The 130458-nt window shown below is 42.6% G+C and overlaps 3 protein-coding genes across 5 annotated transcripts in view; 1 reads left to right on the plus strand and 2 right to left on the minus strand.

Moving 5' to 3' along the window:
* Positions 1–28969, minus strand: part of itgam.3 (integrin, alpha M (complement component 3 receptor 3 subunit), tandem duplicate 3) — a 32108-nt gene extending 3139 nt beyond the window's left edge. Inside the window, exons 1-25 of one of the 3 annotated variants that reach the window (XM_077224649.1) lie at positions 28764–28969; positions 24681–24789; positions 24386–24489; positions 24227–24297; positions 22893–23007; positions 22677–22804; positions 22380–22525; positions 21558–21708; positions 19057–19204; positions 18750–18823; positions 18087–18204; positions 9164–9300; positions 8820–8966; positions 8539–8739; positions 8275–8408; positions 7903–8045; positions 7665–7813; positions 6944–7075; positions 5497–5570; positions 5206–5347; positions 4877–4975; positions 4026–4105; positions 3847–3933; positions 3643–3721; positions 3452–3547 (exon numbers count right to left, since the gene is read on the minus strand). In XM_077224649.1, coding sequence (XP_077080764.1) covers positions 3452–3547; positions 3643–3721; positions 3847–3933; positions 4026–4105; positions 4877–4975; positions 5206–5347; positions 5497–5570; positions 6944–7075; positions 7665–7813; positions 7903–8045; positions 8275–8408; positions 8539–8739; positions 8820–8966; positions 9164–9300; positions 18087–18204; positions 18750–18823; positions 19057–19204; positions 21558–21708; positions 22380–22525; positions 22677–22804; positions 22893–23007; positions 24227–24297; positions 24386–24489; positions 24681–24789; positions 28764–28809 — 2910 coding nt within the window. In that variant the 5' untranslated portion in view covers positions 28810–28969. Of the gene's footprint in view, positions 1–3451; positions 3548–3642; positions 3722–3846; positions 3934–4025; positions 4106–4876; positions 4976–5205; positions 5348–5496; positions 5571–6943; positions 7076–7664; positions 7814–7902; positions 8046–8274; positions 8409–8538; positions 8740–8819; positions 8967–9163; positions 9301–18086; positions 18205–18749; positions 18824–19056; positions 19205–21557; positions 21709–22379; positions 22526–22676; positions 22805–22892; positions 23008–24226; positions 24298–24385; positions 24490–24680; positions 24790–28052; positions 28169–28763 lie in introns of those variants that run through there. The other 2 variants (XM_077224650.1, XM_077224651.1) reach the window with 2 other exon arrangements.
* Positions 28970–43454: 14485 nt separating this feature from the next.
* aldoab (aldolase a, fructose-bisphosphate, b) lies at positions 43455–52629 on the plus strand. The gene is made up of 7 exons (XM_077224665.1): positions 43455–43809; positions 47065–47181; positions 47268–47534; positions 47620–47780; positions 48814–49072; positions 50191–50390; positions 52229–52629. Exons 2-7 carry the CDS (start codon positions 47070–47072, stop codon positions 52322–52324), a joined length of 1095 nt encoding a protein of 364 aa, XP_077080780.1. The 5' UTR covers positions 43455–43809; positions 47065–47069; the 3' UTR covers positions 52325–52629.
* A 454-nt stretch (positions 52630–53083) lies between these two features.
* Positions 53084–117023, minus strand: LOC143733111 (chymotrypsin-like protease CTRL-1). Its single transcript, XM_077224679.1, has 6 exons — positions 116942–117023; positions 110867–110890; positions 69414–69576; positions 68997–69271; positions 54568–54716; positions 53084–53940 (listed from the first exon to the last, which is right to left on the minus strand). The coding sequence occupies exons 1-6, from the start codon at positions 116991–116993 to the stop codon at positions 53623–53625; spliced, it is 981 nt and encodes a 326-aa protein (XP_077080794.1). The 5' UTR covers positions 116994–117023; the 3' UTR covers positions 53084–53622.
* Between the last annotated feature and the right edge of the window lie 13435 nt (positions 117024–130458).

Here is a 130458-nt window from a genome sequence, read left to right on the forward strand (position 1 = left end):
CAGCTGGACATCACCCCCCCCCCCCCCCCCCCCCCCCCCCAGATGGAGCGAAGTTGAGAGAATTGTACGTCGGGCAAGAGCTGCATCCTCCCCTGGGCCCAATGGAGTCCCATACCGGCTGTATAAGAACACACCAGGGGTATTGCGCTGTTTATGGAGGCTAATGAAAGTAGTGTGGCAGAAACAAGAAATTCCAACGGCATGGAGGAGGGCAGGAGGCATCCTAATCCCGAAGGAAAAGGACTCTGTGGACATCAGCCAGTTCCGCCAAATCAGCCTCCTGAACGTTGAAGGTAAAATCTTCTTCAGCGTAGTGGCTAACAGACTAACAGCCTAACTGGAAAAGAACCACTACATCGATACCATGGTGCAGAAAGCTGGAATTCCAGGCTTCTCTGGTTGCTTAGAGCATACAAACATGATATGGAATCAGATCCAAACCGCAAAAAGAATGGAAGAGATCTCCATGTTGTGTTCTTGGATCTTGCAAATGCCTTTGGGTCAATTCCTCATAATCTCCTCTGGGCTGCATTCCAGTATTTCAGCATCCCAGAAGAAATCACCCGCCTCGTTAAATCCTATTTTCAAGACCTGCAGCTATGCCTAACTACTAATGAGTATACCACAGCATGGCAACGTTTAGAAATCGGAATAATGGCAGGATGTACCATCTCACCTTTAGCATTTACGATGGCTATGGAGGTCATCATTCGCGCATCTCGGTGGGTAGTAGGAGGTCAGAAGCTCAAATCTGGTCTTCGTCTCCCTCCCATCAGAGCCTATATGGACGATATGACCATCCTCACCACAACCAAGGCTTGTGCTAGGCGTCTGCTGAACAAGCTACAGGAGAACATACAGTGGGCTCGGATGGAAATAAAGCCAGGCAAGTCCAGGAGCATTTCAGTCATCAAGGGAAAGCTGTCGGAACAGCGGTTCTATGTGGGCAAGGAGCCTATACCAACAGTGGCAGAGAAGCCAGTCAAGAGTCTTGGACGTTGGTACCACGCCACCCTCAAGGACACAGCGCAGGTAGACCAGCTTAGGCAAGATACAATGCACGGCCTTGAGAGTATCGACAAGACCATGCTCCCTGGCAGGCTAAAGCTGTGGTGTCTTCAATTTGGGCTACTACCTAGGATGATGTGGCCTCTTACCATCTATGAGGTCTCAATCTCAAAGGTAGAAAAGCTGGAGAGAGTGATCAGCTCATTTGCCAAAAAGTGGCTGGGACTGCCCAGATGCTTTACTAACATAGGACTGTATGGAGAGGCATCTTGGAGATTCCTGTTTCCAGCATGGTTGAGGAGTTCAAGTGCTCTAAAGTAAGGCTGGAAATGACACTAACAGAGTCCCGTGATCCATGCGTTTCCCAAACAGCTCCTACCCTGGTGACCGGAAGGAAATGGAGCCCAGCTGAAGCCACTCACCAGGCGAAGTCAGACCTCAGGCACAGAGACATCATTGGCAATGTGCAACAGGGGAGAGGCGGCCTCGGATCTGGAGAGAGCAGACCATCGTGGCATAGAGCAGCACCAGCTCAGCGGCGACGGCTGGTTGTCGAGGAGGTGCGACGGCACGAGCAGGCAACGAGGTGTGCAAAGGCTGTTTCACAAGCCAAGCAAGGGCAGTGGATGAGATGGGAGGGAGTTGAGAGGAGAAAGTTATCTTGGAGGGAGCTGATGAGCATGGAAGCATTTCACATCAGCTTCATCTTACGTGCAACGTACGACGTCCTGCCTTCCCCCTCAAACCTCAACCAGTGGTACGGAGAAGACCCAACGTGCCCCCTCTGTCCATCCCCCGCAAACCTCAAACACATTCTGGTTGGATGCAAGACAAGCTTGTCACAAGGCCGCTATACCTGGCGGCACAAAAATGTCCTGAAGTGCCTAGCAGCCACCTTGGAGTGCAGACGACTAAAGAACAATGCCCTGCCTCCTCCATCATCCCATCCTTCATATGCAAGGGAGTTCATTCGAGAAGGGGTAAAGACAGCCAAAGGCTATACAACAGCGGTTAGCGGCCAGCTCGGAAAGGCTCGAGACTGGAAATTGGTGGCAGATCTGAACCAAAGGCTTTACTTCCCATCTGAGATTGCCACAACGAACCTAAGACCAGACCTCGTGCTCTGGTCCCCATCACTCCACATTGTGTACATAATAGAGCTTACCGTTCCCTAGGAGGATGCTGTAGAGGAGGCATTTGAGCGCAAGAGACTTAAGTACACCGAATTGGCAGCTGATGCTGAGCAGCGCGGATGGAAATCCAAGGTTTTCCCAGTGGAAGTCGGCTGCAGAGGCTTTGTGGGCAAGTCAACCATCAGGCTGCTTAAGGAACTGGAAGTGCGAGGCCAAACCCTACGCCAAACCATCAAAGCCCTCTCAGGTGCAGCAGAAGCAGCAAGCCGATGGATATGGGTAAAAAGGGGAGACTCCAACTGGGCCCCTAATACCACCTGCGGCACGTAAGGGTTGAAAGCAGAGGAGGGCACACCTGGGACGCCAGGTGCTGCCGATTGAGCCTTCTGGAGGTGTCGTGGGCCTATCATTGAAACACCAGAGAAGGGGGGTGCCCACCTGATGACCCCAATGAAGCTTAAACACCCAGTCTTATCCCACTAAACCATTACCACAGTGAGGAAATCATTCTGATGGATGCGTTGTTACCACTACAGAGAGGAAACCACTCCGAGGAAACCACTCCGATGGATGCATCGTCACCACTCATATTTCTGAGAGGAAACCATTCCGATGGATGCATCGTCACCACTCATACCTCAGGTCTTAAAAAGGGGATTGTTTCGACTAGTCCTACATCATAATAATTTCACATCACATAATTATTTAAGCATTATGGACGTGTACTGCAGGGTAAGTTAAAAAATACAGCTGGTCGCTTTCACTTATAGCGTCAGCTAAATGAATAGCTGTATCTTTGATATCGGTTACACACAGTGACAGAGGCTTGTGCTTGTACTTACATTAATGACAGACACCTACCGTTACAAGTTAGACTAACAGCTACTGTTCTAACAATGTAGCCTACTGTCACATACGAGCGTACATATTTACGATTATATTTGGCCATTAGTATCGCCATTAGTAAATTTTTGTGATATATAATTACTTTGCAAAACATCTCTCATTTGAAGCATAAACATAATTAACAGAAAAAGCTTCTTGTAGCAGCCTACGTTCCTGCTGTATCCTGCAGCCTATCTGGCAACCTCGAGTCAGGGAGGAGGGAGAGGAGATACACCGCTCTACGGTCATTTGAAAGTTATTGCAGTACCAGTTTTGGCCACATTCTTACATACGGCTCCTTTAAGTACATTATGTACATTTGGACCACATAAATATATGGACTACAATAATGACACGGAATTTCCGCTAAAGTTTTAGGTTCTTTGCTTATTTCTCCTTGATTCATACTTTGCATACGCTATTACCTTCAACTTGTTGTCAGCCCAGATGTTTTCAGCTCCCAGTTTTACAGGTACTCTTATGAAAACTGTTAAATTTAGCTCTCTAAACTCATTCTTCACCTTTGAGACATAAACAGAAGGAGACTTATTGATACGGACAACCGATTTTGTTTCAGTACGTATATGAGGTGAAATAAAGGAAGAAGCATCTTCACCTCCAATATCTGTTTCACTGGTTTTCCAAGATTGTTTTTTCCACTCGTGAAATTTATGTAAATGCTGGAATCTGTATGTCTGTAGGAGAAACACAGAATGCAGTAGATGAGGTTATGAATAGAAATGAGAGAAAAGCAAAATGTCAAATATTAAAAACAGAACTGTAAACATACTACAGCAAAAAAAATCTAAAAAACACTGACCTCAACAAGACAACATATATTGCATGTTTTACACTGATGTTTCTCATTTTTAATAGTTCACTGGTTTCAGAGTGATTCGTATTTCCACTGGAAATGACAGAACATTTTAGTTTGTGCTACTACGCATGTCAATATAATTCAAATACACTTGACTATAAAAGTAAAAATAAACACCATACCTGGTAACAGAGCCATTGAATGTCACCTTTTGGTCAAAATGACTTTCTTTATTAATACTGTAAATAATGTGAAACAAGGCCTACAACAAGGAGGTAAGAAATAAGCATTATTAATAATGGTCAATATTCGGCATTTTTAAAATATCGGCATCGGCCGATGTGTTGGAAGCGGGAATTTAATTTTGACGGAGATCCAGACTTTTATTTTGACGGTCAGCTCTGAGAACACCAGCGTCTGAGAAGAGAACGGCAGCGCCTGATCACCATAGACAGTAAAAGAAATGGACACAGCGACCCCCTTGATTTCAACGGAGAAAACTGAAGCCCGATTAGAGCGCTTACTTCCTGATGCCTGAGCGACTGCGCAGGCTCAAACTGAGCTTGACGACAGTCTGACAGTTGTAAATCTTCTAGTAGCTGTGCCAAGACAAATCTGAATCATCTAATTCCTCAAAAACGTTGTTGAAATATTTTGTCCCGTTGCTTTTATGGACTCTCTCTATGGGCTTCTCCCTTGACTTTATGCCTCTGTCCCCCCGATTGCCTCATAGACAGTAAAAGATTGCTTGCGAGCTTCTCCTCCTGTCTATACGGTAATTTCTCTACTGTGCGACAGAGAGTCGCGTGGTTATGACACAATCGTTAATCTTGATTGATAAGACTTCAGTTTTTTGAACGTCGCCATCTTTGATATGACTTTAGAGAAAAAGCAGAGAATCTTTATTCCATTTTATGTCAACATTTGTTCAACGTTTTTCAATGTTTAAATCAGATTTTAAATCCCAAATTTGGTCTCATACTTTTAAACTTGCTGGTTGTTTGTGTGTTTGTTCACATAGATTTTAACTCACAGAAGTGTTTCCTGCGAATAGAGGGTTATTGACTCGACAGATGGTCTCCCCTGCTGAAACTCCTTGCATGCCATCTAAAGAACGGCAATCCACTCTGCCCTGCTCAAAAAAAAAGAAAAAAAAAAGTGTTTCTTGATCCTATACTGTAGCAGCCTACTGTAATATATTTGATTTAGGCTCCGGCATCCCTGTAACACTAAATTGGACAAGGAGTTTGAAAAATGGATATATATTCTTTAAAGAAAATCATGCACTTTAACTACTAAACTTGTAAAACAATGAACTTGCTGTTTTTAACCCTACATGCCATGAACATCATCCTGCCTTACCACTTGAGGCATAATTCTCCTGAAGGAAAGTCCAAAGGGGTATTTGAGGGTGAAGTGGGTGTTGTATGAGTTTTCTCCTCTGTTCTCTACAAACACTGTCACGTTGAGCTCCTGCATTATCCCAACCTCTATGCTTGTAGATCTAAATTACAGAAAAAAAGGAGACAGAGTTAAACTGCACCAATTTTAGGGCGAGACTATACGACCATCTGCCAATGGCTGGTGGGTGGAGCGTTAAAGAATTATGTTTGATGACAGTTAAATTAACTTGTGACTTCACCATTAACTTACCCATCAAAGCTGAAGTCCATTTTGAGGTTGTCAACACAAAGGTCGTCTGATCCACAGTTTAGCTCATAATTTAACTGTAATATGAGGTTAGAATAAAAATACGATAATTATTATTTTTTTTACATATATTCCCATATACACTCACCGGCCCCTTTATTAGGTACACCTGTTCATCTATTCTTTAACACATATCTAATCAGCCAATCTCATTGCAGCAACTCAATGCATTTAGGCATGTAAACATGGTCAAGACGATCTGCTGAAGTTTGAACTAAGCATCAGAATGAGGAAGAGATGTGATTTAAAAGTTACTTTAAACGTGGCATGGTTGTTGGTGAAAAATGAGCTAGTCTGAGTATTTCAGAAAATGCTGGTCTATTGGGATTTTCATGCACAACCATAGGGTTGATGCCAGAGGGGAGAGGAGAATGGCAGGACTAAGTCGAGCTGATAGAAAGGCAACAGTAACTCAAATAACCACTTGTTACATCCGAGATCTGCAGCATCTCTGAATGCACAATACGCCAAACCTTGAAGCAGATGGGCTACAGCAACAGAAGACACACACCGGTGCCACTCCTGTCAGCTGAGAACAGGAAACGGAGGCTACAATTCACACGGGCACACCAAAATTGGACAATAGAAGATTGAAAAAACATTGCCTGGTTTGATGATTCTCGATTTCTGCTGCGACATTCAGATGGTAGGGTCTGAATTTGACGTAAGCAACATGAAAGCATGGATTCATCCTGCCTTGTATCAATTGTTCAGGCTACTGGTGGTGTAATGGTGTGGGGGATATATTCTTGGCACACTTTGGGCCCCTTAATACCACTTGAGCATCGTTTAAATGCCATAGCCTGAGTATTGTTGCTGACCAAGTCCATCCATCCCTTTATGACCACAGTGGACCATTTTCTGATGGTTACTTTCAACAGGATAATGCACCATGTCACAAAGCTCAAATCCTCTCAACCTGCTTTCTTAAACATGACAGTGAATTCACAATACTCAAATGGCCTCCACAGTCCCAAGATCTAAATCCAATAGAGCAGCGTTGGGATGTGCTGGAACGGGAGATTTGCATCATGGATGTGCAGCTGACAAATCTGCAGCAACTGTGTGATGCTATCATGACAATATGAACCAAATCTCTGATTCCAGCATCTTGTTGAATCTATGCCACAAAGAGTTAAGGCGGTTTTGAATGCAAAAGAGGGTCCTAATAAAGTAGCCGGTGAGTGTACGGTTACTCACACCATTTCTCAGTAGAAACTAATGTTTCACAGTAGGTCTACTACTGATACTGACAACTAATTCTGTCTTGAATAACAGTATGATATATGTGTAATAGAAATTATAAAGTCTGAGGATATTACCGAAAAGCAACTTCATGAAGGGCTCACTTTATGACAATGTAGGTTAACTTTAAATATGTGTGCCTTACCATCCATAATGTAGTGTTCTTTATCCATGGTAAGAGAACAGGCTTTAAGTTCTCCAGACTTTGGGAGGGCAGACCCTCAAAAGTGAACATTAATTCATTAAGCAGTGGGTTGAGAGAATCATCTGTGCAAGACTGGACAAGGTGAACAATTTGTAAATTGTTACATACATACATATATGAAACTCTAGATAGCACAGGCTGCTATGAGATTGATGTATACCTATTCATGCAGCAGCAGCAAATTTTACAATCTCACTGCAGCGTGTCTGTGTATCTATTGCCATTAGCAAGTCCATAAGTGTGGCAACAGCATTAGCGTAGCAGTTTTAGTCCGCCATGATCAAATACATTAACATTGTCATATCAGCCCAGTCTCATCCCAAGACGTCATATGACTGACGCTTTTGACCATACGTCAACATCCGACGTTTTAGGGTACCCTTTAACGTCAGTTAGATGACGCTATCTAATCCTTATCGCTAAAGGTAAAGCGTCAGTTAGATGACGCCCTAGCATCGTCATCTAACTGACGTTAAAGGGTACCCTAAAACGTCGGATGTTGACGTATGGTCAAAAGCGTCAGTCATATGACGTCTTGGGATGAGACTGTGTTAGTCATATCCATAAATCCATTAACATGCTGAAACTATTCAAAGTTGTATGTATATTAGAATTAGAAATGGCTTGTTTGCTGCTACAAAAGGACTAATACATGACTTACCTCTATAAGGAAAGGATGGTCTTTGCACACCTCCTCTAGTGTAACATTTACAACATTACTGAGGACACGATTTTTGGGTAAGAAGTATGCTCTGTGGTTATATCTCTTGGCATCCAGCTCTAACGTATAGCTAATATTTGCAGCCAATTCTGGAAATGGCATTAAATAACATTTTATGATATTTGTATTCAAATTATTTATTAAAAATAACAAAGTCTGCCACAATTTTTTACGGAACCTGTTATAGCATGTTTGTATCCACTCATTTTGAAGCACACTCTCAAGGTGTTTTCCAGTGGCCTAGTGCAGTTTGCTTCAATGGTTGAAATTTTGGATGGGCTGTAGGTTACTTTCACATCCACAGACACTATTGGTCTGGACCTGGATATTGTAGGGAAATACACATTTGCGAAACATAACGAATGAATGGATCAGAGTGGGCCATGAGCTCTGTATGTTACTGTTTGTGAATTTATTGGATGTTTAATCAGTTAATTCTATTAGATTGGAGTGTGTGTAAATACACATTTAAAAATAAAGATTCTTTATTTGCATTGATGGTTCCATGTATTTCTTAGAGTGTAAACTGAAGTTACAGGAAGTACTATACCTAAGAAGTAAAACGGCTCCTTTTGATCCAACAGCAATGTCTGGTAGACTGTCTCCACTGTGATCTAGGGAGGACTGACTAAGAGCAAGTCCAAAAAACTGTAAACCTGGGCGCACAGCTGATCCAGTAATTCTCTAACATGACACAAAGTATAAGAGAAAGGGGAACTGTTTTAGGGAAAAAGCAAGCCAAAGGTCATAAAGAAGTGGTATAGAAGTGGCAGTCCACAAAAGGTTACAATGCTAGATACTAATATTGGCAGACCTGTGAATATTTGGGATTTATCTTATCTATTTCGCCATTGAAGATGTAGATGCTGCCCTGTCCATCTTCCTCTAAAGGAGCTCCAATCAGCACATCCATGAAACCATCACCATTCAGATCTGCTGGACTGGCAAGAGAAGAGCCAAACCGACCTCTCTGACCTGCCATGCCCTCCAGCAACACAGAAAAAGTGAAGTATGGCTGCAAAACCAGAATAAGCACAAAACTTTTAAAAGACAGTCTAAAGGAATCTGGAATTTAGAATCTGAAATTGAACCTACCTGCCAAGAATAAAAGTACACAAAAACTCTGCCTTCAGAATGGTAGTCTATATATGTTGGTGCAGATATTAATAGAAGATCTGTTTTTGAGTCAGAGTTCAGATCAACCACACAGACCTCAGCCCCAAAGTACGAACCAATCTGAGACTGTGAAAGAAGAAAAAAGAAAAGGTCTCTTCAGAATCAAATCCTATGCCCAATATAAGAACACCTGATAATAGTACAACAAAATGCAATGGCCAATACATTGCAAGATAGACAAAACTGAGTTAAGATTCAAGTACCTTGCACTTTTTATCAAACAAATGAAACAAATATGACATTGACGAAATATTCACATGTACCTTGGGTGATACCACCAGCAGGTTTGTTTTGTTAACTCCAATTATTGAAATGCTCACTTGTCCTTTATGCTTGTATCTTGGTGCTCCCAGAATCACAAACTTTTTTTTAGACCGTGTTGCTACTGTCATTGAATAACCTTTAAAAAACATTAGATAATCAAATCTTTAAAGAAATAGTGCACTAAAAAAAAAGATAGCCATCATTTACTCACCATCAGACAACCACTGGTCACAACATGTTTTCATTATATGGAAAAAGCAACTCAGTTATTCCTTATAGTGCAGCAGATTAGTAAAAAAAACCGTTCACTTTGGTATAGAAGCATGAAATTTGGCACAGATACTCTCTAAGGGCCACTATTTTGGAAAAAGGCGTTGGCCACTCAAAATTTCAATGTGGCGGCCAATTTTCAAGATGGCCGCCATTGCCAAAGGCAAAGCCCCAACTTTTGTCCCAAACCCGCATCTCCTCCCGCAGCTTTTGTCACAGACCCACGAATGAGGCATCAAATCGTTCGGATTATTCGGAAATGGTGTGCTTTGACTTTTATAAGTGATCGGGGGTACGATGTTCGCCCCAGGGGCGAAAAAGCGTCCGGAAAAAATCCCATAGACTTAACATTGCGACAAACTTTGACGATTCATAGCTCCGAGCGAGGATTTCGCAGAAACGTGTGGTTTACCACATTTGAAGAGGCTGGCAGGCTCTGTAAGAACATACCTCACAACGGGGTAAAAGTTGCCCCATTGACATACTATGGTGTAGGACAGCCCATGAAATTGTCACGTGATGAGGAAAATAAGGAAGACGAGGATTCAAGTGCAGGAAGGTAAGTTTAATTAAATGACTACAAAACAACATGAAAACTGAAAACGTCTCAGGTTACTATTGTAACCATAGTTCCCTGAGAACAGGGAACGAGACGATGCGTCCATCGACGCCATGGGAACGCCCCCAGCGTGACTGCGTCTGAAGCATCTATGTCAACTAGTCCAATGGAAAGAATGAGCGTCACGGGCGGGTGACGTCATGACCAGGAATTGATAAAAGCACATCCGGTGCAAACCGGCATTAGCTTCGAAAATTGCCGAAGCAAGCCGATCACAGGGATGCAGGAAGTATGGCAGGGTGACGCATCGTCTCGTTCCCTGTTCTCAGGGAACTATGGTTACAATAGTAACCTGAGACGTTCCCTTACGAAGGGAACTCAACGATGCGTCCATCGACGCCATGGGAACGAGAATACCCAAAGCGCCAGAATTCCAAGTACCTGAGTGTCAGTCTGTTGTAACTAAGCACTAAGCACCTGAGAACCTGGGGCAGCATCCAGGTCCAAACTGTAAAACCTGACGAATGTGAGCGGTGAGGACCAGCCTGCCGCATCACAAACGTCTTGGAGGGAAACCCCAAATAACAAGGCTTTAGAGGCCGCCATACCCCTCGTTGAGTGAGCTCTGACCACCAAGGGACACGGATGGTCAGAGTACTCGTATGCAAGTGAAATAGCCTCGACTATCCACTTGCTAACCGTCTGTTTAGAAGCAGGAAGACCCTTCTTAGGTGATCCAAAGCAAATAAATAACTGGTCGGACTTCCTCATAGAAGATGTCCGATGAACATAAGTATCCAGTGCTCGCACTGGACACAAGAGGTTCAGCCTTTCCTGGTCCGCAGATGTAAAAGGAGGAGGACAGAAAGCCTGCAGCACGATAGGCCTCGGAATCAAGGTCGGCACCTTAGGGACGTATCCCTGTTTTGGATATAAGAATGCCTTGACCATCCCCGGTGCAAACTCAAGGCAAGTGGGGGAAACCGAAAGGGCCTGAAGGTCTCCAACTCTCTTAAGGGACGAAATAGCTAGCAGAAAGATAGTCTTAAGGGTAAGAAATTTCTCTGAAACCGAATCTAAGGGCTCGAATGGAGCCCTAGACAGGCCTTCTAGTACTAATGCCAAATCCCAAGCTGGCACCCTAGTGCGAGTTGCAGGCCTCAGCCTCAGTGTGCCACGAAGGAAACGTGTAATCAGGGGGTCTCGACCCAACGATGTACCCCCAACCAGGGCGTGGTAAGCCGCAATGGCCGCCACGTAAACCTTAAGTGTGGAAGGACATAAACCTGACGTAAAGCGCTCCTGCAAGAACTCGAGTACTGTGTTCACAGAACAGTTAACCGGATCCCACTGATGTCGGTGACACCATACAGAAAAAACTTTCCATTTCAGCGCATATAGTTTCCTAGTAGCTGGAGCTCTGGAGCTTAGGATGGTCTCAGCAGCCTCAGCTGAGAGACCACTCTCTATGAGTTGGGCCCCCTCAGAGGCCAAACCCACAGGTTCCAAATCTCTGGCCGAGGGTGAAATATTGTGCCCCCGGCCTGAGACAGAAGGTCTCTCCTGATCGGGATCTCCAAGGGAGGACCGTCTAAGAGATGGATCAGGTCCGCAAACCAGATCCGACTCGGCCAGCGTGGTGCTACAAACTGTAGGCTTATTCCGTACTGGCGGACTCGTTTCCAGAACTCCTGGGAGCAGAGCAACAGGGGGAAATGCGTACAGACGTAGCCTCGGCCACGTCTGCACCATAGCATCCAGCCCCAGGGGGGCTGGGTGAGTAAGGGAGAACCAAAGTGGACAGTGCGTCGTGTGCTGAGACGCAAACAGATCCACCTCTGCTTGGCCGTAAAACTCCCAAATTTTCTCCACCGCCTCGGGGTGGAGTCTCCAATCCCCTGGCCTCAGCTCCTGCCTCGACAGGATGTTTGCCCCCACATTCTGGTCCCCAGGAATATACACTGCCCTCAGGGAGAGTACCTTCCCCAGAGACCACAGGAGGATCTGGTGCGCCAGTTTGCAGAGCGGACGCGACCGCAGACCCCCCTGACGGTTCAGATAAGAGACCACTGATGTGTTGTCTGTTCGTACAAGCACATGATGGCCCCTCAGGTCTGGGAGAAACTGTCTCAACGCATTGAAGACAGCCATCATCTCCAGGCAATTGATGTGCCACGAAAGATGATGACTTTTCCACAGACCCTGAACCGAGCGGCCTTCCATTACCGCTCCCCAGCCGGTGAGGGAAGCATCTGTCGAGATCGTAACACGATGGCAAAGAGCTCCCAATACCGGACCCTGGGTTAAGAACCAATGTTTCCTCCATATAATTAAGGCACGAAGGCACCGCCGCGTGACCTTGATCATACGAAGTGGGTTTCCCCTCGGGGAGAACCCTCTGGTCCTTAGCCACCACTGTAAAGGTCTCATGTACAGCAGGCCAAAAGGAATCACGTTGGACGCTGCCGCCAAGAGACCCAACAGTCTCTCGAACTGTTTCACAGTGCGTGACTGGCCTAGCTTTAGCTCTTTGGTGGCTGTCAGGATAGCAGCTACACGAACGGGCGATAGAGTGGCCCGCATCGTCACTGAATCCCATACCACACCAAGGAAAGTGGTTCTCTGTACTGGAGAAAGAACACTCTTCTTGGCGTTGAGCCTCAACCCCAACATCTGCATATGAGCGAGAACGACACCTCGGTGCCGAACCGCCGACTGCTCTGATTCCGCCAGAACCAGCCAGTCGTCGATGTAGTTCAGAATACGTATGCCCTGAAGCCTGAGAGGGGCTAGAGCTGCATCCACGCATTTCGTGAACGTGCGGGGTGATAAAGCTAGACCGAAAGGAAGAACCCGATATTGGTATTCTTTGCCCCCGAAAGAAAACCTTAGGAACTTCCTGTGCTGAGGGAGGATGGAGATATGGAAGTAGGCGTCCTTCAGATCTATCGTGACAAACCAGTCCTCGGATCTGATTTGAGTCGCGATCTGTTTGAGTGTCAGCATCTTGAACTTGAGTTTCTGTACTGAACGATTCAACAGACGAAGATCTAAAATGGGACGCAACCCCCCATCCTTTTTTGGAACAATGAAATAACGGCTGTAAAAACCCGACTCTCTGTCGGGTGAGTACACCTGTTCTATAGCTTCCTTTGCTAACAGTGCCTTTACCTCTTGCTCCATTACCAGAGCCTGCTCGGGATGCACCACTGTGGGCAGCACCCCGTTGTAACGAGGAGGACGAGAACCAAACTGGATTCTGTATCCTTTCTCTACAATCTGCAGGACCCAATGAGAAATATTCGGCAGAAGCTTCCACGCTGCCAGAAAATTTACTAAGGGAACCAGCCTCTCGAGGCTGGTCTCTGGTGTTATCGAGACAGCCAATTCCGGAGCCTGAAACATAATGGCAGGAACTACCTGAACTGGCCGCTCTAAGGCCCCCCTCAGAGGGCGCGAAACCGATGCTGTGCCGCAGCATAGCATCAGCGACTCGCTGGAGACCGCTGCGCCCTGAAGCACCGAGGGTGGCAGGGTTGGCAGAACGGTCTCGTGAGGACCCCGAAATGGAACGGGCACCGTAAAATGAGGTGTACACCGCTCCACTTCGGTCGGGGCTGTCCTCACAGGCCTGATGCGTGAACATCAGGACCTTTTTTTTGAACCGAAGTCTTCTTCGCCTGAAGAACGGTCCTCAGATCCGGCTTCGACTTAGAAGACTTCGGTTGAGAGGGTTGCGTCTGTCTCCAGTCTCTACGTGGAGGTGCACGAGATGCAACACTCTCTTTCTGATGCACACGATATGATGAGCTCGACGGCTGGGGCTGCTCACGCCCAGCAGCCCCAGGGGGCTGGACACGGCGAGGGATAAACTTTTTAAAAGCGTCAGCTTGTTTTTTAGACTCCTGAAATCTCTCGACGACCGCGTGGACTGCGTCGCCGAAGAGACCAGAAGGTTCAAGCGGAGCATCTAATAAAAAAGCTCGATCTTTTTCTTTAATCTCTGACAGATTTAACCATAAATGTCTCTCAGTAGCTACCAAGGCTGCCATAGACCGCCCAATTGCTCTGGCGGTCTCCTTAGTAGCCCTGAGAGAAAGATCGGTAGCCCGACGAAGTTCTCGAATATCGTCATGAGAAATTCCCTCACTACTATCCAGATCCCCCAGCAGGTCAGCTTGATAAGCCTGAAGCACTGCCATTGTGTGCAGACATGCTCCAGCTTGACCTGCTGCCGTATAAGCTTTGCCCACTAAAACCGAGGTGGCTTTAAGCGGTCTAGTGGGCAAAGCTGAGGCTTTCAGGGACGATGCGGGACCAGGCGAAAGATAGCTGGCTAAATTCTGTTCCGCCTGGGGCATCGCCTCATAACCATACTCTTTTAGCCCTCTTATTCTCGAATAAGTGTTAACTTGAGGGCTAAAAAGTCGTGAAGAGTAAGGTTTATTCCACGATTTCGATATTTCATTATGAAGATCGGGAAAAAAGGGAAGCCCTCGTGGTGGAGATAATGTCGTGGAAGATAAAAAGCGCTCATCTAATTTACTTTTAGGACGAGCGCCTTTATTCTCAGATGGCCATTCAATATTTAATTTCTCTACAGCCCGTGACATAACATCCACCAGCTCACCATATGCTGGGGAAATAAATTGTGAATCTCTTTCCCCCATGTGTGTGCTTTCACTCTCCATACTCATAACATCGACCTCCTCGGAGGAAGAGCATTGAAGTAATGGAGGGCTCTCTCCCCGGGCGGAAGAAACCGCAGTGCGTGCTTCCGACACCGGGGGGAGAGCGCTGGATCTTCCGGGTAAGGAAGGAGAAAAGGCCCGCGGACCCGTCTCCAACCCCTCCGAAAGATCCTTTTGCGATCCCCAGGAATGCATTCTCCGCGCCGCCTCGGCAGACGCGGGTCCTGATCCCTGAGGATCGCGAGCCTGCCCACTCTTTACATCAAAGAGTGACAGGCGAGAGCGGAGCATGCGGAGCGGTAGCATTTCACAGTGTTGACACTCAGCCCCCTCGAAGGCTGAGACCGCATGCTCCACTCCCAAACAAATGACACAAAGCTCGTGTGTGTCCCCACCCGTTAAATAACGCCGGCAGGGAGGAACACACTGCTTGTACACTTGTTTCGCCATAACGTTTCCGAATAAATTGCAACAGACAACAATAAATAGACAGAGACAGTATAACACAGATCGCTTGCTGAGGCAACAGAAGCTAATGCCGGTTTGCACCGGATGTGCTTTTATCAATTCCTGGTCATGACGTCACCCGCCCGTGACGCTCATTCTTTCCATTGGACTAGTTGACATAGATGCTTCAGACGCAGTCACGCTGGGGGCGTTCCCATGGCGTAGATGGACGCATCGTTGAGTTCCCTTCGTAAGGGAACCAAAACTGCCCCGTAGGGGAAAACCAGAGAGCTACCAGGCAAACACAGGAAACACAAGGGAAACAGATAATAACGAACCAACACAGGACTGCAAACACAAGGAGACTAAATAGGGAACAAATGACAGAAGGTAAACAGCAAGACACGTGAGGGAGATAATACAATTAACAGGTAACAAGATGGGAGGGGCTGACAATAGACAGGAGAGCACATGGCACAAAGGAAACACATGACAAGCCATGTGCTCACAATAATCAGAACTAGAACACAAGAACATGACAAACCGGGAATGTCAGACCTCTGTCACCAATTAAGATAAGACCAGACAGAAGTGACAGAATCCTGACATTACCCCCTCTCTAAAGGGATGCCACGTGGCGTCCCTAAAGACAGACATAAAACCGAGACGAGAACAAAAACATACACAACCCAACACCACAATAGACAAGTCAGATACACCAAAAACAGAGACCAAGAAGGGGGAAAAGGGGAGCCAAAACAGAACCAAAAATGAAAGTCAATCAAGTCCCAAGCATTGACCAGGGAGGGACGGGAGGGTTGAGCCAGGGACGGGCGGGAGGGTTGAGCCAGGGAGGTTTAGGCCTATCAGGAGTCCTGGCTGAGGTCCAGGGTGGTGCAGGCTGTGTAGGTTACCAGAGCGGAGCAGGCCCTTCGGGCGGCCATGGCAAAGCAGATAGTCCATTGGGTCGCCAGGGCGAAGCAGACGACCTATCAGGCAGCCAGGGCGAAGCAGACGACCCATTGGGCGGCCAGGGCGGAGAAACAGTCCATCGGGCGGCCAGAACGGAGACGACAGTCCATCGGGCTGCCAGGACGGAGACGACAGTTCATCTGGCTGCCAGGGCGGAGACGACAGTCCATCGGGCGGCCAGGGCGGAGACGACAGTCCATCGGGCGGCCAGGGTGGAGACTTATCCTCGGGCGGCCATGGCGGAGGAACAGGAACAGACCCTGGCTCAGGCACAGGAAAAGACACCGGCTCAGGCACAGGAACAGACACAGACACCGGCTCAGGAACAGACACCGGCTCAGGCACAGGAACAGACACCGGCTCAGGCACTGGAACAGACACAAGCTCGGTGGCGGCCATCTTGTTCGGAGACACTGGATCGGCAGACGTGACGTGAACGGTCCCTGGATCGGCAGACGTGACGTGAACGGTCCCTGGATCGGCAGACGTGACTTGAACAGTACCTGGATCGGCAGACGTGACGTGAGCAGTCTCTGGATCGGCAGACGTGACGTGAACAGTCTCTGGATCGGCAGACGTGACGTGAGAAGTCTCTGGATCGGCAGACGTGACGTGAACAGTCTCTGGATCGGCAGATGTGACGTGAACGGTCCCTGGATCGGCAGACGTGACGTGAACGGTCCCTGGATCGGCAGACGTGACTTGAACAGTACCTGGATCGGCAGACGTGACGTGAGCAGTCTCTGGATCGGCAGACGTGACGTGAGCAGTCTCTGGATCGGCAGACGTGACGTGAACAGTCTCTGGATCGGCAGACGTGACGTGAGCAGTCTCTGGATCGGCAGACGATACGTGAGCAGTCTCTGGATTGGCAGACGTGACGTGAGCAGTCTCTTGCATTTGCACGGCAGCATATCTCTGCATCAGAACATCGTATAGAGATGGGGGTTGGCTCTTTTGACTCATGCTAGCAAACAGGAGTTCCAACATGCTACACATGCTAGCTGTGAACAGCTACATTCTAATAGCGATTAGGTAAATGCTAAATCATAATAGCGATTAGGTAAATGCTAAATCATGCTAAATCAGGTAAATGCTAAAAATGCTAAGAACTCCAATAGTGACCATCTGTGACAACTACTAACCACCTAGCAACACCATAGCAACCACCCAAAATAACCTAGCAACCACCTACCAACACCATAGCAACGACCCAGAACACTCTAGCAATCACCTAGCAACCACCTGAACACATGAATAAGCCATATTTCGGCACCAGAACATCGTACAGACATGTTTGTTGGCTCGTATGCAATCATGTACCACACCCTAGCAACCGAGTGGCGAGTTTTGCCACTGCAAGCACCCACTCACATTTTCTTCTGGCAATGTACATTCTATGGCCATCTTGAAAATGGTCGCCATCTTGAATTTTTGAGTGGCACACACCTTTTTCCATGATAATGTTCCTTGAAGAATATTTGTACCAAATTTCATGATAGCATCACCATTTGAAAAAAAATATGTAAGGATTCAAGAAAAATGGCGGCCATCTTGAAAAATGGTTGCCATCTTGAATTTTTGAGGGACAAGCACTGTTTTCCAAAAAAACATTCTGAAGAGAGTATTTTCACAAAATGTTATGCCTACATGATATTACTGTTTGAACGATTGACATGATGAGCATTTGACAGAAATAGCCATGTTGAATTTTTGGGTGGCCAACGCCTTTTTCCCAAAAAATGACCCTTGGAGAGTATCTGTACCAAATTTCATGCTTCTATACCAATTTGAACGATTCTCTTGAAATATGCCATTAATGTGCTGCACTATTAGAATATTCTTGTTTGTATTGGCTTGGAATTAAGTACATTGTTTTTGGGTGAACTACAGTATAATTTTATTTAGATTGTAGATGACCTCAATAAATGTAGGCCAATTTTATGTATTTTTAGTCAGTGTTTACAGTAAGCAAGGTCTTACCCAAGTAACTATCTTGCTCACTTCCCACATAGAAGTCTGATGATTGGTCATTGTGATACTGTTCTTGATATCCGCCCTTCCCTTGGAAAGCTCCCACAGAACTCATGATCAGGCTTATCTAAATAAAGAGGTTTGTGTTTGTATTTGTATTTTTTTCCCTATACACCACTTTTCTATTTTGGTATTTTCATTAATAATTTTGCTATTGTCTATTATTAACTAATAAGAAATGTTTCTTGAGCACTAAATCAGCATATTAGAATGATTTCTGAAGCATCATGTGACACTGAAGACTGAAGTAATGATGCTGAAAATTCAATAAATTGTATTTTAAAATATATTAAAATATAAAACAATTCTTTTAGATTGTAATAATATTTCAAAATGTTATAGTTTTACTATATCTTGATCAAATAAGTGCAGCCTTGGTAAGCAGAAGAGATTTCTTTCAAAAATATTTTTTAAATCTTAATTATTTTAAACTATTGTTGACCTATCCAATAACATTGAACTATTATATGCAATCTATATGTATATGTAAAATAATCTTCACTCTTGAATCTCAGGAGAGTGATACTTAGTATCCATTGCATTGTTGGCAGCCTAAATTATTGCTTAAATAAAAAATGGTTTTCAAAACAAAGCCTTGAAGTATTTAGTTACATTCGATGTAAAAACTGCACTAAATCCATCTTGTGCAAACTCCATTGTAGCAGAATCACCAGTGGACTGGTCTCCTGAAAGAAAATACATTATTACATAAAAAAAAAAATAATAAGAGAAGAAGTAGTAGTGATATCACAATGCTTTTATAATGAATTTCAGCTTGGCTGTAATTTGGTCATTGCAAATAGAAGCTTAGCAAGTTTATTTTGTTCAGCACTCTTGTAACACTACTTTTCCAATTAAATTTCCTTATTCCTCTCATCTACAATTTTCTCAATGTTTTTGCTCTTATCAGTGAACACACCTTCGATTGCAATGTTCTCTTCCAGTTGTTCACGGATACTGTCCAATGCGTCGAAGTCAGTCACGTTAAACACATGTTCAGCAACAGGAGCAGATGCAATAATTTCTAACTGTTGCTTTGTGCTGGGATCATCAAAAGCTTCACCGATCTTTGATAATTGAAAAGAAAAGACAGGCATGTTTGGGCCATTTAAACATTTAATCGTATTATATCTTGTTTGTTGCAAAGATAAAGGTTAAAAAAATGTAAAATCATCTGAAGATTAAACTTTCTTGACTGATTAGTTCACCCAAAAACTTTGTCATCATTTACTCTGACATTGTGAAAGCTGTAACTGTTTATGAATGTAGACTAGAGTTTCCAGCTTACAATATAATTAAATTAACCAAGTTTTGGTAATGCTTTACAATAAATATAGTAACGAGTATATTCTGTTTTGGTTTGGTTCTTTTCTGTTTCTGTTCCATGCTTGTGTATGTTGACCTAGCTTTGTGTGTGCCAGTTAGGCAAATTAATTTAACTTGTTATTCATTTAATTGTATCCAGCTGCACACTGGATGTGCTATATAAATGCCTCATTCATTAATTCATTCAATTGATTGGTTTGGTATGTCTATTTACAGTAAGCTCTTTGTTTACTTCAGTTTTTTTTCAGTTCTCGTTCGTTATGCTTGGTTGTTCTTTTCATGTTTTCTAGTCCCCTGAGTTCTTAGTTTTAATAAAATTTAATATCCTTTACCCCTCATTTACTCCAACCCAACTGTGACAGAAGAAATGACCTCAAACAGCAGCGAAAAGAATCATCCTCCTTTCGCAGGGGAGCCGGTCCCTAGAGAGGCATACACTGGCATTTCTGGACCTTTGCTATTGCGTCCCATATGATTACAACTGCCAGTGTGTCCTTTTCCGGACAAGCCTCATTGTGGAGATGACAGCATGCTTGCCTGGAAACTATCCTCTAGGGACTTTCAAGGACCATGTGGAGTGGGTACTCCTCCCCAACGGTTCCACATTCACAATCTGAGAGAGTGAGGATGAAAACAGTGTGCTAGACACTGCCACCACCCCAGCGACGGACAAGCCTGAGCCTACCACAGACGTGGAGTCCAAGCCTGCCGCGATACCAGTGCCAGAGCGGATGCCTGAGTGAGAAATCGTCCTGGAGCCTGAGCCCGAATAAACATCTGACCAGGTGTGTGAGCCGGTCACATCGTCAGCCCCTGAAGGTATTTTGGTGGAGGGGATTGAGAAGGCCCTACCCTCTCTCCTGCGGCAGAGGAAGAGTTGCTAATTGACTTTGCAAGTGAGTGTGCAACACCCATTTCCCTGTGCACTGAGCCTGTGTTGTCACCCAGCACCATGTTATTGATGTCAGTGTTCTCACCCTGCCTCCCACTCCCACCTTCTCTGAATGTTTCGAGTCTGCCTTATAAGAATTGTATGCCTGTTCTGTGTTTGTCAAGAGGGTTGTTCAGAAGATACCTTCCTGTTCTGTGTCAGCCAAGAGTGTCATTCACGAGAGATTTGTCTAATCTGTGTCTTCCTAAGGAGTTAATTGTGAAATTCCTGTCTCCACTTCCCAGTCTTCCAGTCCTGCCTGCATTGTCTTCTCTGCACTGCCCTTCAGCTTTAACATTGTGTTAGCCGGTACAGCCCTGGAGTGTCGACCACAGCTCTGCCCAGAACCTCCGGGCCTGTAACTCCACCTCGGCCTGTCGAGCAGTCCGTGCCACCTTGGCTTCTCGCCTTTTTCGGCTCCACCCGGGATCTTTGTCCACTCCAGTGGGGTTCTTCGTCTCTCTGTCTCCGCCTTGGTCAGTTGTCGCTCTACCATCACCATGGACTTCCGAGCCTTTGGCTGCACCTCATCCCTCCACCCTTATGGCTCTTGCGGGCTCCTCCTTCCCTCCAGCTCCTCCTTGGTCCTAGGTCGCTCCGCTTTCGCCTCAGTCCTCCAGAGCCCTGGCTCTGCCCCAGTTGCTCATTGCTGCGGCTCTGCCCTGCCATCCAGGACCTTCGATGTCGCCGGTCCCATCAACTCTTCAGCTTCACCCCGGGTCTCCACTACCATCGGATCCATCAGTCGCTCGTCACCCTGGGTTCACCTGTCAAGCCTCCTCCATGACTCCCTGTTGTTCTGTTCATGTTTTCTAGTGCCCTAAGTTCTTTGGTCAACATTTACTAATACTACATTTACAAACTTAAAAGTTGTGTGTTAATATTATTTAATGGAACTGAGCTATAATGAACTAACATGAACAAAGATTAATAAATAATGTAACAAATGTATTGCTCATTGTTATAATGTTAGGTGAACCGTTAATGTTAAGTATATTTGGACCTTCTTGTAATACAGAAGTATTTTGTACTGGATCAAAAGATTCATTGAAAAGACCTGACTTAAAAGAGTAATTGTTGAAAAAATGTATACTCTCTTTGGGGGACAATTTAATTATACTTTTTGTGTGCATTTGCATCCTTTTTTGATGCATGGATCTTACCCCAACTGCAAATCGGATGATATTCTTCTTTTCTGCCTTTTCAACAGCACCTCTGAGATGAGGTTCATCATTTGATCTACCATCAGTGATAACAATTAACATTTTAATTGCTGATTGCCTCACCCCTCCTTCAGTTATGAAGAGCTCATCCCTGTACATTGAAAATAAGAAAAGCATTTGAAGATGACAAATCAGGATTGCTATAAGTTACATATGCATATACACAAAGTTGTAAATAAAACAGATTGCTACGGTTCTTATAAGAAAATCATTCTACTTCAAAATTTCACATTTAATTCAATGTATTACTTGCTGTTTCTTTGTAATTATTTGTAAAATTTACTAGCAATTTATAGTTGAAAATTGTTTCTACACCAAATGTTTTTTTTTTCAGTGAGCAAAGGTACAGTTGCTTATGCACTATACTGTATTTTTATAGGTATTGTCGTTTCAAACTCAGAAACGCAATACTGTTTTTCTCTCCAAACCACCCAAATATCCCCTTAATGTGCTTATATTTGAACACAGAAAAGAACTACATTTGTAATCAAAATTAAGAAAGTCATTAAAAGTTGCATTTTTGCGGAAACCACTTGAAACATTTGTTGTGTTGAGCTATTTCTATTACTTTTGTTTGATTTGTTCATTGCAAACAGCTGAAAGTCTGTCAATTTTGCCATGCAATAAACCTGATTTGCAATGGGGGTAGAATCATTTCGATTACAACTGTAAATGTTAGATTTGAAAATTAACTTTGCACTAATACTTTTTGAAGAGGCACTTTGAGATACTAGAATGTTGATAACATTAGGGGTGTCATACATAAGTTTATTTATAGCCTTCGCAGTGTAGGTCCATCCTTTTTGCTGTTTTATCTCTCCTATTCTTGTCCTCCATGAATGAATGTCTTTAACTGTTTCAAACTTGGAGTGAATTTCACAACCAGTGGAGAACTGTGCAACTGCAAACTAAAAGACAAGAAAACATTCACACATGAAAATCTGTGCATGTCAGTCCTGTTTCTGTCTAAACTGGTGGTGGGTTGCAATGTTAACAACACTTTATGAGTCTCTAAAGGTAAAATTATCTTTCTGGAATCCTAAAAACATTTAATCATACCTGAGAATTGCACTTGGAAAAACTCTGGATTATGGTTATAACAAAAGTTTTCATTTTAATGAAATCTGGGTCTTCTACACTGTCAGAGCCGTCCATTAGAAAAGCAATATCTATTTCTAGAGGGCAGCCTGTGAATGAGGAGTTTAGCATATGATTAGATTATCAAAAAAGCAATAGAAAAGGACAGGGATTTAGGTACTTCTTCATTTGACTTACTTCTCAACGCACTTGGTATTGGTGCACTCACTACATTGTTTCCACTGATATTAAAGCACATACCATTGAGGGTAGTAATTATTTTGCAGTCCTTAGGAATGGTTGGACCACAAACCTGGGAGAGTGAGAGTTTTATCGATAAGTACATCAAACACTCTAGTATTTATGAAGCCAGTTTCCCTGTTCTGCGAAGAGCAATATATAAAAGGGGCTATATGTAAGAATTTTCATTTAATAATCACTTTTTTATTGCTAATGTGTAAAGAGCTTGTAACGAAATGCTTCTCAGGCAGCTATTTCAGTCATGCAAGTACAGCTTCAGTGCTTAGCATAAGTGAACACACCCATGCTAAAGTTGACTAAAAAGAGGAATAAAGAGGAATTTGATCTTAATGCCTTAATTAAAACCTTTAAGGACACCAATTTTCTTTGTGAATGAATAATGTATCGTAAATAAATAAATGTTCTTAATTTAAAATACAGGGTGCATAAGTCTAGGACACCCCTATGTTAAATTCCCATAGAGGCAGGCAGATTTTTATTTTTAAATGCCAGTTATTTCATGGATCCAGGATAATATGCATCCTGATAAAGTTCCCTTGGCCTTTGGAATTAAAAAAGCCCCACATCATCACATTCCCTTCACCATACCTAGAGATTGGCATGGGGCACTTTCATCTCTCAATGCAAATCAAAACTTTATCAGGATGCATATCTGCCTGCCTCTATGGGAATTTAACATAGGGGTGTCCTGACTTATGCACCTTGTATTTTCAGGAAGAATTAAGAATTTTTTTAATTAAGGCGTTAAGATCAATTTCCAAAAGAGGATTTTTTATTCCTCTTTTTAGTCAACTTTAGCATGGGTCTGTTCACTTATGCTAAGCGCTGTATATCTTAAAATGGGGAAACATCAAATTCTCCAAAGCTGTTTACCAAGCTTACGATTAAATTTTATATTTAAAATCACCAATGAAATCTTACAACAACTTTCTCATAAATGTTGTTCATTATGCTCAAATAGCGTTAAGCCTTATTTTTCAGGCTCGACCAGCCAATGCGCATGTGCAATCCTAAGCACGTGACTCATAACAATGACTTTTTCTATACCAAACAGAGCTTCTAGCGGTAGCTGCAGTAACAAAATGACTTTATCAATCTGCAATCGGGTCTTTTATTTATATTGCGTGTTGCACTTTCTCCAAATTATTAGTAATATGAGTGCACCATCTTTGTATATCTAAAAACTTTGCTTCAGTTCAGCTTAACGCTAATAACAAGGGTTTATGTGTTGTTGTTTTTTCATGTTAGGATGAGCATACTGTATAACTTACCACTGAATTAGAAGATTGTGTATCCTTAGTCATAAAAAGCCCAAGAGACATGTTAACAGCTTCAGGAGGCACTTTCATTGCATAGATAAAATCGGTTAGATTGTACATGTCAAATCAGACTTATTATGTGTAAAATGTGTAATATGAAAAGTTAAATACCATTAATTGTCACTGGCAGGCAAGTTTCCTGTGAAATGGCACAACTATAAACTTGTCCTCTTGCATCGCTGCTGTATTGTACTAAAGGATCACTCACAAGCAAACTATGGAAAAGTAAAGAAAAACATGCGTTAGGTTTCAAATATATTTAATGTTTAAGTTGCATTGGGTTGATTTAAATCAATTCAACAATTAAACCTCCCAAGCTATATATATATATATATATATATATATATATATATATATATATATATATATATTGGTTGCAATGGGACAATCTGTGTTTCTCTCTCACCTAGATGTATCTCTCTGTATGACTCTGTAGCCAAAGCCAACATCATTATTTCTTGTGAAGTATTTCCAGGTCACATGGTCAATGTTGAACATCAGCACTGACTGAAATGCTAAATGATGCAAATTAAGACCAACACATACATAAATGTATGTTCATTTTTAGGGTCAGTCAGCTTAGACTGCCAATCTTTTGAAAAACAAAAACATACGATTATTTAGAAAACATCTTATTTGGTCTCCTTGTCTTGTTTTTCAGTTATATCTAAACGTTTTTAAACGCAAAAAAATCATTGGCTGTGAAAAGGGCAGAAGCTGTAGATGAGAGACGCCAGCAGGCTGCATTTCAGTAGAGCTTTCTGGCACTTTTTGCAAAGCGTGTGGAGGGGAAACAACCCCCTGCCCAACCTATACTATATTGTATTTTTTCCCTATGTGTGTGTTCCAAATTATTATATCAGTAGGATGTCAGTAAAATAAACATTCAGAATTTAGATTTTCAAAAAAAAAAAAAAAAGGTTTGTTTGTTCCCATATCTAGATAACTGATATCAATCTGACAGATCTTAAATAGTTGTGCATTTCAAACACCCCAAACCAAAGCTCACAAAATTGACATTTACAGTGGGTTTAGAAATACAAGACGAATTTTTAAATCGTTTTATTCACTGATGAATGCCGTACTACAATGGATGGTCTAGATAGATGGATTTCTGGATGGTTGGTGAATGGCCACCCTGTTCCAAGCTGACTGTGCTCTAAATCATTCGCAAATATTCTGACAGTTCGATCATCTCTATTCAGTTTTCCCAAAATATTAGCTGTTTTCATGCATTTTGAAAGCTATTGCACTATGCTTTTCATTTACAGAAATATCCTTCTTCCTCCCCATATTGCATGAGAACTGTGACTTGCTTAATAATGCAGAACAACCTCTTTAAATATAGGTTCCCTTTTAAATGGGAACTTGAGCTGCGTCTGATGCAGTGTCTCGTTAGCCTTCTCTCAGGTTACAGTTGTAACCCAAAATGTTATAGAAATGAAATATACAAACAAACACTTTCTTTGGAAAACTAAAATCTGAATATTTATTTTACTAAAATCCTAGTGATATATCACTGCATTATATTTGGAACATATTATATATATATATGTTCCATATATATAAATGTATGGTAAAACTTTAGAATACGGTTCCTTCGTTAATGAATAACTACACAAGAACCAATGAGTAACACAATATTAACAATCTAGTAACTATTATTAACTAACAAGAAACTCTGATTAAGGAACTAGTAAGTAATAGCGCACAGATGAAAGTGGTAGTTCACTATTAACTAATCAATAACATCTATTTTTTTAATGCTTCCCAGAGAACTACTGAAAAAGTTTATTAACAATCTAGTAACTACTATTAACTAAAAAGAAACTATGATTAACGAATTAGGAAGTAATAGTGCACATATGAAAGTGGTACTTCATACTTCTATGGGAATTACTAATTATTCTGATCCGTATTCTAAAGTGAAGATCATGGGATCTAACTAGTAATGACTCAAGTGTTGCTACATGATCGAGTCATGATTTGTGAAACCAAACACAAAAGTCATTTCAAGCGTTTGAGATTTTTGGTGAACTTTAGTATACTTTTAGAAAATTTCTTTAGAAGTACAGTAACACTTGAGTCATTACTAGTTAGTTACCATGATCTTCAGTTTAGAATACGGATCCAAATAATAAGTAATTCCCATAGAACTATGTAGTAACACTTGAGTCATTACTAGTTTGTTCCCATGATTCTTACAGTAGTTACTAATGAAAAGCCAATAAAGTGTAGAATCTTGTCACTCACAAGACACACACACACACACACACACACACACACACACACACACACACACACACACACACACACACACACATATATATATATATTATATATATATATATATATATATATATATATATATATATATATATATATATATATATATTATGCTAGGAGACATACATAAAAACAAATTTTTTTGTGAGGTAAGTTAAATAATAAATTCAATCTATATGGTACTTGGATGGCTGATGACTCAATATGTTCCAGTCGTCACCGTGACTCTAGTGATTCAATGCCAGTCCAAAGGAATGCCAGAAAATTGGCCACAGGACAAGTAAGGTCCCGAGTCCCGACAACTGCATTTAAAAATCCATTTCTTTAAAATTATTCAGTTGATAAATAGACAGCATAGGCCAATTATTAACAGCTTACACATTGATAATGTAAACAACCTTGTGTATTCGTTTACAGTAGCAGTTCAAATGTTAATGTAGTGCTAGTCATTTATCCTGCATTGGTTATTGATTAGTTTTGTATGAATTAGGAAAATTTTCAGTTCTCTGGGAAGCATAAAAGAATATAGTAGTTATTGAAGTACCACTTTCATCTGTGCACTATTACTTCCTGATTCGTTAATCAGAGTTTTTTTTTAGTTAATAGTAGTTACTAGATTGTTAATAAACTTTTTCAGTAGTTCTCTGGGAAGCATTAAAAAAATAGTAGTTATTGATTAGTTAATAGTGAACTACCACTTTCATCTGTGCGCTATTACTTACTAGTTCCTTAATCAGAGTTTCTTGTTAGTTAATAATAGTTACTAGATTGTTAATATTGTGTTACTCATTGGTTCTTGTGTAGTTATTCATTAACGAAGGAACCGTATTCTAAAGTGTTACCAAATGTATTTTATATATGTATAAAGTGTTTGTTTGTTTTTTGTTTTTGTTTATGTTTGTTATTTGTCATATCTTTTTAGAAAGACAACATTTTGTTTGATTAACTGACATTGGAAACAAACAGAAAAATACTGTTTGACTTCTCAGATGACAGAATGAAAGAGAGGAGAAGAGGAAGACTGGTAACTCAGATAAGGAAGTTGCCAAACCGATACTGTGAAATAATAGTTTCTACTCTAGCAACTGAGGCTTATTTTTTACTGAGAATGTTTTAAGTATGCTATTCATGCTATTCAGATACTTAATCATGATTTTCCGACTGTGAATACAACAAGCATGTGTATTGACAAGCATTTGGCTGCTCTAAAAGCACTATACAGTGCTGCCATCTTGGAATGATCAACTAAGGAGGGAGTTTGAATGAAAGTCAATAGAGAGGATGCATCAGCGCACTGAACAAACTAATTGTCAGGGTGCTAATCTTTAACAAGCGGGGAAGGGCTGATAGCTGTGGGATGTATGCAGTGAATAAACAAATAAATAATTGGATTTAAATCTACAACAAAATTGAATCTGGCTAAAATCGGATGGAAAAAACTGTTGGTGCCTGTTGCAAATTTTGGCAGAGACCGTTGGTAAATGTCCGCTACAGAGTTCAATGCAGCTCCATGTAGATCTGCAGCCACTGCATCAGACATCGACAACTTGTGCTGGTGATCAACCATCTACTGTTTAGTCTATCACCACTTTTACAACTACAAAAGTCTTTTGGCTTCATTGTCGGAGCCAATGGCTTCTTGTCACTGTTTTCAGTCTGAAGCCCTTCAAAAGGGGCAGGAAGAACTACAGAGTTGTAGACATAAAAACAGGATCCCTAGAATTATCAGAGACACCTAAGGATCCACACAGTCATAAAACAAGCACAGAAGTGGTCAGCACTTTTTGTCCCTGTTTATGGGTGTTTTTCTTTGTCATAGGAAGGGACTAAATTGCAAGCCCACATCTTCATTATTAATAAAGAGCTCACTCGCACACCCTGCTCTACACATCACCAAATTTGAAGCAGTTTTTCACTTAATTTTTAACAAATAAATTTTATCAAAACTACATTCAACCCCTTACATTTTTTGACAGAAACACATACAAATAAATTAACAGGTGCCTGTAACATAAACAACCAAAACAAGCAAAATCAGCTAAAATTATAAACACAAAATCATTAGAATTTTAGCGACACATTATACATTTTTATTATTAATATTTCCACAACAGATGCTACCATATACTGCGCAGTTTTATGACAATTTGAAAAACCTTGATGAACATCAAAACAGGAATACAGTTTCACTGTTTGATCTTACCACAGAACAGGCACAAACAGGTGCAGAAATCCCAGTCCATGGTCATATCAAGGTCAAGAGACTGGGATGGTATGAATGCTGCCAACTCCCTGAAATATGAAAAACAAACATAGCACAATAATATTTATTGAGAAAGATGAAAAAGGCAGTGCATATGACTAAGGAGGGACAGCGAATAACATAGAGGATGTGGACATATTGTATCTGAACAAAGTAAAAATGATGTCCTGGTAGATAAAAGATTGCATTGAACCAGGAAATGACATTGAACTTCAAGAAATAGTATATTAACGCAATACCACTCGAGCAGGAGTGTTGATGTTTTGAATATGTTCGCGTCGCCTTGTGACGATATTCAACAACTTGGCTGCGACTCTGTAATGTTGTTTTTTATTCAACAGTGTAATAAAAACATTGTAAATACACTTAATTGCTCCAAATGGGACCAAAGAAAAGTAAAACTTTGCGGATATCGGAGCAACTCACAGCAGAAGTGTTCCATTCCTGAATGGCTCTGTTTAAATGAATCAGTGGAATGAATGTGTGGTGAGGGGGGCGTGGTTCTCGCGGCGTCTGTAGTGAGAGACGAGACAATGAGCTGTGCGGTGAGTAAGTAGGTCAAGTGCAGATGATGAACACCTGTGTCTGATTGCAGTGATTGGCGTGGGGAGACCGATAAAAGCCACACAGTGGGAGAATGCTGGAGAGAGAGAAGGGACTGGAACTCGTGCGAGAGCTGTTCAAGAGAGAAGCTGATCGATACCGACGTGGAGAGAGTTTTGTGGACTGAGTTGTGCTGTAGTCACGCTACGGTGAATGCACTGTGTGCGCGCCTTTTTGTTTTGTATGTTTCTGAGTAATAAAAGCCGTACGAGTTCCAGTTTCGCCGACCCCGTCTTCCTCTTCCCACCACACTACTCTGAACCTTATTACACTGATGCCGAAAACCCGGGAAGAAGGAGACTGCCGCCGCCATGCAGAACCCGTCAGCATCGCCATTTGCGGAGATCATCCAATCACTCGCGGCTCTTCAAAGGGAACAACATCAAGCTCTGCTGAGCGTAAAGGACGAGCACGAGCAGCGCTTTCGGATGCTGCTCCAAGGCCAGCAGGAAGACCGCGAGTTGTTCCAGAGCTGTTTAGACCAGGAGATTCCAGCCACCCCCTCTCACGAGTCGGCCTCGGCCCCGCCGCTCACACTGGGGAAGATGGGTCCACAAGACGAACCGGAGGCGTTCCTGGACCTGTTTGAAAGGTCGGCCGAGGCCCGGGGGTGGCCCAAAGGAGACTGGCCCCTGCGTCTCATCCCGCTGCTATCCGGTGAGGCGCAGATTGCAGCCCACCAACTGCCAGTCTCGAATCTCCTGGTCTATCAAGATCTACGGCGCGCCATTCTTCAGTGGGTCGGCCGGACCCCTGAACAGCACCGGCAACGCTTCAGGTCCTTGACCCTAGAGGAGTCCGGCCGGCCCTTCGTGATGGCGCAACAGCTCCGGGACTCCTGCCGCAGATGGCTGATGGCCATGGCTGTCTCTCTCTCTCTCCCTCTCTATCTCCGTCCTCTCTCTCTTCCCCCTCTGCCAAACCTGTTCCCCTTCCCAGGTCTCGAGGAGGTCTGGCGCCCAGACCAGACCGAGGTGGAGGTCCGGATGGTCAGGGGATACCAGTTACCCCGGGAGGGCCGCTCCGAGGGGGATGCCTGCTGGGGATTTTTCCACCCTGGCTCCGGTGGTGCCGCTCTCCCCACGTCAATCCCTTGGCCAGCTTCCCGCCGCTGGGACAGCGCTAAAGCCTGGGCCGGCCTGTTGGCGCTGTGGAGACCCCGGACATTTTATTGACCGGTATCCAGTGATGGAGGTGGGGACACTGGTTCGGGTCCCTGACGCGCCACGGGCCGCCCCCGATCAAGCTGGCCTGTACCAGATACCTGTGAGTGTCAAGGGGGGTACTTATCAGGCTTTGGTGGATTCAGGGTGTAACAAACCTCCATTCATCAAAGCCTGATTCAGTCTGGGGCATTGGATAAAAGCCGCATGGTTAGGTTCGGTGTGTTCACGGGGTGGTGGTGAGTTATCCTTTAATGTCGGTGGCGATTCTATTTAGGGGACAAAAACATAATGTAGAGGTAGCAGTTAACCCGCACCTCCGGCATCCGATAATTCTGGGAACTGATTGGCCAGGCTTTGGGAAGTTATTGGGGGTTTTATGCGCGGATGCCTCTTGGGGAAAGAAGCAGAAGGGAAAGACAGCGGTGGTTCAGGTGGGAGATACTGTACCGGGGCCTCTGGGTACTGCTGTAGGGGAAGAGAGCTCTCTAGAGAGATCTATTCTCTCTGAGCGCGATGATTTTCCCCTAGAGCAGTCCCAGGATGAGACGCTAAAACATGCATTTGATAAGGTCCGTTCTATCGACGGTCAGGTACTCCACCCGAATCAACCGCTCTCTTACCCCTATTTTTGCGTGATTAAAGACAGGTTGTATCGGGTGAGCCAAGACGCCCAGTCAAAAGAAGATACAACACAGTTGTTAGTTCCTAAGAGCCGCCGGGAAATGCTTTTTCAGGTGGCTCATTGTAATCCAATGTCCGGACATTTAGGGCAAACGGCGACACTAAACCGTCTCATGGCCCGATTCTTTTGGCCGGGCATTCACGAGAATGTGCGCAGGTGGTGCGCGTCTTGTCGTGAATGTCAGTTGGTTAATCCACCGGCCAACCCAAAAGCACCTTTGTGCCCCCTTCCGCTGATGCAGGTCCCCTTCGAACAAATTGGCATGGACCTTATCAGGCCGTTAGAACGGTCGGCACGACGGCATCGTTTTGCGTTAGTCTTAGTGGATTACGCAACACGATACCCGGAAGCAGTCCCGCTTCGCAATATCTCGGCTAAGAGTGTGGCGAGCGCGCTGTTTTCATTAATCTCCCGGGTGGGGATCCCTAAGGAGATCCTCACCGATCAAGGCACGGCGTTTATGTCACAAACAGTTCGCGAACTTTATGAGTTACTGGGCATTAAATCGATTCGCACCAGCGTCTATCACCCACAAACGGACGGACTGGTGGAACGGTTTAATCGTACTTTAAAAGCCATGATTCGTAAGTTCGTTCATGAAGACGCCAAAAATTGGGATAAATGGCTAGATCCCCTGTTGTTTGCTGTACGCGAGGTCCCCCAAGCCTCCACGGGGTTTTCCCCCTTCGAGCTTCTCTTCGGTCGTCAGCCTCGCGGGGTGTTAGACGTACTGAGGGACACTTGGGAGGACGGACCGTTCGCTAGTAAAAATGAAATTCAGTATGTCCTGGACCTGAGAACAAAACTCCACACATTGGGGCGGCTATCCTTGGAGGATTTGTTACAGGCCCAGGACAGACAGAGACAGCAGTATAATAGGGGGGCTAGACTTCATCAATTCTCACCGGGAGATAAGGTACTTGTATTACTCCCCACGTCCAGCTCGAAATTACTCGCAAAGTGGCAAGGGCCCTTTGAGGTCACACGGCGGGTTGGTGATCTCAACTATGAGGTAATTCGAACAGATCGGGGCGGGGGACGTCAGATTTATCACATCAAGCTTCTTAAAAAATGGGTTGAGGCTGAAGCAGTGATGCTGGGGACGGTCGTGAGGAGAGAGGAGGATCTCGGGCCAGAAGCGAATATAAAACCTCAATCACTCGCTCTGGCTCCTGCTGGAGATCACCTCTCACCCTCCCAGCTCACTGACATTAAGAAGTTACAAGCAGAATTTGCAGATGTTTTCTCGCCCCTGCCTGGTCGAACGAATCTCATTCAGCACCACGTTGAGACGGATCCGGGGGTCGTTGTGCGTTGCCGCCCATATCGTTTACCTGAACACAAAAAGAAAACGGTTCAGACCGAATTAGAGACAATGCTCGACATGGGGGTAATAGAAGAGTCCAACAGTGACTGGGCGAGCCCGATAGTTTTAGTTCCTAAACCTGACGGCTCGATTCGTTTCTGTGTGGACTATAGGAAGGTGAACGCGGTGTCTAAATTCGATGCTTATCCAATGCCGAGGATTGACGAATTGCTTGATCGGCTTGGTTCTGCTCGCTTTTATTCGACACTGGACTTAAGGAAGGGGTATTGGCAGATCCCCTTATCTCCAATGTCCAAAGAAAAAACAGCTTTCACCACGCCGCTCGTATTACACCAGTTCGTCACTCTTCCTTTCGGTTTGTTCGGGGCACCTGCGACTTTTCGGCGTCTGATGGACAGAATTCTCCGGCCGCATGCTGCATATGCAGCTGCTTATCTGGATGACATTATCATCTATAGCAATGATTGGCAGAGGCATATTCAGTATTTGCATGAAAGATACCAATGCGCGGATCACCCGTTGGTATCTCGCTTTACAACCTTTTAAGTTTCAGGTGGTCCACAGGCCGCGCAGATGGCGGTGGCCGACTTCCTCTCCAGGAGGGGTGGCTGCAGGCGGACGGCTCCCCGGCCTGAGTCGGGCGGTGGGGGTATGTGGTGAGGGGGGCGTGGTTCTCGCGGCGTCTGTAGTGAGAGACGAGTCAATGAGCTGTGCGGTGAGTAAGTAGGTCAAGTGCAGATGATGAACACCTGTGTCTGATTGCAGTGATTGGCGTGGGGAGACCGATAAAAGCCACACAGTGGGAGACTGGTGAGAGAGAGAAGGGACTGGAACTCGTGCGAGAGCTGTTCAAGAGAGAAGCTGATCGATACCGACGTGGAGAGAGTTTTGTGGACTGAGTTGTGCTGTAGTCACGCTACGGTGAATGCGCTGTGTGCGCGCCTTTTTGTTTTGTATGTTTCTGAGTAATAAAAGCCGTACGAGTTCCAGTTTCGCCGACCCCGTCTTCTTCTTCCCACCACACTACTCTGAACCTTATTACAGAATGACTCAATGATTCACTCATAAAGACAGTCTCTTGTTACCACCTACATGTTACAATGTAACCTGCACTAAAAGTCACTAAGAATTCCAAAAAACATTAAGTTGGTTTCATGTGGAGTGGTCTAAGGTTATAATTAAACAAAATGTGTTGTTGATCAATGAGCACGTTTACAGTAGCCCAAAGAAGTGGTATTAACATTAAATGGCATAGTATGCACAGAAGACACTGGCACATCCAGTTGTGATAGGTATGTGCCACTAAAACTTGAAGTGCAGATTGCATCATGTGCCACTGACATTGTTGCAGAGCATGTTGCCGTATGTTGTGACAACAGTGACACATGCCACTGTCTGCCGAAGCATTATGTATATGGTGTAACATACTCACTTAACAGCAAAGCGACATTTAATTAATAATACGTTGCATTCAGACATATTAAACTGTATGTATTATAATGTGCCTACTGTCACAAGTACACAATCCTTCCTTGTTGCTGCACTCCCTCGCTCACACTCTAAACTACAATTTTGTGGTAGGGGGTGACTTTACTCAGGGCCCTCAATATGGAAAACCCACCCCTGACTGGGATTTTGTTTATTAAGCAGACAGTGCATGAGGTCATGTAAACCCGTTTTCCTTTATCGGAGTAGTCGTAAACGGCTTAAGGATAAAAGCACCCTTCTCCCGCATCCCGACATGTAAACACATTAACCTGCATTCTGTGGGCTTATTGAAGTGGGTATGTGTGATATGTGACGGTGGCTGTGTCCAAAATCGCATACTGAGTAGGTTTCTTATTTTGAATAAGTAATTTCTTCACAACCGCTAAAAAAGAATATTCTATATATTTGGAATGTGTGTAGTATGAATGTAATCGGGACGTACTACATTCAATATTATCATGTGACCTAGTCAGTTACTTCGCTTCACTGCCATTCATAAATCCTCTCCTGTAGCCTCGTAAGATAGTAAAGTGTCCATCACATGCACACTTTGGAATCTCGCCGGAAGTAGAATCCAGGTTCTTTTTGCCTACTCATTTATGAGTACTGTGAATTCAGACATACTTCTTTTTTCACATACTGTTTTTCGCCTACTTCATAGTAGGATAGGCTATGTGATTTTGGATGTATAGCAGCCTCACAGGAAAGCTGCCTTACTAAATATATCACAAACTCTGACTCTTTCTTGACCCAAGAAATTATAAAAATCTGTGCTCATCTCATGCAGAAGAGGTACAGTCAAAATTCTGCATCGGTATGAGAATATAGTATATGAGTTTGTACATTTCCTGCTGACATGTTGGAATACTCTTTGATTTTTAGGCCTGTTTGTACAGACAGGGCTTTGATAAAACCAGGATTAGGCCTTAGTTCAATTAGAATATTTAAGTAGCTTTTTTAAACGTGCCTTAGAAAAATAAATTATTGGTGTGCATCTTGAAACAGAACAATGGATATCTTAAAATATGTCAGTGCAATATGTCAGTGCAAGTTGCTTTCAGTTTAAACAGCTCAAACATGTATTTTAGTCTGGGACCATAGGCTTACGCCTTGTCTGTGAAACATGGGGTTAATGTTTTATTCTAAATTACAACTGACATTATGTTTTCATCTCACTACCAGGAAATAACCAGATTTATTAATAAAGACTTACATTATACACTAGTCATAATGACAAAGCTGTTTTGATGTGAGAGATGCAAGATACATTCACACACTCCTTAAAAGTCTTATCAGATTAAATTCTTAAATTGAATGTTGCTTAAAAACGTTTATCAAACTCTGTAAATGTTTAATGTGCATAAAATGAACATTAATGACATGTCATTGAGTTAAGATTTTTCTCTCTCATTATTATTATAATGATAATAATGTTAATAAGAACTACAAGGCCACTTCCTCTATCTGTGTATTTTCATTTCTAGTTCCTTAATTATTATACATCGTTTACCCACATTTTTGGATTGCCTTTTAGATGTGTATACATTAAAAAGTGTCCTTTTGACATAAATATTTATTTCCCATTACATTAGAATTTATTAATTTATTAATTATGATTTCGGCTCTCAACGCTTTTCAACTTCCTGTGGGTTCATGACAGCATTCAAACAATCTCAAACTGCCCATGTCACTCCTTAACATTTCTCAGTGAAGCCTTTTGTCCTATGACATTAGTCATAACTATTAATAATGAATTTGTGCTTAAGACATAGAAAAAGTAAATGTTGTGTAGGACATACAAATGATTGCATTGTCTTTGGGGATGAGATACAGGACCAAAGCAAAGTGGAAACTCTTTGGTGGTTAACCGAAATTGCCATGTGTACTTAGTCAGACCATCTGCAAAGATGAGAGAAAAAGCAAATGCCTCTCTTTGATCAGTGGAAAGTTTCATGATGAAAATATAAATGTCACTGACACTCACATAGCAAGAGTTTATTGATCTTCGCAGCTTAAAAGATATTACCGTAGAAGAGATGCTCTATTTTCTGTCATACCATGGATGTGTAAATATATTAAATGAGGTGTTGCAATTTTTAATCTTGCAAACACAGCAGCAGTGAATTTCTCTTTCACATTTTGTCTTGACATGTCTTCCTGTCTAATGGCCTACCCGACTGTTTTTTTTTCTTTCTTTCTTTTTTGTGCCCACTGCATTGTTCACATTTTGATCTCATACACAAACACTCGCAGCTTGAAAATCTTTTACATATATGAAGTGTGAATAAAATACATGCAACCCACGCACATACTCTTTTAGGCTTACGGAAATTCCAAAAACCTTATAATAATAACTTTATACACCTTCACAAAAAAAATGGGCACTTTGAATTCTAGAGAAAAGTATTGTATACAATGAAATAGTAGCATTAATTGGTTGAAAATACAGCTAAAAACCAAATCTATTCCTCAAAATACAGATGAATAAGGCTCAGCATGGAGAGGTTACTCTTAACGTCTGAAAGTCTTTCTCAGTACTGTCTATTACAAATACTTAGCAACTGAAGGCTTATTTGTTATTAGGTAAAACCGCATGTTGTAAGGGATATTTCGTCATGCTCCCCTTTTGTAGGCAATACCTTACCTAAATATAAAATATAGCTTCAATAAGTGAGCAAGACTAGTGGGTAAATTTCCTAATATTTAGCTTTGTGAAACATTGTTTAAAAAATCCCTTTATCAATAAATTTGATAAATGCATGTCACTTTACAGTTAAAATGTCCCTTACTGACACCTATATATTAACTCTTTCCCCATCATTGACAGAATTTTCCATTTTTATGACACAAAGCTTCCTCACCATTAACGAAAATTTCTGGCAATTCATGTTTTCACCGTAATACGTTAGGGGGGCACTATTACACATCTCCTGAAAGAGAACAAAATCTCCAGATCAAAACACAGGTGAAAAAGAAGCAGAAATGAAGGATGGGCGAATTCCAAACACCAATTGTTGCTCCCTTGAAGGGCAATTCGGGAAGGGGACGCCATTTGTAGGAGCATTCCAAACTAAAGTGATTAACTGAACCCGTTTATGAAGGGCCCTTCCACAAGTCCATAATCGCAGGGAACATGTGATGGTCACTTTACTGATGGTCACGGGTGACAGAACACGAAGCCCTCAAAAGAGTATGAACTCACCAGCAATACCTTGCCTCTGCGACCCAGAGTCCAGCCGGCTGCCTCTTTCGGACAAAACGCCTTAGCCCACCACAGACAGTAAGCCGAAGCCTGCCGCGATGCACAAGCCTATGCTGGAGAATAGAGCGTAGCGAGCATGAGCCCTGGAGTCTGAGCCTCGCAAGCTGTCTGACCAGGTGTGTGAGCCGGCAACAAAGTGAGAATGCTCTTGGTGTTCGAGGGTATGGATTGCAGCCCCGCCCACAATCCCGCCATGAGTGTGAGATGCCTCTTGCATCTGTGTTGTTTTTGTTGGAAGAGAATGTTACCATGTCTCTCCTGTCCCCGGAGTGGAGACAGTTCCAGTTCTCTTGCATCTACGCCGGTCCTGCCCAGCTCCAAGTCTTCGGCATCCTGCCTCCTCCCACCTCCTCTTCAAGCTTCAGCCAGTTCCTCTGTCTAGTTTCCACTCTGTGGTGTGGATCCACCTCGGGCCCTTCCAGCATCCAGCTCCACCTGGACCCCTATCCCCCTCCTTAGGTGTCCCCTGGCTCCACCTCCAGGTGTTCTGGTGCATGCGTTAGCTGCGACGGCACTGTCGGTGCGTTTGTCTGTATGTGTTTGAGTTTATTTTTTTGTTAATTCTGAGAGTGTACTACGGCAAAAACATCATGGGAAATTGGACAAGTTGGCTTTGGACTATCCTTATAATTATATGGATTGTAACTGACTCCGTGGTATGGACTATTCAATTAGATGATGTCGGAGCAGGGCATGGACTCACCTATTCCCGGGATGAACTTCTCTGCGCAACTCTATCCACTGCCAACTGATTCCATGCAGACTTAGAAAACGTCCTTTTAAACTTCTGCTACCTTCATTAATTCTCTCAAATGTTCGTTCATTGAGAAATAAAATGGACATGCTAAATGTCTCACGGATGCATCGTTCAGGGAGGCATGTGTTTTTGCTTTGACTGAGTCTTGGCTAGATGAGTCTGTCCCGGACACTGAGGTTAACCTGGATGGCTTTGAGATCTTTCGGGCAGACAGAAACAGTAACTCCGGGAAAGAGCGTGGAGGTGGGGTGTGTATGTACATCAACTCACGCTGGTGCACTAACATCAAAGTACACAAGAAGATCTGTAATCCAAACCTGGAGCTGCTCACCCTGTCCGCTCGTGCTTTCTATCTCCCTAGGGAATTCCCGACTGTTGTGCTTAGTTGTGTATATGTTCCACCAAGCGCTAATGTCAAGGCAGCGGCTGAGCAGATAGCGCAAAATACACAGGCTATGCTCAGCAAATACCCGGATGCTCCAGTGCTACTTCTTGGCGACTTTAACAGCTGTCGGCTTGACTACTCATTGCCAGCCTTCAATCAACATGTGGATGTACCAACGAGATTCAATAAAACTGTAGATTTGTGTTACAGTAACATTTCGGAAGCTTTTAAAGCCAGAGCTCTCCCACCGCTAGGGCTAGCGGATCACAATGTTATTCATTTACTTCCTGTTTACAAACAACGGCTGAAACAACGTAAACCGGTAATACGCAGCATCCCCCAGTGGTCGGAAGATGCTATTGCATGCCTTCAAGGATGTTTCGCATGTACAGACTGTGAAGTCTTTGAGGGAGACCTGGATGAACAGGTTTCAGTTATTACAGATTACATTAAATTCTGTATGGATCTCTGTATACCGGTAAAGATTATCAGAGCATATTCCAACTCAAAACCATGGATTAATCCACAGATAAAATGTCTTTTCAAGAAGAGGAAACTTGCCTTTAGGCAAAAGGACTCCGCTGGTCTCAAAAAAATAAATCAGGATATCAAAAATGACATCTTTAAAGCGAAATATAATTATAAAAACAAACTGGAGCAGGACTTTGCAAATATGAACACCAAGCAGGCATTCCAGCGTGTTAGGACTCTTACTGGACAGGCCTTTAAACAGACTACTTTTGTATCAGATCCCAACACCTTTGCAAGTAATCTTAATAAGTTTTATGCCCGTTTTGATACATCTGACTTTTCAGCAGAGTGTGATAGCCTTTTGGATTCTTTGCCCTTTCAAGAGTTGAACTATGAGTCCCTTCTAACCAGGCAGGATGTCTATTCCCAGCTCATTAAGTGCAAGTCGAATAAGGCTCCTGGGCCGGATGGCATTCCGGGCCGGGTCTTGAAAATCTGTGCCCTGGAATTAACCCCTATTCTCCATTCACTCTTCCTCCGTTCACTCTGTACTTCATCAATACCTGTCAAATGGAAATCATCAATTGTTATTCCTGTTCCAAAAAACACGCATCCATCTGAGTTAAATCACTACAGGCCTGTATCATTAACCTCTATTATAATGAAATGTTTTGAGAAAATCATCAAAAACATTATGCTTCCATATGTTACACCATCTCTAGATTGTCTACAATTTGCATATAAGCAGAAGAGAGGCACAGATGATGCAGTGGCCTGTCTCTTACATTGTCTACTTCAACACCTGGACATTTCTGGGAATTATGCCAGACTTCTCTTTATTGACTTTAGTTCCGCTTTTAATTCGATTCAGCGTCACCAGGTGATAAAGAAACTACAGAGAATGCAAGTCCCATCATCCCTAATATATTGGATCCATAATTTTCTTTCCAATAGACCCCAAGTGGTTAAGGTGGGCAGTGCATCATCACCAACCATTGTCCTTAACACCGGCACCCCTCAGGGGTGTGTAGCCCATTCCTTTTTATTCTCTACACAAATGACTGTCAGAGTCCTTTTACAATGACTCATTATTTTAAATATGCAGATGATACAGCCATTCTTGCTCTGCTTAATGAGGACAATGACTCTTTTTTGGACTATCAACGTTCTACAACACATTTTAGAAAGTGGTGTGAGGATAACTTTCTGCACCTCCATATTTTAAAGACTAATGAATTGGTCTTTAGCACCTCAAAAACACAGATCCATGCTTCTAGCATTATCATTGATGGAGAGATAGTTGAGAGAGTAGAGCATTTCAAATATCTTGGCATTATTTTGGATCAAAATCTCAATTTTAACCAGCATACTGTAGGGGTTCACAAACGCTGTCAACAAAGACTGACAGCTATTCGTAAACTTAGGCACTTGTCTGTTCAGCCACGTCTTCTTCTGCTTCTGTATCGCAGTATTATTGAGCCGGTCCTTACTTATGGGGCCATTTGTTTTTTTCATATGCTTACAGTTACTAACAAGAACAAATTCTTAAAGATAACTCATTTAGCAAGTAAAATTATTGGTATCCCTACCCCCAATTTATCGGAAAGTGTCTCGACATTCACGTTGTGAAAGGCACAAAAAATCTTAAATGACTCAGAACACCCACTTTACAAGTATTTTATCCTTCTGCCTTCTGGCCGCAGGTATAGGTTACCGATGTGTAGGAAGGCCAAGTTTAGTAAGAGTTTTGTTCCTGTATCTATACGAGCTCTAAATACATAGAAAATCAGCCTTTGATACGTCAGGTATGCTCTCTAGTTTTTTTTTTGTTTGTTTTTTGTAGATGTTTATATGTTGACGTTCTTAATATGTTATACATGTGTGTTTGTTTTGTGTACGCACCTATGGTGGAAACAAATTTTCTCTTGAGGACAAATAAATCATCATCATCATCATCAAAGGTCATCTGCTGCGCTCCATATCTCCCCACCTATGGCTCCATCTTGCTCAACCCTCCCTGCGGCTCCACCTCAGCCATCAGTCACTCCGGATCCACATCAGCCCTCAGTCACTGCGGCTCCATCGTGGCCTCCAGGATCAGCGGTGTCGCTCACGGTTCCATCTGTTCGCAGTCTGCGTCCAGGGCTCCACCACCTTTGGCTCCGTCTCCATAGTCCGTGCCCATGGGATCATTGTGGGCTTCTCCATAATGGCTTCTCCTTCCCTTTATGCCACCATGGACTTCCTTTCTGGCTGAACTCCTGGTTCCTCCCACCATCTTTGCCACCTTGGTCTTTCCCTCTATCCTCATCCCTGGCTCCCTATCCTATGCCTGCTCTGCGTCCTCCCCCAGAGCACCCACCCTGCCTCCTCAGTTGGACTGTTACGGCGCAAGGACACACCTTTCCAGGGGGGTGTAATGCTACATGTAAGTCAATTTTGGTTTTGTGTTCAGTTCCTGTTTGCCTGTGTTTCCCATGCTGATTTCTCTCCATGGCCATTGATTTTTTTTTCAATGGTCATTGAAGTTATGCAAGTGTTTCTTGTTAAGTTAACAATCTTTGTGTGTGTATTTAAGCCCTCATTTCATTCTGTTATTTGTTTCGTGTCGTCAATGTTTGTGCTAAGTGGTCGTTACGCTAATTATCCTGTGTGTTCTCTTTGATTATTAAAAGACTGTTTCAGTTTGACTACTCCGTCATGCGTTTTTGTTGATACAGTCACATGCATGATAAGTGACAAGTCACTTGCAATTCATTTTAAATCTAGATATAGCAGGAGAGTTGGAGTTAATATGTGCTTTATTAGACAAATTTTTGCCATAAATTTCAAATAAAGTTTAAAAAGTTAATGCTTTATGTGTTTAATGCTTATAAATTTAAGAGTAGATCAGGAACACACACACACACACACACACAGATAAAGAATATTTTAAAGGGGTGGTTGATTATGATTTCACTTTTTTAACTTTTGTTAGTTTGTAATGTTGCTGTTTGAGCATAAACACCATCTGCAAAGTTATGAAGCTCAAAGTTCAAAGCAAAGGGAGATATTTTCTTAGAAAATGCTTTTTAAGGACTACAACAAACAGCTGGTAGGGACTACATGACATTCCTCCCGGGTTAGTGACATCACTAACCCTAAAATTTACATAAGCTCCGCCCCGCCCCGAACACATTGAAAGATTATCAAGACAGAATATGCTAATCAATAACAAAAAGATACACATAACATAACATGACACATAAGCTACATAAATTCATCAACTCAGATATGTTGTCTACATGTTGTCACTTCTCTTGAGTCTCTCAATCTTTGTCCGACTCCAGTTTTAACATAAAAGGCTAAAAGTTTTTACAATTTTCAGTGCATGTCTGTGTGAGGTAATCGAAGCTGTTAAGAAGGAGCTGTAAAAGCTCTGCCCTCTGTACCGGGAGCAGCAGCTCATTTGCATTTAAAGCATTTTGCTCACCCTTAAAGTTAAAAACCTGAGGCCGGTTGCGTGATTGCCACACTGTTGTTGCTGCCTAGCTTTGTCATGGTAACATTTCATGTGAAGCGGATGAGGAAGTGACATCAACTTTTATTTGCATCATTCACCAAGTGCGGTCCAAATGACACACAAGTTACCTCCACCCAAGGGCTCTGTCCTTCAGAGTAATAGGGATTTTCACTTCTGATTGGAATTTGCCCTAAATAAGCATTGCTTTATGCACATGTAAAATAACATGATCATCAAACATTAAACAGTATATATATCAAAACTGCCTAATGTTACCACATGAAATGTTGACCCAGGAAGAGGTATAGGACTATGGAAACTTTGTTGATGGACACAATCTACTTGATCATTGTAGTATTTGACAAAAACACGATTTTTCTCAGCTTTTTGTTCAAAATGTTGCTTTTTTAATGATACTTACCCACAGTTCGAGTGTTGATTAAAAAAATGTATGAAGCTAGATTAATGTTTTGTTGTTGTTGTTATTGTTGTTGTTTAAAAGCAGAGGCTCTGATCTTTCTTACGATGTTCAGATATTCAATCAACAAAATATTCTGGGGGCCATGAAAGTTTTATGAAAATGATTTGTGCTGGCAGTGGCTGCCAAAAAAAAAAAAAAACGCTTATGTGGAAAGAGTTAGTTTTAATACCAACACTGGAAGAACATGTCTGTGGCAACTGGCAACATTTTACAAAATTATATTGCGTTGCTTCTTCCACGATTCGTGTCTTCTTGACACTTTCAAAGTGAACTGTCCAATAAGTGCCACTAAAATGTTAATGCTCTATCACATTTGAAAATAACGTAGCACCTACACACAAAAAAAAAATTTCATTACAAAAAAAAAAATCAGCCAGGGTCAATCTCCACTGCTCCGACCCGCAGCTGTTCAAAAGCCACTGAAAGATCAAGGGTCGCCATGCTGCTATTGTCAGATTAAGTTTCTAACAAAAGTGCATGCTGTAGATTCTGACACTTGTTTGTATTACCCAACTTCTTCATATCTCTCCCTCTTTAGATGTCTCCCTGCAGCCTCTAACTTTTTTCCACAAGAACACACTCAACTTTAAGTATTTTGACCCTACACACACTTCATTCCCCTCTCTTTTATCTGTCTCCCTCGCTTTCTTTCATGCTTGGGAATGTTGCCACTCTTCTCCAGTGTCAGGATGGAGCTATTTTTAGCAGGACAGCTGAATGTGAGGGGTCATAATGCTGGATAAATACAGTCCCAGTTGGTTGGTCGTGGTCTGAGCCAGGTCTTTTTTCTTCACCTCTCGCTTTCTCTCTCCCTCGCTTCAAGGGCCGCTCCATTTTGTCTGTTCTCCTTTCAGCAAGAGAGGTAAGAATATTATTTTAAAACACATCTAAACTCTGTCTTGAGAAGACATTGAGATTAAAGTCTATTACAGTTCTAATTAGCATAATTAAGAGAACAATAACAATAGGACACTGTGGCGGCGTTATCAGTTTATTATCAGTATAAACACATGTAAGAGGTGGAGGAAGCAAGAGTTATATTTATTTCCTTCCTGATTGCAAAACGTTTTCTTTGAAAACAGACAGAACCATTTTAGTAACACTTTATTTTGATGGTCTACATTCTACTAACTAAAAGCTGCTTTGCAACTACATGTCAACTAGCAGTCATTAAAGTATTAGGAGACTGTCTGCTTAATATCTGCTAATATCTGTAGCTTTGCAAGACCATCAACTTATTCCACTAACTTGAACCCTATCGGTCTTCCAACAGTCTACTGAAACTCTAGTTGAAGTTAGTTGACATGTATTTGCAAAGTTACTTATAGCAAGTAGAATGTCTAAAGTGTCATCATAACTGCAACAAAGCATCTAACCAGATCAACTATAATAAATGTTATCACGCACTAGTGCTAAATATTGCAAAAGGCTGACTACATATCTAAAGGCTTTTTATGTGTGACTTGGTGCAAGATCTACTTAACACTGGTTTAAAGCAATTAAACTATTGATTTTTCAAATATGTTTAGGAATACATCATTTTTTTAGTTGGAAAATATGTACAATTTGAATCTCCTAGCAATATGGTCAGTACCTATAATGAATGTTTTAGATCAAATATGATCCACGTTTAATGACAAAAATGGCAATATTCCTAATATATAAATTGAATATTGCCATATATATATATATATATATATATATATATATATATATATATATATACATACATCTAAATATGGGATTTTAATTTTAATATAGATTTTAAATAGACATAATTAGATTTTTAAATATATTTAATGTTATTCAGAGTTATTCAAAATAGTCTAAAGGTCAATGCAACTATACTGTAGGCTTTTAAATATGCAATTTAAGGTATTCTACAAAAGCCCAAAATAAACGCGTTAACTCATGCTATTCATTTTTTTTTTTTTTTTTAAAGATTAACGCAATTAACACAGCATTTTTTTTTCCCGTCATGCTTTGGTTGTGCTATAAGACACACAAAAAAAGAGCTTGAATCTGTACTGGCACACTGTCTGTGAATCTCCAGTCTGTGTGACAGACACACACAGGACTCATGCACGCAGAAAACCACTTCAGACAGCACGCCAGCCGTATTGAGTTCTCTTTCACGCTTGAACGGACAAAAATGCACAAAAGTATGCCAAAATGCCCGCTTTATCGAGTATTCTCTTAAATTTGTTAAATAAAGTCTCAAATGACTGTTAAGAGTTGTGAGGACATCGGAAGTGTGTCAGATCCATGTCATGTGCTTCAGTTCGTAATGTGACAGAAGCCTAATAAACCTGCAGCTGTGATGTCTGCCATTAATGTTAATCAAACAACGAAAGACAAAGAAAATTTCACTCACTGCTCTTGACTGAATAACTTTTGTAGATTTAATAAAGATTAATCCATATTTAAATTACCATTTATCCAGTTAAGTCTATAAGTGTTTGATAACTTTATTTTTTTTATATATATTTCCTTTCTGTTAGATCAAATATGTAAAATATACTGTATTTACGTTGTTTTTATAAATACAGTTGAAACATGTTGTTTCTACATTAATTTGTAGATTAACTGTGAAATTATTACAATTTAAAAATATATTAAAAACTTTAATGATAGGTGTGATTACTTAATTAGAGAACTAATAGCGATTAATTACAGAACATTTTACAATTGATTCGTTATTTTCTTTAATCGATTGACAGCACTAGTAGGAATAGATTTAATTTAATATGCAATATCATTTTACATTGTGTTATATTAACCATTTAAAAATAGAATAACATATAATCGATATCAATGTTTGGGTCTCTGATGGTTACTTGCAAATAATCAATTACTCAATTGGTTGCATGCAGTATTCTTTGTTTGTTTGTTTGTTTGTTTTTTGTTTGTTTGTTTGTTTGTTTGTTTGTTTGTTTGTTTTGGTAATCTGGTTTTAATGAACTCCAGTCTCAAATAAAACAAAAGACAACAAATTGTGTTATATACTTTTTTTTTTAATCTTATTTTATGCAATCACCCTCATGCAAGAGTAGCTGGTCAGCACCAGTTCAGCTGGTAGTTTGCTAGTTTATATATAGCCTGACTATGAACTGTTAGGCAGTAGTGTCAAAAAGGGCAGAGATATGATGGAGGGGGTGACAGGAAAAGAGCGTGTCTCACATACTTCACATAACGGTCGACAAAGAGAGTAGGCCTCCTCAAGCAAGGCTTTACACTTATATAACACTCCTTGAGGGAGACAGAAAGAGAACGCAAGTGACAGTCTTTGCATGTGAGGAAAGAAAAGGAAGATGGAGTAGAGCATATTGTCACAGTAAACTTCCCTGTACATCAAAAAAGAAAAGCAGAAGTCTTATAAAAGAAATAACGGAAAGCAACTCTGACAATAGCATAGATTATTTTAAATATGTGTGACAAAAAAAATCCCCTGTATTTAGTTTGAAATAAAGTTCAACTTCCTCATCACAACATCCCTATGAGTCATTAGTACCCAGCCAACATGTCCATGTCCATGGGCCACACATGGGTTTTATCTAGGCTACGTCATCTGGGCACGGGGTCAGAGTGGGCACTTTAATGGGCTGAATGTGGAGCTTGGTTAAAGTTTGTGAAGTTTGTTTAACTTTAACTTTTTACTTCTGGTGACTGTATTTAGGCTTCAAACATGTGTGCATTTGTGCAGATTATCCTGATGAACAAATGTAATAATCATAAACTTTTATTTGTCATGGAGTTTATTTTCTGTGATAACCCAAAAGCCAATGGAAAAATCTGTTCGTTTTTTGTCGCTAACTTCAAGGTTGGCCTACAAAAATACATCATGACTCATGAGGTCTATAAATAGGCTATTTTTCTAGCCCAACATTGACTCTAATAAAGTGAATCTTGTGTGAAATTATCTGTTTGAACAACCATTGGCAGATGTTCATGAAACCTGTTTGAAAACAACCATCCATTTGATAACGCAGAAATTAGTATTTTACTTTTAAAGTTCCACAACATTACCGACTTGATTCCATCTGTGTAGTACAGTCCTAACACAGCACTTTTTATTTGGCTATGAACTTTGTATCTGATTTCACCTTCCCCCTTTCAGTAAAGATGCCTCACGCGTATCCATTCCTGAGCCCTGATCAGAAGAAAGAGCTGAGCGATATTGCTCAGAGGATCGTTGCTCCAGGCAAGGGAATTCTTGCAGCTGATGAGTCCACAGGTACACTTTAGACTCAATATGATTCCAAAATGATAGTTTACCCAAATGAGGAATTCTTACTATATTTCGCGGCTTTCTTTTTCTAGGCAGCGTTGCAAAGCGCTTCCAGAGCATCAACGCTGAGAACACTGAGGAGAACAGAAGGTTGTACCGTCAATTGCTCTTCACTGCTGACGACCGCATCAAGCCCTGCATCGGTGGAGTCATCCTTTTCCATGAGACTCTCTATCAGAAGACTGATGATGGCAAGCTTTTCTCAGAGTTGATTAAAGAGAGAGGAATGGTGGTAGGAATCAAAGTTGACAAGGGTGTTGTACCTCTGGCCGGCACCAACGGAGAGACAACCACACAGGGTAACCTCTTTTTTTAACTTTAATTTATTAATTTTATTCTCTCTCTTTGCTAATGTTCACACTTTATTATTAATGTCCATCTCAGGTCTGGATGGGCTGTATGAGCGTTGCGCGCAGTATAAAAAAGACGGTGCTGACTTTGCTAAATGGCGCTGTGTGTTGAAGATCACTCCCACTACTCCCTCCCGTCTTGCCATTATTGAGAATGCCAATGTGCTCGCCCGCTATGCCAGCATCTGCCAGATGGTAAGACACTTTACAACCACTTTTGCTTTGAACATCAAGTAGCGACACCACACAATTCATAGTTTTAAGTCCCATAACTAGAGCACAAAATATTCAAAGAGCTGCAGCACTGTCAATTTTCCTTCTGTTTCAATCCACCACTCAAAAGAGGAAAAACAAAGATATGTGAACAAACTGCAAGCACTGTTTTTCCATATACAGGGTTACCGCAGTATTTCCATTACTAAAAACAGCGGGACATCCTAAAACACTATTTGAAAAGCACTTAATGTGAATTTGATAATGATATTAAAAGATCAAATAAAATATACACCTTATTGATGAAACATATACATTACTATATACACGCAAGTAGATGAGCCCAATTGTGCTAAATGTGCTAAATTTTGTGTTAGGCATTTTTTTTCAATTGTTTTTTTATTGGAAAACAAACACTTAACATGAAAATGTATGTGTTGCTTTCATAATCTGGGTTTATCAGCTTGCATGTACAGAGTATGTTTTATTAATAAGGTGTATACTGAATTTGGTCCATTAAGCATTTTCTTTATAATGGTTTTCCAGACAACATAGTATCGGCCCAGATCCAGTTGCAGTAGGCCACTGGAATACAGTATTTGTGTATAAAAATAGCCCTTGTGTTTCATTGTTCAGTTGTCTAGCTTTGTTCTATGTAACTGCTGTTGGTGAGTTTGTTTAGTTCATGTTTCACACCATATAAAATTAAAATTTATTTTATAGAAAACTATTATGAGAAGCCTTTATCTCATGTGAGTAATATAACATTCAGATGACTGCAAGCAGAAAAAAACAGATTTTAATTATCACCAAACTACTGAATGCACCTTTTGTTGATGTAAACAATCAATACAATACGGTCCTTTATTTATTTATTTTTCACAACTATATTTATTTGATTTTATCTCATTGCGATTGTAATAAAAAAAATCCCTTCTGTCTGTGAATCTTAAAAATTGCAAAATAAGTATTCACATGCACAAGGTATCTCACGATTTGCTGTTGTCTCTGCCAGCATGGTATTGTGCCCATTGTGGAGCCTGAGATCCTGCCTGATGGTGACCACGACTTGAAGAGATGCCAGTATGTGACAGAGAAGGTTCTGGCGGCAATGTACAAGGCTCTGTCAGACCACCACGTGTACCTGGAGGGAACCCTGCTAAAACCCAACATGGTGACCGCTGGTCACTCTTGCTCTCACAAGTACGCCCCTCAGGAAATTGCCATGGCAACCGTCACCGCCCTGCGTCGCACTGTTCCCCCTGCAGTTCCCGGTGAGTCGAACACCACCACAAACACACACTGATACAGCTCATCGTCTTATTAAAAGATACACTACGGACGCTATCATACACCCGGTGCAATGCAGCACCAGGTGCAACGCAAGTATTTTTTTTGCTAGTTTCAGCCTGACGCAGTTTTCATTTTCACTTCCTGCGCCACGTTGTTTAAATAGCAAATGCAATCGGGCCCATTTGTGCGCCCATGGGCTGCTGGTCTGAAAACGAGGCTTGTTCAGGCGCATTGTTGGCGCTGTTGCTATTTTGAGGCATCTGAAATAGACTGCGCCATTGATCAACTGAAACCTGGTCTAAAGTCAATGGCACAGTATTTTTTTGTTATTTAAAGAGCGCGTTAGTAGCTAGTGTGCGCCTATAGGCGGGTCCACAACGCGCTTACACTCTGCTTATTACACACACAGGGACGCGCAGCAGCACACAAACCAGCCAAATATTAAAAATAAAAGGATTACAATGTAAAAGATTAATATTGTGTACATAAAGATATGGTGGAATCCGGCTTATCCCGTACATGGTCTGCTCGCGCGCTTTAACCTCGCGCACGAGCAGATTCGTTTGCGCTCTGGAGACACATTCAGTTTTTACGTTTGCAAAATTTCGTCATGTAAATGGTGAATCCGCCATGGCACGAGCGCGACTGGCTTTTAAAGGGAATGGGGGATGAGACTCTGGTCGGTTTATTGCACGTTACACCCAAACACACCCATTACTCATTAAGAGAATATGAACAACCCTTTTAGACCATGCGCCGGGTGCGGCAACCATTTTTCCCGTCGTTAAACTGGCAAAAGAGCACACTTGCGCTGTGCGCTTTAGCCCTATATCTTAATTTATGTGTGTTACTCCCACAATGTAGGAATTCACCCTCATGTACTATACATTGAATGCAAATTGAATTAAATGTGACTATATTAGGGGTGTAAATTGGACATGTTCTGACACTGATTCTCTTAGCCAGCGATACGATATTTGCAGATACCTCAAAACATGCCACAATTCGATTACTAATTAATTCATTACTATCTGAAGTATCCATTTGTTGCAAAACAAAGAGGCACAACACAAACCTTTATTATCTTCTTCCCCGAAAGGCATCACCTTCCTGTCCGGAGGCCAGAGTGAGGAGGAGGCCTCAATCAATCTGAGCGCCATGAACCAGTGTCCCCTGAACAAACCCTGGGCCCTCACTTTCTCTTACGGCCGTGCCCTGCAAGCCTCCGCACTCAAAGCCTGGGGGGGCAAAAAGGAGAATGGCAAGGCCTGCCAGGAGGAATTTATCAAAAGAGCCTTAGTGCGTAAACAACCTTACAATTACACTTAACAGTTATTATCAGTGTTGCAGTTCCTCTTATTATAAATGGTTTGGGGTTTGTGCATGTTTAGGCTCCATAGCATAATGACAGTCCACTAATAGCAGCTGTCAAATATCCCCACCTACAGTTTGAACCACACTCTACATACACTCTACACACACTCTACACTGTCATGTCACAATACACAATACATGTCAGTATTAATCACCGTACACTCTAAAAAATGCAGAGTTGTTTTGTTGTTTGGTTCAAATATAGACAAACCCAACCGTTTGGTTTAAAAATCCCACTGTACATACATAGCTGTAAAGAGAGTGAGACAGGTCCTTTTCCCCATTCATTTTTCTCATAGGCATTTTAAGCCTTCTTGAGAGAGTGAAGACATGAACAAAACCAACCAGTTACGAGTTGAATCACAACATTACAAACTTTGATTAGAAGCAAAAACGAATGGAGTATGAAGCATTATAAATAAAAAGAACTATTGAGAAATATAAAGCTATTTATTTAAAGATGTTGATTATCTATAGATGCCCTACATTTCAAAAAGTTGATTCACTCGGATATTCTGTACGTCCCAATATGGAAGAAAATATTACCGCAACTTCCATTTAATGCATGGATTTAAGTAAATTGAGAGCATAGGGAGACTAACTTCATTAATTCTGAGTGCTTCATGGTTGTACATCGGCACTACAGTGTTCTTTTGCCATGATTTGTTGGCGATTTCGATTGGAGGAGATTTTGCAGAATCATGGGTAATGTAGTTTTTCATCAGGAATTCCACTGTTAAACACGATTATTTACATTTACATTTTACATTTACATTTATTCATTTAGCTGACGCTTTTATCCAAAGCGACTTACAATTGCTATATATATCTCAGAGATCGCACGCCTCTGGAGCAACTAGGGGTTAAGTTTCTTGCTCAGGGACACATCGAACACGGGTCTCTCACACCAAAGGCATGTGTCTTATCCACTGCCCCATCACCACCCCACTATTTACCTAATTAATTGAAAAAATGTGGTTTGATGGCTTCAACGAAAACATATATCAATTAACAACTTTGTAGGTCACAGTAGGTTGGTTTTTAAAGAGCCCCTATTATGTCTTTTCAGATATTACCTTAATTTATTGTGTAATATAGCTCTTTTTGAAGTTAAAAGCTCTGCAAAGTCTCAAAGATCAAAGTGCATGATAACTGGATTAACTGTCTCACAAAAGAAAGATAAACTGCCTGAAACCAATCGTCAGTAATTCCAGTCTTAATTTCTGCACAAACCTACATAATGGAATTGAAGTTCTGATATGTTTTTTTTTCCCGACACGCTGTAAGCATTAGAACAATCACAACTGACTGGGCCGTCTGACCAATCAGAGCAGAGTAGGCTCTCGGAAAGGAGGGGTTAAGAGAAACGTAATCCTTAATCGAACCGTTCCAGACACTGTGAGAAAAGAGGTGATGCTGCAATGTATAGTATGAGAAAATTAAAGGGTTTTTTGACCTTGGATGAATGTTAAGCTATTGTAGGAGACCTGCAAAACAAAATTAGGAGCCTTTAAAATAGCCTAATAGGGGCAGTTATAAGTTATTGTTAATAATCGAATCCCCTTTGGAAAAACTGAATGGGATTTTTACTTCTGGAACCTGACTGTTACACTCTATCAAACATCAAATATATTTAGATTGGCTGTTATTTAGTTGAGTCACATAGAATTTTGTGAACGATATGACATTATTTGCAAACATTTCTGACATGCAGCTCACTGTTCCTGTATTTTACTAAACTCATGTGTTGATTTCCTCTACAGAACAACAGTGCAGCTTCCATCGGTAAATACGTCCCCAAAGGAGACACCGGAGCTGCAGCGGGAGAGTCTCTGTTTGTGGCCAACCACGCTTATTAAATAAACACTTCCACTGGATCATCTGTCTGTTCTGTCACGTACACAGTGTGATCAATCATTTCTGTGGCACGCTGTTATACCTGTAGTCATTTTTACACTGTAATTTGACAATGATGTTAAAGATAATAAGTATCATTGTAACTGACTAAGCAGATAAAATCCTCCAGACCGCCCCCATTTAATGCTGTCATTCTTCTCTGTCCTGTTTCTGTTGCTGCAACCCTGGCAGATTTGCATCTGTTGTTTTCTTTTTCACTATATATTTTCTTTATTTGGCAAAAGAATAAAGAACCAACCTACCAACACATAGTGTTTGATTGCCTTCACAAGTTTGTAATCTCTACATCAGCTACTTTGAATGTTGCAATTTGTATTAGTTTATATATTAAATGTATTTTATTAAATATTTAATTAAGTTCTGTATTTGAGCTGTTTCAGATCACAGACTGACTAATTTAATGATTATAAACCTGCCCAGAACATAACAACGTATTCAGTAGTTTTACCTAGCTGGAGAAATCAGGTTATATCTAGACAGTTATGCTTCATCAAAACCTTGCTTTTCAGGTTGGTTGAATTCAGTTATAATCAGTCATCTTAAATCGTTTATTTCACTTCAACAAACCCATTGTAGATGTTACCACATGAAGTACATTTTCAAGCTGAACTGACTAAACTTTTTTTTTTTTCAGTTGTGGCAAAAATTTATTATCAAACCATCATCACTGCATAAGAGACACTCTGAAAACAAACTGTCTTTTAAAATAATTTATTCTTGCAAGAAGCACCCTGTCACCACACAAAAGTTACGGTGTAGAGTGAGTGACGCAACACCAGGAAGGACTGAGCAGGTTTTATAATATTTTCAAGGTTACATGCACTCTGTGTCTTTTTTGAGGCAGGTTGCCAAATAAGGAATACACTGTTGCATATGCTTCTCTTTGTCACTAACTGACACAGGACCATTGAATTTAGCTACATCCTGCCCCCCCTAGGGTCAATGGTCTCGCTCAGCTGTTCCTAGGGTGTTTCACTCGTTCACAATACACAAAAATACCCAGTCCGCTACAATTACTAGGTATCAATGAAAATCAAAATTTTCCACTACAGACAACAGATAGGAAAACGTATGTCCAATGTATGTGAAAAACCTAGAAAATTTTGTTCCAGAAACTTTGTAATTTTTTAGAATTTTATGCCTTTTTTCCCAAGTCATTCAGAATTTCACTGTGTATTTTCTCCGTCACACATTCATTTTCCCCTTAATTTGTTAGTTCAGAGCTGCATGCATGTCTGAGTCAGTTGTAAGTGACTAATGCATGTGTGAGGAAGTTTGAGATGAGTGCAGTGAAGAGAATGATAAAACTAGAGTAGAGTGAGAAGTGAAGTGTGGCTGAGCATGTGAAGCTGCCATCTGTGCCGTTGGATGTAAAGGCCACAAAGTCAATGGTGGCTCCCTCCACATTGTCTGTGACCCAAGTGTTGAACTCGGAGACACGTGAAAATACCTCTGGAAAATCTTTTATGGCACAGCCCAGGCTCGTCCCAAAACTTGTTATCCCAGCCTGGACCCACACAGAACCCTGTTTGCACTGTATCGGACCTCCAGAATCTCCCTGCAGAGGGAAGCAGAGAGCAGACAGAGAATCAACACCAGTTAACATGCAACAGCAGGGTTGTTTAAAGTCACAATGAAATCTGTCTTTTTTATTAAATATAGCAGTAGTTATTATAAATTAATTTTCCATGCACATCATGCACATAATTCTGTGTACAACATCCCTTGTCTAGTCGTTAGTCTTGTGTATTTAAGTCCTCATGTTTGCCCTGTCTCCGTCTAGTATTGATTGTTGTAACCACTGTCTGGGAGCCCTGTCCATGTTCCTGTTTTAGTATCAAGTTTTTATGCCTTGCCATGCCTTTGTTTTATGTTTAATCACGTTTTGGAAAAAAAGCTGCATTTTGGTTTTCTTCAAATTGCCTCCAGTGGATTTGTTACAGTTTTGGTCTGTTCCTAACAATCATATGGCTTCAGAACACTTTTAATTTACTACATAACTTTACAACTTGTAATGAATGTAGTATGGACTTCTTTAAGATTCTTATGGTGTTTCTCTCATTTTGGAGCTTGACAGCCCCAGTCCTTGATTACCATTTTAAAAAATATATGAATATATTAAAAGAGAGTCCACAATATTCTTAGAAAATTTAATGACAGAATTGTCCTTTTTTGTTTGACTCACCTGACAGGTTCCTTTGCTTGTTCTCCCAGCACAAATCATCTGTGGTGTGATTGTAATACCACCGACATTCTTATACTGGCAGCTGCATTGTGAGTTTCCCACGACTGGGATTTCCACCTCCTGCAGTGTCTGAGGAAATGGCAAAGCCTCTGTCATACACGGAGACAGTGTTTGTGTGTGAATTACATGTTTACCCATGCTGAAAAAACGTCTCAGGTTACGTATGTAACCCTGGTTCCCTGAGAGGGAACGAGACGCTGCGTTGAGACGCGGTGGGAACGCTCTGCGTGATTGCGTCGTGAAGCACGTGTATAATCAGTCCAATGGAAGAACGAGACGTCATAGGCGGTGACGTCATAGACCAGGAAGCTATAAAGCACACCAGAAATCAGACCGCGACAGCTTCTGAAAAGGCCTGAAGCAAGTCGATCAGGGCATGCAGGAAGTATGGCAGGAGAACGCAGCGTCTCGTTCCCTCTCAGGGAACCAGGGTTACATACGTAACCTGAGACGTTCCCTTTCAAGGGAACTCGAGCTGCGTTGAGACGCGGTGGGAACCCCATGTCCACTACGCCATAATGAGAAATGCCCGTTCTGTGTGGAGTCCTTGCGCACACTAAGAAACAAGCAGCCTAGCCCCGGGAGTGGAGAGGTCTAGGTTGTAGAATCTGACAAATGTATGCGTCGAGGACCAGCCTGCCGCATTACAAACGTCCTGAAGGGAAACCCCTGAAATTAAAGCCTCAGAGGCAGCCATACTCCTAGTAGAATGGGCGCGGACAGCCATAGGTGAGAGCTGTCCGGCCGCTTCATAAGCAAGTGAGATAGCCTCAACTACCCACTTGCTCATTACCTGTCTAGATGCAGGGCAACCTTTCTTGGTTGAACCGAAGCAGACAAATAACTGCTCTGATCTACGCCACAGGGCAGCTCTGTGAACGTAGGCATCCAAAGCCCTAACGCGACATAACAGATTGAGACCTTCCTGATCTGGGGTAACGAAAGGTGGAGGGCAAAAAGCCTGCAGCACAATAGGGCCCGCCACATTAGTGGGGACCTTAGGAATGTAACCCGGCCTAGGGTGTAAAAATGCTTTCACCATACCAGGTGCAAATTCCAAACATGAAGGAGCCACCGACAGGGCTTGCAGATCTCCAATTCTCTTGATAGAAGAAATAGGGAGAAGAAATAGAGTTTTTAGTGTAAGGAACTTCTCTGAAACCTCTTCAATAGGCTCGAAGGGAGCCAGGGCCAGACCCTCAAGTACAATGGCCAAATCCCAAGCCGGCGTTCTAGAGTGCAATGCAGGCCTCAGCCTCAGTGTACCACGGAGAAAACGAGTAATAAGAGGATCTCTCCCAAGAGAAGAAGCCCCCAAAGGAGAGCGATAAGCAGATATAGCCGCTACGTACACCTTTAAGGTGGAGGGAGATAATCCAGCAGAGAAACGGTCTTGTAGGAAATCGAGAACTGTACCAACCGGGCAGTTAGCAGGATTTAAAAAACGTTCTCCACACCATGTAGAGAACAATTTCCATTTCAATGAATATAGTTTTCTCGTGGAAGGAGCTCTGGATTGAAGGATGGTCTCAACGACCTCAGTCGAGAGACCGGATTCTAAGAGCTGGGCCCCCTCAGAGGCCAAGCCCACAGTTTCCACAACTCCGGGCGAGGGTGAAATATCGTGCCCCCTGCTTGAGATAACAAGTCCCCCCTGACAGGAATCTCCATGGGAGAGCCGTGCAGAAGGGACACTAGGTCCGAGAACCACACTCGGGTCGGCCAGTGCGGGGCTACTAATAATGGATGAGCCCCCTCCCGGCGAACCCTCTCCAGAACTCCCGGAAGCAATGATATCGGGGGGAATGCGTACAGGTGCAGCCTCGGCCACTCCTGTACCATAGCGTCCAGTCCGAGAGGAGCTGGATATGTGAGGGAGAACCAAAGCGGACAATGGGTTGTATCGTAAGATGCGAAAAGATCTATCTGAGCTTGACCATAGTTCTCCCATAGGAGCTCCACCACCTCGGGGTGAAGTCTCCTCTCCCCGGGCCTCAGCCCCTGTCTTGACAGGATATCTGCTCCCACATTCAAATACCCTGGAATATAAACTGCCCTGAGTGACAGTAATTTCCCCTGGGCCCATAGGAAGATCTGATGAGCCAGTTTGCATAATAATAGGGACCTCAGACCCCCCTGATGGTTGATGTAAGAGACCACCGATGTGTTGTCTGTGCGGACGAGCACATGATGGCCTCTCAGGTCTGGCAGGAAGTATTTGAGAGCCTGAAATACCGCCATCATCTCTAGTCGGTTTATATGCCACGAAAGCTGATGGTCCTGCCAGACACCTGTCGCCGAGCGGCCACTCATGACCTCCCCCCAGCCAGTGAGGGAAGCATCCGTCGATAGCGTTACGCGTCGACAAGAAGCCCCCAATACTGGGCCTTGGGCGAGGAACCAAGGTTTCTTCCACATGACCAAGGCACGTAGGCATAGCCGCGTGACCTTGATCGTGCGAAACGGATTTCCCCTCGGAGAAAACCCCTTGGTCCTGAGCCACCACTGCAGGGGTCTCATGTGCAGAAGGCCAAAAGTAATTACGTTGGACGCAGCTGCCATGAGACCCACCAGTCTCTGGAACTGTTTCACAGTGAGTGACTGGCCTAGTTTTACCATATTTACGGCTGTGAGAATCGCAGAAATACGAGCTGGAGACAATCGTGCTTGCATAGTTGTCGAATCCCACATCACCCCTAAAAAAGTGGTCCTCTGGGCTGGGAGGAGCACACTCTTCTTGGTGTTTAGCCGCAACCCCAACCTCTTTAAGTGAGACAGAAGGACATCTCGATGCCGAACTGCCAACTGCTCGGAACGAGCCAGGATCAACCAGTCGTCGATATAGTTTAATACGCGAATGCCCTGGAGTCTCAGAGGAGCCAGCGCTGCATCCACGCATTTCGTAAAGGTGCGGGGTGATAAACCTAGGCCGAATGGAAGGACCCGATATTGGTATGCTTCGCCCCCGAAAGCAAACCTCAGGAACTTCCTGTGATGAGGATGAATGGATACATGAAAGTAAGCGTCCTTCAAGTCTATTGTGACAAACCAGTCCTCGGACTGAATCTGTGATACAATCTGTTTGAGTGTAAGCATCTAGAACTTGTCTAGAAGTTTCTGAACTCTGCTGTTTAACTGACGCAGATCTAGAATAGGACGCAACCCCCCCATCCTTCTTGGGAACAATGAAGTAACGGCTGTAAAACCCTGACTCTCTGCTGGGAGGAGAAACCCTTTCTATAGCCCCTTTTTGCAGAAGCGTCAGTACTTCTAGTTCCATGACCCGAGCCTGCCTTGGGTCCACCACTGTGGGAAGGACCCCTTGAAATCTGGGCGGACGAGAAGCGAACTGAATTCTGTAACCCTTTTCTATTATATGCAGGACCCACTGAGAAATATTTGGCAGTAGTTTCCACGCTGCCAGAAATTCTACTAAGGGGACCAGTCTCTCGAGACTGGCCTCGGGATTCGGTTGTACGGACATTTCGGTGCCCTGAAGCGGCGAACCGGCAGGGAACAACCGAACTGACCGTTCTACGACCCTCCTCGGAGAATCGTATGGGGACGCTGACACCTCGGCGCCCTGAAGCGGCGAACCGGCAGGGAACAACCGATGTGGCAGCGCTGCAACTCTCCTCAGAGAATCGCCCCCCAGAGGGTGCCGAGGATGAACGATTTCTCGAAATCGTCCCTCCTCGGAGGGGACCACCCTCAGAAGCCTGACGCCTTGGGCGTCAGGACTTCTTCTTAGCCCAAGCCTTCTTAGAGATGACAGTCCTCAGATCTTGCCTACCCCTAGCTGGCCTGGACTGCGACCGCCACCCAGATTCCCCAGATTGTGGAGGAGCCCGAGTGGCGACGCTCTGTTTTTGATGCACTCTGTGCTGTGAGGAGCTTGTACTCGGATGAGACTGCTCGGATTTAATAATCATTTTTCACCCAGCAGTCTCGGGGATGTTGAAACGTCGAGGAAGAAACCTCTGGAACGCAGCCGATTTTTTTTTCGTTTCTTGAAACCTATCGACGACACAGTTGATAGCGCCGCCGAACAAACTTGAAGGTGACAGTGGCGTGTCCAGAAGAACAGACCTATCTTTATCCTTTATATCAGACAGATATAACCAAAGATGCCGCTCCGGGGCTGCCATAGAACGGCCCACTGATTTGGCCGTCTCCTTGGTGGCCCGGAGAGACAGGTCTGTTGCGCGACGCAATTCTCGAATTGCGTCAGCGCTGACTTCCTCACGTTCATCGATATCCTTCAGCAGATCAGCCTGGTATGCCTGCAGTATAGACATAGTGTGCAGACATGACGCAGCCTGACCTGCTGCCGAATAAGCTTTACCCACCAGCGAAGATGTAGATTTTAATGGCTTGGTGGGTAACGTCGGGGTTTTTAATGATGACGATGACTTGGGAGAGAGATAGCTCGCGAGCGTCTCTTCAGCCCGAGGCACCTTAACATAACCATAATCAGATGCACCCAGAACATTACTGTAACAGGAAGTTTGTGGGTTAAATACTCTGAATGACGCCGGTTTATTCCACGATCTCGAAACCTCATTGTGGAGATCGGGAAAAAACGGGAGTCCCCGACGTGGAGGCTGTGTTTTAGATGGTAAAAATCTTTCATCTAATAAACTTTTTCTAGTAACACTCAGAGAATCATCGGCTGGCCATTCAATATTTAATCTAGCTACAGCACGAGATAAAACCTCCATAAGCTCCTCATCATAATTGGAGGCATGAGCTGGCGAAAACTCAACACCCCCCCCCCCGACGACATCCAGATCCTCAGAACTGGATAGCCGCAACAATGGTGCCCCAACCTGGGAAGGAGAAGCCGCAGCGCAGGCTCCTTCCTGGGCAGAGGCACCGGATCCAGCAGGTAAGGGTTGAGAAAGGGCTGGGCCCGTCTCAAGCCCCGCTACTAGATCCATATTGTCACAATGTTGGATTTGTGTTCCCCAGATGTCCACTAGATGTCCTCCTTCCCCACGGTGTCATCCACTTTATGAACTGCATTTCCCACAATCCTTGTCTGTACCCATCACTGCATCATTGCTCTCAGCTGTTCCCCATCATCATTGCACTCAGCTGTTCCCCATTATCATTGTTAGTTCTGTGTTATATATACCCTGCCTGTTTAGTGTTTGTTACGGAGTCCTTGTTATGTCTGACACTTCCTGGTCTGTTCCTGATTGTTCTTTGTGTTTTGTTATTTTTGTATTTGGATTGTTTAATGGGTAATCCGTAAAGCGTAAATCCAGTCCAGGCAAAGGTCAAATACCGTGTAAACAATCCAAATACAAAAATAACAAAACACAAAGAACAATCAGGAACAGACCAGGAAGTGTCAGACATAACAAGGACTCCGTAACAAACACTAAACAGGCAGGGTATATATAACACAGAACTAACAATGATAATGGGGAACAGCTGAGTGCAATGATGATGGGGAACAGCTGAGAGCAATGATGCAGTGATGGGCACAGACAAGGATTGTGGGAAATGCAGTTCATAAAGTGGATGACACCGTGGGGAAGGAGGACATCTAGTGGACATCTGGGGAACACAAACCCAACATTGTGACACATATGCGAACCCCAAGATGAAAGCCTTTGCTATGCCTCGACAGCAGCAGGACCCGCACCTCGGGGAGCGCGAACCGAACCGTCCTCCTCAAAGAAAGCCCGGCGAGAGCGGAGCGTCCTCACGGACAGCTTCTCGCAATGCTCACAGTCAGCTCCCTCGAGAACTGACTGGGCATGCTTCACTCCCAGACAAGCAACACAAAGCTGATGTGTGTCCCCACCCGTGATGAAACGAGGGCAAGGGACAACACAACGCTTGAATTCTTGTTTCGCCATAATATATATATATATATATATATATAGATAGATAATGTGCTTGTGACAGACAACAATAAATAGACAAGAACAGTATACAGAGAGCGCTTGCTGAAGGCAACAGAAGCTGTCGCGGTCTGATTTCTGGTGTGCTTTATAGCTTCCTGGTCTATGACGTCACCGCCTATGACGTCTCGTTCTTCCATTGGACTGATTATACAATTGCTTCACGACGCAATCACGCAGAGCGTTCCCACCGCGTCTCAACGCAGCTCGAGTTCCCTTGAAAGGGAAACCTGAATATCCAGCCTAAGCTTGTTGGCTGTACATCATTACATCCTGTTAATTGTCTATTTTTTTTGTGGGTACTCACAATAAAAACAAAGTGTTGTGCTTTTCGTCAAATAAAGAAAAATAAACATGATGCGCGTTTTACCTTCTCTCGTCAGTGAGGTCCATTCTGAAACGCGTCCGAAAAATGAACTGTAACTCTGTCAATACTTGTCACAGAGATACGAGAGATTTATCTTTATGAAGCTGAAATTCTCTTCTTTTAAATGAAGTAATTTATATAAAAAAACAAATATTCTCAGTTTATGTAATCTGTATGAAAAGAGAGAGATGTCAGTATTTTTCTTTCCAGCTCATTATACCTCATTACGCGTTACGTGTCACACAGACACGCAATTCATATGTAAACAGTCTTTTTGCGGTTTATAGACTCTATTCAATATCGTGATTAGAACAAAGCACTTAAGAATAAATGATTTTCAGATCATTTTGAAGCAAAAACTCTAGGCAACAATGCCCATTAGTCAAAAGTCTTGTAGACACATATTTAGTATGTGTTTTGTGGCCTTATTTCAGACACTTTGAGTTTTAGTTTTTTCAATAACCATGCATAAACAATATTCTCTCAAAAATACAAACATGTACATACATTTTGCTCAGATATTACGGTAGCCCCGTTTGTGCTATATAGAGTGAATTTACACCTTTGCCATTAACATGTTTATAAATAACTGAAAAAAGCACAAATGTCAGAGCACCTCAGAACACCTCCAGGACCCAGAAAACCCCTCAGACCCCTTTGATTTTGCCATCAACTCTTTTGCGCTTCACACCGCTCGTTCCGCTAATCCATTAGATTGCGGATATTCTGGGCTGGTTGTAACATGTATGAAATCCCAGGAACTTGCAACGTTTTTAAATTGTTGACTGGAAAATTGTGTCCCGTTGTCTGTGATCACTTTTTGGGTACAGCCATACTGAAAAGTGTCTCTATAATTTTGTAATCACAGTGTCGATGTCAGACTGCGAAGAATATCTGTCTCGAACCAACTTGAATATGAGTCCACCAGAAAAAGATAATGTTGGCCGTTCCATTCAAATAGATCAGTTCCAACAATTGACCAGGGAAGTTCTGGAGTATAATGTAGTAACAGTTGTTCCTTTTGTTGGTGCTGTTTCATACCATTGCAGACAGAACATGAAGCACATTCCTTTTCAATGTCCTTGTTCATTGAAGGCCAAAACACCACACCCCGTGCTCTGCGTTTTGTTGATTCTACTCTGGGATGCCCTCTATGAAGAATAGTGATGTATTCTTTCTGCAGTGATTTGGGGATCACAGCTTTTGGGCCTTTCATCACGACCCCATCCTTCACTGTCAGCTCATCTCGGTATGGAAAGTACTGGTGGAGTTCAAGTGAAAGTTTTGTCTGTCGGTCTGGCCAGCCCTGTTGTATTGTCCTGGAAAGCTGTTGCAAAGTTGGATCTATGGCTGTGTGCTCTTCCAACTCGATGAACCTTGATGGCGAGATGTACTCAACAAACATTACTTCAAAATCGGCCTTCTCACTGCTTAACACCTCTGTGTTTTTCATGGGGGCACGTGAAAGAGTGTCGGCCAGAAACATATTTTTTCCTCTTTTACAGCTTATCACGAAGTCATACTTCTGGGGCCTCAACATCATGCGTTGTAATCGTCCTGGAGCCATGTGCAGTGGCTTGTTGAGTATTGTCACTAATAGCTGATGGTCTGTTTCAATGTAGATTTTCTTCCTGTATATGTAGTCGTGAAACTTACCACATGCAAACACCACTGCAAGAAGCTCCTTCTCGATTTTAGTATATTGTCTCTCGGTTTGTGTGAGGGTACGTGAAGCATATGCTATCGGAGCATTTTGTTGAAGGCATGCCGCACCAAGTCCATACTGTGAAGCGTCACATGTCAGTGTAACCGGTTTTTGGACGTTATAATATCTCAGTGTTGGTGGGCTTGTGATGACCTCTTTTAGCTTGTTGAATGCATCTTGATGTTGTTTAAGCCAGCACCATTCAATATCTTTGTGAGTCAGCTCTCGTAAGGGTGCTGAGAGGTCCCTGAAACCTGGAATGAATTTTCCAAGATAGTTAACCATCCCTAGAAAGCGTTGTAGAGCTGTGACTCTCTGGGACTTCCATCTCTGTGATGGCTTTGATCTTTGAAGGGTCTGGTTTCAATCCATCACTTGTGAACACATGTCCTACATAGCATACTTCTGACAGACGAAACTTACATTTGAGAGGGTTAAGTTTAAGGTTGAACTTTTGTACAAGATCCAGCTATTTTTTATGATTTTCGTCATGTTCTTCCACATCCTTTCCTCCCACAAGGATGTCATCCACTATTATAGCACATGGATAACCTGAAAATATTTGTTCCATGGTCCTTTGGAACACCTCACTTGCTGTGCTGATTCCGAATGGCATGCATAGAAATCGGCATCTCCCAAATGGGGAGTTGAACGTTGTCAGCATTGATGATTTTTCATCAAGAGAATTTTGCCAGAAGGGACTTTTTGCATTCAAGATGGAAAAAACAGAGGAATTCGGCATTTTAGATGCGACCTCTTCTACAGTACGCATGGGGTTGTGCGGACGTAGGACTGCCTTATTAAGGTCTTTTGGCTCAATGTATAGTCTTATCTCCTCTGAATTCTTTTTGTGGGTTGCCACCATTGATGATACCCATTCGGTGGGCTGCGAGACTGGGGTAAGAACACCCATATTGAACATTCTTCGTTATTCTGCTTCGACCCTGCCCTGCATGGCTGCTGGGATCTTGCGTTCAGGTTTTACAACTGGGTGCACTGCTGGGTTCAGTCTCATTGAATATGTTACTGGAGGTTTACGAATCTCATCCTTGAAAAGGTCTGAATATTCTGAATGAATTTTGTTTGCAAAGCTTGAAACTTCATCTGCTGTCCCATTTCTTTGTTGAACGAGACAGGTTTCATTTGTAAGCAGTCTGGCAGACTTATCAATGGTTGCACGTTTCTTTTTATCACGTAGTACAAGAGGTTATATGGCCTTTGTGATGAGTGGCAGGTGAAAGTAGCAAAGCCTGCTGTGGATATCTCCTCACCTCCATAGGCTATTAGCTTGGTCTGCTTTTTTTTTTTTCATGAACAAAGTCTCAGAAATGACATTACATTTGGCCCCTGTGTCTACTTTAAGATCAACTGAATGTCCGTGATGTACACAGTGCAAATTAGCTCAGTCTTTTGAGGGGTTTTCTTTTCCACTGTTCGTACAGCAGCCTTTTCAAGTGAAAACTCCATCCACATAGTAGGATTCATCTGCATTTATCTGTAGAAGTTTCTGTTGGTTTGAGCTGGTCTACAGCTCTTCCCCGTCTATTTGGCATGTGCTTTGGTGTAGTTTAACAGCACTTTTGGAAATGATTCTATTTTTTACATTTGTGGCACTGCTGACCATAAGCTAAGCATTTTTCCTTTTTTGCTTCATGCTTGCCTCCACAACTATTACACACAATTTACTATGATCTGAGAGGTTGTGCGATCAGAGTTGGATCTTTGTTTAAATCCTTGTGTAATTTTAGTCTTCGTAACACGGCTGGTGCATACACAAACGCGCGCTCCCGCTCGATGGCTTCTGAGCCGGCCAAATTAAGGAGAATAAATGCCTGCGACTTGGCATCTTTGTCTGAGTGAGCAGCTGCTATAAATATATTGTATTCTTGCTCGAATACGCGCCAGTTCTCACTAATGTTATCATCAAACACTAGCCGTTCAGGTCTTCGTAGGCCTTCTGCCATTCTGACGATATCAAGTCTTTTTGAAACTTAACATTCTTCAAAGGCGTTCTCTTTTCCACTAACCATCTTTTGACACCATGTGTAATGATGGACATGTAACTCAGTTTGGTATAACGTTGATTCTTTACTGGAGAACTGGAAACCCTAATCACATGTAGTTTTAGACCAACTATCACTGACTGTATATGTTCCACGTTCTAACTACGGATTCCCCAAAAGTACAATTGCGATTCTGATATAACTAAGAACATATAATCAATGTTCTACAGCTGCTCATGTGTTCTTCTAGCTTTAACACCGTGTCCTAACTACATGCAACGCGACGAGCTATAAAAGGTATCTTTTCCATGTTAATCAGAGTTTTAAACAGAGTAAAACACGCAACGATTCTATTTTAGAAAAGGTTTCTGTTTTTCTGCGACGTTGCGCTGGAACGACAAACACTGCAGCTGTGTCCCAATGTGAAGGTTGCATCCTTCGAAGGACGCACCATATAGCCTTCGTAGGATTTCTTAATTGCGCAACCAGGTGTTACTGATTACCGCTCCTGGCGCCAAGCAACAGTTCGAGAGTACAGCTGCCATCCAGAAAATTCATTTGATATAATTGAGTAAACAGCTATGGAGCCAAAATTGGCTATTGTCATTTTTATGTTTTATATTTTACTGGAGGACATGGTGAGGATGTTTCACCCCCGGCACCGCCGGGTCATGTATTTTTGGCTTAGCCAAGGCCATGGCCATGGCCAGAACTGGTTTGCTGGTTTGGTTGCTGCCAATTCAGAGGCTGCATCCTGACTCCTGAATTGCCGGATTACACTTTAAACTGTTCAAGTACTGGGTGTTAACTTGCGTAAATAATGTAATAAAATATGAAAAGAACAGAAAACATACATAGGCATCAGTGATGCGCGGGTTGATCCAAAATGAGCGGGTGCCTCGGTGGATAGGCCGTTTTGCGCTGCGTTCCAGTCCAAAATTGACATGCCCTTCACTCGCTAACTTCCCTCCGTCTCGTTCACTCGGATGTGCGTCATTGCTTACGTTGCACGAGTGCCCACTACTGGCGGAAACTGAACTGGAACGTCCTAAGCGCTTGATCACTTGGAATCAGCTATAGAGTTGATTTATTATTTCCAAATTTTTTTCCCTTTAAGAATTTGTTTAATGCAGCATCCAAATGTATGTAGACGTGTTTGGGTTGTTTTATATTAAAAAAAATTCTAATTAATATTTACTGTAATAGAGCTGTGGTGATTAGACGATATCTGCGGTGACGTCATAATCTTGTTGCATTGTGGTATATGAAGCTGCTTGAAGTGTACATATGAAGTAGACTCACTCCCTCGGTCAAAATCGATGGAGCGAGAGTCTGTCCATATAAACTTCCCTCGTCCACTTCAAGAAGTGGAACGCATTTCAAAATGGCAGCAGGGATTCCCCCGAGGGGAAGTGCTTAGGGAAGTTCGCAAGTGCGTGTTTAAAAGTGGACTGGAACGCAGCCCATAGAAACTTCCCTTGTCCACTTCACGAAGTGGAACGCACTTCAAAATGGCGGCAGGGATTCCCCCGAGGGGAAGTGCTTAGGGAAGTTCGCAAGTGCGTGTCTAAAAGTGGACTGGAACGCAGCCAAGGATCCATTTATGTATCCTTTCTTTCACTGGGAGATGAAGGGTGTATTTGGCATCACTTTTGAATCAGGATGGCCTTCGTTGTGCCGCGATGACGCAACCGGCCTTCGAATACGGCCTTCAAAGGGTAAAGAATTGAATTGGGACAGCCTTCATCGCGCCGCGGTGATCCAATCGTCCTTAAAAATGCGGCCTTCGAAGATGCAGCCTTTGAATTGGGACATCCTTCGTCGCGTCGCTGTGACGTAATCGGCCTTCAAATACGGCCTTCGGAGTATGCACCCTTCACACTGGGACACAGCTTGCATGTGGCAATGATAATCTCAGGTACTGTTTATGTGCTTTATTTAATGTTCAAAACATGTCATGTGACTTTGAATATCATTTAGCGCTCCCAGCTTAGTAGCTGTAAACAACAATGTATTGTAGCAACAATGGATAGTTCACCTCAGATCTTGGAATTAAACAAATGGAAACAAGTGTATTCTTTGACAAAGATTTTTTTTAGTAACTCAGTAGCCTATGTATTTTTAATAAAAACCCCAACCCTTACTGGGAGCCTGTGAGTGGAAAAACCGCACTTGCAACTTTGGGCTGGCGGGCCGCGTCAGGAAGTATCGCGTGATATCAGCTCTCGCGATGTAACAAATTGCTTTACGACACTGCACACATACACGCATACATGCATCCCCCATCCAGGATCCAGCTAGCTATAAGAAAAACTATCGTGATGGCTAAACCGGCATATAAGAAGCAGAAAGCTAGGAAAGCATTGTCGGAGGAACAGAGAAAGAGGAAACGGCAGACTGACCGAGCGAGGAGTAAGACACGAGTAAACATCGGACCTGCGTTTTCAGAATGGCGAAAAAAATTAAGAAAGCGTGGTCGGAAGAGTCTAGAAAAAGGTAACGAGAATCTGACCGGATAAGAGTCCCAATCAGTCAGGCTTTCACTGTTAAAGTTGATTCCTGCGATTATCATGTGAACAGTTGTCAATATCTCACATAATTATCAGGACATAAATAAGCCTACACGTTGTAAATAGTGTAAATGAGCGCAATTTGCAAACTATTATGATAAATTGCAATAACCATGTCTAACAACATCATAACGGACATTGTTACGAAATAATGCGACGTACATGTAACTTTATTGATGTCATCTGATATTTAGGCTCAGGTAAGCCTAACGCGGTAGGCTACTTTATTATAAAGTACAGAGGCTGTGAGTGCAGATACGCTCTGCAAGTACAACTTTAAATACAAGTTCTCTACAGCGACTCTAGGGGTCACTGTTTGACAAAAATGGAAATCCTGCATAGTGCCGCTTTAAATGGGGTAAAATAAATCCTAAAATGATTTATAAATACTTTCTATTTATATTACAGTAATGAAAATGGTTCTGAATAAATGGTTTTCTTATCGACCTTGAATAAAAGGCCTTATCGACACGACAGCCATCGGCACCAATCCTCAACAAACTCGTCTCCATACCGGCGTGATGACTCTGACTTCCAACTTGAAATTGATAAATATTCTGACTGTTCTGATCCAATCTGACTTCTGGCCTGTAATGCTGCATGAATCATAATCATACACTGTTTGTTCGTTGGCCAGAGGAGAACTGAGCGACTGAGTCTGGTTTCTCCCAAGGTTTTTTTTCTCCATTCTGTCACTGATGGAGTTTTGGTTCCTTGCCACTGTCACCTTGGCTTTTGGGTTGCTTAGTTGGGGACATTTAATACTCAACAATATTATTGATCTGCCTTACTTAAGGTGGACGATGATGCAATTTTCTTCTTGAAACAAACTTTGTTGTATTATTTTAATGTTATTGAAGCTGCTTTGATACAATCTGCATTGTAAAAAGCGCTATATAAATAAAGGTGACTTGACTTGACTTCAAATTCTACTTCTTCAATTTTCATCTGGGGTGAAATTTGCCCTGGGTAAATTCCTAAGCTTTGTGAGATTCACTGGTGTTCTCAGGCTGTCATATAATTTAAAATCTTCATATGGATATTAAAATATGAAATCTATAGGGATGCAGGGTAAATAATTAAAGCAGAGTTGTTGTTTTTACATGTTAGAACTTGTAAAAGTCCTGCATCAAACTACACACAAACCGAAAACTAAAAACATTTCTGTAACACTTTACAATAAGGCTCATTAGTTAACATTAGTTAACTACATTACTTAGCATGAACTAATAATGAACTGCACTAATACAGCATTTACTAATCTTTGTTAATGTTAATTTCAACATTTACTAATACTTTATTAAAATCTTGTTAACATAAGTTAATGCACTGCGAACATGAACAAACAATGAACAGCTTTATTTTTATTAACTAGCATTAACAAAGATTAACAAATACAGTAACAAATGTATTCATCATGGTTGGTTCATGTTAGTTAATACATGAACTAATGTAAACTAATGAACCTCATTGTAAAGTGTTACCAACATTTCAGTTAATTACAATAATTTACAAGCTAAAAAAAATATTTGTTGAAAAACTTTTTTAAAAATTTGAAATGTTGACTTTTAAGTTTAAATTAAAGCTCTAAAATTATTAACTGGAAAGAAAAAAAAACATGCAATTAACTAAAACTAAAGCAGAAATAAAAATAAATTAAAGTAAATAGTATAATTTAAAATAAAATAAAAAATTTGAACAAAAATGGCCACATATACCTATAATAACTACTATAAATAATAATTTTAAAAAAAACACTGCATAAAATACATATCTTAAAGTTGTGTATTATAGTTTTGGGACACTCACGGTTTTTGCCAATGTTTCCCCAACCTGTAGCCCAGCAAGTTGTGCCGTTGGGAAAGACACTTCCTTTAGATGCCAGGCAGATCGGACGGATGTATGGAGTGAAGGTCACAGGTTGACTCAGTTTCATCAGGGAGATGTCATTATGGATATTGTTGCTGTTGTAATTTGGATGGACGATGATGGACTGAACATTAACTCTCACTTCATTTGTGTTGACACCAGACGTGCTCTGTGTTTCTCTTCCCAAGTACAAACTCCAGCTGTTGATTTTAGTCCTGTTACAATAGACAGCTGGAAATAAACATTTGCTTTGCACTACAGAGAAGCTTCAGTACATTTGTAAGCAGGTTTATAAGAAACAGAAACAGTGAAAAAGTTAAGTTAAGAAATATAAAAGAATCATGCGATCCTTCTTACGATTCGGTGCAGTGAGCAGCTGTCATCACCCACTGGTTGTGGATCAGGGTTCCCCCACAGATGTGTCTGCCATTGTAATGCATACTGACCTGCCAGGGCCAGTTACCCGCAGGGGCGTTAGTGCCGCCCACTATGCGTGTGTTTAGGAGAGCTACACCACAATCTGCAGACAATAAATTATAGATCACAAATTAGAGCTGCACAACTATGGAACCGAAAACGTGATATGGATTAGTGCGATTATCAAATCGCAAAAACTGCTATTTAAATATTTGTGTAGAATAGATTGCATGTTTCAGAGAAAAGCCTGGAATTCAGATGGCCAAATATATTAGTATTGCAATATTACAGGTGTAATGTAAAATAAAATTTAAATAATACTTATTATTAGGCTATCATTATTTTTATTATAGGCTATTATTTTATTTTACAGTGAAATGATGCAGTAGTCATATTTCTTAGTTTGTTTTTTTCAGTAATTTTTATATTTTAATCTAATAATTACGGTGGCCGAGAGGTGCAAAACAAATCACAATTATAAGAACAAAATAACAATTCAGAAAACACAACGACAATTCAGAAAGCAAAATAACAATTCAGAAAACACAATAACAATTCAGAAAACACAATAACAATTCAGAAAACACAATAACAATTCAGAAAACACAACGACATTTCAAAGAAAACGGAAAAGGTAGGTACATTTTGAGAATGGCAAACTTGTCGCTGATTGGACGAGACACCTGTCAATCAAGCTTTACAGGAAGTAAGAAATTTGTGATCAACTTTGTTTTGCTAAATGCGAAAATGGAACACATTAACCATTACTTTGAAGAAGGACATTCATGTGCCGTGATTGTGGACATGCTGGCGACATACCCCGATATTAAAACTATTTACAAGACTACTAAAAAATATTTACATGCGCTTCGTGAGGCGCACACACACGCAAGGTCTCTCGCTCTCTGTCTCTACCTCTCTGCCGTGTGCTACACGGTTTGGAGCTCGCAAGCTCTAGATTCTCTAGAGCTCCGAGTTTTTAACTAATTTGCGGGCATCAGGGAGCCGCTATCAATATGTGGGGAACTTCCGGGAGACTTGGGATGTCTGCATATCACTCCATGGGACCGAACTATCTTTGGCATGTTGATGGGTGCGATAAACTTAAGCCATTTGAGCACAAGCTCATTTTAATGTCGTGGTATGTCGCCAGCATGTCCACAATCACGGCATATGAATGTCCTTCTTCAAAGTAACGTTTAAATTTCTTACTTCCTGTAAAGCTTGATTGACAGGTGTCTCGTCCAATCAGCGACAAGTTTGCCATTCTCAAAATGTACCTACCTTTTCCGTTTTCTGTCGTTGTGTTTTCTGAATTGTTATTGTGTTTTCTGAAATGTCGTTGTGTTTTCTGAATTGTTGTTGTGTTTTCTGAATTGTTATTGTGTTTTCTGAATTGTTATTGTGTTTTCTGAAATGTCGTTGTGTTTTCTGAATTGTTATTTTGTTTTTATAATTGTTATTTTGTTTTTATAATTGTGATTTGTTTTGCACCTCTCGGCCACCGTAATACGATAATAACTTAATTATTAATTGAATTATCGGGGCCAAGCACAAAAATCATAAGTTATGCAGGCAACGCTGGGAGCTTCTGAGAAACTGCAACAATGAGTATATTAAAGGCATTTTAGATAATTTTAGTCAAAATTGCTAAAAAAAAAATCATAAATACGATAACTTGTAATAGCCTATGATAAAATTGCTTATCACTTCTGACTAATAGATGGTGCTTTAACCAAATTGATGTGTGTTCAGTGTGAGGAGACAATATCTGAATTCGAAATCGCTCCCTAAACCCTCATTCACTATTCACTACGTTAGTCCACTAATACTGTTCACTTGAAGGCGTAAATGAAAAACGAGTGAGCAAATTCGGACAGCAGTTGTGCGTACATCGGTTGTACACTTGTTATTGCAGTGCAATGTTGGATTGGATAAGTGCACTCAATAATGATGGTTATGGTTATCAATAATGCATTTGTGAAGGTTATCAATAATGATGGAACACTATGGTTTCGGATACTACAAATGGATGTCCCAAATAGCGCCCTATTTGCGGCTATAGGAGGTATACAGAGTTTAGTGTCAATATGCCAAAGCGTTGCAGAGTTACAGCCTCAGAATCAACTTGCCACCATGCCATCAATTTCATTGATGGGTTAATTGAGAACGGTTTCTTCTATCAAAAAGCTTTAAATACATTTTTGCAAGCATGGTCTGTAAATGATCTCTGCCGATTTCTGTGAAAATCGGGCCAACAGTGTAGGAGTTTGAAAAAGTAGGTTTTCAATGAAATTTAAAATGGTGTTGGCCTATAGCAAGTTCAACTGAATATGGCATAACTGGTTTCATTGTTCTTGGTATGACTCAAGTAATAAATCAAGACCAGTTTCGTTAAAATAGCCTAAATAAATCAAAGAGATATCCAGCTGCAGACCCGCAGCACCACCAGTTTCAGAACCCCAGTGCCAGAACCGGAAGTGAGGGAGGGGCGGAATTATTGACAGTGAGACAAGCATGCCGGAGAGCACGTTGAGTTGTCTAACGTATTTGACATCATGTGGTGAAAAATTATTGCATATATTACGTTCTGCATTTATCTGCTAAACATTTAACTTGTGCTTAACTTTATCGACAAGGAAAAGGCCCTCAACAATCTCAGTGAATAATCAGAAGCTTCCAGAGAGCCCTTTCTATTTCATTTTGTGTTCAGGGATGACATGTTTTTGCAAGAATGTAAGGACAAAATGGGCCTAAGAGTGAGTTCCTCATTTGATACATTGTAAGTTAAATTTATAAATTTATACAGGATTGTCATGATAAAATGGGCCTGGGGTGAATTGGTCATTGGTATACATGTTTATTGTTTCTTTTAAAACAATGCCGAATTTTCTCTCTCTTTTTTAGATTTTTGACATTATTTTACATAAAGAAAAATGCATGCTGCACATGTTCTTGTGAAATAAAGTATATTTTATATAAAATGCCCATAAGTTTCAAGCATTATTTTTCACCATTATGATCAGGAAGTAACTCTCATAATACAATGAAACGGATAACTATATACAATTATATTACACAAAATCAATGTTTTAAAATGCTTATTGTACTGTACCTTAATGTATCATTATAACATATGTATAAAGTATGACGTTTCGTGTGTAATAAAAGCATGCCGTTTCCTGTCAAAGCAAATCACGCTCCAAAACGTTAGGTGGCGTTACTCGGTTTAGAACGTAAGCTCCACCCCTCACTTCCGGTCCTGGCGCTGGTGTTAGAACGTAAGCAAAGGCCCAGTCCCAATTCGCCTACTTATACTACGACCTAAAAGTATGTACTCTTTTTGTGAAGAAAAAGTACATACTTTTGAGTGTGTAGCAAAAGAGTAGGCAAGCTTTGGGACATACTATCACGTCACCTTTAAAGGACAGCTCTGTCGCGTGTACGTTCCTGTCACCGTAAACTGCCCTGTCAATCATCTTGCAACAGTTAAAATCCTCCATTCAATCTAATTCTGCCAGTCGTGGGTCTTTCATGCGGAGACTCCCCTCATGCGTTTGCAATTTGAATATAATGATGCATTTAAAAGGTAATGGCTAAACGTATTTTTCAAAAGTTCACAATGCTGCTGCAGATGCAATATAATGTAGACAACGTTGAATAAATACCTTTTCGTCAGGTTAGATACTGATAATTAATCACTCAAACCCCTTTATCTAAATCTCTCTACATAACCGCCGGACTCGCGCGTCCTCCATGTCTGTAGTTTTTTAACACTTTTCACTCGTGTTTGTAGTTCTAACCGAATCCTCGTCCTACGCGCGATGGATTGTGGGCAATAGGCCTATTAACGCGGAGTAGGGATACAGAACTTCCGGTCAACAGTATTTCTCAATAAGGATTTAGATTATCAGCCATAATGTCTAAACCATCCGAGGTAGACTGACCACGAGCACAAAGGTTTTTGCTCCTGTAGAAGCTATAAGTTCGTATGAAATCAACCTTGTTTTAAGAAAAACGTGTTTTATCCGCGATCTTATGAAAAAAAAACTACACTACCCCCAATCCTAAGCGTAGCAGCAACGTGTGCTGATTGGTCCAACTCGCTGTTACTATAGAAACGTTTACTCTTCTGGCGAACGCCAGGCTACAACCGCAGCTGTCGTTGTAGTGAACCGGGTTGCTCTGCATCAGGACGTAGACAGCCATACTTCAGCTTTCACGCTTTCCCTCTTGAGAGTTTTCATTTACCATCCGAACCACATCGCCATATGTGACTTCAGGCAGGTTGCGGAGAGATGTATTCCAGCGGACAACGCCATTGTAAAACGCTAACCCGAAGAGCCGTATCCCCACTAAAAGACCAACTTCCGGTCTTCAATTTTTTCGTGACATAGGCCTATTTTAGCCGTTAGAGTGTGCATCGATCTGCACTTCGGATTCTGACCGGAAATAGTAGACCAACCGGGTATCTTTGGAGCACTCATTTCAACATACTACGATTTGGGACGTACTAATTCTATTTTCGAATACTATTTAGGACGGATAGTATGCGAATTGGGACTGGGCCAAAGAGTATAGCTCCGCCCCTTACTTCCGGTTCTGGCTCTGGGGTTCTGAAACTGGTGGTGCTGCGGGTCTGCAGTAGCCTGACTACGTCAGACTTCCTACTTCCGCTAATTTCATTTCGCTCCTGTAGTCAGTCTGAGATAGCAGCCTATCTTTCTGTTTTCCACCGGCCTGAAAACAGCCTGGCCAATCAACGAACAGAGGGCGGGCTGAAAGCCGTGACGTAGTCGTTAAGCGCCGTGTTTAAGATTAGGTCAGGGAAATCGAAAACGACCGCTGATATGGAGACGCGGATGCAATTCGCTCTGTTGTGGAGAATATTCCCGGCATTAGCAAACTGAAGCCCGAACACGAAGAGTGTGTATTAAACATTTTGAATGGAGGTGATGTTGTGGCCCTACTCCCTTTGGGAAAAGTTTAATTTATCAACTATTACCGATCGTCAGCGAGAGACTGGGGAGCCTTTTGACAGGTCAGTGTCTCTTTTCTTTTCCAGGTCTTAAATACCGTAAAACTTCAAATAATAGCCCGGGCTTTTATTTGCCCAAATCGTCGAACTGCACCGGCTTGTACTTGAGATAGGCGTCTAACTTATATGAGACAGGCCTTTATAGTTGAGATGTTGTTCATTGAGATGTTGTTCCTAGAGTCTATAATCTCTAAAAATCTCCAAATGCTCCACGTGAAACCGCGGTCTTCCGACCTCTTACTATCTTGTCGATTGATTTTTATGAATATGCGCGAGGGAGAGAGAGCAAGACAGCGCTCGTGTTGTTTGTAGACGTGGGAGTGCGCGCGCGCGGCCGGGGCTCTCTCTCTCTCTCTCTGCTCGTTTGTGCCCTGTCAAGCGCAGCAGTCATTCTATTACATCACTCACAGATCAAAAAAGTCGTTTACAGCCATGTTCACTCGGGTATTTCGCTCGCATCATCAAGTGTTTACAGTGGAAGTTCGATCATAGATTTGAGTTCGATGCATGATGTCTGTGGTTCGATGCGGCTGTGTCGGCGCATAACATGCGTCATAAACAAACTTATCTGATTGGCTTACGGGTAACCAATGATTTTAAACTTCAGTACGCGCCCCCTAGCGAGAGAGAAAACACTTCTCTATTATGCTATCCCAGACTCTGTGTACGAAGCAAAGTGAAGTAGCAGAGTCTGGTATTACCAGGCTAGGTCTGCAGCTGGATACTACTGGAATCAAAAGCTATAAGCGTTTATTTTTTTTTTGTAGTTTCATTATGAATTTTGACCAGAGGGTGGCACTGTTCTAAAACATTATTGAGTACCTTCAGGGCAGTGTTTCTCAACCTTGTTCCTGAAGTTTAATTGAAATTTTCTAATTGTGATTGTGATTATGATTATGATTTCAAATGTGATATGGCTAAAATAGGTTTGCTGTGTTTATTTGTATAATTTAGCCATACTTTTTGTAAGATTGTTGCGCTAATTTCCTTAGCTGCTTTAAAAAAAAGAATATCTGACATGCTGATGGACATATACACTTAATTCAATTAATGGTAGGTAGATCTCGACTTTTAGTTTTTAATTGGTTTGTTTATACATTTTAAACTCATTGTATTTTTTTTTTCTGTGTGGATATTTTGTAAACTTTGTGTAAATCTGTATTGTATTTTAATTTACGTAATGTATTGGTTAAAAAAAAAACACTGCTCACTGCCTGATTAAAATTAATGAGCAGGTGATAAAAAGAGTGCATTCCACTAAATTTCTGGGGGTCCTCATTGACGACTCTCTTAACTTTAAATGTCGTACCATTCATACCATTGATCAGCTCTACCAAACTAGGATGTCTTTTTTTCCAGTAATAAACAAACATTGTTAAGTTGTTTTGATTGATACTGTGAAGCAGCTTTGATACAATCTGTATTGTGAAAAGCGCTATATGAATATATTTGACTTGACTTGACTTGACATATTGACCATCTTGTAAACAAACTATCAAAGTATGTTGGCTTGTTCTATAAGATCTGACATTTTCTACCTTTGTCTGCCCTCCTCATGTTGTTCAAAACTCTCTTTGAACCACATCTTAACTACTGTAATGTGATATGGTGCAACACCTTCACAAGTCATCTAAAAAAACTTGTATCCCTGCAAAAGAAAGCCATACGGGCTCTGTCCTGGCCAGAGATAAATTCCCCAATCCGTCCTCTATTCTATCGCTTTGAGTTATTGAGACTAGCTGAGCTAAATGAATATCATAATGCCTGCCTTATGTTTCAAATTGTAAATAGGCTGAACTCTAGATTGAGTAGTCTTGTTCCTATCTCCAGCACCCAGCACACATACCAAACAAGAATCAAACCACTTATATTAGATAAATGTCACAGACGTGCGCGCCAGTATGAGTGTTGTCTGTAGGGGGCCCCACATCTAAAACGGGATTGATGATAGCCTCAAGGTGTTGCCCTCTATCTCCAACTTCAAAACACAACTAAAAAATAATTTCATATTAACCTATATCTAATATAAAACTGTTTTCTCATGGATTACTGGGATGTATGTGTATGATTGTATGTGTATGTAGGCCTATTGTATGTTCTGGTGCACTTTGCGTGCATTTACTCATCCGGTTACAGTGTATACCTTGTCTTGTTGGGGAATCTCCTGTGTTGGGGAATCTCCTCTGTCTCATGTACAAGTTCAAATGATGTAATGCCAAGTAGAAAAACTAGGTCACAGGGCATGTAAGGACAGGGCATATGAGGACAAGGATATGAGAATGGAAAAGTACACAAAAACACTGGTAGAAGAGATGCAGGTGTTGGGAAGCGCTGGAAAAGAAACATATTATATACAATGTAAGATATCCCACCAATATGAGAAGGTTTAGGGGAGATGTTTTTAATGGTGGCGAGAATACGAGGAAGAAAACAGATAATAATACAGATGCCCATTTTGTAATAGGAGACTAATACAGATGCCCATTGTGTAAAAGGATAATAATACAGATGCTCATTGGGTACCAACGATAAAAAAAGGTATAAGACTTGAAGGTCGACCACTGTAAAATCAGATGACCAGCTGGCATCTCACTTTGTTGAATTGCTCAATAAAGTTACTTCTTCTGAGACCTGGAACTTCGACTCTGAAAGATTTTCTTTGAAAACTGAATTAGAGAACTTTGAAATCTGCAGACCAGAAGCAGAGCCCTTAAATTTGCCACAACATAATTGGCGAGGTCCAGCCAGGAGCATCTTGGGGTCAAGAGGTCGCTGCGGCGTGGGTGGTGACAGAGGCTTCACAAAACAAAACGGCCGGCCAAAGAAAATAAGGTAAGCAGTTTTTGCTTATATTTTGTTTTGTGAATCGCCCCTGGTAAGTTAACACGCTTGGTGACTATTTTTAATTATAAACCTCATTGCAAAAGAACCTAGGAACAAGTAAGAAATAAATTAAAGATAAATTAGAGAGAAGAGAAAGTCGAATTTCCGGGTCCAGGGAAGCTGCTATTTGTTTGTCTGTCTTAAAACGTGAGAAGCGCGTAGCGTGAGAAGCACGCCCCAGTGTGAGAAGCACACTGTTTATTTATTAACGCGAGAAGCGCGTAGCGTGAGAAGCATGCCCCAGTGTGAGAAGCACACTGTTTATTAACGTGAGAAGCGCGTAGCGTGAGAAGCATGCTCCCAGTGCTAGAAGCCCACTGTTTATTTCTTCCCCAGTGTAAGAAGTACACTGTTTATTTGTTTGTTTGTCTTAAAGGAGAAGAGTGTGCACAAATTAGAGGGAAAGGGGTAAAGCATGAATAGAGAGCATATTATTTAAAAAGACGCATTAGTAGAGATTTTTATATAAAAGAGATAAAATAATAATATGGTTAAAATATTGATGATTAGAAAATAGACTTATACTGTAGAGAAGGAAAGGATGGAGACACAGAGGGAAGAGGTGTCCTCTGGCTGTACTGGGCATTCTGCCCAAAATATACAGATGGCTACAAATTAGCGATGTGCTGGGCAGCGAGTGACATCTGAGCCAAATAGTGAAAGAGACTGTGCTAAGATTTGAAAAAGACTAAAACAAGAAAAATAAGAAAAAGTATTACAAGAAAATTATAAAAATGGAAAAGTAAATTATCACATTTTAATGAACAAGATAAAGCAGACTAGAAAAGAAAAAGACAGAAGTTGTATTTACCAGAAAACAAAGAATATTCCGAGAAATCGGTTTTGCCGACTGTTTGGCCATTTTCCAGACTGCAGATACTGCGATCCAGATAGAGAGACACAGCGCTTGTTGGATGAGAAATTGAACTAAGCATTGTTTCTATTTATATTATTTGGCAATGAGTGAAAGTGTGTGAAAGAAATCCCGGGTGTATGAATGAGACGAAGTGTATGAATCAAAGAAGTAAAGTGATAAAAAGAGAAAATAAGTAAAAATATATAGATGGTAAAAGAACGTTTGTATAAGTAAAAGAAGGTAATCGTATGTGAATAAGAAGGGAAAAAGAAGAGAAGACATACAGGTGGTAAAGAACGTTTAATGAATAAGTGCAAGAAAGTTTGAAGTAAAGAAAGAACAAATGTGGGAGGGACTCAGTGAATATGAGAAAGGAGGAGATACATGAGAAGATACAGGGAAGAAGAAAAGTTCAAGAAGGCTTTAGAACAGACTAATGGGATTAAAAATCATTTTTGGCTGGAAAAAGAACTTGTGAATGAGGAAGGGCAGCGACAGGAATTAACAGACCAAAAGACAGATGAACTTTTGAGGCAATTGACAAAAATTAAAAAATCTTGATCAGCTTGAAAAAGAGTGGCCTCTGCTAGATTGGATTGATATAGTTAAAGACCAGACAACCTTTGAAGTCTTGAGACCACAGTTGAATAAGTTCAGCCTACCTAAAGCCATCCTTTTAGAATCAGCACTGACTGCATCAGAAATTAAAATAAATCCAGTGTATGTGCCATACTTGCACAAAAAACGCCACACACTGTTGGCCCCAGGGAATGGGAGGGGCAACAATTTTGAACAACCTTTATATGACAGTGGGTTCATGCATCAGGGAAGTGAAGTGGGAAAGTGACATAATTTTTAAAGCAGGGAGAGCAGGGGAGGTCAGGCCAGCACAAGTGAAAAATTGGACGCTGGAAAGATTAGTGGTGATGGTGGTTTTCAGAAACAATCCACACAGCATTCGTCATATGTGGGTAGAGATCCGACGAAACAAAGAGGAGTTAGAAGAACAGCCAGTTACAAACGAAGATGTTGCAGCTCTGGACGAATAGGAGGGGTGAAAGGGGCAATGGGGGGAGAAAGGTTCCAAACAAAAAAGAGAGAAAAATTTTTATTGACTTATTTGACCCTTTAAACTTAGAAACCTGCACCAGAGAGGAATTAAATATTTCAATAATTATGTGGGAAGGCCATGAGTTGAAATTGACCCCATCTCTTACTTATCTGTATAGGGCGGGGAAAATAACTGCAAGAGGCCGATGGTTTGAAGAGAACATAATCTGGGATTTCGAATTAATACACTTGAGGGAGGACATCATTTGGAAGCGTAGCACACATGACAAGATAGGAGAAGTGACGCTGAAGCCACTGTCTGAGGTACCAATACGAACTATTTTGAAATATCTGCAAAAAACAAAACAGCTGCCTGAATACTTAAATATAACAGAAAGTTAAGTGTTTATATTGTGACTAAAATAATTAAGGGTACAGATAATTGGTGCTACAGCGATGGCTTCGGTGTCACCTCAGGAAGAAACCCCTGTAGAACAGCTTGCGTCACAATATCCAATATGTAAAGACACTATTAAAAACTTATCAAGTAAGTGGGAAAAAAGGACCAAAAAGTTAAACACTAAGTGGCCAGCAGAGGGAACATTTGATTAAGCTATGTGCAGGGAAATGGGAGCATTGATAAAAAACCACAAGGCCCATGATAAAAGCAGGAAAAGGGAAGAAAAAAGAGAAAAAAAGCAGGAGGTTTTGAATTTATTCAGAGATAAGGCCATACAATTCATTAAGGCATTAAAAGTAAAAGCAGAGAAAAAAGATAGCATAATAGAAACCCCACCCCCTTATGCACCACCCTATGATATGACTGGTAAACAGCTCCCCCTGCCCAACTCCCCCTCAGAGTTTGACTGCTTTGCCATTGCTGGAGATTTTAACATTCACATAGATAATGCAGAAAACAATATGGCAAAAGAAATCAAAACTGTTTTAAAAACTTTTGATCTGACTCAGCATGTACATGGACCCACACATAATCGTGGACACACTCTAGATTTACTTATCAGTAAGGGTCTAAACATTTCATCAATTTTTATTAAGGATGTAGCACTGTCTGATCATTTTTGTATTTTCTTTGATATATTGATCTCTCCTGCCATTGAAGCTAGATCTGTGTCTTTCAAGAAGAGATGCTTAAATGAGAACACTAGTGTACTATTTATGAAGGCTATATCTTTAACACCAAGCATATCTGCTGACTCTGTTGATTTTCTCCTTGATTCTTTTAACTCAAAAGTTAAGAGTGTAATTGATGATATTGCTCCTGTGAAAGTCAGGAAGAAGAGTGGCAGACAAAAAGCACCTTGGAGAAACTCAACAGCAGTGCAAAATATGAAAAGACAATGCAGAAAAGCAGAGCGCATGTGGCGGAAGGTCAAAACTTGTAGTCCATTATAACATCTACAAAGACAGCATCCATGCTTTCAATAAGGAACTAAGCAAAGCTAGACAGACATTTTTCTCGAATATTATAAACAGCAATATAAACAACACGCGCACTCTTTTTGCTACTGTAGAGAGACTGACAAACCCCCCAAGCCAGATTCCCAGTGAAATGCTCTCAGTGAGAAAGTGCAGTGAGTTTGCTTCTTTCTTCTCTGAGAAAATCAATAATATCAGAAAGGTGATCAGCTCATCCTTGAGTTGCGCTGGGGTCAGGCAGATCAGACAACAGCACGAGAAAGTAGCCACTATGTCTGATTTGTTACACAGCTTAGAAGCAGATCTCCTGGAAGTGGTAAATGCCTCACTTCTCTCTGGGAGTTTTCCGACCTCCCTGAAAACTGCTGTTGTCAAGCCCCTCCCGAAAAAGAGCAATCTGGATAAGACCATATTAAACAACTATAGACCGATATCAAATCTTCCTTTCATAGGCAAGATCATTGAAAAAGTTGTCTTCAATCAGCTGAAGAAATTCTTAAGCTCGAATGGATACTTTGACCATTTTCAATCTGGTTTCCGACCGCACCACAGTACAGAGACCGCGCTCATAAAGATAATAAATGATATTCGCTTAAATACTGATACAGGCAAATTATCAGTGCTGGTACTACTCGACCTCAGTGCTGCATTTGACACTGTCGATCACAAAATACTTCTTGACAGGCTGGAAAACTGGGTCGGGCTTTCTGGGATAGTCCTAAAATGGTTCAGGTCATACTTAGGAGGCAGAGGTTATTATGTGAGTATAGGAGACCATTAGACTGAGTGGACATCCATGACATGCGGAGTCCCTCAAGGCTCAATTCTTGCGCCACTCCTATTCAACCTGTACATGCTCCCAATGAGCCAAATAATGAGAAAGAACCAAATTGCTTACCATAGCTATGCAGACGACACACAGCTCTACTTATCCCTATCGCCTAACGATTACAGCCCCATTGACTCCCTTTGCCAATGCATTGATGAAGTAAACAATTGGATGTGCCAAAACTTTCTTCAGTTAAACAAAGACAAAACTGAAGTCATTGCGTTTGGAAACAAAGATGAAGTTCTCAAGGTGAACGCATACCTTCAGTCTAGGGGTCAAACAACTAAAAGTCAAGTCAGGAATCTGGGTGTGTCTCTGGAGTCAGACCTTAGTTTCAGTAGTCATGTCAAAGCAATAACTAAATCAGCATATTATCACCTGAAAAATATTGCAAGAATTAGTTGCTTTGTTTCCAGTCAAGACTTAGAAAAACTTGTGCATGCTTTCATCACCAGCAGGGTGGATTATTGTAATGGACTTCTCACTGGCCTTCCCAAAAAGACCATAAGACAGTTGCAGCTCATACAGAACGCTGCTGCTAGGATTCTGAGCAGAACCAGAAAATATGAACACATCACACCAGTCCTCAGGTCTTTACACTGGCTGCCAGTTACATTTAGGATTGATTTTAAAGTATTATTACTGGTATATAAATCATTCAATGGCCTAGGACCTCAATACATTGCAGATATGCTCAGTGAATATAAACCCAACAGATCACTCAGATCATTAGGATCACATCGGCTAGAAATACCAAGGGTTCACTCTAAGCATGGCGAGTCTGCTTTTAGCTACTATGCAGCCGCAGCTGGAACCAGCTTCCAGAAGAGATCAGATGTGCTCCTACAGTAGTCACATTCAAATCCAGACTCAAAACACATCTGTTTAACTGTGCATTTACTGAATGAGCACTGTTGCACTGTTCGTCCGACTGTTTGCACTGTATTTTATTTTATGTTTTAATTATTCTGATTTCATTTGATTATTTCTGTATTTTATCTTTTATTCTAAACTGTTTTAATTATTCTGATTTCTTTTGATTATTTTAATTTTTTCTAAAGCACTTTGAATTACCATTGTGTATGAAATGTGCTATATAAATAAACTTGCCTTGCCTTGCCTTGCCCTGATGGAGGGAACTGTGAATATTAGAGGTAATGTGACCCTTACAGATGATCCAGACGGGGAGGAAGGACAAGAGGAGGAAAGAAGAGAAGAAAGCAGGAATGCAAGCCATGATCACAGAGCAACAAAAGCCACTGACATGCTTGAGGCACCAACTCCACTGAACAGATATACGTCAAGCCATGGAGGAAGTCAAGGTAGCAGCTTGAGCATGAAACACCTGACTGGAACAAGCAAAAACCCCACCCTGTCTGACCCTTATCATCACGTAAGAGAAGCCCTGCATGATCTTGGGGAAGACTGGATAAGGAGATGGACATTGATCGAGAATTCACATATGCACAAAAGGAAGTGGAACAAGATATACTGATAACGCAACAACAAATTGATCAAGAAATTTATCGCTAACTGAAAAACTCCATGAGCAAGGAACAAAGCGATCAAGAAGCTGATAACTTACGAGAGGCTCTGGAAAGAACCATAAGTAATGAACAACAGAAACAACGACATCAGATACCAACACTATCTCACGACCAATTCGTACGAATTTGTACGAGTGATTAAAAAGTGGCTAATTCGTATGAGTGAGGTCGTACGAATTTGTACGATTTGTCTGAACCCATGTGATGGGTAGGTTTAGGGGCGGGGTCAGGGGTAGGTCATTCGTACAAATTCATACGAATTGGGCAACTCGTAAAATATGTACGATTTAGCAAAAATCATACTAATTCGTACGAGTGAGGTCGTATGACTTCGTACGAATTAGCCACCTCGTAAAATTCATACGAATTGCAGTGAGATCGGGCTGTCAGAGACACAGATATCACTCAACCAGCCCAGCCAGACCACACAAGGAGTACAAGAGTGTGTCAGGAACTCTACTTCTGGAGGATCTCCCCTGCACTAAACCATACTGGACACTTTGAGGGGAAGACCAGCAAGGGGACCAAGCATGTACAAAGACGAAAAGGACTTACTGATGGAGGAACATAGGCTCTGCCCTGTACTGAGCATGTGTAGAAAGGAAAAGGATTCACAGGAAGAGGAAAACATGCAGTGTCCCATCCTGATTAAAGGACAACAAGGACAATATGTGCCGTGGGGGGGACAAGATCTGGAGGGACTGATAGCCCGCCTACCTGATTTACATGAAGGGGCTGGCAAGTGGATCAGATTACTGGAGTAAACAATGGGCAAGATCCTAGCCATTGGAGATATCAAGGCCCTGTTGGCTAAATGTGTGGGAGGAGTAAAGACTAATGAGATCCTGAAAGACGCAGGAATTTAACAAAGCAATTAATTCAACCGGGATGGATGCCAGACCACTTGACCATTACAGAAAACTGATGTGGCAGGTCCTGAGGACACATTATCAAACCCAAATGGATCCAAAGTCACTTAAAGGGGAGGCAATAGGAGAAGAAGAAAACCCAGTCACCTATGTCCAGAGACAAGCAAGAAAGTGAGACAAAACAAGAGCTGGAGAGAGACCCTGAACGTGATCCAGTGATAACAGCACTGTTCAGATCTGCCATCATTGAAGCCATGCCTGCACCTGTGAAAGCTAAACTAGAAGATGTGGTGGGATTGACTTCAAAGACACCAAAAGAGTTCAGTGACCACGTGGCACATGCAGTGGAACAGTACAGAAAGAATGAACTAAAGCTGAAGAATCAAGAAAGAGAGCTACAAAGAAAATTGACCCAAATACAGCTGGATGAACTGATTAACAAGAAGAAGAAAGTTCAGGCTGCTGTGAAGGAAACTGAAGATCAATCTGCTGTGATGGCTGCTGTCAACATACCAAGTCAGACTCCACAAGTTGTTCAACAAGCGCCAAACAACATGAATCAGAACACGCCCATCAATGCAGGAAACCCACAGCAACCAGTTGCACCAATTGTGATATACCTTCCTGAACACCAAGATAACAGAAATGGACCAATGCCAGGAAGAGGAAGGGGAAGAGGAAGACAATTCAACAATCAACAGAGAAACCCTGACCAACAAGGTGTCTGCTGGGGATGCAATCAGCCTGGACACACCAAGAGATACTGTCTAGTTAACCCGTGGCCCCAGAATGGGCCCCAACAAGGTCAGCCGTGGCAACAAGGAAACCTGAACCAGCAACATCAAGTGTCTGGACCTGTCAAACCATGGCGTGGCCCAGATCAAGGATACTAGGGATGCCCAGAGAATCCTACGGGGAGGGGTCAGCTTCCAATGATATAATCTAATGCTGAGCAAGAACCTATGCTGCAGGTTAAAATAGAGGACAAGATAACACCCATTATGCTGGATACGAGAGCAACATATACATGCCTAAGCCCAAACTATGCCTCACACCTCCCCAGGTCTGGAAAATATGTCAAGACAGTAGGATTCTCGGGACTGACGCAGCTAATCCCAATGACAACCCCTGTCAGCATAAAAGTCAAAGACTCTGAAATAAAAATTCCTGTATTAGTGTCAGACCAAACACCAGTCAATCTTTTGGGAAGGAATGCTATATGCAAGCTAAAATTACAGATATGGTGCTCTCCTGAAGGAATATATATAGATAATGTAGGCATAAAACAGATGACAGTGATAGGTGAAATTGATCAAGAAGAACCACAAGCCAACGTGTTCTGGGTTGGGAACTTAGATGAGGGAATAGGAAAAACATTAGATAAATGGGGAAAATACATAAATGAGCAACTCCAGAAACCAACCCTACCTGAGACAGAACTTCACAGTACTATGATATATGACCCCCTTAAGGACCCAAAGCTAGAAAAAGATTGGTTGGAAAAGACTGAGGGACAGAATGTGTCTCTGAATTCAGATTATATAATAATAGGGCCAGAAGGGCAGCATTACAAATAAAAAAATAGTGACTTCATTAATGCATGGTTTAGAGTAGATGACTCAACACCACGTTACATTATACCTGAACGAAGGATGTCAAGCCAAAGATTTAGGCCTAATGATGTTGAAGGCTAAAGGGAAGCTATGGGAAGCCACAGAAAACCCTTTCATTTTTCAATCACCAGACATGACACATCTTAAAATCTTATGCACAACTGATATGGTAGGAACCCCAAAATTGGTAGTAGAGACAGAAAAGAAACATGAGTTGACCTCTAAAATGAAGGAGCTGATTTTTAAAATGGAGCAAAAGGTACCCATGCAGTTTTGGTCCAAACATGACACAGATATAGGCCTATTCAGATCAGCAAACCCTGTTAGAATTAAAATCAAACCAGGAGCCCAGTTACTTAGGAAGCAACAATACCCATTGAGACGTGAAGCCATAGAAAGAATAAGAAAGACAATTGAAGGATTGGTAGAGGCAGGAGTATTAATTGAGACTACTAGCTATTGCAACACCCCAATTTTACCAGTTGAAAAGGCCGATAAGTCTAAGTGGAGGTTAGTGCATGACTTGAGGGCAGTAAATGAAGTAGTAGAAGACTGGCCAGCTGAGGTTCCAAATCCGCATACGCTATTGACAAATGTTCCACCTGCTGCTAACTATTTCACTGTGATTGATCTTTGCTCTGCATTTTTCAGCATTCCACTAGCAGAGGAAAGCAGATACCTTTTTTCCTTCACTTACCAAGGTAAACAATACACATACACGAGAATGCCCCAAGGATTTAAACACTCCCCTCATGTATTCAACCAAGTTTTAAAAGTAGATTCGGAAGATTTAAGACTGGATAGCACATTGATACAGTATGTTGATGATTTGTTGATATGCTCAACAACGCTGGAACAGTGCCATCAAGACTCCATTAAGGTGCTAACCAAATTAGCAGAAGGAGGCCACAAGGCCTCAAAAGAAAAATTACAATATTTTTTGCCTCAAGTAGAGTATCTGGGTCGATTGATTGCACACCAAACAAAGGCAATATCGCCCAGCCAATTAGAAGGAATAAGCAAAGCACCACAACCTCAAACTGTAGGACAAATGATGACATTTTTAGGGATGACTGGCTTTAGTGCCGATTGGATAGAAGACTACGCAGTCAAAACAGCTCCATTAAGAGCCATAATGAAACAAGCTGGTCACCAAAATCTTAGAGCACAACTGAAATGGGATCCTGAGGCACTGATAGCGTTCAGCTCATTGAAAAAAGAATTGCAAACTGCTCCCGCTTTGGCGATTCCTAATTATGATAGAGATTTCCATTTGAATGTAGCAGATAGAAAAGATGGGTTTGCTTCCGCTGTACTGATGCAAGGCACATGCAGTGGAACAAAAAAACAACCCATTGCATATTATAGCACCAAATTGGACAATGTAGCTCAAGGCTACCCACCATGTTACCAAAAAGGTCTAGCTGCTGTATACTTTGCTTATGACAAAGCATCTGCTGTTACTATGGGTTATCCAGTCATCATTTATACTCATCATAAGATTGCTGAATTATTAGAAAAAGGAAGTTTTATTTTGACACAGGCCAGATGTTTGACATACTCCACATTGTTAACTTATCCTGGCATCACAATCAAGAGGTGTACCACAACAAACCCAGCTAATTGTGTCCCACTAGAGGGGGAAGGAACACCGCATGAATGTGTTTCTGCCTCTCTAGCTTTTACTCGTCTGAGACCAGATTTGGAATCAACACCAATTGTTGATGCAGACGTGGACTATTTTGTAGATGGCTCATGCTTTAGAGACCACTTAGGTAACCAAGCTGGTTTTGCTGTTGTACAAAGAGATGGAGACAATTTTAATCCTGTGTTGACACAACACTGTGAACAGCCTTGTTCAGCACAATTGGCCGACCTAAAAGCACTTACTGAAGCATGCCTGTTGGCCAAAAACAAAGTAGCCAACATTTATACTGATTCTGCATACGCCCATGGTGTATGTCATCTTTTTGGTGCAGTGTGGAAACAAAGAGGATTCAAAAAGAGCGATGGAACCCCACTTCAACATGGGGACCAAATTACTAAAATAATTACGGCTATGATGTTTCTAACCAAATTGGCTATTATTAAATGTCAGACTCATAAGAAAGGACATGATTTCGTCATTAAAGGAAATAATGCGGCCGATATGCAAGCAAAACAAGCCTCTGGGTGTCAATTAGTAGTAATGGCACCATCTGTTTTGATCCAGCCTCTCCCCACTGTTGAAAGTATTGCCCAAATGCAATCCAAAGCTACACCACCTGAGATACATGTATGGCAGCAAAGGGGGGCGACAAAAGATGCTAACAATATTTGGCGATCACATGAAGGATATATGATAGCCCCCATCCCATTGCTTAACATTTTAATTCCAGATTCCCACAGTTTTGCCAACTGTGGAAGGGGGGAAATGATAAGGAAGATAAAAAGACAAGGATTCTGGTCCCCATACTTACAAACAAGAATAGATGAATTTCTGAGTGAATGCGAAATTTGCGTGCAGAACAATGTAAGAAAAGGAACCGCAACTCCAATAGGCTCTATCCCAGTTCCAGAAGGACCCTTTAAGCATCTAGTGATGGACTATGTGGACATGATAAAATCAGTAAGAGGGAAAAGCCCCTGATGGAGCTTTCACTAGGGCCATGAAGAAACTGAAGGCTTTAAGACAAGAAGTTACTGAAAATGCGGGAAGAGACAGAAATCTTGGATACTGGTTTGATTCTTTATTCAGATCCTGGAAAGAATGGTTAATTCAGGTGGGAACAATAATAGCTGTGGCTGTTGTCATTTTTCTTCTGTTGTTCTGTTGTGTTGTACCTTTTCTCAGATCCATGCTAGCCAATGCTGCTGCCCAAAAGATGACCCAAGCTAAACAGATGATTAATGTGCCAGTTAAACGAGAGGGAGTTGACATCGGTTGCACAAACTCAGGAGTGTACCCAATTGGACCAGGCCTGGATGAACTAGATGACTTCCAGTAAAAGGCTCTGATAAAGAAGTAAAAGGATTGGGGGTACCTTTCTATTTTGATTTCTAAAGTTTTGACTCTGTTTTTTGATGAAAGAGGGAGTTAGTAATACTCTGTCTTTCTTTTGGGGTAAAAATAGGAAGCTTATTAGAACATGCATGGGTAGAGTAGGGAGTTAGTTAGATGGGTTTTCATGCATTTTATTTTTAAGGGCCCCCTTTCCTGCATATATCCTATACTTATAATCATATTGAAGCATGCTTATATTTAATCACACTACTGTCACAATTATAAATGTAAGAATGAGAGGGGACGATAGAAGGTTTAAAGCAGGCCATGACCCATGATATGAGGTAATGCAGTTGAGTATGAAGGGAATGCTAAGAATGTTTTTATTATTTTTAAATCACTTTATTCATTTTTTATCTTTTATATTTTGAATATACTCTAATACTACTGTAACAAGTTAGAAGCCAGACATTACATCTATTGTGCCACTGGAACATGTACAGATGATGTAAAATTAATTGCAAGCGCTGTAGTACAATGTTGAATCAACAAGGGCAGACTCAACTGGTGGTTTAAAAACCCACTGTCTGCTCCATCACCAGATAGCGCCCTAAGCAACGCCAGGGCACCTCTGGCAACGATGGAGCAACCCAGATAGCACTCCAGGCCACCGGAAGCGCCTGCGCAGATCCTCTGGCATCGTGGGACAGATCCTAACTTCAAGTTCATACACTGAGATATGTTGAATACACTGAAAGTTTGATGTTTGAAGTAATCTATCCCTTCAAAGTGATGAGATGACAGGAAGGTGAGATCATTTACTCCGCTCCAGTCAAAGGGTGGTGGAGATGTTTGGTCTCACTATTCCTCCAGGGTGTACCTTTGTGACAAAAAGCCTATTGATAGAACAGGTGGATGGTCTATATTGACCATGTTTGCTAGACAGGTGAAGAGAGGCTTGCTCATGAAGATACATTCTGGGTAAGAACAATGTTAAGGTGGGACTAGAATTAGTCCCAAAGGGGGGGTGTGTTGGGGAATATCCTGTGTTGGGGAATCTCCTCTGTCTCATGTACAAGTTCAAATTATGTAATGCCAAGTAGAAAAACTAGGTCACAGGGCATGCACCTGCGATGAGATGACTAAACGCCTGTGAAGAGACGACTCAATGCCGGCAATATGTTATGCCCTAAATTACTACATGATTAACTAACTGTATTTTTTCTATATCCATTTCTGAAATGCACTTTCTGTAAAGCTGCTTTGAAACAATATGTATTGTGAAAAGCGCTATACAAATAAATTTGAATTGAATTGAATTGAATTGAATGTAAGGACAGGGCATATGAGGACAAGGATATGAGAATTGAAAAGTACCCAAAAACACTGGTAGAAGAGAGGCAGGTGTTGGGAAGCGCTGGAAAATGAAACATATTATATACAATGTAAGATATTCCACCAATAGGAGAAGGTTTAGGGGAGATGTTTTTAATGGTGGCGAGAATACGAGGAAGAAAACAGATAATAATACAGATGCCCATTGTGTAATAGGAGACTAATACAGATGCCCATTGTGTAAAAGGATAATAATACAGATGCTCATTGGGTACCAACGATAAGAAAAGGTTGTAAGGACTGGGCGAAGGGTGAATCTGAGTAACTAAATGCATCCTTGCTAAAGTCCCAAAGCCTTCAGACCCAAAACGCCTGAATGTAAACACACACACACACACACACACACATGAACATTCCCCTAAACCAAGCTAACACTGGGAGTTGCTTGGTGTCCGCTTACAGGTTTACGACCCAAAATAATGTGCATGAACTTGTTTCTTGGAGAAGGAGAAATGAAACCCTTTTAATCCTATATATATTCTATATATATATATATATATATATATATATATATATATATATATATATATATATATATAACCATGTGATACATGCATCTAGCATTCATCTCATGATTTTCCTTTATGTGTTTGGTTTGTGCATCCTTGTAGACTCTCATGGGTAATGTTTGGGACCTAACTTACAGACTATCACTCATTCAGAACATTCACTCATGGAGACGCACACACATACACAAACCTTTAACTTCATCATATAAAGACTTTACTGAGATATATTTTTATATGCTTGTATGTGTGTCTGTTACCCAGGTCCTATGGTTACCTGTGATAGTATCGTAGTTCTAAAATAACTACAAATGCTTGGAAATTATGCATTTTTAATGTAACTGTTTTCCTATAATGTTTACCTATAATGTTTATATGTCGTGTTTGATATCGTAAAAATGCCCTGGACTTGACTCAGCCAGATATATGTATGAACACACCGTAAAAGGTATGATTATGTGTATAACACATCTCTGCAGTAGAAATGACCATTCCTAACGCAGGTCATAATTTAATTAGACACGCATTCTGATAAGACAAAGAGAAATCTTCCACGGGCACTTTTCTCCCAGCTGATTGGTGCCTTCACGCCAGAAGGGGGGTGTACCGAAATGTCTTTAAAGAGACGCGCCGAGCTCCCCCTCTCGCTCTTACTCTCTTACCCGCTTACCCTCTTACCCCCTTACCTCACAAGATGTAACTCCTCGTGTGATTCCTCTTCGGGGATCTTTTTCATTTGTTTGTTTAAGTTTTGTTTTTCCTTTCGACTTCGTTCATTGCCCCGGACGGGTAAATTAACTTAGCCTGAATTGTTTCTTCGGTAATTCACGTCAGACCTTCATACCTTCGTTTGAAGCACGCGCCTGGGACAGCCTCCGCAGACCACGTGACGAGACAGACGGAAACACGCATCCACAGGCCTTCGAAGCAGCCACACCAGGGTTCTGTGCAAGTATCGATCTTATCGAGCTTTTAGAGCATTACAGATTGTGTTTTCCGTGTTGTCTCTTGAAAGGTTTACTGTCTGGGTGAATTTACCAATCTGTGATCTGTACGGATCTCCAAGCTTCTCTCCAAGCTTCTCTCTCTCTCTCACTCACATGTTTCTTTCACTTTTAATCTGTCATTGTTTCGTTCGTTATGTGTCTGTATATACATATATCCCATGTAACGTTAGTAACTGTATACGTAGTTCTGCCTTTATTAAATTCCTTTATATTCAGTGATTGATTCATCTCTTTTGCTCATGTCCAAGTCACTAAAGTGTCCGATCTAGCTACGAGCTGTAATAAGTTCACTAAAGTTAACTAGGGTATCGTGTAAAACGGGAAGGCTAAATTCCTGGGCAGAAATTATCTTTCCTGTCTCCGAAATTATTCCTGTATGAGAATTGATAATGTTCGCGTGATGAGCTTGCTGGACAAGCAAATCACAAGATCAAATCAATTCACAGGAATGGCCTCGGAGGAAGCCAGATAGACCTAATTGACACATTAATATTTAATTATAATCTGTTGTGATTGAATATTGATTTACAGTTGAGCTAAATTTTACCTGCCTGTAAAACGTGATCTATGCAATTAACTATAACCAGTTTATGGTTAGTTGTCGAGATACACATGAATGCAGATTCAGGTTAACATATTATCATCCCTACTCGGGAGATTAAATTAAATGTAAAGTGGATCTGGTCCAAACCTGTATGAATAATTATGAATTATGAATTATGAATTATTATATACAAATTCCCCAAAATCGATCGAGTCATACTCTACAAAAAGGATGGAGAATGCGGGCACATTTTAAACTTGTTTATGAGCAATTCAGTTTCAATCTATGTGTATATTGTTATTTAATATTGTATGCGTGCCTCGAGTAGTGAGCGAACGCAATGCGAACTCACTGGCTGACTGATTAAAGGCAAAAAGCCGTCTCAGTTCAGCACAACTAAAACTAAACTGCAGTTTCATAGTATTAAATTTGTCCTACAAAAGACGAAGAAACCTCTTTTGAATTATGACATTTTAATGTTAAACTCCCCTGTCCAAACGAGATTCTTCTGTCAGGGTGAAGACAAAATTTAGTGAAACGATGCTCTTTCACTATTCTTAAGAAAGGCCTGATATTATAATCGTTAGATTAACGATAAACTCCTGGTTAAACATTGACTTAGCTACTCAATTGTAAAAACCTAAAGCATATTTAATCATAAGTGCTATTTGATATATGTTATGGGAGTCGAAAAACAGATGAACAATTCCTGATTTCTTTATGCACAGCGCAGAAATCCTGCCAGACGTGTTTGTTAGAATATAGCACCGAAAATAGCAAAAATCCAAAACCTAAAAACATTTTTAATCATAAGTGCTATTTGATAAATGTTATTTGGATCCGAATGACAGACGAATAATTCCTGTTTTCTTTTGCACAGCGCAGCAAAAAAAATAAAAAAATAAAAATATAAAAATCCTGCCAAACGTGCTTGTTAAATATAGCACCGGAAAGAAATCCGTCGAGATTTAAAATTCTGTACTATTTGTGATTATGCAGTGAGGTGGGGTGTAATTCTCCACGCCCTCTGAGTAAATCACATGGGATGCAGGCGGGTTGTAATTCTGCCGCCAAACACTAGGGCGCAGCCCTGAGTGCTTTGCAGTATCAAATTACCACCACTGTCCTGGCTTTACCCTGCGTGAGCGCAATAGCGCCATCGTATGGACACTAGCAGCTAGGTAATCCTTTCCTCAAATCCCCTCGTTTCACAAATTCAGATTTTTCCAGTGAATTTCTGAACTTGTGTCTCTAACTTTACATGCATGTGCAACGTACAGCCGTTTTGCTAACATGATTCTCCTGCCCCTGACCGCGTACACTTATTTTGAATTTTGTTCAAACCAGATTTGAACTTTAAATTTAAAGTTAAGTCTCAGGTCAGTCACTGACGCCCACTTAGAGGGAACGCGCCCCCTTGTGGCCTCCCCTGCTAAGTCAACTCATCTCTTATTTTCTACTCTCATTCTGTTTTGAAGTGATCTATTCCCAGTTGGTTTTATTTTGGTTGTTATCATTGATACACCACAGTGATCGTGATTATCATCAAATATAATTCCCATCTTTAACTTTTCTTAAGCTTACTCAAATTTGGTTTGAAACAAACAAATTTCAAAGTTAAATTTGAATTAAGGCTCATTTCATGTCGGGAATTGTTTTATGCCTTTATTTCTACCTTTCCTTTTTTTTCAAATTATTTTTAATAATTCTTATTGATACGTTATTACGACTGTATCCTTACTATCCTAGAGGTTATTTAACATCTATCTATACGCTTAATTTAAATTGAATTTAAACCAGTTTGAATTGCAATTTATATTAAGTCGTCTGTTCAGCCTGGTTGACCACTAAAGAGGAAGTACTCCCCCTGGTGGCCAAAACCGCTACTATAGCTTGCTTCCTCATGTGCTCTTCCTGCTGTACTTAATGACACCTTCTCTTTTCGGGTTAGGTAATTCTGATAATTAACATCATTGTCATAATTCCCCCTTTGTTTTACCATTGTTTAGTAAAACCTCTGCTTTTTATTTTCTACATACATAAGTACTTAATTTGGTTTAGACAAAGAAAGCTTAATTCACTTTAAGTTTCACTTGTTCTTCATCCTGTTCTGTATTTATAGGTAGAATCCATTAGAGAGCTGTGGTGATTCGACAGTCATCTCTGGTTGGTTTCCAGCGAACTGGTTTGTCTGACCTGCGTTTTCCGGCGCTTGTGTACGTGAGTCCCGGACGCTCCTAATTCCCTGTTCATTGGTGCGCAACTTTGCTACATCAGCAGTTTGGCACTCCAATGTCGTGGTTGTCTAAGCGGGCGCACCGTGATATAGAGAGGAAGGAAGGGCCCGGGGACACGGCGGTCGAGTGTTTGGGATCGTCGGAAAGATTGGCCACGCCGCTGGCTCCAACCAGAGTGACCTCAATTCACCCCAGGCAAACTAACTAAAGGTAAAACCCAGCCACTTATTAATAGGCCACAGAATATTAGGTATTCCCCCGGTCATTTAAGTGTTTGGCCCATCCCCTTCTCTCCAAGCCACACATAGCAGGCTCAGGCCTCCTTATCCCCTGTAACACTTCCTGTGTTATTGTTTACTCCATTTCATTATAGACCTATTCATTTGTATTATGTCATTTCACTTCAATCTTTGCTATCTTGCTATTGCTCTTTCCTGTTGTGATCTGTTCCTTTCAGCTCACCTAAAGACAGAACCTCCGAGAGATACCAAGGAAAGCTAGATAACAGATCGACAACCCAGCAGCCAGTGTTGTTAAAAGACGCACTAGGTTTACGCCCTGTCAAAATCTTTATTTAGTCCCTGCACTGACCTAATCAATTTGTCCCCACCTGTCTAGCTGTCTGCATCAGTTAGGCGAAATTCTCATATACGGCAGAGCCCGTATGAACGTAACTTGTTAACCTTAGAACGAACTTGCACTGGCCTCTTTGTGTGTGTTGTCTTTCTCTCGCCTACAGTAAGCCGAGATGTCGCGAGCTTCCAGTCCCGCAGCCCACTGGGACGACCTTGAGACATGGCTGAGAGCCATGACGATCACCTTCCTGCCTAAGGACGCCGGTGACACAGAGCCCCCGAGCCAAAAGCAGCTGGACGCCGGCTTGGACAAGCTGATGGAACACGACCCAACACAGAGCTACGACTACAAAGACTGGGCCAGAATCGTCAGAAGCAACGCACACAACCTCTTCGCCCAGGCAAGGCTCAGCGAACGGAGCAACATCGACCTGGAGCAGCAAGCAGCAGCGCTAAAGCTTCAAGGGGAGGAGGCCCAAACCTTAGAATCATCTAGATCAACTACTCCTCGAGACCGAGGAAGAGGATGAAACAGACTCCGAGCTACAAAGGAAGTGGAAAGACTTCAAACTGCCCTGTCTGATTTTAGTCTGCACACAGACCGAAAAGAGCAGTCAGGAAAAGAAACCAGAGAGGAACTCAACGAGAAACTCCGACAAGGTGAAGCTCTCCTTGCAAGAGCAGAGACTGAACTGAAAGAAAGAGACGCTAAAGCTACGGCCTGTGAAAAACACTTAAATACGGCCCGAGCTGAAATCCATGAACTTATTCAGCACAGAGACAATCTCAAACATGAACTTAGTTGAAACACTCCTATAGACTGCAGAATGACCGGGAAGGGGAAACGCACACCAGCCGGTCCGCACCTTTCAGCCAAGAACCCAGAGCTGTAAAGGGGGAGTGAAAGCCCACTGGTCAAAACATCACCAGCCAGCCCACAAGAACCCCCGTCAGCAGCGAAGGGGGAAGAGCCTTTCCAGAAGAGCCCCTGCCACTAACCACGGCAAGGCTCCCAAAAGACTTAACAAGCTGGCCAGAAACATCCCTACGTTCACTCCTAACCCTGCAGGAGGCCACAACGTGCACGCCTACCTAGAAGACATTGACTTTCACTTACAAACTGTTACCAACGTCACCGCGTGGGACAGATTGTACCTGCTCAGAATCACGTCCAGTCTTGATGCGTGCAGCGTCCTCGACCGTCAACAAGAGACAGTCAAATCGGACTAACAGCCGCTGCGGCAGGCCTTCATTAAAGAATTTTCTGATCCAGAATCAGACCAATGACTAATCACAGCCATGGACCTCAATCAGCCCGGCATGGAGGATGATTTCAACTTCAGAACTTTGTTTTTCCGAAATCTGCACCCCACAGTGAGTCATCACCTAGGCATCCTGGGCTGCCCACATAGCATGACTACTCAACAGCTAAGAGAAGCTTACACCAAGCAAAAGACGGTGTCCGAAAAGACTTTGAAAAACCCCACAATCTACTCTGTCTCTGAACACTACTCAGAGCTGCCTCTAGAGGGCGCCCCACAACACCATAGACCTTTCAACAGAGGGTCCAGACCGTTCCAGGCCAGCAGAGGGCAGCACTACTGCGATGGTGCTCGTCCAGGACACCAGAGCGAGCGCTTTGACAGATTCTGGGACCTGCAACAACCACCCGACCACCCGAAATGTGGAGCCACATGGGAAACCGACCAATGGCCCAGAAAGAGCCGAGCCGCATCGACCAGACCATCAAGCCCAGACAGCCCAGAGCGGCACCCCTCTCGACATGCCACTGATGAGCACAAGTCTGAACCCACATCAGACAAACACAGTGCCGCCACGTCTGAGACAGCAGAGACCCTGAAGTCGCTGAAAGAGCTTCTCCACAAAAGACTTTCCAAAGAATACAAGAGGGACGAGCCTGACATCCTGTACCTGAGCGTAAAACCTACAACAGGCACACAGAACACTGCTCGTCAGCCACAGACCACAGAGCAAACTGTCACATCACAAAGTGACAGCAGCACACAGCCACCACAGCTGACAGCTGCACAGCCTGAGCGAGACAGCACAGTTTCCCACAGCTGGGTCCAAAACCCCAAAAGACCAAGAAATGCTGCTTTGTCTGTCTGTCTCCGCAGAGAACTACACAAGACCGGCCCTAACCGCCGTCGATCACCACACCTGCCCAGACACCAAGTAGGACAGATCTAGAAGGGCCTGTGCTACCACCACCGACTCTGAACAAGTTTCTGTGGAACTTACAACGAACCTGTGACGGAGGAGGACAACAGCTTCAAGAAACTTTTCCTCAAAAACCAGTTAGTCACCATATTTTCGCCTGCCCCCACGCAATGCCACTCAACGATGCGTGACCTGATGCAGAAGGCCTCTAACACAGAAGGCCTCGTCAGAAAGGGTTCCTAAGACCCCATTGATTCCGGACTGCAAAACCAGAAGGCACACAGCATGAACACAATGCAAGACTCTGTAAAAGGGTCCCTGGTCAGCATAGGACATAAAACATCCCGGGTTACGTATGTAACCCTAGTTCCCCGAAGGGACGGACGCTCCGTGAAATCGCAGTGGGAACGCCCTCAGCGTGACACGTCTGAAGCATGAATGAAATCAGTCAGTGTGACAGAGTGACGTCATCGACCAGGAAGCTATAAATATCCCCTGAGTACACAATACGCCAGCTTAAAAGTTACTGAAGCAGCGACCCAAGGGGATGCCGAGAGTATGGCAGGACACGCAGCGTCCGTCCCTTCGGGGAACTAGGGTTACATACGTAACCCGGGACGTTCCCCTTCAGGGACTACCGCTGCGTGAAATCGCAGTGGGAACGCAATACCCACATCCCCATACGACCAAATCCCCGTCGTGTGTCATTAGGAGACACAAACCGACGAGAGAACCTGAGCCCCGGGAGTGGAGCTAAGATCGAGGGAATAAAATCTAACGAAAGTGTGCGGTGAGGACCAGCCTGCCGCATCACAAACGTCCTGAAGAGAAGCTCCTGAAAGAAGAGCTGTAGAAGCAGCCATACTCCGGGTGGAATGAGCCCTTACAGCCAAAGGTGAAGGCTGATGGGCCAAACCATAAGCAAGTGGGATGGCCTCGACCACCCACTTGCTCATCCTTTTTCTAGATGCAGGACACCCTTTCTTAGGTGACCCAAACAGACGAACAGTTTTTCCGATCTCCTCCACAGGGCAGCTCTGTGGACGTAAGCATCAAAACCCAAACTGGGCACAGCAAATTAATTTTCCCTGGTCTGACGTCAGAAAAGGCGGAGGACAGAAAACCTGCAGAACTATAGGTCTAACTGAAACAGTTGGAACCTTAGGAACATAACCTGGTCTCGGAAAGAGAAAGGCCTTAACCAACCAGGAGCAAATTCCAGGCACGAGGGAGCCACCGAAAGTGCTTGAATATCTCCAATTCTTTTTAGAGATGAGATAGCGAGAAGAAGGATAGTCTTTAGAGTAAGAAACTTTTCCGAAACTTCCTCGATGGGCTCGAAAGGAGCAAGGGAGAGACCTTCTAAGATGATGGCCAGATCCCAAGCTGGTACCCTCGTGCGAACTGCAGGCCTCAGCCTCAAGGTGACACGAAGGAAGCGAGACATAAGTGGGTGTTTCCTGAGGGAACCTCCACTTGAAGGGGTGTGGTAAGCAGCTAAGGCCGCCACATACACCTTCAGTGTGGAGTGGGATAACCCTGTGGAGAGACGGTCCTGCAGGAAATCCAGGACTGTACTAACCGGGCAGTTAACTGGGTCCTGCTGGCGCTCTCCACACCAAGAGGTGAAAAGTTTCCACCTCGCGGCATATAACTTCCTCGTGGAGGGAGCTCTGGATCGGAGGATGGTCTCAACGACCTCAGCCGAGAGACCAGAATCTATGAGCTGGGCCCCCTCAGAGGCCAAGCCCACAGCCTCCATAGCTCTAGACGGGGGTGAAGGATCGACCCACTCGCCTGAGAGAGCAGATCTCTCCTGATCGGTATCTCTAGGGGAGAGCCGTTGAGGAGAGACACTAGGTCCGCAAACCATACCCGGGCCAACCAGAACGGGGCTATTAGCAGGAGACTGAGCCCGTCCCGGCGAACCCTCTCCAGAACTCCTGGGAGCAGAGCGATCGGGGGAAAAGCGTACAAGCGTGACCTCGGCCACGGATGTACCATCGCATCCAACCCCAGCGGGGCTGGATGGCTGAGAGAGAACCACAGCGGGCAGTGTGATGTTTCTCGAGAAGCAAATAGGTCTACCTTGGCAAGATCGAAATGTTTCCATAGGAGTTCCACCACCTCGGGGTGAAGACTGAAGTCTGCCCCCTGATTTAAATATCCCGGGAGATAAAAGCTCTCAAAGAAAGAATTTTCCCCTGGGACCATAGAAGGATCTGACGTGCCAGTTTGTAAAGCGGGCGAGAACGCAAACCCCCCTGATGGTTGATATAAGAAACCACCGATGTGTTGTCTGTCTGGACAAGAACATGGTGGCCCCTTAGGTCTGGGAGGAAGTGTTTCAGAGCCTGAAACACCGCCAACATCTCTAGGCAGTTTAAGTGCCAAAGACGATGATGGTCCTCCCACAGACCCTGAGCCGGGCGACCATCCATGATCGCTCCCCAACCCGTGAGAGAGGCATTTGTCATTAGCATAACGCGACGACAAGGAGCTCCTAACACAGGGCCTTGGGACAGAAACCAAGGATCTTTCCACATGATCAGGGCGTGATGACACCGTCGCTAACTCACGATCATGCGAAGCGGATTTCCCCTCGGGGAGAATCCCTTGGTCCTGAGCCACCACTGTAACAGTCTCATGTGCAAGAGGCCAAGAGGTATCACGTTGGACGCAGCTGCCATGAGACCTAACAGTCTCTGGAACTGTTTTACAGTGGATGACTGGCCTAGCTTGACCTGATCTACTGCAGCGAGAATCAAAGCAATACGAGCAGGTGACAATCGTGCCTGCATCGTCGTTGAATCCCACACTACACCTAGAAAAGTGGTTCTCTGTAATGGAGAAAGAACACTCTTTTTGGCGTTGAGCCTCAGCCCCAGTCACTTGATATGAGCAAGAACGACATCTCGGTGCCGAACCGCCTGTTGTTCCGATTGAGCTAGAATCAAGCAATCGTCTATATAGTACAGAAAGCGGATGCCCGGTAACCTCAGCGGGGCTATAGCAGCATCCGTACACTTCGTGAATGTTCGGGGTAACAGTGCTAGGCCGAACGGAAGAACCCGATATTGGTACGCTTCGCCCCCGAAAGCGAACCTCAGGAACTTCCTGTGTTGAGGGAGGATAGATACATGGAAGTAAACGTCCTTTAGATCTATCATGACAAACCAGTCCTCGGATCTGATTTGAACATCCCCAGTGACAGACACAGCGCCCTGTAACGTACTGGCAGGGAACAGCTGGTGTGGGCACTCCACAACCCTCCTCGGAGGGGGCGAGCGTCCCTCGGGAAATCGCTCGCCGAGTCTCTCTACGCCCTGTGAAGGCAGGGTTAGTAGAGCAGACCCCTGAGGGCATCGGAAAAGACAGGGCACCGTGTTCTTGTGCAGTGAACTCAGGTCTTTCACGATAGGGACCACCCTCAGCGTCCTGACGTTCAGCACGTCAGGATTTTTTTTTTTTTGATGAAGTAGTATCCTAACTCCCTGCTGGGTGGGGGACCCATTCCGCCAGGAACTCTACTAAGGGAACCAGCCTCTCGAGGCTGGCCTCCGGATGAACATCCCGAGTGACAGACACAGCGCCCTGTAACATACTGGCAGGAAACAGCTGGTCTGAGCACTCCACAACCCTCCTTGGAGGGGGCGAGCGTCCCTCGGGAAATCGCTCGCCGAGTCTCTTTACGCCCTGTATAGGCAGGGTTAGTAGAACAGACCCCTGAGGGCATCAAGAAAGACAGGGAACCGTGTTTTTGTGCGGTGAACTCAAGTTTTTCCCGATGGGGACCACCCTCCCACGTTCAGCCACGTTCAGCCCGTCAGGACTTTTTCGACGCGGCCTTTCTGGCGACAATGACTGTCCTCAGATCAGTCCTGCCCCGAGAAGGCCGCGCCGGAGAGCACCCCGCCTCGTCCCTCCAGTTTCTCTGCAGGGGGGCACGAGACGTGACACTCCGCTTCTGCTGTGCTCTTTTGGAAGACGAACTCGACGAAAGACTTTGCTCTGGTTGAACATTCTGCGTGACAGACACAGTGCCCTGTAACGGCGCACCGGCAGGGAACGACTGGTCTGAACACACTAGAACCCTCCTTAGAGGCGGCGAGCGTCCCTCGGGAAAGCACTCGCCAGACCCTTCTACGCCCTGTTTCGGCAGGGTTAGTAGGGCGGGCCCCTGAGGGCGCCGGGAGAGACAGGGCACCCTTAAGGGAGGTGAACGCAAGTCTCTCTCGGCGGGGACCCCCCTCAGATTTCAGGTCGGCAGGTCGGCCTGAAAAGCCTGCATAAAAGTCATCGTATGCAAACATGCAGCCGCCTGCCCAGCCACCGAGTAAGCCTTCCCCACCAGCACAGAGGTATATATATATTTATTTATTTATTTATTTTTTGGTGGAAGAGCCGGTGCTTTAAGTGAAGACGATGAAGCAGGAGAGAGATAGCTCGCGAGCGTCTCCTCCGCCTACAGTATCGTCACATAACCAGCAGATTTAGCACCAACAATGTTACCATAAGCATTGGACTGATTTGTGTAAATTCTGCCTGAAACCGGTCTAACCCAGGTCTTTGAAACCTCAGCATGAAGATCTGGGAAGAACGGTAAGCACCGGCTAGAAGGTTGAGGTCGTGCAGACAGAAATCTATCATCTAGATTGCTTTTAATTCTAGAAACCTGTCTATCAGCTGGCCACTCGATACTGTTTTTTTTTTTTTTTTTTTTTAGCTTTTCAACAGCCCGAGATAATACATCCATCAAACCTTCTTCATTTGCAGTATAATGTGATAAACTAGTTTTCTCTGATGCAAAACTTTCGACATCCAGCTCCTCAGAACTGGAAAATCTCAATTCAACATCATCATGTGCCTCCACCCGGGCAGAAGTAACCGCCGCAGCGCGTGCTTCCAGAGCCGGGTGAGAGGCACTAGATCTCGTCGGAGATAGCTGAGATAGGGCGGAACTGCCTCAACAGAAGCGGGACCCGAGCCTCGGGGAGCTCGCAGCAAATCACTCTCCTCGAAGAGTTCTCAAGGGAAAACGCTCGCAATGCTGACAATCGACTCCCTCGAGAGCCGACTGGGCATTGCTGCACTCCCAAACAAGCCACACTTAGCTGGTGTGAATCCCCACCCGTGATGTACCGAGTACAGGGGGGAACACACTTCTTATACTGCTCGCTCATATTGGTTTTTTTATATAAAATATATATAGTGAAAACTCCTGACAAAACAGACAAACACAATCGACAGATTCAGACACACACAGAGCTGCTGAAGTAACTAAAAGCTGGCGTATTGTGTACTCAGGGGATATTTATAGCTTCGTGGTCGATGACGTCACTCGCCGTACGCTCATTCTCTCCATTGACTGATTTCATTCATGCTTCAGACGCGTCACGCTGAGGGCGTTCCCACTGCGATTTCACGCAGCGGTAGTCCCTGAAGGGGAACTTTTAAAGTAGATGAAAATGTGTGCTTAAAGCGAAACAAGACTCTGCATTAGGAAAATTAGAATTTTACTGATTTAAAGAAAATCTTGAATGGACGTGTAAGCCTCACCTGCCAACAGACTATGCACGACTCTTTTGAAACAAACATTTGCTACATGCTGGTTGAAATGACACTGCTAAACATTAGTTTCCATGACAATGAAGGGTTACAGGAAACACTAGCTCCAAATAAGGCATAGACGCCATAGTGTAGGAAAACCACCTGAGTTTTAAACTACTGTAAACCTACAGGTGTGCATTTGATCATTGCGATCCAAACGGAACACAACATGCAATACGCATTTTGATCAATGGTTGCTGGCTTGTCTAAATGGAGATAAAACAATAGCTGGAATTGACATCTCTACTGTAAGTGAAAGAGTCTTAGATTTCCAACTAATATCAGTAAGTTCAGCAGTAAAGCGTAAGTCTGTTTGACAAAAAAAAATCTCATCTCAGCAGCTTGTAAACTGTACCGATATCTATTCTGCATTGGTTAAAGAAATCCAAATTGCAGTATTGCTAAACCTGTTTCTGACAAAGAAAGCTCAGGACAGTGTTATATATATAGGTCCTTCTCAAAAAATTAGCATATTGCGATAAAGTTCATTATTTTCCATAATGTAATGATAAAAATTAAACTTTCATATATTTTAGATTCATTGCACACCAACTAAAATATTTCAGGTCTTTTATTGTTTTAATACTGATGATTTTGGCATACAGCTCATGAAAACCCAAAATTCCTATCTCAAAAAATTAGCATATCATGAAAAGGTTCTCTAAAGAAGCTATTAACCTAATCATCTGAATCAACTAATTAACTCTAAACACCTGCAAAAGATTCCTGAGGCTTTTAAAAACTCCCAGCCTGTTTCATTACTCAAAACCGCAATCATGGGTAAGACTGCCGACCTGACTGCTGTCCAGAAGGGCATCATTGACACCCTCAAGCAAGAGGGTAAGACACAGAAAGAAATTGCGGCGTGGCATGGAGGCAATCAGCCTGAGGTGTTATGGAGGCCCAGGATGCTTCGATAGCGGCCTTAAGCTCATCCAGAGTGTTGGGTCTTGCGTCTCTGAACATTCTCTTCACAATATCCCACAGATTCTCTATGGGGTTCAGGTCAGGAGAGTTGGCAGGCCAATTGAGCACAGTACCATGGTCAGTAAACCATTTACCAGTGGTTTTGGCACTGTGAGCAGGTGCCAGGTCGTGCTGAAAAATGAAATCTTCATCTCCATAAAGCTTTTCAGCAGATGGAAGCATGAAGTGCTCGAAAATCTCCTGATAGCTAGCTGCATTGACCCTGCCCTTTATAAAACACAGTGGACCAACACCAGCAGCTGACATGGCACCCCAGACCATCACTGACTGTGGGTACTCCAGTGCTGCTTATCTGTAGCCCAGGTCAGGCGCTTCTGCCGCTGTTTCTGGTTCAAAAGTGGCTTGACCTGGGGAATGCGTCACCTGTAGCCCATTTCCTGCACACGCCTGTGCACGGTGGCTCTGGATGTTTCTACTCCAGACTCAGTCCACTGCTTCCGCAGGTCCCCCAAGGTCTGGAATCGGTCCTTCTCCACAATCTTCCTCAGGGTCCGGTCACCTCTTCTCGTTGTGCAGCGTTTTTTGCCACACTTTTTCCTTCCAACAGACTTCCCACTGAGGTGCCTTGATACAGCACTCTGGGAACAGCCTATTTGTTCAGAAATTTCTTTCTGTGTCTTACCCTCTTGCTTGAGGGTGTCAATGATGGCCTTCTGGACAGCAGTCAGGTCGGCAGTCTTACCCATGATTGCGGTTTTGAGTAATGAAACAGGCTGGGAGTTTTTAAAAGCCTCAGGAATTTTTGCAGGTGTTTAGAGTTAATTAGTTGATTCAAATGATTAGGTTAATAGCTCGTTTAGAGAACCTTTTCATGATATGCCAATTTTTTGAGATAGGAATTTTGGGTTTTCATGAGGTGTATGCCAAAATCATCAGTATTAAAACAATAAAAGACCTGAAATATTTCAGTTGGTGTGCAATGAATCTAAAATATATGAAAGTTTAATTTTTATCATTACATTATGGAAAATAATTAACTTTATCACAATATGCTAATTTTTTTAGAAGGACCTGTATATGTAGACCTGGGTGATGCTCCCCTTTCTACAATGTAAAGGCCTTACAAAGTATTGTTAGATTGATGTAATTAACCTAAATTTAAGCTGCATCTACAAGCAAAGAGCTACCTCGCGATCAAAACTGTTCACTCGCTGAAAAGTCAGCATTTATGCATGAGAGGGACGTAACTATATATGCTTAGACAAGCTTTGACTTACAACAAACCTATTTCCTTCCTCTGTAAACAAATAGAATAAGTTGTGTAAAGTAAAGAGAAGAGTTCCATGAGTAAAATTAGTAAATGTAACATCAAGTTCTTGAAAGACTTAAAGTATAAGCGCCCCCTTTTAACTCGTTTAAACAGGCATAACTCATCTAAAATGTGCAGACATTCAGACATTCTCATAGGTACTGTCGAATTGTTCTGACATGCTCTGGTTCCCATGACAACGACTTGTCACAGGAAGTGCTAACTCGTGATGTCACTTTGTAAACAAACCAGCCTAGGTGGCTCAGCTAACCTAACCTAGCGTCCATCCAGCTTAGGCTAAGCTAAATAATAACTTCTACAGTTAGCAGGTAGCATCATTTACTTGAAGCATTAATTACAGCTTTTGTTTATAGAGTGCAAAGTATTCTAGAATACTTTCTTTAACCCCAGTTAAGGTTTGTAATTCTTCACTTTCCGTACTTTCAATTTTTCTCAGCTAAAGTTCACCTTCACTAGTTTAGGCATAGTCCTTGCTGAGCACTGTAGGCTAAATTTGCAGATGCCCGGCCAGTTACACTTAAGTTTAATTACATGTAAAATGTTTAGCTAGAGAAGAATCCGTATAGTAATGAGAATTTTCATCAGCATGTTGACTAAACCTTTGGAGGGACACACACAGAGTGGTCTTGAACACGCAACCGCTGTAACCCACTATGGAGTGTTGGTCCAGGCAAATCCAAAGTTTAGTCACTAGTACTACTGATTATTCTCACATTCAGATCATTCCCGCTGTTCTGACCACTCACTTAAGTTTTAATTTTTGTTTTTACTCTAATAATAATAGCAATCAGCTATTACCTTGTCTATTCGGTCATCTATATGATTTAATTCCATTTCCTCTCTTGTTTGAATGTGGTTCCATTTCCCATAGGGCCCAGAAAGGAAACAGAGCCACCTTTATTTGTGATTTTTTTTATTTTCAACAAGTGCACTCATTTTTGTGACCCTGCAACCCCGCAATTTCAACAATTACTAGGTCATAACTTTAGGTCCTGAGGATATATAATAAGCATAATTTGAATAGGAAAGCTGTCCTTTTTCCTCCTATCAGCCACTTCGTCAAGGCCGTAGTGAACCACTAGTTAAGTCCTGAGAAATAATTTAGTCATAAGAACCATCTTAAGTCAGTTATTTCATCTTGGCTATGCCCTTTCCAGGAAATACTCTCGGAACCACATAAGTCTTAGCCTCCTAACATCCACAGCTAAGATGATAAGGATACAAGACACACTTCACTAGCTAGATACACATGAAACACCTAGCTTTATGCTACATACCTAGCGAACCCGTTAAACCGTGGTTCTGAACTTTTAGGTTCATGCATTAGTCTCTCACCACAAGTGCGACAAAATGTCACAGAGCCTCTGCTTAACTTGAGACTATGACAAAACAATGGACACTATGAGAAACCACCTTTCGTACCCCTCCAACCACCCACGAACGCCGTCTGCACCCACTGACAACCGGTGCCCCAGACAACCGACGTAAACAAGCACATGCTGCGTGCACAAGACAACATTCAGCGTTCTGCACCTGATGCCATCACTGCACCACAGCTTGTGGTGCCACCGTGCAAAAGGGGGGTCATGCCAATGTATGTCCATGACGCACCATGTGCTGCACACCGCAGCACCAGAGACACTTGCAAGACACCGAAGCAAGTGGCATACCGGCGTCCTCAAAGCGAAAAGACTGTCCTAGCCAACCAAGGACGACACTCGCTGAAATTTTTCCTCCCTTTCTCTTTCTCTCTCCCTCTCCCTTTCACTTTTACCAGGATGCTGCTGTGGTTCACCATCCTGTGCCTCCAGCCAACCAGAGGGCAGCCGCAATCGGACATCTCACCAGGTCCGGCATCAGGCATCGTCCTGAGGGAACAACCAGGACTCCTTTTCTGCTGGACCCGCACTCAGAAAGTGTATGTGCCACCTGATCCTCGCAACGCCTACAGAACACACTACCCCAGCGTAACAACACAATACAGCTGGGTAGGTGCCGATGGACAGATGTCGAGCACATGCTCAACCAACTTGAGAAAATTACTATCACACAAGTTAGGTGGACACAACCACCGCTCCAAACTGTTTCTGGGAGCTTTGCCCGGAGCCGCCGCCACTCTGTTTAACACTTGTATGTCCAGTGTGAATACAGTGAACCTAGCCACCGTGAGGCGGCATGCAGCCGAAATTCAGACTGAGATTCCACAGATAAACACAGAGTGCATCCCTGCAGACCATCGACAAGACACTAAAGGGAATTGTGGTAATTTTCAACATTCACAGCGTTCTGCTGACCCAGACAGTGAACTCCATGAAACAGCTGTTTACTGTCTTCCAGAATGACTTTGCTCAAACTCAGCTCGTAACAGCCCTGATGACAGACACGCTGTGGGAGGTGAACTCCTCCATTGACAGCCTAGCCATGGGTAGAATTCCACCGCACCTGATACCCTTAAGCCTTGTGCAAACCGTGCTGGCTTCCGCCATCACCACGCCAGCTGACTCTCTACAAATAGACCTTGCCTACTCGCTGGGTAGTGCCAGCCCACTCTGCGTCGACCCCAAGTAGAGAGAAGTGGGTTTTGCTCCTGAAATTGCCCATCATAGAGCCAAGCCGAATCTACCGGCTCAAGAACATTGTCAATGTCAGATTTTGAAAAGTAACACTCACATCAAGATCCGCACGCCGGACGTGGTTGACTTCAACGACAGCTACACAAAGCTATCCTTAGCTCAGAACCCGTACGTGTGCACATTGACCAAAGACATTTACTATCTCTGCCCTAACAGACCCTTCCTCAGAGACAACACTGACGGAATCTGCTGGCTGCAGATCAGCGACACCCGCTTGAATAATCTCAAGCAGAGATTGTAGGTGACAGGTGGCTCGCTAACACTCCTGTGCGCACAGCTGCACTCACTTACGACCAGAATGACACTGACACCTGTGTCACCTCGCTCCATCAGAGCCTGTGAATCCAAGTACCGAAAGGTACCATCCTTCACCTTGACGACCTGGCATGGTACCATCTTCCACGCAAAGAGTACAAATTAGAACTGGAAATCCCATCCTTCTCCAGGAACCACACTTTCACCCTAACTCCAGAACGGGAGTTGTGGTTTGCGAAAGGGGGGTCCCAGCTAATTGACATTGATCCTATCGACACAGCCCTCCAAGCTGTGTCTCGACTGCCCATCCTGACTACCTCGCCTGTTGTCCAGGCCTGGACCACAGCCGACTCAGCGCTGTGCATCTCTATGGTACCCAGCCACACCCTGACGCTGGGCTTGGCCTTCATCCTGTAACAGGGACCCAACGAGATGCGAACATCTACAGCCAAGCTCATAAAAGCCGTGTCTGGAACTTTCAGACGAAACCCTCGGAAAGAGTGTACCACACCACAGACTGCTTTGACCCTCATCGAGCTGAATCCACAGCCCTAACAGCCACCTGCTACCCGATCATCATGATTCACCTGTCATACGTCCATTGTGATGATTGTCGTCCGATGATGTCCAAACAGGGACTTCATCAGACGAAAAGGGGGACTGTAAGGACTGGGCGAAGGGTGAATCTGAGTAACTAAATGCATCCTTGCTAAAGTCCCAAAGCCTTCAGACCAAAAAAGCCTGAATGTAAACACACACACACACACACACACACACACATGAACATTCCCCTAAACCAAGCTAACACTGGGAGTTGTTTGGTGTCCGCTTACAGGTTTACGACCCAAAAGAATGTGCATGAACTTGTTTCTTGGAGAAGGAGAAATGAAACCCTTTTAATCCTATATATATATATATATATATATATATATATATATATATATATATATATATATAACCATGTGATACATGCATCTAACATTCATCTCATGATTTTCCTTTATGTGTTTGGTTTGTGCGTCCTTGTAGACTCTCATGGGTAATGTTTGGGACCTGACTTACAGACTATCAATCATTCAGAACATTCACTCATGGAGACGCACACACATACACAAACCTTTAACTTCATCATATAAAGACTTTACTGTGATATATTTTTATATGCTTGTATGTGTGTCTGTTACCCAGGTCCTATGGTTACCTGTGATAGTATCGTAGTTCTAAAATAACTACAAATGCTTGGAAATTATGCATTTTTAATGTAACTGTTTTCCTATAATGTTTACCTATAATGTTTATATGTCGTGTTTGATATCGTAAAAATGCCCTGGACTTGACTCAGCCAGATATATGTATGAACACACCGTAAAAGGTATGATTATGTGTATAACACATCTCTGCAGTAGAAATGACCATTCCTAACGCAGGTCATAATTTAATTAGACACGCATTCTGATAAGACAAAGAGAAATCTTCCACGGGTACTTTTCTCCCAGCTGATTGGTGCCTTCACGCCAGAAGGGGCGTGAACCGAAATGTCTTTAAAGAGACGCGCCGAGCTCCCCCTCTCGCTCTTACTCTCTTACCCTCTTACCCTCTTACCCCCTTACCTCACAAGATGTAACTCCTCGTGTGATTCCCCTCCGGGGATCTTTTTCCTTTGTTTGTTTAAGTTTTGTTTTTCCTTTCGACTTCGTTCATTGCCCCGGACGGGTAAATTAACTTAGCCTGAATTGTTTCTTCGGTAATACACGTCAGACCTTCAAACCTTCGTTTGAAGCACGCGCCTGGGACAGCCTCCGCAGACCACGCGACGAGACAGACGGAAACACGCATCCACAGGCCTTCGAAGCAGCCACACCAGGGTTCTGTGCAAGTATCAATCTTATCGAGCTTTTAGAGCATTACAGATTGTGTTTTCCGTGTTGTCTCTTGAAAGGTTTACTGTCTGGGTGAATATATCAAGCTGTGATCCATACGGATCTCCAAGCTTCTCTGCAAGCTTCTCTCTCTCTCTCACTTACATGTTTCTTTCACTTTCAATCTGTCAGTGTTTCGTTCGTTATGTGTCTGTATATACATATATCCCATGTAACGTTAGTAACTGTATACGTAGTTCTGCCTTTACTAAATTCCTTTATATTCAGTGATTGATTCATCTCTTTTGCTCATGTCCAAGTCACTAAAGTATCCGATCTAGCTATGAGCTGTAATAAGTTAACTAAAGTTAACTAGGCTATTGTTTAAAACAGGAAGGCTAAATTCCTGGCCAGAAATTATCTTTCCTGTCCCTGAAATTATTCCTGTATGAGAATTGATAATGTTCGCGTGATGAGCTTGCTGGACAAGCAAATCACAAGATCACATCAATTCACAGGGATGGCCTCGGAGGAAGCCAGATAGACCTAATTGACACATTAATATTTAATTATAATCCGTTGTGATTGAATATTGATTTACAGTTGAGCTAAATTTTACCTGCCTGTAAAACATGATCTATGCAATTAACTATAACCAGTTTATGGTTAGTTGTCGAGATACACATGAATGCAGATTCAGGTTAACATATTATCATCCCTACTCGGGAGATTAAATTAAATGTAAAGTTGATCTGGTCCAAACCTGTATGAATAATTATGAATTATGAATTATGAATTATTTTATACAAATTCCCCAAAATCGACCTGGTCATACTCTACAAGGTATAAGACTTGAAGGTCGACCACTGTAAAATCAGATGGCCAGCTGGCATCTCACTTTGTTGAATTGCTCAATAAAGTTACTTCTTCTAAGACCTGGAACTTCGACTCTGAAAGATTTTCTTTGAAACCTGAATTAGAGAACTTTGAAATCTGCAGACCAGAACCAGAGCCCTTAAATTTGCCACAACAGTCTGTACCACTACCCTTTCATAAATCATGGGCCCCCACCTAAAAGCTTTCTTAGCTTCTTTGGGAGAACCATTCACTATACCCAATTGATTCTGTATCCCCTAACTGTATTATTGTAATGTTTGAAGAGGTATTGTGAATAAACTCAAACTATTACCACAATATAACTTGTATGAGTTATCTTGTGCTGCTCTTACCGTAAGTCTGCCATGCATTTGAACCTGCGGAGAAAAGAGCAAACAATTTCAAACTTTCACAAAAAAAAATCCTAAACGACAATTCAACAGAAAGGAAGAAAGACATGAAATCCTAGACATGAAACTTTTCAAGTAAACGCATCTTCCTTTACCATAATCGGGACAAATGTGGGCAAAATCATTTTAAATTATTTTTTTTAAATACTTTCCTTAATCTGAGCGGTACAAAACTTGGTGACTTTTCCTAAATTAGCAACCTGAACACACACAAAAAAATTTACTAGATTCTACAATATTAAGTGGGTGAAAAAAAACGTCCACCTTCGTGGACAAAAATGGGCACCCATAGGAATGAATGGGAAAAACTGTAATTCAGAGCAATGCTTTTTTTTGTTTGTCAAATAAAAATCAATAGATCCAACACAATGCATATCATACATACACACAAATGAAGGGGTGATTCTGTACAACATTCTCAATGTGGCAAACACACACACACACACATACACACACACACACGCAAACAAAGCATTCAGTGAGCCTATAACAGAGCTGTTTTTTTGGGGGGGGTTCCAAATAAAAAGTCACTCACACATACAAAAACAAAGAATTAAATAATGAGCCAATGACTGACCATTTAAAATGTTCCAATCAACCCCCTGTGGAAAAATGCAGGGAATACATTTTTTTCATTATTATTTTTTTTTTTATTACTATTATTATTATTATTTAATATAGAGAATTCAAGTACAAACAATTAAGGAATAAATCAACAATCATACATTTGTATTTGTGTTGATAAATCAGGGAATACATCTACAAAGAACATTCTGTTACAATTACCTGCTGCCACAAGTGCATGTAAACATAACTATGATTATTGTTTGTTCTTACCTGTTTATTCTTACCTAACACTTACTTTTTTGAGTTATTGTTATGTTTATTCTTACCTGTTTGGTACCGATTAGTTTTAGTTAGATAAATGATAAATTATCGTCTCAGGTTACGTATGTAACCCTGGTTCCCTGAGAGGGAACGAGACGCTGCGTTGAGACGCGGTGGGAACGCTCTGCGTGATTGCGTCGTGAAGCACGTGTATAATCAGTCCAATGGAAGAGCGAGACGTCATAGGCGGTGACGTCATAGACCAGGAAGCTATAAAGCACACCAGAAAACAGACCGCGACAGCTTCTGAAAAGCCGGAAGCAAGTTGATCAGGGCATGCAGGAAGTATGGCGGGAGAACGCAGCGTCTCGTTCCCTCTCAGGGAACCAGGGTTACATACGTAACCTGAGACGTTCCCTTTCAAGGGAACTTGAGCTGCGTTGAGACGCGGTGGGAACCCCATACCCACTACGCCATAAGACAAATGCCCGTTCTGTGTGAAGTCCTTGCGCACACTAGAAGCAAGCAACCTAGCCCCGGGAGTGGAGAGGTGTAGGTCATAAAATCTGACAAATGTATGAGGTGAGGACCAGCCTGCCGCATTACAAATATCCTGAAGGGAAACACCCGAAATTAAAGCCTAGAGGCAGCCATACTCCTAGTAGAATGGGCCTGAACAGCCACAGGTGAACGCTGTCCGGCCGCTTCATAAGCAAGTGAGATAGCCTCAACTACCCACTTGCTCATTATCTGTTTAGATGCAGGGCAACCTATCTTAGGTTACCCGAAGCAGACAAATAATTGTTCTGATTAACGCCACTGAGCAGCTCTGTGGACCTAAGCATCCAAAGCCCGGACAGGGCATAACAGATTTAAGATTTTCCTGATCTGGGGTATTAAAGGTGGAGGACAGAAGGCCTGGAGCACAAATGACCCGCACATTTAGTAGGGACCTAGAAATACAACCCGATCTGGGGTGAAGAAATACTACCACCAACCAGGTGCAAATCCAAGCATGTGCAGGCCTCAGCCTCATGTACCACGGAGAAGACGAAATTAAGGATCTCTCCTCAGAGATAGCCCAGCAAAGAAACATTCATTACAGAAATCAAGTACTGTACCAAAAGGGCAGAAACGAGATTCAGAAGGCGTTCTCTGCACCAGGCAGAGAACAGCATATTAGTCTTCTCGTGGAGGGAGCTCTAGACTGGAGTATGGTCTCCACGACCTCGGTCGAGAAACCTGAATCTATGAGCTGGGCCCCCTCAGAGGCCGAGCCCACAGTATCCACAACTCCAGAGCTCCCAGGAGCAAAGATATCGGGAAAAGCGTATAGGTGTAGTGGCAACCACACCTATTACATTACATCCAGTCCAAGCGGAGCTGGATGCGTGAGGGAGAAACACAAGGGCAATGCATTGTACAAGCGATGCGAAAGGTCGACTTGTAGTTTGACCGAAGTTCTCCCTAAGAAGCTCCACCACCTCGGGGTGAAGTCTCCATTCCCCGGGCCACAGCCCCTGCCTCAACAGGATATCTGCTCTGATATACGAGACCATCAGTGTGTTGTCCGGACCCTTCGACCAACCACTCATGATTACCCCCGACTTGTGAGGGAAACATCCGTCGATAGCATTATGCGTCGACAAGAAGCCCCCAACACTGGGCCTGGGCGAGGAACCAAGGTTCTTCCACATGACCGAGGCACGAAGGCATAGCCGCGTGACCTTGATCATGCGAAAACGGATTTCCCCTCGGAGAAAACCCCTTGGTCCTGCGCCACCACTGCAGGGGTCTCATGTACAGAAGGCCAAAAGTAACTACGTTGGACGCAACTGCCATGAGCCCCAGCCAAAGACCGTTCACCGAGCGGCCACTCATGACCGCCCCCCATCCTGTGAGGGAAGCATCCGTCGATAGCGTGACGCGTCGACAAGAAGCACCCAGCACTGGGCCCTGGGCGAGGAACCAAGGCTTCTTCCACATGACCGAGGCACGAAGGCATAGCCGCGTGACCTTGATCATGCGAAAACGGATTTCCCCTCAGAGAAAACCCCTTTGTCCCGAGCCACCACTGCAGGGGTCTCATGTACAGAAGGCCAAAAGTAACATCGTTAGACGCAACTACCATGAGCCCCAACAGTCTCAGAGACTGTTTGCAGTGAGTGACTGACCTAGTTTTACATTCTTTACGGCTGTGAGAATCGCAGAAATACGAGCAGGAGACAGACGTGCTTGCATTGTTGTCGAATCCCATAATACACCTAGAAAGTGGTCCTCTGAGCTGGGAGGAGTACACTCTTTTTGGTGTTGAGCCGCAACCCCAACCTCCTTATGTGGGAGAGAACGACATCTCGATGTTGAACTGCCAAAAGCTCGGACTGAGCTAAAAATCAACCAATCGTCGATATAATTTAATACGCGAATGCCCTGGAATCTCAGAGGAGCCAGAGCTGCATCCACGCATATTGTAAAAGGTGTGGGGTGATAACCTAGGCCGAATGGAAGAACCCGATACTGGTATGCTTCGCCCCTGAAAGCAAACCTCAGGAACCTCCTGTGATGAGGATGGATAGATAAGTAAGCGTCCTTTAAGTCTATTGTGACAAACCAGTCCTCGAACTGAATCTGTGACACAATCATATTTAGCGTAAGCATAATATGCTGTTTAATCGGTCTAGAGTAGGACGCAACCCCTCATCCTCTTTCGGAACAATGAAGTAATGGCAGTAAAACCCTGACTGTCTGCCGGGAGGAGGAACCCCTTCTACAGCTCCTTTTGCAGAAGTGTCAGTACTTCCTGCTCCATAACCAAAGCCTGCTCGGGGTCCACCACAGTGGGGAGGACCCCTAGAAATCTGGGCGGACAAGAACCGAATTCTGAACCCTTTTCTATAGTGTGCAGGACCCACCGAGAAATATGTGGCAGTAGTTTCCACGCTGCCAGAAATTCTACTAGGGGAACCAGTCTCTCAAGACTGGCCTCTGGATTTGGTTGAACAGTCAGTACGGTGCCCTGAAGCGGCGAACCGGCAGGGAACAACCGAACTGACCGTTCTACGACCCTCCTCGGAGGATCGCATGGGGACGCTGACACCTCGGTGCCCTGAACGGCGAACCGGCAGGGAACAACCGAACTGGCAGCGCTGCGACCCTCCTCAGAGAGTCGCACCCCAGAGGGCGCCGAGGAGAAACGATTTCTCAAAACCGTCCCTCCCCGGAGGAGCCCTCAGAAGCTTTATTAGAGATGAAAGTCCTCAGATCTTGCCTCCCTTTAAATAACTTAGTTCCAATGACCCTCCTCAGAGGATCATTGGAAAAAGCAGGCACCTCGGCACCCTGAAACGGCGGACCGGCAGGGAAACCGAACTGACTGCTCTACGACCCCCCTCGGAGGATCGTTTGGGGACACTGACACCTTGGTGTCCTGAACGGCGAACCGGCAGGAAAACCGAACTGGCAGCGCTGCGACCCTCCTCAGAGAGTCGCACCCCAGAGGGCGCCGAGGAGAAACGATTTTCTCAAAAACCATCCCTACCCCGGAGGGGACCACCCTTTAGAAGCCTGATAGCCTCGGCATCAGGGCCTCCTATTGTCCAAGCTTTTTTAGAGATAAAATAGTCCTCAGATCTTGCATATCTCTAACTGGCTAGACTGCTACCGCCACCCAAGTCCCCTTTGATTGTGGAGGAGCCCAAATGGCGATGCTCGCTGTGCTGCGAGGAGCTTAGTAGACTGAGACTGCTCCGCCCAGCAGTCTCAGGAACATAGATTGGTGAGGAAGAAACCTCTGGAACGCCGCTGAACGGTTTATTCTTAGTTTTTTGAAAGCGGAGCATCCAGAAGAACAGACATAATTTTATCTTATTTTTCTTTACTTTTAAATCAGAAAAACGTATATATATATATATATATATATATATATATATATATATATATATATATATATATATATATATATATATATCAGTCCGTGGCCACCAGCAGGAAAACAACCGAACTGGCCGTGTGCGACCCTCCTCAGAGAGTCGCCACCCAGAGGACGCAGAGGAGAAACGATTTCTCGAAACCGTCCCTCCCAAGTATAGTTTATCTGTTTTTGCACGACGCAATTTCTCGCAATGCTCACAGTCAGCCCCCTCGAGAACTGACTGTGGCATGCTCCACTCCCAAATAGTAACAAAAAGCTGATGTGTGTGTCCCCACCCGTGATATAACGTGGGCAGGGAACAACACAAAAGCTGCTTGCTCTCTTTTGCCATAATATATATATATATATTGCAACTTGACAGAAAACAATAAATATGACAAGGACAGAATACACAGATCGCTTGCTGAAGGCAACAGAAGCTGTCGCGGTCTGTTTTCTGGTGTGCTTTATAGCTTCCTGGTCTATGACGTCACCGCCTATGACGTCTCGCTCTTCCATTGGACTGATTATACACGTGCTTCACGACGCAATCACGCAGAGCGTTCCCAACGTGTCTCAACGCAGCTCGAGTTCCCTTGAAAGGGTACTACTACTTTTTCTTTTCCTTATATCATGGTCATATTTGTCTAAGCATATTTTGGCATCTTTGTATAGTCTCACCTAACACAGATATATTTTTTTTAAATTACAATTTTTACTTGTGATAAAGTCAAAAACTTAAGAGGTAAAATTCGTTATAACAGCGGTTGATAGAGTTCAGCCTATATGGCTATTGATATTATTGCTTTTTTGTTCATTTATACCAACTTTAGACAGATGTCACAAAATTCACCACATTTTTAGGTTTTGGCTGTCAGAACTTACTGGGATGATTTTTTTTACTGAAGTTAAAGAAATATTAAATATAACATAAAAATAAGCATAATTTACATAGAATATATGGTACTTTTAGAGGTAAATAAATTCAAAAATACATCAAAAATAAAAAAAACACCATAAATTGATCGATTTTATTTTATCGAAGATAGTGATATAACATTTATAAAAAAATAAAAAAATTGATTCACACTTGAGACCTCTGTGCCCACATTTGTCCACGAACACAGAATTATGTGAATACGGCTGTTTTGATATTCATGGAAAGCAAAATAGTAATTAAGAAAATTATGCTCTGTAGTGAATCTCAAGGAAATCTACTCACATTAACATTTGACTCAGCAAACACACAGCCTACTGTATATACTCATGATGAAACTTACCCTCCATACTCATCATGGCGATAAAGCTGATCAAGATCACTGACAACTCCATGGCTGAAGGGAAGTGTTGTGAAAGAGAGGTGTCTTGCCTCTTTTATTTTCTTTAAATCCCGTCCCCTTTGACGTGTATTTCTGGTCAAAAACAAACATTTCATAATAAAACACGTTTGACTCGTCTCATTCCTTCATGTAAATGATGACTGTGATGCGTGTAATAGCTCAAACATAATGTCACTCATTCAACCTTTATTTTTATTTTTTTATTGCAACAAAAAGTATACAAAGATTTTTACATGAATATACACCTCACAACAAGTAGAAAATAACATGCATAAGAATATGTAAAAAAAAAAATATATAGGTCATGCCAGGGGTAAACTTACAGTAATTTAAAGGTCATAGGTCTTTCTTGCTTTTTTGTTCTTAATTTTATCTTCATATTACCATAAAGTTTAATCTCTTTTATAAAGTTTTCAAAGCTTGGCTTAGCTTTAGTCCATTTTTTTCACATGAATGTGATATTTTCCAAGTAAAATAAAAAGTTGTATAAGAAAGCACATCATACTTTTGGAATCAACATTGTCCTTCACAACAACAAAAATACTATCATACAGATCAATTTGGCAAATCTTTTATAAAAGATTTATAATATGTTTGTTACTGCATTTATCTATTAATATATTAATATCCCCAATAAATATTGTATCACTACAAAAACAGGTTTGACGATCATTTTAACATTTAGATTTAGATTTTATGTTGAAGTTAAAAATAAACCCCTGGGACATAGTGTCCATATTTATAAGTTATAAGTTGTGTTATGAGTGCATTTACTCTTTTAAGAATATTTGATCTAGATTTATGCACACATTTATTCATTGCTGTATGTATTTTGTAACTCTACCTACTCGTGTCCCTTGCCTCATCTCCTCAACTCCAAACCGTGACATGTATTGTGTGTACCTTTGACTTGGTTAAATTGCTTCTGTGTGTATTATTCTCATTTTTAAATGGCTTTGGATAAAGCATCTAATAAATAAATTGAAACTATAAATGACTGGGTGTGATTTTACAAGTCAGACTCTTTCCACACCTGAAGGAGACGTGACGTGCTGTCAGAACTTCTCGGTTATGAATGTAACCCTCTTTCCCTGAAGGAGGAAATGATTGATATCACGACCGATTGGTATCACACTTAGATGACACTGTTGTAAGACTTGAAAAACTGAAAGAACTGGAAGATAGCCCAACTCTCTGAGAGAACAAAACAAATTAACATTTGGATTTCTCTCTAGTGCACCATTCGAGACGCAAGTCTCACCTAAGCAATCCTAATCTACATCTTTTACCTTTTACTTTTACCTTTTACCTGAAATTTACCCAAGAATCTATAAAATGATTTCCATTACACGAGAGTAGATGTTAAAACTTCATGCTGATTTGTACTCGGCTTTCGCCAAGATAAGCACCAACTAAGACATAGCTTTACAGTAACCTATGCTTCTCCATCCATTTACGCTTCTTTCCATATGGTGATGTAAATCTCCTTCTGTCTAGTGTTAACACGCGTCAGCACAAACAACGGCTGCAACCACAGTGCGGTCCCCCCATGACAACCGTCTGGATTGAGCTGAGTAGGGGACATCTCTAGGGTCTTCAAGTTGGCATCTTCCGTCCTCAGTGTTTCGTCGACTAGCCCACGACACCTCAAGAGGGCTCGACAGTGACTCTGGCGTCCCCGAGTCACCCCCCTCCGTCCCCCACTCAACTCAGCCCAGCTTACTGACCTCTACATCCCTCCTGCTGCTGAGACCTAACCACAATCTCACAATCTCTCCGCAACCCAACCATACGCGCCGATCCCTTTTGACTAAGGCTGTCGAGCCCCACTGGTGCGTTAATATGCAGTTTCAGTGGCAACGGTTCCGTATGGCATACCACCTACCGCAAAACACAATATCTGCCCAACCACCCGTCATTCACGCAATATACACAGGAACGTAATGGCTGTAAATACTATACAACCTATACAAATAAACCAACAGACTCTTCAAGTTTTCAAGAATCCTACGAAACCGTAGCATGGCGGCCTGTACACAGCCAGCTAGAATCTTTCCGTCTCAACCACAGCCAGTTGCTGCTCCTTTCTGCTGCTTCAGATAAGTTCTTTACTGTTCGATGCAACTCTTGGCCACTGAATCCGATGTCTCTGAGGAACCAGGTTGTAGAGTGTGCCACAAAACCTCGACAACCCACTTCCACTGGATAAACCTGGACTCTCCATCCTCGCTGTTCTGCTTCAGTGGCCAGATGAGCATACCGCAGTTTCTTCCTCTCATATGCCTCATCTACCACATCCTCCCATGGCACTGTTAACTCTATCAGTTGAACAATGCGTGCTGATCCAGACCACAAAACAATATCTGGTTGTAGGTTAGTGGTGGCAATCTCAGGTGGAAAAATAAGCCGTTGATCAAGATCAGCCAGCATCTTCCAGTCCCTAGCAGCTTCCAGTTGTCCTGGGTGAGAATTGGTGTTAGCACCTTTTCTTGGTGGTTGCTCACCTGGGCGGAGGAATATTGTCTTCTGCGTGTAATGTTTTGCTAGAACAGGCGGCAACTTATTGGTCATACTACGCTTGCCTTCCAATGCTAAAACCAAACATCGCAATACTTGGTCATGGCATCCTGTCAAAATGTGCCTTAATGTGGCAGGTAATGAACACAAAGGACAAGAGGGATCCTCTCCTACCCAGAGGTTTAGGTTCTGCGGTGATGGGAGAACATCATATGTTGACCTAATAAGGAAACTGATCCTACTCTCTTCCATTGACCAAAGGTCTTGCCAGCCCATTTTGCGTTGTTCCACACTCTCCCATCTCATCCACTCTCCCTGCTTGGCCTGGGAAATGGCCTTTATACATCTCATCCTCTCCTCCTGCTTTCGCACCTCGTTGACTACCAGCTTCCTCCTTTCAGCTGGGCCTGCCTTGTGCCATTTAGGAGGAGCTAAACTAAGCCCAAAACCCCCTCTTCCATGCTGTACCTGTCCCACGATATCCCCAATTTGAAGGTCAGCCTTTGCCTCTACTACAGATTTCTTTGCTAACCACTTTCTACCAGTTTTTACCACAGGGGCTGCCTCCCTTACACATTTGTTGCGTGACTCTGCTAAAGTCATTTCCAGTCTGACCTTGGCACACTTAAACTCCTCGGTTAAAGCAGAGACTGGCAGCTGCAATACTCCTTTACTATAAAGTCCCACTCTGCTGAGGCAGCGTGGAACTCCCAACCATTTCCTGATGTATGAACTTATTAACGCTTCGAGCTTGTCCACTGTTGTCAAAGAAACCTAGTACACAGTCATTGGCCACAGCAACCTTGGCAGTAGACCAAACTGAAAGCACCAGAGTTTTAGTTTGCCTGGTAAAGCACAGCTGTTTATGCTCTTCAACCCTTCCACTGCTTGTCGTCTAACTTCTCCCACTCGAACTGTGTCCTTTAGATCCCCATCGTACCATCTCCCAAGACTCTTCACTGGCTTCTCTGAAACTGTTGGTATTGCCTCCCCATTAATGAAGAATGTTTTATCTACTACCTTTCCTTTAACTATCGAGATGCTCCTTGATTTAGAGGGCTTACATTGCATTCGTGCCCATTCAATATTATCTGTTAACTTCCCAAATAACCGATTAGTGCAGGCTACTGTTGTAGTCATGGTTGTCATGTCATCCATGTATGCTCTGATTGCTGGTAGTCGCATCCCAAAAGCCAAGCGCTCTCCTCCTACTACCCATCTTGATGCCCTAATGATTACTTCCATTGCCATGGTAAAAGCCAGTGGAGAAATGGTGCATCCTGCCATTATTCCAACCTCTAAGCATTGCCATGCGGTGCTGAATTTTGGAGTTGAGAAACTAAATTGCAAATCTCCAAAATAGGCTTTCACTAAATTTGTTATTGACATTGGTACTCTAAAAAAATCAAATGCTGCCCAAAGAAGCTCATGTGGCACTGAACCATATGCATTAGCCAAATCCAGGAATGTCACATGGAGCTCCTTCCTCTCCTTTTTAGCTGATTGAATTCGTTGCCAGATAACATTGATGTGTTCTAAGCATCCTGAGAACCCTGGAATGCCCGTTTTTTGAACTGAAGTGTCAATGAAGCCATTCTTTAATAGGTAGGTTGACAATCTCTGCGCAATAATGCTAAAGAAAATCTTACCTTCGACGTTTAATAGTGAAATAGGACGAAACTGACTGATGCTTGTAGCATCTTTTTCTTTAGGTATAAAGACTCCGACTGCTCGGCGCCATGCTCTAGGTACAACCTGCTTTTCCCATGCCACTTTTATCAATTTCCACAGAATTCGTAGAACTCCTCAAGCACTCTTGTACACTCTGTACGGAACTCCATTAGGCCCTGGAGATAATGAAGCCCTTGACTTTCTCACAACCTGCTTCTATCTCTTTCCACTTAGGTGCACAGACCTCCATTTGGTATTCTGGTGGATTGATAGGTGGGATATCTGACGGAATTGACATAGACTCATGCCTTTTTGCATCTGTATGCGTTTCCTCCAAATATCTCTCTAGCTCAACCCTAGATGCTTTTAAAGTGCCATTCTTCTCACTGGTGAATAACTTCTTTACGAATTTGAATGGGTCTCTATAAATTAGCCCTCGCATGCTCCTTCTTTTTGTAGCGTTTCCATAGGCGCTCAGCTCTGCGTAATGTTGCAAGCTTATCTTTTATGGCCCTTTGTAAGAGATTGAGTCCCTCCTTCTGACTTTGTTCTGCTTTTTTCCATTGCTTCCTCAGCTGTCTCCTTTCTCTAACTAACCCTTCAATTTTCTGCTGCCGTCTAGACAATCCAGGAGTAGTTTGTACTTTTTCCTTCCTTTTTTCCACACCAAACCTCTCACTTCCATATGCGTAAATGATGTCCCAAAATTTATCCAGCTTCTTTTCAACTGTACCAGTTAATCTTTCCAATGCAAAGCATAGATCTGTGTTTACCGTGTCCCATGCAGTTTTCTCACAAGCTCTTGGCCATCTAACTCCAGGCCTATGCCTGTTGAGGTACTTTTCTCTCTTATGCTGGTTAGTCTGACCGGGTTCACAAGTATCAATGTGTTCATCACTAACTGTGCAAACCCTCATCTCCTCTATGACAGGGGTACTGATATCCTGCGAACTGTGGTTTGCTTCCTGTCGCTGGATTTCATTCGACTGACTTGACTGACTTCGTAAGAAGTACTGATCAATGCGAGGCCCTTGTCCCTTCTCCCTCAAGCATTTCATTTTCCCTTGATGAATCTTCAACCCCCTGACCGTTGTCGCCTTGCTCCAGCCACAGACACAAGCTTGGAGTTCAATGAGTTTGCTAACTGCAGAACCTGAACTAGTCTTTTGTGAAGTACTCTCCATACTCATATCCGTTTCCATTCCAACGTTGTTAACCATGTTGTCCAACATTGAGTCAACTTCCGCACCTGCTCTCGCAGACTCTAGGGGTATTTTTCTCTTTAATTTCTCAGAAGCCTTGGGCAGGTGTCTCCAGCATCCGGTAAACACAGAGCTGGATACTGCCGACAAGGGTAACTAACCCTTACCAGCCCTATTGGGGTCTCTTTCCTCCTGTCAGCTGTCTCTCCCGTCTGTCACAAGGTCTTTCCCTTGTTGCCAGCAGCACTATTCACTAGAGTTTAATGTGAATAATTATCATACAGTATCACACATGTCTGATATCATTTTAAATGTCTAAGTGAGACTGGTACAAATGTCTCAATCTCAAAGAAGTAAACCAGAAGGTAATAAGGTAATACATAGGAGGTGTGTCTTCCAGGCATAGGCTTTCCTGTAGCTCAAACAGTAGAGCGTTGGCGCTAGCAACGCCAAGGTCATGGGTTCAATTCCCAGGGAAAGCAAGAACTGACTAAATGTAAAATATAAATACAGGTATAAATACAGAAGTGGATGCACGCACCATTTGTTTTTCGCTGAGGAGCCGAGCGGAGCCTGGAGTCAGAGGTGGTCCAGCAATAGTGGCGACGGGACTATGTCTCCGTTGCAGGGTTACATACGTAACCGAGACGTTCCCTTTCAGTCGCTCACGTTCCCTTTCAAACCTTCTGATTATCAGTGCTGGTACTACTCGACCTCAGTCCTGCATTTGACACTGTCGATCACAAAATACTTCTTGACAGGCTGGAAAACTGGGTCGGGCTTTCTGGGATAGTCCTAAAATGGTTCAGGTCATACTTAGGAGGCAGAGGTTATTATGTGAGTATAGGAGACCATAAGTCTGAGTGGACATCCATGACATGCGGAGTCCCGCAAGGCTCAATTCTTGCGCCACTCCTATTCAACCGATACATGCTCCCAATGAGCCAAATAATGAGAAAGAACCAAATCGCTTACCATAGCTATGCAGACGACACACAGCTCTACTTAGCCCTATCGCCTAACGATTACAGCCCCATTGACTCCCTTTGCCAATGCATTGATGAAGTAAACAATTGGATGTGCCAAAACTTTCTTCAGTTAAACAAGGACAAAACTGAAGTCATTGCGTTTGGAAACAAAGATGTAGTTCTCAAGGTGAACGCATACCTTCAGTCTAGGGGTCAAACAACTAAAAATCAAGTCAGGAATCTGGGTGTGTCTCTAGAGTCAGACCTTAGTTTCAGTAGTCATGTCAAAGCAATAACTAAATCAGCATACTATCACCTGAAAAATATTGCAAGAGTTAGATGCTTTGTTTCCAGTCAAGACTTAGAAAAACTTGTGCATGCTTTCATCACCAGTAGGGTGGATTGTTGTAATGGACTTCTCACTGGCCTTCCCAAAAAGACCATGAGACAGTTGCAGCTCATACAGAACGCTGCTGCTAGGATTCTGAGCAGAACCAGAAAATATGAACACATCACACCAGTCCTCAGGTCTTTACACTGGCTGCCAGTTACATTTAGGATTGATTTTAAAGTATTATTACTGGTATATAAATCATTCAATGGCCTAGGACCTCAATACATTGCAGATATGCTCAGTGAATATAAACCCAACAGATCACTCAGATCATTAGGATCACATCGGCTAGAAATACCAATGGTTCACTCTAAGCATGGCGAGTCTGCTTTTAGCTACTATGCCAGCCGCAGCTGGAACCAGCTTCCAGAAGAGATCAGATGTGCTCCTACAGTAGTCACATTCAAATCCAGACTCAAAACACATCTGTTTAGCTGTGCATTTACTGAATGAGCACTGTGCCACTGTTCGTCCGACTGTTTGCACTGTATTTTATTTTATGTTTTAATTATTCTGATTTCATTTGATTAATTCTGTATTTTATCTTTTATTCTAAACTGTTTTAATTATTCTGGTTTCTTTTGATTATTTTAATTTCTTCTATATAAAGCACTTTGAATTACCATTGTGTATGAAATGTGCTATATAAATAAACTTGCCTTGCCTTGCCTCCCCCGCATTATTGAGGCGGAGACGGGATAGGGCTTAGGCCAGGGAAGTCACTGCTGTTCCACAAGACCACTGGGAAAGCGTTACCTTTCTTAGGAAAGGAATACGCTGCGGAAGCCACATCCTGCCCGTAGGGAAGTAACATGTGGAGGATACACATATGGACTGGCAGTTACCGCCCAGTACAACATATGGAATGTCACTGAGGTGGCTCCAACCTATAACACACCAAGAGACACACCGGACAGTGACGGCAGAGCGGGCTCTGCCAAGGGAAAACACAGGCTCACCACAGGGAGCCGTACCATGGAAGAATACACATATGGGATCACTGTAGGGATCACAACATATGGGACCCAGCCTAACACAGGTTCCTTCAGTGCATACGAGTGTTAGGCCTGGCATCGGAAGCTCCGCCACGTCTGTTGCCGAAGGGTGTGGAGGAACTCAAAAGGGTTCGGCCAAATAGGAACTCTACTGGAGCAAAAATGCCGCACCTATCCAGTCCATAGGAGGGTAATGGCGCAGCAAGCCGTCACTTCGTACTGGGCTTACAGTGAAACTGGCTTCATGTGAAGGGTGTGCACAGAACGCTACCGGCTCGACACATAGGCCATTTTTCCTAGTGAACGTGTTTTTTTGTCGCCCAGCCCGCAGCTCTAAAACATCTGTCAGCGAGGCACCCTGTGTTAACGCCCAGGAAGGAGATACACTCTCTCTTTGGAGAGGCTTACTACCCAGGTGGGCACGGTGCACCTTGGGTAAACACACCAAGATGATGGCAGCCACTGTCCAGTGGGCCAACCTCTGCTTGGAAACAGCCACGATTCGTCGATCGAAAATGCGGGCAGTTCCCCTACCCTCTTGATAGAGGCCAAACAAACAGGAGAACTGATCTTTTAAAAACAGGTTTTTAACTCAGCTGCCTGAAGTGGCTCAAGGGGAGGTCTCTGAGTGCAGTAGCACCAGAGCAGAGGTAGTAACTAATTACAAATATGAAGTGCCACAGAATTCACATAAGTTTTTAATATTCAAATGGAAACGTTCAAGAAGTAACTCCTTGACAGGGTAAATTCTGTGTACAATTTTATAGGATACCTCTCGAATTTTATTATTAATAAAAAACTTATTTGTTATAGACCACACTCTTTTCCACTTAATATTTTCATATTTAGTACACCAAATGCCTGTTGAACAAGGCAAATAGTTTGTTTTTAAAGTATTTCTAATACATTGTTACTGCATTTATCTATTAATATATTAATATCCCCAATAAATATTGTATCACTACAAAAACTGGTTTGACGATCAATATGTATATGATAGAATCCAGGATTTCGTAATAGTGATACAAATCTGCCAGGGATTGCATCAAAAATTATAGCATATTCTTTTGGCCTCACAGGAATCAATTTTGTTTTGAGAAATTCAGAATATGTTCAAAGTAAACCTTGTTCATTAAGCACACTCACTCAACCATTACCTGCACATGCCAGCGATCATCGTCATTACTCATCAAGCACGATCTAAATCGTGACTGTTAGAAATGGAAATGAAATGGTCCAAACGAAAAGTGCCCCAAATCTTGGTCTTTTATTATGAATAGATAATACAATGTACCGGCGCCGGCTGGAGTAGAAGCTCGACCCAATATCCGTTGTCTGGGTTTTATATAGTGAAAGTCTTAAGGGAAAGAATACAAGTCTAACCAGTAAAATCAAACATTACATCATAGATATCATATAGACGTTATATAACAGCTTCTTATTTGGTCAATACCCCTGTTAGATTTCCAACAGATCCCGGGGACCCAAACGGCCTATAAATACACAAAACATACGAAGAACGAACAGTCAGAGGAGGGGGCTACTCCATCCTCCATTAATGAATACCAGATGTTTAACTTACACAAATGGAAAAGAATGTACAGATGTGGCCGGTCTGCTGGACCAGAGAATCTCTATTGTATGCTGAAGGAGAAAGATATTTCCTTACAGTGACACATAATCTATATCCTTTATCCTATAAATACACAGAATTAATACTTTCTCAACTTGAAAAAAGTTGAGTTTGATCTCAAATTATTTTATAATATTCTATTTAATATATTATATATTGTGATGGAAATGAAGCCACATCTGAGATCAGATATCATTTGTGGGGGAAAACCTTATAGAAATAATTTTAACAAATATTTAAATGTTTTATATTACTTTCAGTCTTAGTCTTGATTTAATAGGTTTTAAAGTGTAATATTTTTGTGGAATATTAAAGTGATGAAGTGATGAAAGTGACCAATCATAAGAGGGTCAGTGCCCTCCTTGGTTTCCGCCCCCAAATTGTCAAAAGTCATGTAGACTCGAGGGAGCATAAATCAGCTGAGCAAGCAGAAATTCACTGCGCAAGCAAAACAGCACTCCGCGAGCAGAAGCCCGCTGCACGCGAGCAGGATTCCAGTGTACAAGCAGAGTTAACCTATGAGAGTATGCCAGGTGCTCGTTCGCAGCTACCTGTACACCTCTCGGTTGTTGAATTTGTGCGCGAGTAATTTTATCATGCCAGCTGAAGGTTCATTTTTGCGCGTGTGAAATAACACAATGTGCTCGTGAGCATGTCTTACACGCTCATAACTTTTGACTAAAAAATAACGCCATAAATCCTAATCTACATCTTTTACCTTGACCCCCCATTCTCCCCCCACTTCTTCTCGCTCATGCTGAGATCATCTGAAATTCACCCAAGAATCTTTATCATACAGTATCACACATGTCTGATATCATTTGAAGTGTCTCAGTGCGACTGGTACAAATGTCTCAATCTCAAAGAAGTAAACCAGAAGGTAATAAGGTATTTAAGAGTTTAGAAACAATTAACATGCATAGGAGGTGTGTCTTCCAGGCATATGGCCTCATGCTCTCAGAAGGTGCGAAATGGTAATGAATAGCAAATGGTTCCATGTAAATCAACTTCTGCCCCCAGTAAGTCTAGAACGGTGATTAATGTTAATTTCCACTGTGAACTCATCTTTACATTTGAAATGAGGTCTGTGTCACGGTTCATGAATTCACTACTCCTTCTCGTCTCGTGTGTTTGTTATTGTGTGTGTGGGCGTGGCCTCGTCATCGCCGCTGACCAGCAGCACCAGCTGAATCAGTTCAGCGGTGCCAGCTGCAGCTGATCAGCAGTCCTATTTATTTTCACAGTTTCCGTCCTGTCTTTGTCAGATCGTTGTTGGAGTCCTGTTCATGTTTTGCATCCTGGTCTTCGTGTGGTGTCGTGTTGGTTTCGTCTCTTCGTTGTTCGTTCCCGCCATCTTCTCACCTGGATCTGCCCATCGAAGTCCCTGCGTGTCTGCATCGCCACCGTGTTGTGTGTGTGTGTGCCTACAGCTGTGACCCAATAAACCTTATTTACTTGCTAGTGCTTCCGTCTCTGAAGTATCCATTACAGTCTGTCTATATAATGAAACGCAACTAGAGCTCAGGGCCTTCTGTATCTCAGATCAGCCCGTAAATGTTGAGAGCCGCCGGGACTCTCAGCTTCATGTGTTACGTAACGACAGAAACAGGATGCAAGTGCAAATAACGCTCTTTATTATCTCAAGCGAGATCAGACAGAAACACACACAGATGACACACAACACAGTTGGTCGGTCGGACGGACACCAGAGCTGATGGAGAAGGGACGCAGGGACCTCGGTGGACAACTGGTGAAGGTGCTCTGTGATCCGATGATAATCCCAAGTGCCGGTGCTCTGTAATCCAGTGTAAGTGCGGAGAGTCCAGAAGAAACAATATGACGAAGACATGGGGAATCCACAATCCAACGACAGACACAGGAACAGGAACAGGGAACACATCGGGATACCAAACAACGATCTGACAACATGAGACAGCAGTTACTGACATATAAAGGGACAAACAAGTGAAACCAGCTGGCGCCGCTAATCAATGATAATCAGCGGCCACACCCACACACACGCAACAGCACGCAGGGCGAGAGAGAGACAGTGAATTGATCAACCGTGACATCATGTATTTCCTAATGTCGGGTTCGCATCTTTTCTCTTTATTACAGAGCATCTGATGTTATTGTATTGATTATTTGAACTGATTATGAAATTGGCATGATACATTTACCTGACATAATAAATTGTTACATTTGATTATTCTAATTGACTATGACATTATTTTCATTCAAGAGTTTAAAAAGAATAATCAAACATTCGCTCACACTTAATGATGCACAGATATCATTAAAACCCTTTTCATTTATGGAGTCAGATGAAATAACAAGTTAATACATATGAGAAAATGTATTTCATTTAATCAAATTACTTTGCCACACGGAAAGACGGGAACACGCTGAGAACTTCACCCGCTTATCGGAAAAACCTTCTTTAGGCCGATCCAGCCGGGGTTTTACACTGTCATCTTCGAGTACTGTTAAAGCGAGCCAATGCACATTGGCGTGCGAGATCTGCTTTTCACACTCCGCCCCGCGGCGCGGGTATAAATACAGAAGTGGATACACGCACCAGTTGTTTTTCCTGACATCCAACTGGCTCAAACTAGGCGCAGATCAAAGGAGTTACTTTTTTGGTCAGGTTTGGCAGGTTTGTGTGAATGCAACAGAGACGGACGGTAAAAATGGCGAATAGAAGGAAAGAAGACAAAGAAATGGGTGGGGCCGAAAAAATACGAATTAAAAAGAAAAAAATGTTGGCACAAGAGGCAGCTAAATGCGCCAAATTAACAGGCCTTTCCGTAGTGAAAAGGGTGCTGTAGCAGGTGCAGATGAGGAAGGACCCAGCAGCATGGACAGGTGCAGGATTAGTGATGCATTTATTATACACTGAAATTATTTATATTTGCATTTAAATATAGGCATATATATTATACATTTATAGATATATTATATATTATAAACAGCAGTTTGCAGTGTGTCGTCACACACACGTTAAGGTCAGTGTTGAAGAGGGACAGGTTGAGGATTACCCCTGCAGTCATATTAATGAGGAGGGAGAGAAGGACGAGGAGGACGAGCAGGAGGAGAAGGAGGAGGAAGGAAAGCAGCAAGAGATAGAAGAGCAGGAGGATGAGGAGAATGGAACCAGTACAAAAACAATGACCGATACAGGGGCAGTGTGCAGGGCTGGGCAGGCAATCATATTATGCATGGATGGAATAAGATATATTAAAATAGAGTCATATGTTTATGCCCCAAGTTCAATCACACAGAAAAAAGGAGCTTAGCCACTATTGCCTTTATTTGAATGGCTTGCTGAATTAGATATCTATGTTACTTTCCAATGATAAAATTAGTTATTTTTAATAATATTTATAACTGAGTGACGTTCTTCTCATGCAGTACAACTAGTACAGACAGAGGCAGGGTCCAACACAGGTGATGTAACGAATCAGCAGACTCAAGGGGATCCATTCGCAGCATTTATTAGAATGGTCAAGACAGGCAGGGTCAAACAGTGGCAAACAGAACAGAGAAGGCAAGGCTGAGAAAAACCAGGTAGACAGGCAAAGGGTCGAGGCAGGTAGACAGAATCAGAGTCATAAACAATCCAAAGGTCAAACACAGGACTCAAACTCGGGAAAATAACGCTCAGAAATGATATCAGGAAAGTCAAGACCCCACACTGGTGTGGTGCGTGGAAGTGGTTTATATGTGTGTGTATGTGTGTGTGTGTGTGTGTGTGTGTGTGTTTGTGTGTGTGTGTGTGTGTGTGTGTGTGTGTGTGTGTGTGTGTGTGTGTGTGTGTGTGTGTGTGTGTGTGTGTGTGTGTGTGTGTGTGTGTGTGTGTGTGTGTGTGTGTGTGTGTGTGTGAATGAGATGCAGGTGTGTGTAATCAGCGCAGTGCAGGTGTATGGTGTTTGGTGTAATCAGTCCAGGGTGGTGCATGATGGGAAATGTAGTCCAAGTTAACCCAGGAAGTGCGTGGCTAATCGTGACAGGTGAAGATGCGCCAGGGAGAGTTGAAAGTGAGGATACACACACACAAATCTCTATTTTATGGGACTG

This window comes from Siphateles boraxobius, unplaced genomic scaffold, assembly GCF_051911475.1.
Source record: "Siphateles boraxobius isolate OS27281-9 unplaced genomic scaffold, OSU_SipBor_1 90, whole genome shotgun sequence".
Taxonomy (NCBI): Eukaryota; Metazoa; Chordata; class Actinopteri; order Cypriniformes; family Leuciscidae; genus Siphateles; species Siphateles boraxobius.

Bases quoted from the DNA above. Each gene is read 5' to 3' on its own strand.
- aldoab (XM_077224665.1), top strand. From the start codon at position 47,070: ATGCCTCACGCGTATCCATTCCTGAGCCCTGATCAGAAGAAAGAGCTG. The intron at 47,182-47,267 runs GTACACTTTAGA...TTCTTTTTCTAG, and splicing joins TGCAGCTGATGAGTCCACAG to GCAGCGTTGCAAAGCGCTTC. The intron at 47,535-47,619 runs GTAACCTCTTTT...TGTCCATCTCAG, and splicing joins CGGAGAGACAACCACACAGG to GTCTGGATGGGCTGTATGAG.
- LOC143733111 (XM_077224679.1), bottom strand. From the start codon at position 116,993: ATGGAGTTGTCAGTGATCTTGATCAGCTTTATCGCCATGATGAGTATG. The intron at 69,577-110,866 runs GTAAGAGCAGCA...TATTGTCTGCAG, and splicing joins AAATGCATGGCAGACTTACG to ATTGTGGTGTAGCTCTCCTA. The intron at 53,941-54,567 runs GTGAGTCAAACA...TTCCCTCTGCAG, and splicing joins CAAGCAAAGGAACCTGTCAG to GGAGATTCTGGAGGTCCGAT.